The sequence below is a fragment of the Tenebrio molitor genome, chromosome 3, assembly GCF_963966145.1.
Source record: "Tenebrio molitor chromosome 3, icTenMoli1.1, whole genome shotgun sequence".
NCBI classification, from domain to species: Eukaryota; Metazoa; Arthropoda; class Insecta; order Coleoptera; family Tenebrionidae; genus Tenebrio; species Tenebrio molitor.
The window spans coordinates 20233539-20342547 of NC_091048.1; the positions used below are offsets into that span (position 1 = coordinate 20233539).

The 109009-nt window shown below is 36.2% G+C and overlaps 3 protein-coding genes and 4 long non-coding RNA genes across 17 annotated transcripts; 2 read left to right on the forward strand and 5 right to left on the reverse strand.

The window, feature by feature from the left end:
* The first annotated feature begins 5512 nt into the window (after nucleotides 1-5512).
* LOC138126313 (uncharacterized) lies at nucleotides 5513-90382 on the forward strand. Of its 4 annotated transcripts, none has more exons than XR_011157746.1 (6): nucleotides 5513-5957; nucleotides 6018-6356; nucleotides 6417-6564; nucleotides 6625-6835; nucleotides 89931-90121; nucleotides 90217-90382. It is a non-coding gene; the product is annotated as an uncharacterized lncRNA (long non-coding RNA). The 4 variants fall into 4 exon arrangements; XR_011157745.1 differs by having other exon boundaries at nucleotides 6018-6152; nucleotides 6216-6356; nucleotides 89931-90382; XR_011157743.1 differs by having other exon boundaries at nucleotides 89931-90382.
* On the reverse strand, nucleotides 34843-45151 carry LOC138126308 (receptor-type tyrosine-protein phosphatase epsilon-like). 7 transcript variants are annotated; one of them, XR_011157741.1, is made up of 18 exons: nucleotides 44665-45149; nucleotides 44333-44604; nucleotides 42791-42923; nucleotides 42513-42685; nucleotides 41997-42453; nucleotides 41766-41944; nucleotides 41597-41684; nucleotides 41465-41547; nucleotides 41148-41411; nucleotides 40973-41094; nucleotides 40786-40921; nucleotides 40492-40735; nucleotides 40226-40434; nucleotides 40048-40170; nucleotides 39847-39995; nucleotides 36056-38961; nucleotides 35883-36007; nucleotides 34843-35824 (listed from the first exon to the last, which is right to left on the reverse strand). XR_011157741.1 is itself a non-coding variant. In XM_069042061.1 (16 exons), the coding sequence occupies exons 1-16, from the start codon at nucleotides 44822-44824 to the stop codon at nucleotides 35800-35802; spliced, it is 2817 nt and encodes a 938-aa protein (XP_068898162.1). In that variant the 5' UTR covers nucleotides 44825-45150; the 3' UTR covers nucleotides 34843-35799. The 7 variants fall into 7 exon arrangements, 4 of the variants coding, with proteins under 4 accessions (XP_068898162.1, XP_068898160.1, XP_068898159.1 ...); XR_011157740.1 differs by having other exon boundaries at nucleotides 34843-36007; XR_011157739.1 differs by having other exon boundaries at nucleotides 35883-38961.
* LOC138126317 (uncharacterized) lies at nucleotides 42965-44326 on the reverse strand. The gene is made up of 2 exons (XR_011157750.1): nucleotides 43970-44326; nucleotides 42965-43918 (listed from the first exon to the last, which is right to left on the reverse strand). It is a non-coding gene; the product is annotated as an uncharacterized lncRNA (long non-coding RNA).
* Nucleotides 49157-54835, forward strand: LOC138126312 (uncharacterized). The gene is made up of 4 exons (XM_069042080.1): nucleotides 49157-53366; nucleotides 53419-53626; nucleotides 53681-54039; nucleotides 54100-54835. Exons 1-4 carry the CDS (start codon nucleotides 53148-53150, stop codon nucleotides 54586-54588), a joined length of 1275 nt encoding a protein of 424 aa, XP_068898181.1. The 5' UTR covers nucleotides 49157-53147; the 3' UTR covers nucleotides 54589-54835.
* LOC138126309 (receptor-type tyrosine-protein phosphatase C-like) lies at nucleotides 57877-66792 on the reverse strand. 2 transcript variants are annotated; one of them, XR_011157742.1, is made up of 12 exons: nucleotides 65559-66792; nucleotides 65227-65498; nucleotides 61782-61914; nucleotides 61504-61676; nucleotides 60988-61444; nucleotides 60762-60937; nucleotides 60620-60707; nucleotides 60496-60572; nucleotides 60180-60446; nucleotides 58251-58377; nucleotides 58051-58186; nucleotides 57877-57999 (listed from the first exon to the last, which is right to left on the reverse strand). XR_011157742.1 is itself a non-coding variant. In XM_069042062.1 (12 exons), the coding sequence occupies exons 1-12, from the start codon at nucleotides 65716-65718 to the stop codon at nucleotides 57952-57954; spliced, it is 2118 nt and encodes a 705-aa protein (XP_068898163.1). In that variant the 5' UTR covers nucleotides 65719-65751; the 3' UTR covers nucleotides 57877-57951. The 2 variants fall into 2 exon arrangements, 1 of the variants encoding a protein (XP_068898163.1); XM_069042062.1 differs by having other exon boundaries at nucleotides 58247-58377; nucleotides 65559-65751.
* LOC138126314 (uncharacterized) lies at nucleotides 70797-73393 on the reverse strand. The gene is made up of 3 exons (XR_011157747.1): nucleotides 72908-73393; nucleotides 71294-72854; nucleotides 70797-71241 (listed from the first exon to the last, which is right to left on the reverse strand). It is a non-coding gene; the product is annotated as an uncharacterized lncRNA (long non-coding RNA).
* Nucleotides 90383-100951: 10569 nt separating the features above from the next.
* LOC138126972 (uncharacterized) lies at nucleotides 100952-101864 on the reverse strand. The gene is made up of 2 exons (XR_011158030.1): nucleotides 101366-101864; nucleotides 100952-101303 (listed from the first exon to the last, which is right to left on the reverse strand). It is a non-coding gene; the product is annotated as an uncharacterized lncRNA (long non-coding RNA).
* Nucleotides 101865-109009: the final 7145 nt, after the last annotated feature.

Consider the following 109009-nt stretch of genomic DNA (forward strand, 5'->3'; position numbering starts at 1 on the left):
GTATTTGACATATTAGGTCAGAATCGCGCGTAACTTTTGAAATGCCGCAATTATCTGATTTGCAAAAATGTATTTGACTGAGGGACGGTGTGAGTATAACAGCCATTGCGAAAGAAATTAATGTGGATAATGTTTGAGTGACATTTCGGGAAACGTCACTTTCAGTACCATTTACAAAGCCAAAAGTTTGGCGTTGTCAAAGTGTCTGAGTTTTCAACGGCCGCAACTGTACTTTCCAGGGAATTTTCTAATTTCATTTCAACAGCTGATTTTTCGCCATTTTGTCGCAAATCACAGCCAGGTTATTGTTCTTCACCGTCTTCTCTTTTATGTCATACAACTTGATTTCTAATCCCGGTTGTGAAAATCTGATATTTCCTGTGTTGTGAAAGTAAAAACAAAAATAAAACTGGACTACGCCAATGCACTCGATTTTGGGTCGCTCTTCCTCCACATCTGGCGCATCTCGGTAGCCACGCCTGTGTACCGCTCGTTGAAATGCACTCTACACGTCTATAAACGTGCGCAGAAATCTGTTTCGGTCTACGGTGGCGTGGCTTACCTAGACAGTAGGGGCGTTAGTTTGTACTTTTTAGGGAATTTCATTCCAACAACTGATTTATCGCCATTTTGTCGCAAATCACAGCCAGGTTATTGTTCTTTACCGTCTCTTTTTTTTTGTCATACAACTCCCTGTTGTGAAAATCTGATATTTTCTGTGTTATGAACTGGACTACGCCAATGCACTCGATTTTGGGTCGCCCTTCCCCTACATCTGGCGCATCTCGGTAGCCACGCCTGTGTACCTCTCCTTGAAATGCAAGTATAAACAAGACCGCCCCTATTTTAATTTCACAGTTCTACTTCAGATAATTAGAATTTATTCGCGAACATGGTTTTTCTTTTTTGAGAACTTTTCCAGTGCAAATTGTTTTCCTTTTTTCTATATTTGTCGAGAGGGTTGAGATAAACCTTCGAAAATTAGTTAAAAAGGGTCCCTTGTATATACAGCTGCTATTTATACCCAAATTTATTTTTATTTTTATACTGTTGACGCAGTGTTTATTGTTATCGAACTTTTTATTTACTAAAAAAAAATATTTCCTTGAATACACTAATACACTTTCGTACTCGCCAACACTCGTGCCGAAATACGAGTATACCTACTCGTTCAGTAATGTATCACTTTCCATACTTGATTACTTGTTCTGCAGTTGGATAACTGTCTTGTACATTTACATTTATTCTGATGCTTTTCAAGTTGCTGCATTCCCTGCTGCATCCCCAATAGTTAATTATTGTAGGTATGTATAAGTGTCTTATTTTTTTTTTTTTAATTGCCATTCCCGTTTTTTTTTTTTAGCCATACGGCTTTTTACGGTACCTTTCGGTCGGCCGTTTTTTCCATTCCAATTTCCTTTGCCTCAGGTGATGCGACGGGGCTCCGGGGCACTTTCCCCGGCCACCCACGCCCATTCCACCTCACATTCACAGACATACACAACAACATTTATACACCCATGGGCGCCTTTTCCCGACGGGACTCGAACCCGTGCTGACCTCGCGGTGGTGGCCGAAAGAGTGTTGATTCTTCCTTCCACTACCCTACCGTCAGCCCCGAGGAGACATACACACACATCCATGGCCCGGCGGAGGTTCCTTCCTTTGAAAAAATCCTCCCCCTTCGGTGGTATTCGAACCCACTAGCATCGGGACCGCGACCTCGGAGTACTTTCTCCGACAGCCATGCGGCCACCGAGCCACCTTATAAGTGTCTTATTAAGCATATTATAAAAATTTGTTACACAGTCTAGGACTGGTTTTACAAATCTATGAGGGGCGTGATGACCAACTCAATAGACCGGGACCAATGGCTTAACGTGACTTCCGAATCACGAGACAGAATATGGCCTTTTTTTTAATTTTTATTTTTTTTTTTAATTTTTTAATTTCGAACCCACGACCCTCGCGTCCCTGAGCCTAAACGGACTCCCTTAGGCTATACTCTGCCTTAAAAATTTGTTACACAGCCTAGGACTGGTTTACAAATCTATGAGGGGCATGATGACCAACTCAATAGACCGGGACCAATGGCATAACGTGACTTCCGAATCACGAGACAGAATATAGCCTTTTTTTTTTTAATTTCGCCCTGGGTCGGAATCGAACCCGCGACCCTCGCGTCCCTGAGCCGAAACGAACTCCCTTAGGCTATATTCTGCCTAAGGGAGAATATAATATATATATAATTTTCGTATCCCACCTCCACCCGGCGGCACGGCAATTTTGCCGGAGTACATACACTATTACGGATAATACTATCAAGTAATAGTGCAGTGCTTATCAACATAATTACCGGCGTCTTGCCTCCACATTTTGACTTTTTTGTGTTTTCTGTTCTGTGTCAATGTTAAGGAATTTCCTCACGATATGACACGAGTATAATAATATACCTTTTTGAATTTCAACCACCAATGTGTTTTCTAAGTCCAAAATTTTTAAATTTTTAAAAAGAAATTATAAATGGTAAAATCGAAATTTTTTCTAAACACCAAAGATTTCTCATAGCAACGGAGAGTTCTAAATATTTATTAATTTTTGTATTATATGTCTGTGTTATATTGTGTGAATTTGGAACAGCTATATCTAAAAGATATGCTTGCTTTTGTTGTTAATTTAAAATAATAATGTCTGGTCTGTTATGCTCAATGTGAATGTCAGTTAAAACTGTCCGATCAAAATATAATTTGTAATTGTCATTTTCTAAACAACTTTCTGGTTTATAAATATAATGTGGTTGTGTATCCTTTAATAAGTTGAATTTAACAGAAATGTCAAAATACAATTTATGAAGATAAATTAGTTTTTCAATGTGAAGAGTGCAACAGGAACTTTAAAAATGAAAAGGGTCTTAAAATTCATAGAACAAGAATCCATGGACTAATGGGACAATCTTTTTTGTGTGAATCATTTTCCTCAAAAATTGATAAAACAAGAAGGAAAAATGAAACAATCCATCAATCTCTACCTACTTCCATGGACTATGAGAAACAATCCGGATCACAAGATAGTCAACCTGATGGATCTCAACGATTACGTTGTACTCTATGTCCTGGAAAATCATTTAAGGATAACAACAGATTGAAAATTCACGTAGATAAGTATCATGTCGATAATAATCTATCAACTTTTTCTACTTCTTCTTCAACCGATTCAATAACAAAATTGCTAATTAATTTGAAACTTCAGTTACCAACTATTAGAAGAATTCCAAAAGCTTGCAGACATTTAGCTGCAGATAAATTAAGTTCCATTATTAATAATTGTCTTTCGACCAAATCATTATCATCCTTTGAGAATCTTTTGCTTTTTTCGTATAGAGCTTTCAATGTAGCAGAGAAATCTGATAAGTTGTTGAATAAGCATATAAAAGAAAATCTTTCTAATTTTGAAGTACCTCAAATACGAACTGGTTCTAAGAAACGTACAAATTTATCATTAGCTAAGAAAGTAGAAGCAAAAGTAGCCGATTTTGATATCAGAGGAGCTGTTAAATTATTGTCCTCGGATGACTCATTAGCTTCATTCAACGAAGATGTTGCTGAAGAACTTAAAAAAAAACATCCTTCACCATCTCGCGAACTTTTTTTCCCAGACCCTTTCAAACCAGGAGACATTAGTTTAATAGTCAATGAGCAAAACGTTCGAGAAGCTATCAATTCATTTCCTGCCGGTTCTTCACCAGGTTTAGATGGCATGAGACCACAATACTTGAAAGATATCATATCTTTGTCAGCGGGTGAAGCAGGTCAGAAGGCACTAAGAGCTTTAACCAAACTGTGCAATTTTTTATTATCTGGGCAACTTCCTTCAGAAATCTGCCATTTATTGTATGGTGCGTCTATATGTGCCCTTAACAAAAAAGATGGAGGAATTAGACCGATCGCTATCGGAAACTGTTTGCGAAGATTGACCTCAAAGCTAGCCTGTTTTCAAAGTCGAAATATTGTAAATTCGTATTTATCTCCACACCAACTTGGAGTTGCAACTAAACTAGGATGCGAAGCAGCAATTCATACCACACGAACCTTTGTTAATAACGATCAAAACCGTGGCAAAGTTCTTCTTAAATTAGATTTCAAAAATGCCTTTAACTCAGTCGAACGGGATTGTATTCTGAAAGAAATCCAATGTCATACCCCACTTCTGTACCCTTATCTTTATCAATGCTATAGAAATCCTTCAACTTTATTTTTCGGTAATCATTTAATTTCTTCTTCTGTTGGAGCTCAGCAAGGAGATCCCTGCGGTCCCATGATTTTTAGTCTTGCTATTCAACCAATTATTTTATCTTTGGATTCTCAAATGAATATATGGTATTTAGATGATGGAACCTTAGCTGATTACCCAGAAGTAGTTTTATCCGACTTTAAGAAAGTTATAAATTTATCTCAGGAAATTGGCCTTGAATTAAACTTTAACAAATGCGAGATCTTTTGCTGTTCTGGAGACACAGATTTAAAAGTCATAAAGGAATTTCAAAATTTAGCACCAGGCATTAAAATCTGTGACCGAGAAAGTTTATCTCTTTTAGGCTCTCCAATCTTTGACCAAGGTTTCAAAAACACCGTCGAAAAAACTATAATTACAGTTGAAAATCTTTTAAACAAAGCTGAACTCCTTAACAGACACGTGGCTTATACTTTAATCAAAAACTGTCTTTTCATACCAAAATTTAATTTTTTATTAAGAACAACTCCATTTTGGAAATTTTCTAATTATGTTAATTCATTGGATTCTTCTTTAAAGTCTTATTTAGAGAGAATACTTGATTTACGTTTAACTGATTTACAATGGCGTCAGTCCACTTTACCGATTAGATTTGGTGGTCTGGGAATTCGTCGCATTTCCGATATTTGCCTCCCTGCTTTCCTATCTTCAATTAATGGGGTTAAAAAGCTTGTTTCTTTATTACTAAACTCAAAGGATAATGAGCTTAATATTCACCATTATGATGAAGCTTTAGCAGCCTGGAGTGTAGCAAATGAGAACGAAATACCAACAATTCCACAATTTCAGAAGAATTGTGTAATGATTTGAATACATTACTTTTTCCGCCAAATATTTGAACCTGCGCAAAACGGTAACAAATGTGGTCGTGATCGTCATCGAATCGGAGGAGCCCTTCGTTGTGATTTTCTTTTGGCGGAAAAGGTTCGGAATGCAAACGGTGAGGGTTCCAGTTGGAAGAGTGCCGCAAATAAAACACACATGTGAGGGACGCAAAATACCTTTTATTAAAAATGCCTGTAATAACTTTGATGAAAAAGAAATTGAAACGAATACAAAAGACAGAAATTAAGGTTAACGAAGTACTAGAAATTAACTAGTTGAGTACATCACAAAGATAAACGACAAGATGAATGCAACAATATTTAGAATAACAGAAAACGGGTACATGACAGACAAAATGACAGTTTAAAGCTTGCAAAACAAGTAATAGTATATTAAGTATAAAGAACGGTAATGACAATGTACGGATCGAAGACAATTGTTTGGAGGAGGAGCTTGCGACGACTCCAATATTGTCTGAGATCCGTACATTGTCATTAACGTTCGTCATGCTTATGAGATTTTTTGCGCGATTGAATATTTATTACAAAACATTCCTAACTAGAATGCAATGCGATACGACACCCTTCACATCGTGTTGCCACAATGTCGATTTTTGTATCGCGTTTCTAAGGCAATCTGCAAACAACTACCGCCATTGCAGTTTTTGTGCGCAAATATCGCCAGTTGTGTTGAAAAACAAGCAGTAAAATGAGTGATATTAGTGATTCCGAAAACGAAGTGGATATTGTAGAAGAAACTTTGAATGTGGGGTGCGTCACAAATAAAGAATTTTTGAAACTAACGACCTCAACGTGTAATTAAGAAGACAAGGAAAATTTGTGGTATGAAAATTTTGATAATACTAATGTCGCGGCAAGTTCGCTAATACTATTTCATTGCAGCGGCAAGGAATGCCGACCACAAGAGCCGTGTGAGTTTCCAGAAAGTGCTAAGTCTTCAACTTCTGTCTACATAAATCAAGAATTTTCGAAACCAGCGAACTCAATATGAAATCAAGAAGACAAGGAAAATCCGGCGTATGAACATTTTGACAATTCTAATGTCGCGGCAAGTCTGTTACTAAAATTGTTTCATTGCAGCGGCAAGGTAGGCCGACTACAAGAGCCGTGTGAGTTTCCAGAAAGTGCTAACATCTTGTCTTCAACTTCCGTCTACACAAATGAAGAATTTTCGAAACCAACGATCTCAATTTGTAATCAAGAAGACAAGGAAAATGCGGGGTATGAAAATTTTGACAATGCCAATGTCGCGGCAAGTTTGCTAATGCTATTTCATTGCAGCAGCAAGGAAAGCCGCCTACAAGAGCCGTGTGAGTTTCCAGAAAGTGCTAACATCTTGTCTTCAACTTCTGTCTACATAAATGAAGAATTATTTTCGAAACCAACAACCTCAATGTGTACCTAATCAAGAAGACAAGGAAAATGCGGGGTATGAAAATTTTGACAATGCCAAAGTCGCGGCAAGTTTGCTAATGCTATTTCATTGCAGCGCCAAGGAAAGCCGACTACAAGAGCTTTATGAGTTTCCAGAAAGTGCCCCCACATCTTGTCTTCAACTTCTGTCTACATAAAAATTATTATAATAATCGATTAATTTTGAATAAACTTTACTTACCGTTCTAGAACACCAAAAATTACTTACCATCGAGTTTATCGTTAGCAACGAGTAAACAGAGCTTACCATCTTGGAAACAGACGTGGTAAACAACCAAATAGAGTACAATCGCGCAAAAACAAATTATAAGGCAGGGACGGATGAAAAACCCTCTTCAAAAACCGTATCCCAGGTATTACTCATATTTTACAATTCGATTAATGACAAACAATGTTTAATTTGGAACTACGCGGTCAAGGTACGCCAACGGGAACTTAGAGCTGGAGGTAACAAACTTTCGGCCGCGAGGGGACTCAGAAGAATAATCTGAATCATCTTGAGAGCAAGCGACGTTTATAGATATTCGTGGTATTAATGAACGTCAGACTATTTCGCCGACCAAGTAAGAGTGACAGAGCGTCTCGGGGTTGTACGATTAGCATCACTAAACAGCATCAGCGAATATTTAGCTCCACCGTCCCCAACCAACCGTTTCCGGACAAAACCCCGAAATCTCTATAACCTCGACGGAAGCTTCACGAAAACATCCCGCCGCCGCAGATGCGAAGACCTAGGTCCGTCTCCGCTAACGGCTTTAAATAACCGTAGCTTCCACAGAAATTTACTAAACAAACCCCACGACTTCCTGATTGTCACCTAGCTCCCACAGGGGCGCACTTACAACATTTTACTTTAACTTTTCCGAAATCTAGCAACAGCACGAAGGAATAACCCGGGTTTAATTCTATCGAACAACGCGTAACATTAAACGATGCGAAAATTCAACACAACAAAGCGCAACATTAAACAATGATCAAATACACAAAACAAAACGCAACATTAAACAAGGATAACATAAGCAAAAACAAACCGCAACATTAAACAATGAGGAAATAAAAGAGAACAAAACGTGAAGTTAAATAACGATAAAATAGAACCACTTTAAATGGCACAAATGGCAGTAAACAACATAAATCGCGAATACAATAATCGCTGGTAATGTTAAACAAAAGAAAATGGCGGGTCCAGTGCCGTTAGAAAATGTTAGTGAAGAACAAAAACAAAATGGACGCACGCGGTTCGGACGACGGCTCCGTATTTTCGAAATTACCAGATCGCTAAAAAGAACCTCCCGGGAGAAAGATAACACTTAAAATTAACAAATGGGCGCTTCTTAAAGAAACAGCATGCAACAAAATGAAATCTACAACATACCCTTACCACGTGGTCCTGGCCTCAAAAACAAAACACAAAAAAAAGCAACGAAAGTGGGATAAATTACCCAGGTGAATTAACAACGTTAAATTCCTCACGGGGACACAAAATATTTACTCGGGACGGTAGAGTAATTGGTTCGGATTTAACTTACAAATTTGAGTAACTTGGATCGCTCTTCGCAAGGTGTGTTCGTTTCGAAAAACTAAACAAAAGTGACCTACCCCCTTCAACCATCCGCGCGGGCCCGTTTCACCCCCCGCTATATTTCCGCTCGTAGTGCCTAGTCTAGCCGCTAATACCTTCACATTTGGCGCGCTGTTGTGGCGGTACCGGAAATTTAAATTTAAATTTTAAACTGGGTCACTACAATTGGGATAATATTAATATCAAAGGAATAATTGCCAATGACTTAATCTTTAATTCACCTAGAGACTTGGCTCGTTTTAAAGCTTTGCAATGCAGAGAATCAGGATCTTGGTTACATGCAATACCTTCTCCTAATATTGGTACTCTTTTAGATAACACTTCCTTCCAAGTTTGTATTGGTTTAAGATTGGGTTGGAATCTTTGTACACCTCATATTTGCAAATGCAATGCGAAAGTTGACGAAATTGGCACCCACGGTCTAAGTTGTTTCAAAAGCAGTGGTAGATTTTCAAGACACACTGAAATTAATTCCATTATCAATCGGTCTTTAACTTCAATTCATGTGAATTCAACTTTAGAACCAAACGGACTGTCTCGGGATAACGGAAAACGCCCAGATGGGATGACTTTAGTACCGTGGATTAAAGGTCAACCTTTGGTTTGGGACGTTACTGTTGTAGATACACTTGCAGACAGTTACGTATTGAAATCATCTGAAGTCTCAGGTTTTGCCGCTGAAATGGCTTGCAAACGCAAACATAGCAAATATAGTTCAATCATTTCGTCAAACTACGTGTTTAAAGGTTTAGCATTTGAAACCTTAGGCCCTTGGTGCAAAGAAGCCATCGATTTCATTAATGTCGTAGGAAACCGACTTATCGCGGAATCAGGCGATTCAAAATCAAAGAAATTCCTTTTCGAGAGGATTTCCCTTGCCATTCAACGTGGAAACGCTGCAAGCATTCGGGGCACTTTTCCAGATTCCTTTGTTAATTGCGTTATTACGTAAGTTCATTACTTTGTTTCATTTCCATGGATTTTCATAATAGGATAAAATTCTTTGAATTATTTGGTCCGCTGTAATCGAATAATAAATACATTGTGACATTTCTTAACGTCATTTTGACAGTAATATTTTTTTTTAAATCAAAAAGTGAACAGTTTTGAAAATGTTTACCGCTGCAGAGTACTATGATATGCTCATAGTTTATGGAGCATGTGGTGAAAGTGCTTACGCAGCCGTAAAAGCTTATGCTGCACGTCTTCCTGTAAATGTATTTTTGCGTTTGGTGAATCGCGCTACGAATACGGGGAATTTAGTACCTCAAACTAAAGGAGTTGGTGGTGTTACACGAGAGGCTCGCACTCCATAAAATGAAGAGGCTGTTCTTCAGACTTTTGAGGAAGACGGAACGTTAAGTATTAGAAGCGTCGCTAGTATGTCTGACATTTCAAAAAGCACAACACAGCGGATTCTAAAGGATAATCGACAACACGCTTATCATTATACGCGTGTACAGAATCTCTTGCCTGAAGATCTTCCTTTCAGAGTGCAGTTCTGTGAATGGTTACTGCAACAACATGAAGCAAATTCCAACTTTGTAAAAAGTATTTTATTTACGGATGAATGTTTTTTCTCAAGAAACGGAACATATAACATTCATAATTATCATGTATGGGCAGAAGAAAATCCACATGCAATTCATGTTAATGCATTTCAACATCGGTTTAGCATCAATCTGTGGGCTGGGATTTTAGGAGATTCATTGTCAAGTGTTGATAAACAAACAATTATCAGATAAAGCATCGACTGTAGAGTTTCAGGTTGGTCCGTTTGAATTTCCTCCAAGATTAAATGGTGAAGTGTATGCCAGTTTTCTTAATGATAAACTGCCTGATCTTCTAAATGATGTGCCATTGCAATTCTTGGCACATCCCTGGTTTCAACACGATGGTACTTCAGTGCATTATACAACTCAAGCTCAACAAGTCCTTGATAGAAGATATCCTGATTCTTGGATAGGACGTGGCGGGCCAATAAATTGGCCGACTAGGTCGCCTGACCTCACACCTTTATACTATTTTTTGTGGGGTTACATGACAAAACTATGTTTATCGTGAACCGGTGAACTCTTTAGAACAACTGGATGATAGATTACATGAAGCTTTGGCAACAATTACACCTCAAATGATTCAAGGCGCCCAAGCAAGCACGCCTTTTTATTCAAACTAGAGGTCGCCCAGCGGTCGAAATTCGACCGTTTTCATTAAATTTTTAAGTTTGAATGTTACTGAGGTTTTTTTTTTATCAAAGAGTATACCTCTATAATTATTGCATATAATTTTTTTGAATTTTGTACTATTACGTCAGCTGCGAGCGTTTACAAATACGTCATTATGCACTAATTTTCGAGTTACATATTTGAAAAATACGAACGATAGGAAAAATGAGATATACTTGTAGTTTGTCTATGCCATATTTAAAAATCAATAACGCGTTTTTTGAGATTTTGTTAGGTTTTTTTATTGCTATAGTGGCCAGGTTTCGCCAAGGCTACACAGTTAATTTGCCTATCTTTTTCAAATTAAATAAAATTGAAATAAAAAATTAATACAAAAAATGAAAAATGAAATAAAGAACACGTGTTTCGTTCAAAAAAACCGGGCGGTGTACTTACCCAAAAACCAAAAAAAAGTTAAAAAATTCTACTACATATCGTCGATGCTTAAACTGCGCTCTGTACGTGCAATCCCAAATGTTATTACATATTTGTCATTTGTTTTTCCAACAAACTTAATTACATTACATCATTACACTGTAACGCAATGAATTTTGATAGCTACTCGCTTGGTGCTCGTCATTTGTTTCAAAATGTAGTGTTATTTAAAAAAAAAATTCTTATATGAGGTTACACATGTCATACATTGTTGTTTTCAGAATAAAAATCTCTATCAGAATTAGTAAAAAAAAAGTATGTGTCCGTATTTGAAAAAAAATATTTTGACAGTTTAACCTTGAAGCACTTTGCGTTTTACGTGAATTTAGTAGGCCATTTTATAGCTTATTCACAACCATTTAATTTGGTGTATAGATAATTAAAATCGGCCGATAAATAAGGGAGCTATGGATTTGTCTCTTTTTTTGGGGACGCCCTGTATATTATACATAAATTTTATCTTTCTGCACTCCCTCTCCACATAAACTTTAACTATGCCAAATTTCACAACCCTCCGTGCGCGCAATTTGCTTAAAAAGGGGTACAAAGGTTTGAAATTCGACCGTTTTCATTAAATTTTTAAGTTTGAACGTTACTGAGATTTTTTTTTCAGAGTATACCTCTATAATAATTATCGCATATAATTTTTGTGAATTTTGTTCTATTACGTCAGCTGCGAGCGTTTACAAATACGTCATTATGCACTAATTTTCGAGTTATGTGAAAAATACGAACGATAGGGAAAATGAGGTATAGTTTAGCTATGCCATATTTAAAAACAATAACGCGTTTTTTGACAATTCCTTAGGTTTTTTATTGCCAGGTTTCGCCAAGGCTACATAGTTAATTTGCCCATCTTTTTCAAATTATATAAAACTGAAATAAAAAATTAATACAAAAAATGAAAAATGAAATAAAGAACACGTGTTTCGTATTTTTTATACCTATTTTTTTTTTAAACAAAAAAACCGGGCAGAAAAAAAAATTAAATGTCCATTGAACTTAAAATAAAATTTCATCGTTTGCTAAATGCCCTTGGCCGTTATATTCGGAAATATAAAATCTCTAACCATTGAATGATCGAACTCTACTTGCTGCGACGTACCTACAATTGAAAACTGGCTGCCTCAATAAAATTGCAATTTTTTCTAATGTTTGTTTTTGAGACTTATTTATTGTCATCGCAAATGCAGCTATAATTGGAAACTGACTTCTTTGAAAATTAAATGGTAAAATAGTACCTAAATATGTTAAATTTATACGTGGAATTAAATTCTCTTTTTGTATTCGGTTCCAGTTAAAACTTCGCAATCAAAGACTAATGCTTCCTTTGTATTTAAGTTTCCGATCAGTAAAACGTACAGTTAACTTTCAATACTAACTTATGTGGTGGCAAACCACTAATAGAGTCAAAGAATTTTGTATTTCACTCGGAAGAGTTTTTTTATGAACAATCTAAATAAACTCTCTCTTACAATTACAAATCATCCACTCTGCATTCGCTCCAAATTCACTCCGCATTTATTCCGCAAATTTTTTACAGTGTATGAATGTAAACAATGAATGTTTTGATATTTGTAACACACAGGTGTCCCCGAAAAAGAAGATGAGCCTATAACTCCTTTATTTATCGGAGGATTTTAATTATTTATACACCAAATTAAATGGCTCTAAGTAGGTCACAAAAAGCCCTAATAAATTCACATTTAGGTCCAAGGGCTTCAGGGCTAAACTGTAAAAAAAAATTTTTTTTTTTTGAAATGCGAACACATAATTTTTTTAACACTTTTTTTTTAATACTACTATATCGTCGATGCTTAAACTGCGCTCTGTACGTGCAATCCCAAATGTTATTACATATTTGTCATTTGTTTTTCCAAATAACTTAATTTGGATAATTTATTACATTGTAACGCAATGAATTTTGATAGCTTCTCATGCTCGTCATTTGTTTCAAAATGTTAATGTAGTGTTTTTTTTTTTTTATTTTTTTCTTATATGAGGTTACACATGTCATACATTGTTGTTTTCAGAATAAAAATCTCTATCAGAATTACAAAAAAAAAAGTATGTGTTCGTATTTGAAAAAAATATTTTTACAGTTTAACGTTGAAGAACTTTGGGTTTTACATGAATTTAGTACGCCATTTTGTAGCTTATTCACAACCATTTAATTTGGTGTATAGATAATTAAAATCCTCCGATAAATAAAGGAGCTATGGATTTGTCTCTTTTTTTGGAGACGCCCTGTATATTATACATAAATTTTATCTTTCTGCACTCCTTCTCCACATAAACTTTAACTATGCCAAATCTCACACTCCTCCGTGCGCGCAATTTGCTTAAAAAGGGGTACAAAGGTTTTCCTTCACGTATTAATATATAGATTGGTGGAGGTCATTTTGAGCAATTATTATAAGAGTATCTACGAATTGTCAACTGTTATAGTTTTTGATTGCTTATTAAACTTTTTTTTTTATTCTAAAAAATCAAAACAATATTGTTTTTCTGTTTTACTCTGCTTAAAAACCAGCTTTTGTTAAGGTATTATTCCAATCAAACATGAACCTCAATATTTTTCCCTAGTTTCAAGGAGTGTATTAACGTTTGTCAGCTCAACATTTACGCTTTCATCTTAGGGTGACGTGCCTCAACGCAGCTATTATAAAAATAATGTCACATTGACACTTCATTTCTGTCAAGTACAGTGGACCAGCTAAATTTATACAGTGTGGAATAAAATGATTTACATCTAGTTACCTTTGCATTACCCTTGTAAAAATACGAACTGCCGCTCTACAAAAAAAAAAGAAAGCCTAACCTCAAAATATATATCCAAATTCCAAATGTGATTTATTGCGAAGGGATGATATGAATGCAAAGTTGAGATTGAAATTAAAAAGAAGCTAACAAAAGCAAGTCACAGCTAGTGCTGAAAGTGGCCACCAACGTTTGTTAATTCAATTTAGTAAATTGTAACAATTGTCAATTCGATTGGTGACATTTATTGACAGAACTAATAGTTCGGCATTTCGAAAAAAAAGTAGAGCGGTACAGGAAAATTTACATGTGCAAAAATTCCAAAGGTAGCTAGATGTAAATCATTTTATTCCACACTGTAATAATTTTGAAAAATGTAAATGTAAGTTGTTTCCTAGCATCTAGTCGAATTACTTAATATACCTTAAAACAGGTTGAAAAAAGCTTCACATGATTGGTTATTTTCAATAGTTTACCATTTAAATACCCTACGGCCCTTGTTTACTCTTAGGATTAAACAATTATGTTTTACCGTTACAATTAGGGAAAAAGTGAAAGCGTTCACTCACCCTACCCGGAGCAGGGGGAGGTACCTGTGCGTACTTTACCTGGGTCCACAGGGTAGGTTGAGAGATTAACTACGAGCCCAGCACTCAGTCAGATCAGACGGTAGTTCAGAAAATAAACAAATACCAGCGCAAAGCGAGTTTCAATTTCCCGACTCAAATAAAGTACATTCGCCGGTGAAAATCCTCATCGGTGACAAAACATTGGTCCTTCGAACCGGATTCGGTAGCGTATCGTCAATCCAACAAGTGAATCAATCAAGAAAAGTGGTCGTGTCCAGAACTCACGGGCAAAAGCACACAGCAGCGACCCCACGCATTCAACCACCAGGGAATTCAGCGTCTTCAGGAACCAGAAGTCGAGAACATCGCAACACATTAAGGCAAGTGAGCTCCAATTTTCCTCATTTTTCACTTTCCCATACGCATTCGAGGAAATCCTCAATTTGGGCTACGAGTCTGCATTTCATGTTAGGTCAATTCTACTGTTAGGTAGCTCGTCAGTTACACGTTTTTTGAATCAATTTCAAAAATCATCAATAATCATGGTACTCACGCGTTCGCAAACGCACGAGAACCCTCATCTTGACGATGTTGAGGGTCAGGACAATTCAATAAATTCGCAGTTAATCATGTTACTGTCGAAGCGAGAACGAATCGTAAGTTCATTAGGTCGGGTAAGAAATTGGTTTGAGAAGAATGGCGGTGCTAGTAGTTCCGCTATACAAGTTCGGCTTCGCGATTTCGCCAATATTAAAGTACAGTTTGACAACGTGCAAACAGAGATAGAGGCAGTCGACGATCAAGTCAATGAGTTAGAGCACGAGAACAACAGGCAAAACTTCGAAGATTCGTATTACGATCTTTATGCGGCTCTCGAAGACGCGGTTAACAAGTCAAACAGTTCTATCGCGGCAACAAGCAGATCACATACAACGGGTGATGTGACCAATCGAGGTCCAATTAGTAGCCTACTTCAATTGGCACCGATCGATATAAAACCGTTCTCAGGACATTATACGGAATGGTTACCATTTTTTAACACGTTACGCGCTTTAGTGCATGATGACCCGCGTTACCAGAACCGAAATTTGGAAAAACTCCATCAATTACGCAACTGTTTACGCGGGGAGGCTCTCGAAGTTATACAAGCACTACCGATTTCGGCAGAAAACTACGAGACCGCCTTATCTTCACTAAGGAATCAATTCGAGAACAAACGGCTGATCGTTCAGCACCACGTCAACAATCTCTTCAATCTTTCGCAAGTTTCAAAAGATTCAGCGCGTTCTCTGAGACTTTTGGTAAACACGGTAAACACGAATCTTGATGCTTTAAATTCGTTAGACATCAACACCACTTCATGGGATCCGCTGTTGATTCACATAATCACATCGCGGTTAGATTCCTTATAACGCCACAAATGGAAAGAATCCCTCAAAACAACACAGCCTCCATCGAAAGCGCAGTTAATAACTCACTTGACGCAACGGTGTAATTTATTAGAAGCCCTCGAAATTAACAAGAATCTTTCGAAAACGGTCCCAACGACAAGGGATAATGATCAAAAGGCAGGAAACAAAAATTCAACAAAAAGTTTTGCCGTGCAAGACAACAAGGTCAATTTTTCTTGTTATTTCTGCGAAAAGTCATATTCACTCTACAATTGTCCGGGCTTTCTAAGATTACATATCGCGGATCGCGAGTCACAGTGTCGTGCTTTTCTAGACGCCGGTTCGCAGTCAAATTTCATTTTACAATCTACCTGTAAACGGCTAGGTCTTGCGATGCAATCAATCAACTTATCCGTTACGGGTTTTGAAAAGTCAATTTCAACAATCAAAAACTCGGTAGACGTGGAAATACATTCATTGGCCACGTCTTACAAAGAAAAATTGCATTGTCTTGTCTCCAAAACAATCACACAAAACATTCCGTCAAATTCATTTTCAAAGAAAGATGTTGGCATTCCCAAGAATATTCGCTTAGCAGATGAGGAATTCAATGTTTCGAGACCCATCGACCTCTTGATAGGCGCCGAAATATTCTTGAAAACACTATGCGTCGGTCAAATCAAAGCAGAAAGTATAGTGCTTGTAACTTCCTAAGGAATTCTGACTTAAACCCTAAATAAACCGAACAAAGACCCTACTTAAAGAAATTTATTGTCATATTGTGCCTGTCAATCACTAGAGGGTCTCCGACAAATATTTTGAGTACTACCCCAGGTAATTTTTTTCTCCGAGGCCGGCTAGTGATTGACAGGTACAATATCACAATAAATTTCTTTAAGTAGGGTCTTTGTTCGGTTTATTTATGACTTAAGTCAAAATTCCTTAGGAAGATAAAAATACTATACCGGTCCGATCTTTCAGAAAACGGTATTCGGGTGGATTATTGGAGGTCCAAGTACAATTTCCAACAGCGACCGTCATAAAAACATCCTGTGTAAAGTCCTCGTCAAGAAATAGTCAATTCTGACTTAAATTGTAAATCATTTTACAATAGGACAGCAAAGCGTCTTATAACAACCATAAATAATTTCTAATTTTATTGCCCCTTTGTCGTGCAGTGCCGACTCAAGGAAGGGCAAGCATCAGGTATATTTAGCACCCCTACTTAGAGAAAGTCTACCTAAAGAATTTGTTCAAGAAATTTTGTCTTCAGTTGTCGATTGATTTTCTTACACTGCGAATAGAAATATTTTGAATTCGCCACAATAAAAAAAGTGTATTTTTCAACTTATAACCTGTGTTTAAATATGTGGCGTTCTTTTGAAGAGAACTGCGAGGAGGAGGAAATGGTCGACGTTGAAACAATTTTTGATAATAACGAGGAAAATGAAGGTAAAAAAATATAGATAAGGGTGTATATTTTAATGCCAAATTATAACAGCGATACCTGTAATTTTTACAGCAGGACTGAAAAAGAAACGTAGGAAGCATTACTCTAACGATGCTAAAGAAATTATAAGAAATGTCTACATAAATGTAAAACTGTCGGTAAAGAAACAGCCCGATTAACGGGAGTCAACGAAACCACCGTTTTAAAAATTTGGAACCGAAACCCCGGAAAATTTGGAAAGGAAAAAAAAGGGAATCAAAAGATAGCAATTATTCTGCAGCTGAATTGGATGCAATTAGGAATATCATATATCAAGTAATTTCGAAATTATTATTTAAAAATAATAATAAGAAAGTGAGTGCGAGAACACAGCAAAAAGCAATATTTACCTGATGTTTGTCCTTCCTTGAGTCGGCACTGCACAACAAAGGGGCAATAAAATTAGAGGGAATAATGGAATAATTTATGGTAGTTATAAGATGGTTGGCTGTCCTATTGTAAAATGATTTACAATTTAAGCCAAAATTGACTATTTCTTGAGGAGGACTTTAATATGAATGCAAACGCGTCGGCGGCACTTGAAAAGCAAGTAGAGAAATTTTGGTTGTTAGAAGGGTACAATGACAGCAATAAACCACGCACTAAAATTGAGAAATTACATGAAAAGAATTTTGAAGAAAACGTGACTCGAACAAAGGACGGCAGATTCCAAGTGTTGGGTCTCGTTTTCCTCTCTGGACTCGTGTCAGGTGGTTCTGGAGAAGCTCAAAGGGGGTCGTCCGCAAACAAATACTGAAATAATTGAATATGTGTATTTCACAATAAAGGTAGATAAAGATAACAGAAATCGAACTGGTCTCGTTGAGCGCTGCTTGAGGAAGAGGCCGCGGTCCGGTCTTGCACCGTCCAGCTGCCGTTCTCCCTTCTACAAGGGTAGGGGTGGTTCGCCCTGTGCCGCAAACACATACCACCCGCACTACTCCAACTAGTTAACACAGTTGCCTAACCTACGTTTCTTAAAGCTAACACTCGACCATCCTGATGACAAGATGCGTCCCGCATCGACAAATTCACATTTTCTCCTTAAACCTAGTTTCCTAACATTACATTTCTACATCTATGTCCCTAACATTAACTCACTAAACTAATTTCTTAATCTAGTCGGTCACACAGTCAGCTAACTTGGCCGGAGGTCTCCGGACACGCTGAGGACTTGCAGTGGCCTTGTGGTGCTTGTGTGGGTACCGCATCACTCGCACTCGGGTACTCTGCTTTATTTTGCACTCCCGCACTAGCGCTGTCACTCTTTTCTTCTTCTTCTTCTGAACCGGGACTCGGTTGACAATATGTGGTCGCTGAGTGGGTCTTGACGTTTGTGAAATGGGGTGCCGCTCTCCGGCTTGTTTTCCTCTAGGTGGCTTCGTGTGCACGCGAAGGAGGCACCCAGCGATGTGTCGCCGGTCATGGTGACGCATGCTCGGGAACTGGCGCTGACTTCTGATTCGGCATACGGCATGGTTGATACTGCCATGTTGCAGCGTGCTCGTCAGGAACTCCCGGTGCTTCTGGCGACGCTTGCACTCGGCTTTCAGTTTCTGGTGTTTCTCCAATTTCACGGTGGCTCTGGCTTCGAGGCGGCGCTTCGTGTCGGTCAGCAACCCCTCTTTGCTGATGCTGTTGTTCACCTTCTCCAGGAGCTCGTCGCGTTCAGCCTGGAGTCGTCTCCTGGTCCTCTCCAACTCCTCGACTTTGATGTTGGACTCGTTCAGCTCGCGGCTCAGCGACGGGACCTGTGTTTCTCTCGCTCTGACCTGTCTTTCGGCGACTTGCTCCTCTTCGATCAACTTCTTGTCGCCGTTCTCCTTCTTGAGTTCGGTCACCTTCTGCATCTGCGTCTCTGGGTCGATTTTGGTGCGTTCGATCTTCGCTGCGGCATTTTTCTCACTTCGCTCCGGCTTCTCGTTGGCCGCTGTTAACTCTTCAGTGGTCAGCTGGCTCTTGAGGGTTCTGTCCTGCAACAGTTTGTTGCTGCCCTGAGCTTCTTCGATTTCTTCTTCTCGGATGGCGGTTCTGGCATCGCGCGCACTAGGCTGGCTCGTCCTCTCGTACGCCTTGACTGCCGTTTTCAGAGTGGTGTCGCACCTGGTGCACGCGATTTCCTCGTTCTTCAACTGTCACTGCGAGTTGAGACATTGTGGAGCTCTGAGCTCGATCTGCGCTTGGATTCGCAATGGCCCTAAAACAACGTTCATATGACGCACAAATTCGAAGGGCGCTCCTGCCAACCCAAACACCATCCGGTTAAATTCCCCTGTCGTGTCTGGTGTGATGAACGCTGTCTTCGCCTTCGCCTTTGAGGTTAGGGGCACCTGCATGTAACCGTTCGCCAAATTGAGGGTCGCGAACATCTTGGCACCGCACAAATGTTTGAATTGTTTATCCACTTCCGGCATTGGATAATTTATGTGGACCGTTTGTTGGTTTGGGTTGCGGTAGTCCACCACTAACCTCGGATCACCGTTCTTTTTCCTCACAAGAAGCACTGGCGACGCGTAAGGACTGTTCGTTTCCGACACTATACCGCACCTTTTTAGGTCCGCCACGATCTCTGCGATTGTCTGTCTATCCTTCGCCGAACACTTGTATGGTAACGATCTCACTGGTACATCATTGTCTGTTATGTCCATCTGCACCATGTCGGTACATCCCAGCTCTTCGAGACGTAACGCGAAACAGTCTCTAAAGGTGTCCACTAGTTGGTATATCCTTGTTCGCTGCTCTGGGGGTATTTCCGACCCACACTGAATGGACATCTCTGGGATCTTGTCTACTGGTAGACAAAGCTCCTCCTTCGTCGTAGTTGCTTCCACGGGCTGGTCTGGTTCACAGGTGACCGGTTGGTTGCAAGCATTGTAGATTCGCATCACTTTATTCTGACCGTAGCTGGATGTTGTTATAGTTTCCACCACTGACAGCGGAGGCACTGTCACAGACTCCATCATGCGTGCTCCACTGCTGCCTACGATCGCTTCAACATCCCAGTCACTGAATGGGGCTTCTCTGGCGTACCCAAACATCAGGTCACCTCCTTTCTTAATGTACGCTACTCGATCATCATCGCAAAAGGGACGTGCGATGATCAGTTCGGTGTCTTGTGCTTCATCCGGGACTGTGATCAATTCTAGGGGTCCCACTTTTACACCGTCTATGGCTATCGATGCCAGAACTTTGCCCTTGGCGTGCATCACCGGCTTAGTCGTGTCTCCGAACGCGTTGAGTGCTTGTGCTTCAGGCACCTCTTTCATCCGGAACTTCTTGACCGCGCTATTCTGGATGCTGCAGATGGCGCTGCCCGTGTCGACGAATCCTTGCACCACGTACCTGCCGTCGAGTACGACGTCTTTGCAATATCTCTTGCCTGTCGTCTCTGCAGCTATCACGTTCACTGTCGCTCCCGCTTGGTCTTCTCGGGGTCTTTTTTGTGTTGCGGTATGCTCTCTCTGCTGCGGGGCTCCGCAGTGTCTCGCCACGTGTCCATATTCTTTGCACGCATAGCACAGGGGCCGACCTTGTTGGTCTCTCGATGGTAAACGCTTATTTTGGTCGCCTGAATCGGTACCCGGTTTGTCGTTGGCCTTGGTGGATCGGGTTTCTTGTGGGGACCTCGTTTGCTGGACAATCGCACGCTCGCCCTTGTGACGGTCTCTCCTCTCGGCCATCATCCTCTCGAACGCCACGACGTCCCTAAAGAGGTCGTCCTCGTCATAGTGCCCCTTCGACATTAGCATTGCCGCCAGCTCTCGGGAGTGTATCCCGACCACAATCTGTTCCTTCTGCTCGTGGAAAGGCAGATTTAACTGCCGGCATAGCTTGGCTTTTTCCAGGAAATATGCGTGGACCGACTCCTTTGCGCCCTGCATTCGTGCAGTCATCGCCTTCCACCGCTGAGTGTGCGTGGTTTCATGCACGAATGTCCTTCGAAAAGCATCCTCGAAGTCTGCCCACGTTCGGATTGTGTCTATCCTGCCCTCGTACCATTCTCTAGCCGGTCCCCTCAGGCTGGTTCGTGCCGCTTCCAGTTTGTACTCGTCCGGCCAGTGGTGCAACGCGGCGGTCGCACTCAGTCCCTTCAGCCACGTTTGGCTGTCGCTTAGGTTTTCGCCAGAGAAAACTCTGATGGACTTGGAGAAGTCCGGGACCACGTGGTAACTTCTGGTGGTCTCGGACTCTCGTGGGCTCTGACTCCGGGGGCTCCTCCCTAACGCCTCCACGAGTCTTCTGTTTTGCTCGTCCTGTAGTCGGAATACCCGCTCCCACATGGCTCGGTCGTTACCGTCGATCCCTCTTTCGCTGCTCAGTGTCCTCCGGGGGTTCTCACCTTCATCGCCTTCGCTCCGCTCGTCCCGGTTCATGGCGGCTGCGAACTCCTCGAACTTCTGGAGCGGTACTTGGGGCATCTCCACGTGCTCGGGTGTCCTTTCTGTTGTCTCGGGGATCTCGTGGTCTCGGGGGTCTCTGACGCTCAAACTCACGTGCTGGTGTCTCTTTTGCTGCTTCCTCGTTGTCCCAGCGCTCTTGTGGATCTCGTGGTCTCGGGGTGGTCTCTCGGCGTCCAAATCCCACTTCTGAGGTGTTGGGTCTCGTCTTTCTCTCTGGACTCGTGTCAGGTGGTTCTGGAGAAGCTCAAAGGGGGTCGTCAGCAAACAAATACTGAAGTAATTGAATATGTGTATTTCACAATAAGGGTAGATAAAGATAACAGAAATCGAACTGGTCTCGTTGAGCGCTGCTTGAGGAAGAGGCCGCGATCCGGTCTTGCACCGTCCAGCTGCGGTTCTCCCTCCTACAAGGGTAGGGGTGGGTCGCCCTGTGCCGCAAACACATACCACCCGCACTACTCCTACTAGCTAACACAGTTGCCTAACCTACGTTTCTTAAAGCTAACAATCTGAAATATATTTTTGCACTTTCATGCTATCTAACTGTCGCTGTTGTAACTGACTGTAAAGAATATCACTGTGGGGTAAAATTTTGTTAAAAAAATGAAGCCAAAAATTAAAATCAGCATCTTTAAGATAATTTATCAAACCAGTCGATTGGCGTACAGTTTTTTTGTCTTCCTCGTTTTCGATTATGTAATTCAAACACTCTGTTAACTCTTCTTTATATTTAAAGACGGTAGTAACCACTCTAGAACTAAAATTCCAACGAACATTTGACCCCCGCGGCAGTCTTTTTCCTACAATGGAATCAAGAATTTGGGTACGTTTAGATGAGCGAGAAAAAAAAACTTGAAAATTCATCAATGTCTGCAAAAAACACTTTGACCTGCTTATTTTGATGTGCAGCTCTTTCTAAAATTAAGTTCAATTGATGAGCATAACAGTGAGTAAATATGGCTCTTTTGTAAACGGATCTGATTTTGGCTTGTACCCCATTATTCTGACCACTCATTACCGCAGCTCCATCATAACTTTGCGCTATCAATTTGTCAGGTGTTTTGTCAATATTGATATTTTCTAATTCTTTCAAAATTACGCGAGATACATCTTCTGCACTGTGCCCTGGAGGTTTTATAAAACCCATAAAACGTTCGTAAATTCGTGCATTCTTGACATAGCGCACTATAAATACTAATTGAGAAATATTTGCACTATCTGTTGTTTCGTCAGCCTGTATTGCGATATAATCACTTTCATCAATTTCTTTCTTAATTAAAGTCTGCGTTACTGCCAATATTGGCTCTAAAAGTTCATTCTGAATCGTTTTTGATAAGCCTGAGAAAACAGTATTTTTAGATTTGTCAATATGAGATTTTAAAACTACATCTATTTCAGACATTAAATTTATCAAACCTTTAAAAATTCCTGGATTATTACTGTCTGTTTTTTCATCATGCCCCCGCAATGCTAATTCAAAAGCCCCACAGAATTTTATACAATCTATTAATTTTCCTAAAATATATCTATTTTGTTTAACTTGTTCATTCTGTTTTTGTATCTGAAGACGATAAGCTGCACTGAGTTGATTTCGAATATCAACGTGACCCAATGTAGCAAATTCAATCGAACAACAGAGATGTTTATGACTGACAGAGTGTTGTTTTATTTTTTCAGTTAAGTGTTTTAAATCTGTTACGCCGGTCTGTACCCATGCTGGGTCTAAATCACTGGACCCCATTAATAAACACACGAAACAAAATAGGGAATTACTCGTATCACAACCACACAACCAATCTGCATTTTTGTACATATTAGGATTAAAATTTCGAGAAACGGTTTTACCTTTAACCGAATACTGTTTTTGAATTTGCAATTTCGGACGAGGTGGCCCCAACGGTTTAATGTTTTGAAGATCGTGTAGATCTTCAAAACGCAGTCCAACCCCGGCGGATTTAAGATTTTTAATCGACGCAACCGAATTCATTGTTGTTACTTACCTAACCTACGCTTTACACTAATAACTAAATCACTTACTACAAGTGTCTATTTGATTGTCACTTTATGTCAGCACACCTGCACTCTAAATTAAAATGCAAACATCCACATTTACATGAAGCAGGAAATTATTGCAACTGTATTTGCATTTGCAATAAAAACTAACGGTTAACGAACAAAATCATATGAATCGACGGTTGAGGGTGATTCGACAAGTGTCGTGGAAGTTCGAAATTGTTCTCGTTCATTAAATTTTTTCTAATTGGCTCGGGCCGACCAGCTTCTGGCCCGAATGTGCATTGTTGACACATATTAAATATCACGTTAGTGGTTGTGTTTCAAGCGTATAGAAATGGCAAGGCAGACAGGGTTTCCACTGAGCTTGCCCGTCCATAAGAATTAAATGTAACGGGTGACTATTAAAATTTTCACTTAGGGTTGGCTATGGATCATTCTTTGTTTTCCGTTGCACCTTAGACACTGACAAGTTTGACATTGCAATAAATGTTTTTTCTCTTAATTTGGTTATGTTTCAATTGTACTGACTGACATTTGTCGTTCGTTTTTGCGTGTGTCTAAAGTAACAGAAAAAATAAAAACTCGTTCAAAGCCAACTCCAAGTGAAAATTTTAATAGTCACCCGTTATAAGGTGAGCGCATCGGCTCAAATTCGTTCAATTAAACTTTGAGGTGAATGCAAATATCTACATAGAAACATCGGTATACAATATCCAAACAAAACAATAATACATTTCTTTCAAAAAATGAATAATATTTGTTTCTCCCGTTTTTCCCATTTTGAATTGGGGGGGCAATGCCCGTGCGCCCTCCCTGCACCAGCCGCCACTGCTCTTCACGCGTTACAATTATTTTTCGTGGGTTTTCTCCTTTGGGACGAATTCTCTGACGATTACCGGGTAAAATGATTAAAAAGGCGGTGACGATGTATTAACTTGTTTACTCACTAAACTAAAATTGTTAACAAAATAGCTACGAGGGCGGTGTGAATAATATGCAATGTCAACCGTTCAACAACTTAAAGATTTCTCACTTAACTTAAACCAGAGGTAACGTACTTAAACTAAAATGGCTGGTCTGGCGCAGGGCTACCACCATAGACGTCAAGACGTCTACTATATCCTCTAGACGTTGCATTGGTAGTGGAAGGGGTAACATTTCTGTGGCCAAAATCCGCCATCTTTGTAAGGGCAAATGTAATGTTGGTGGTCTATATACGCACTACCAAATTACATTTAAAAATTGATGATCCTTCGAAATGACTTTCGCCAATTTCTTATAAATATATAATGGTTACTATGGCGGACAATAAATTTCGGCCGGCCTGTCATTGACTTGACATCAAAATGTGAAGCTGGCATTATGTTCAACTAACCCCATTTTCGATTTTTGTCATTCTTGTCATCGTGACAGCGATAATCAAAATTAAAATTGGGAAAAGAAGTGTGCACCAGAGAGAAGTGCTACTACAAATCAGTTATTCTAGTGCGTCATGATCTGTAAGTTACGAGAAAGGCGAAGGAAGCGCCAAACAGCTTGAAAACCTTCAGTCTGACAAACTGACACATCAGTCATAATGACAATAAATGGTCGCTTGCATTGACTTTTTTGAAATGTCAGAAATTTGCCGGCCTAAATTTATTGTCCGCCATAGTACGTATGTCACTATTAGGCCCGTTATAGGTATTAGAAATATATAAAAAATACACATTACATTATAAAATAAGTATATTCTGTATTCAATATCAATCTAAAATAAATATGCAGAAAAAACAATTCATTAAACATTAACATGCACAACGTATAATAAACTAATACATAACGGAATGGCATGTTCTATGTACGGTCGGTGGACAAATAAAACTGGGACACTTAAAATTTAATCAATGTAAATCAGACCATTGAATTGTCAATATATTTGTCAGTCTCTACATAATATGTCATACTAAAGTTAACCTATTTGTGATAAAGCCGTAATTAAACGATGCAAATTTGTAAATTTTGACTTATGTGACTGTCATTTTTGTCCCAGTTTTATTTGTCCATCGACGGTACATTACATGTACTGCAATTGGAACAAAAATAAAGTCCTATACCTTCTTCCATCTTTGAAGTTCAATAATTTCTTCATTTGCATTACCACCTAAAAAAAGCGTTGGGTAAGCCTCTTGGTATAGGCTCGTCGTCTGCCCTGTTTTATCAAAACAACTTTCATGAAAATGTTTTGAGCAAACTGTTGTAAACTTGCTAATTTTTATGTTTTGTTCACCAGTTGTTGCAATCCATTTTTCTAATAAGCTCTTGTTAGAAAAGGGCAATCTGAAATGTTTTATAGACAACTTTATTACTGTTGCCAAATGTAAGTGTCTGGTAAATTTTTATGATTAGGTACTTATCAGTGGAATATAATGCCTTCTTGTTACTTATGTTTTATTGTGCAACTTTTTACCTAACAAGTTCTTGTCATTTTGGTATGATTGTATAGTTTGTATGGGACTATTTTAAAGATTTCTGAACAGTAAACTGAGATTCCGAACCTATAAAATTTGGCGACCTGAAAGAAATGTCAGTTTGTTATTGTTATCCTTATGTAGATATATACAACACAATATGCACATTTTTGCCCTTACCAATATGGCGCCTTCGATACGTAGTGGCTTGGTAGTGGTCACACCTCAATGTCTAGAGGATATAGTAGACGTCTATGGCTACCACCCTCTAGTGGTGTAGACAACCAGACATACACATTAATACAAAAAATATTGTCTATCGTTACACTACCGGTTTTTTAAGCGAACTAATACTGCGTTCCAATATTCACTATTTGTGCTCTGACCGCTCCGAAACTGTCCATTTATTCGCTCGACATCACAGCAATCGAAATGAAATGCGTTCCCATAATACATTTGCGATGTTATAGACGTGATCTGTTCTCTCCAAATCTTGGAAGAGAGTTTGTAGATTTAGCGGGATCTTTGAAAAATTGACGTTTGCTAACGTCTATGCAACCTTCTTGTTCTGTATCGCACGTGCACATTTCGCAAACAACACGTTGTGGTCGGTAGTGTGCTCTTTTTTTAAAATGTCTGAAGAAATCAAACTGGTGGTTGATGACAGTGGAAATATTATTTCCGAAGATGATCTCGTTCTGATTATGAACGATGGTAGGTGAAATTTTAAATACAATTTCTACTTATTTCTACTTGATAAAAATAAAAATCACGTACATCAAGTTCCTAACTTTTGTGTTAGAAAATGACTGCTTTTATTTGTAGATGGGAATTACGAGTACATAAATAAAGAGAAGCTATTTCCCCACAACAGCGGATCCAATTCTACCATGCCCCAGTCCCAGATAGAAACATCGAGTGAAAATGGTAACTATTGGACTTACTGTGAATAATGCAATATTAGGGAAATGTTGATTCCAGATGCAGAAGGGAAATTATGGACACATGAAAATATTTTATTATTGATTTCTTTGTATGAAAAATTCGCAAAAACTTTTGAGAAATCTATTAAAAAACATATTTGGCAAAAAATTGCCACTGAAATGGTGAATGCTACTGGAAAGAAGTTCACATATGTGCAAGTGGACACCAAGTGGAAAGGTCTCGTCAAGACCTACAAGGACGTACAGAAGCACAACAACACCAGTGGGAAAAATAGGAAACAATGGCAATATTTTGAGTTGATGCATGACATCTTGTACCAGAAGCCAGAAATAAATCCTGTGGCCACATGCAGCAATCTCTCTGGGTTACAAGTTAGAACATCCACTGTATCACCAGCAACACCAACAACCTCCAGAAAAATTGATTTTGAATCCTCTTTCAGTAAGAAGAGGAAATCTAAAGAAGATGCTGTTGAAAGACGGCATGCAGAAAAAATGCAGCGTCTCGATAAACTCCAAAGTTCAATTGATAAAATGTTAGAAGCACTTACCAAATAAAATACTTGAATTTACTTTCATTTCATATATTATTATAAAAAGCTATACTTGTTGCTGATGTAGGTGATATAAATAATTTACAATACCATTTCTTTTGATTATTGCTTCTGCTCTTGCAACATCCTCATTTAATTCATCATTTTCTACTAAATCAGCATTGTCTATAGCACCTTCATAATAATCTCCATTACTAATGCACAAATTGTGTAATATACATGCTGATAGAATAAGCAGACACGCTAAGTCTAACCGACGTGTTTCCATCATTTTTAATCGTCGAAAACGACATTTAAGGAGTCCAAAAGCGTTTTCAATCAACGCGCGTTTGCGACAGTTTTTTGTTAAATACTTTTTGAGCATTAGTGAGGTCTCCGCGGTCTTTAAAACCCACTAATAATTTGGTAGAGAGAGGATATGCCAAATCTCCTATAAGGTGGCTGTCATTAATAAATTGTACTTGATTATTTTGCATTTGTTCATATATCTCTGATGCTTGAAATACCCTAGCATCGTGCACGCTCCCTGGCTGGCCTACATATACATCTGTGAATAGTTTTCTCTTGTCACAAATTCCTTGTAAAATAATTGAAGGAAATCCTTTTCTATTTATATAAGAGTTTGGAAATTCCCTTGGCTTTTCAATTCGTATATGGCAGCCATCAACAGCACCAAGAACTCCTACAGAACGTCTTCATTATGTATACTAGCCTTATTAAACATTTTGCAACATTTACGAGGGAATCCACTTATTTCTTCAAATTCCGTCATGACTCGTTCAGCATCTGCACCTGCTGGAAAACTTATTATCTTGAATCTCCTATTGCAGTTAACCAGCCTATGTCCAGTTCTGTACAGAATCCTCCAACAAGCACTTTTGCTAACCCCAAACCTATCAGCAACTGACCTAAAAATACATTATATATATTATGTACATACTGTAATTTTATATCTTAGTTATACCTAAATGATTCAACATTTGCTAAACACCACAAAGTTATTAATGTTTGTTTTTCTAATGGCAGTTCAGGTTGACCCTTATGAATGTCATGTAGGGAATCTGTTGCTTCATGCAGTTTTTGGAGGAGCACTTCAAATGTGGTTGGATATAACCTAAAATGCCCCTTGAATTGTTTGTCGTTGAAATTGGGCACTGTACTTTCAGCAAAATTTTCAATTTTTTCAATCACGTTATCTCCATCTTCATCCTCGTCGGAAAGCAATTCGGTTACAATATTAACTGCTGTTTGTAATATTGTTGCAAAACCAATTTGCGCTCCCATTCTTACGCAAATTATGAACAAAAAAACCACTCGGATTGGGACACTGGGAGACACACAAAATTACCTATGAATGTTTTGACATATGACATATGTCAAATTGTTTGCGTTCTTTTATTATCTTTGAATCGAGGTGCTCTATTGTCACGTGCCACAAAAATCTACTCTGTCCTCTCAGGTTTCAGATGTAATTTGGGAACACAGTATTAATTACGTCAGTGAACGAACATCTAAAAATAACTTTTTGTTTATATTACTCTGTATCTGCGCCCTACGATAGCCTTACCTACCAAGTGTCTGGCTCTGCCGGACAAGGTTACTACCACGCGGTGCTTTGTGGGCTGCATACTATGCTGACAACACCTTAGATGCGTTGCGCTCAGTCTAGTTATATCAAGTCTCTGGCTGTACTACATTAATAACCAGTGTCCGGACGAAATAGTACCGGACAAGTCGACCAGTACAACTTTGCGTAATACCCCACTCACATATAAACACAATTCAGCTGGTTCGCTTTCAATAACAGGGAACCAGCTGAATCGTGTTTATGTGCGAGCGAGGGATTACGCAAAGTTGTACTGGTCGACTTGTCCGGTACTATTTCGTCCGGACACTGTTAATAGTGTTAATAACTGACGTGGCCCAGGATCGTGTCTTTCTGGAAACCGCTCTGCGTACTCTCTGGACGCCGCAGCTGCATTCTGATAACGTGATAGTGGTGATAACATTGCCCATAGATTAGCAACATATCACAAATATGTTCACAAAACTCATTATTTTCGTAATGATAAAGCCATGCCGACAATTAGATGACAACTCTGACAGTATTTTTGATTAACGTCCATGGTCATTTGATTTTTTTTTTTTTTGTCAATTCTAATTTCTAACAAATCAACGCAAATTTGAGCAAGACCGGTTTCAAAAATTTAAAAAAATTTAACTTATAGTATCTTCATTGGCGTACACATTTTACTAAGGTGATTTTGGTTAAAACTCTTTAGAACAACGCATAAGTACTATCATATGCTATATAACTATATAACTATATAACTCAATTCAACTTCGAAAACACCCTGTATAAGTGTGATCTGTTTTTATTTTGAACTATTTACTGCGATATAATGAAAATTCCTACAAAAATTGTCCCCAGAAAAAAAGTTAAAGGGACACCACTGGAAAGATGAGTTTTCTACTCACTCTCGTGTCAAAAATAAATTACTCCCTAGGATTTAGGAATATTCGTTAGTAGGTTGCCATAAATTTGGTCAGGTTGGAGGTTATGTGGTTTCTGGTGACAAACAAAAGATATCCCAAAAATGTAAGGCAGCAAGTTAATTGTAACAGTTGCAAATGACTAATTTATCTCTAAGTGATAGATGATTTTTCGTTTCACAATCAATGTTGGTTGCTGGCGGTATATTTATTTGGATTTAATCTCTCAATTCTAGTTACACACAACATGAAAAACGTTATTTCCCTAAAAGTTCGAATTCTAGGGAGTAATTTATTTTTGACACGAGAGTACGTTTACTTCGGTTTCGCTCGGCTGATCTGAGCATACACTACTTTTCCAACGCGTGCGGACCAATGACCGGAGTTTAATAATGGCGCCAACTTCGGAATTCGAATTTCGAAAGGAACGTTGGAAAGAAACCGTTGCCACTATTCACTTGTCGTTTGACATTTTACTTGGCGCCTTGATTTACGGTGTTTTTCTGTGTTTTTACAGTGTTTTGCTGTTTTTTGGCTTCATCTGAACGTTTCACGACTTATTTGGAGACCTTTTATTAGGTCTACAGGAAAGCGCGGTCGTAACCACTTTTTTGAACAGTGCTCCCTCCATACCCCTCTACGATTCAAACGATGAGAAAACAGACATGATCCTGATTTATGGTGAATGTAATAAAAATGCTTCTGCCGTTGCGCGTTTAGGCAGACAATAAACATTTTCCCAAAAACTCTTCGTCTTTTCACAATTTCATTTAACCAACCAAATGACGTTTATGTCAGAATTTACGTAACTGCTATTTATACGGGGTGATCAAATAGGACTGTTTAAGTTGGTAACACTGAATTGTATTTTAAATCGTATAACAGGAGTAACTTGCGGTTGTTGATGGCTTGTCGTTGTTAATGCTATACCTACATCAGATATTTGTCAAATAAACCAACAAAACATATCCGGTTGCAGTGTTATAAATAACCGAATTAAAAAAATTTCTTAATTGTACTGCCAACTTAAACAGTCCTTCTTGATCACCCGGTAGATAGACTACGTCCACTGATAGAATGCATTTTTTTAAATATCCTCAGATAACAAAATCCCCAAACCATAACATTAAAATATTAAGAAAGTATCATAGATTGTGTTGGTAATATCTTGAAGCATTCGCGCCACTGATTCTCATTGGTTGTTATAAAACCCACGCGAAATAGTTATTTATTTAACGAGTTCGTGTGTAAATTAGGCTTTTTTTGGTATGAGTGGGTCAGATTAAAACGCGAGTGAAACGAGCGTTTTAAAGGCCCACGAGTGCCAAAAAAAGTCCAATTTACACAGGAACGAGTTGAATACAACGTTTTTTTGTTCGACGACCCCCCTCAAAGGCTCCAAATCGCTTAAAATCTTTAAAATTAACTTGACGTTTCGTTTTGACAAGTTGCCACATTTATCAAAATCCGTTCACATAGGAGAAAATTCTCAAATTCTGACAGTGTCGAACAAAAAAATAAATTATATGACGTTTCAAACTTGAAATTGTCAGTGCTGTCAAGTGATTTAAGCATTTAGATTTGCGATTTTTCATCTTTAGAGCTTTGTTTTGCGTTCCTCTGGTTTTAAAAGTTATTAGTTTTGATCGTGTTGCTGTTTTGATCTCCTCCGTTGCGATTTTTGTTGATTTCTTTGAATTTGTGAAGTGAGTGCGTGCCTCAAGAATCTAATCACAAACATCGAAAATGATACAGAGGTAATTTTTGTTCATGCATTAAATATTAAATAATCTCTTGTTTGTTTTAGCCATTTCCGAAAAAAGCTGGATATTTTCATTTCTGTAGCCAGCTTTTTTCGGAAATTCGAAAATGTATTGTGCGTTGCATTTTTAAATCCATTGGGCACATTATCACTCTTGAAATACCCTGTATTAATAAAACCTAATATATTACCCCTGCTATACTGAAGTTTTCTTTCGTCTTTCCTAAGTGCAAACATACAGAATAGTAATAAAACATCACGTGTAAACCTGTTCTTTCATTTTTTTAAATTTCGCGCCGGATCTATTTCTTATAGCGTAGAGTGAACACTTTTAGTAACATTTATGTCAAGCAATCTATCAGTGGACAGAGTTTATATGCCGTTCACGATTGTTTTAAACACGCAGGAGGCCACGATATTTTTTTGTTAGATTGGCGTCAGGTCCTGTCATATGACGTTTCGTTATTAAATATTCGTTTTGTTGTCAATTCCCTAATTGATTCAGTGTAATTCAATTATAACCTAAAATAGAAATTTTTATGCCAAATCACAATATTGCCAACTAAAATGTCAGATTTTCATAGCCAGTCCGAATTTGAAACAATCGTGAACGGATAATAGTAAGGACAACGTAACATTTTATCTGCCCCGCCCATTACATTTTCTTAGTTACCAATCAAATAGGTCTGATTTACAGAGAAAAAAAATTCTGACATTCGAATTGTCTTAATGACATTTTATTTTTTAGAACGTAGACGTATTTTCATATTTGGTGGCGGAAACAAAAGACTGAGAAATGTCACAAAAATGTATTGTCAGTGTCAAATTTCTCATAAACGCCGTAAAAAGGAATGTCTATGCTAAATAGATTGAAAAAATAAATTCTAAGGAAACCAATTTTTGTCAGTGATTCAAAAGGAAAAGTTATTCTCATATAATCAAACGTATTACAAATTTTGTCTCTAGTTCGACGATGAATAACTTTCTAATTGCCAATTTGCTGCATTTCTGCGGAAATCACGAACGTCTTTGAGGAATTTGACACTGACAATACAAATTTGTGACATTTGTCGGTCTTTTGTTTCCGCCATCAAATATGAAAATATCTCTAAAACAATAATTGTGGACTTGACAGCAAAATTTTAACCTTATCTTTTTTACGTGGCAAATGCAAGGAGTATAGAATAATAGGGAGGGGACATACGGCCGGCCGAGTGAAGCCGCCTTAATGCGCATATGTCTGCTATTAGTACGCCCTAAGAGAGTAAATCAAATCACTTGCATTGTGATATTTAGTGTGGTTTTCTAGTTTCTCATACTCTGAATACATTTGTGATGCAAAAAAAAAATATAGTGTTTTATTTTCCTGCAGTTTTATTGTTAATTCTCAAGTAGTGTTAACTGGAGCGTACTATGGCGGACAATAAATTTAGGCCGGCCTGTCATTGACTTGACATCAAAATGTGAAGCTGGCATTATGTTCAACTAACCCCATTTTCGATTTTTGTCATTCTTGTCATCTTGACAGCGATAATCAAAATTAAAATTGGGAAAAGAAGCATGCACCAGAGAGAAGTGCTACTACAAATAAGTTATGCTCGTGCCTCATGATCTGTAAGTTACGAAAAGGGCGAAGGAAACGCCAAACAGCTTGAAAACCTTAAGTTTGACAAGCTGACACATCAGTCATAATGACAATAAATGGTCGCTTGCACTGACTTTTTTGAAATGTCAGAAATTTGCCGGCCTAAATTTATTGTCCGCCATAGTACCTCACGGGTTGCATAAAATTACACCCGTTTCCTTGTCCCTCACCGCTTCAATTTACCGCGCCCATAAGCTTGCGTATGCCCCTCCCATACTCCTTGGGCAAATGTGATGAAAAATTATACAGATTGAATTTGGCGTTGATTCTTATCGGTCAATTGATGGGGGCGGAGCAGATAAAAAGTTATAACGGCAATACTACAGGGTTATTATAAATAATTGTAGTCGAAGCAGGCCATGCCCATGTTAAGAAATTTTTACCGCTTTCAGTGAACAGTGAACTGTCAATTTTTGTCGCTGTCTCTGTCATTTTTTAGGTGAAAAGAGCGGTGATGAGAGTTTTAATTATTTTTTTATTATACCTGAATCATAATCCCTGTTTTTGACACTAAAATGCGTGCGAAAATAGTATATTAAAGAACGAGTTTTATAAGGGTTGATTTGGTGTAGAAAACGACCCCTAGGGGAGTTTTGTATGGAACGAGTGAGCCAATGCCCTTATAAAACAAGTTTTTTATGTTATTTTTTAGAATTTGCACCCTTGTTTTAATTTTTAAATAAAAAAATAAAATTTTCAAATTCTAGGAAATTTTGTATTAATTGGTAATTCAAGGTAACGGATGCAACTACATCTGCAACATATGTTAAATAGTAGAGTTTGAACACTAATATTGGAAGTTTTTTTGTGTAAATGACAATAATACACTGAAATATTGATAAAAATTTTCTTAGAGATCTATTAAACTACGAGTGCTTTAAGAGAGCCATAAACGACTCCAAATTGAATACAACAATAGACCTATTAGAGACGCAGATTCTAAAAAGGGCCTTTAAAACACTAAAGCTTTAAGTGTTGCTTAGGTAACAACAAATTCACCTACATTTTGAACAATGATAAATAGACATTTATATACAATTTATGATAGCAACGAAACAACAACAATTGACCATTTCTATATCAACGATTGATGACACAGATTAGGTACTTCGGAAAGGGTATTTCAATTTACTTTTTTTGTTATAATTTTCAGATTGTAGTGCAGGTATAATAAAAAATAGCGTATGATACACGTTTATAAGGGCCTTTAAAGCACTTGCGACGTCAAAAGCAAACTCGTCGCGCGTGCTTTAAAGGCTTCCTTATAAACTTGTATCATAATATACTATTTTAAATTAACGATTGAATCCAACACTATTGAGTTTTGCACCCAATTCAACTCCTGTGTGTGAAAGGTGTATACTCACTTATTCACATCATTTATATGGAGCGACAACCATAAATTTTACACAGTTTTTATGCCTACTTGGACTAGAATCATTTGGAATAACCCTCTATAACTATATTTAATGTTTTTTAAATCAAAAGACAAATATCCACGTTAACTTTGGGAATCTATTGTGGGTTGCATAGGTATGTAGGAATCTAAACATTCGAATAAGATTACAATATAAGGTATTTATTATTATACATATTATTACATAATATGACAAAACAAATCTTTTTTTAAAGTAAATTATTTAACTTAAAATGTGTAGGTATAATATTTTTTTGTTCGACACTGTCAGAATTTGAGAATTTTCTCCTATGTGAACGGATTTTGATAAATGTCACAGCTTGTCAAAACGAAACGTCAAGCTAATTTTAAAGGTTTTAAGCGATTTGGAGCCTTTAAGGGGCTCGTCGAACAAAAAAACGTTGTATTCAACTCGTTCGTGTGTAAATTGGGCCTTTTTTGGCACGTGTGGGCCATTTTAAAACGCGAGTGAAACACACAAACTCGTCAAATAAACTACTATTCTTCCTGCTAATATTGCATAACAGTCAAAATTTTATAAAACAAGCGATGTTGTACTATTGCGATCAAAAAATTTTGGACACTAATGTCATCGTGCTGTCATACATTCTAAAACGACCCTTATGTATTAATAACCTCAATTTTGATTTTGTCAATTTTGAAAATGTGAATGTCAGATTTACCGAGAAAATATTCAAAAAGTTGTAAAAATCAGACAAATGGAATAAATAGTTATTTACACTACGAGAGAGGAAGGTAAAGCTTTTGTTCACGCGAATTGCATGTTCGGCCACGACGCGCAGCGGAGTGGACGATGCAATTCAATTGAACAAAAGCGGCCTTACTCTCGAGTGCTGTATTTGATTTTGTTCGATACCTGACATAACTCCTTAGAAAATGAGTGCAACTTTATATTCAAAATTTTAAATAAAATTAAAGTAAAATAAATAAATCACATTTTCGGAGAGATCTGTTGCTATGGAAAAAATAAAATACAAAATAAACAAAGTTTTGCAAAGTCCATAAAGTGATTGTGCGTTGTGGAAATCGATGACGAAGAATTCTGTGTTCCTGATGACGTCCTGGAAGAGGCAAGTGTCACGAAGTAGGTACCAAATGGTGCCTACGAAATCAAAATTACGATACCAGAAAGAATTGGAAATATTTACACAATGGCAGACCGAGATCAAGGGAAAAGACGAAAGCAGCATCAGCGCGGTTGTGATATTCAATGTTGAAGAGTACACTGTTTGTATTTCAAAACGTTGATATCTCCAGGTATCCAGGTAAGAGGTTTTTTAATAAGCTATTAGTTGTTTTAATATAATAAATTGTACAGGTTCAACAGTCTCACCTCCTTTTTGAAAACAAAATGTAGAAACTATCAGCCGAAAAAAGCTACAACTTCTTCAAGAAACGATGTTTGCAAGTTTTTACTGGAAGCGGCGGACCAAGAGTGGATCCTTCAGAAAGTTGTACTGATGATGGGCATATTCGGTGGCCGTCGAGATTAATTATGTAAAGTGATGAATTGTTATACAGCGAGTTTTTTTTAAGACTGGCCATAGGGTTTTACAAGCTACATTTTTCAACCCCCTGTTAACTTTTGTCCTCATGAAAATATTCAACTCAGTTTTGTAGTAAAGTTGTGGGATATGATAATGTATTGAAACAATTTCAATTTAATAACCAGAATCAAGGAATAAGTTATAGCAAAAAGACATTTTTTGAATTCCGTTTGCTCTAATTTTAAATTTTCAGTAGGCTAAAATTTCACCTGACATTTATAATTTTGATATGTAATTGATTATGTGATTGCTTAATTGCCTCTGGAGGCTATTTTGAACATTTCATTTAATTTTTATTAAAGTAAAGAAACTTGTTATAACATAAATAATGAATCTATCGTTATAATTTTTTTTTTTTTAATGTTCACACTATTTTTTGCAAATAACATTTTATTTGTAAATTGTCTATTACAACCATTTAGGTATTACAAATACAAAGTTAACAGGAGGTTGAAAAATTAGCATGTAAAACCCTCTGGCCAGTCTTAAAAAAACGCACTGTATACGTTATTCACGTTGAATTGAAAATTTCAAGGTCAAATAATTTAGCAAACAGTGACATGCAGGTAAATACCGTTCACGATGGATTGAGCATGCTAAATTCGCATTATGTTGGTTAGCTGCATGTCACTATTTACAAAACATAATTACAGAGCCAAAAAATAAAATTATTTGACCTTGAAATGTTCAACTCCACGTGAATAACGTTTAGTTATTATTGGTATGTAATTATTTTCAATATACAGTGTGGAATCAAATGATTTACATCTAGTTACCTTTGGAATTTTTGCACATGTAAATTTTCCTGTACCGCTCCACTTTTTTTTTCGAAGTGCCGAACTATTAGTTCTGTCAATAAATGTCATCAATCGAATTGACAATTGTTACAATTTACTAAATTGAATTAACAAACGTTGGTGGCCACTTTCAACACTAGCTGTGACTTGCTTATGTTAGCTCCTTTTTAATTTCAATCTCAACTTTGTATTCATATCATCCCTTCGCAATAAATCACATTTGGAATTTGGATATATATTTTGAGGTTAGGCTTTCTTTTTTTTGTAGAGCGGCATTTCGTATTTTTACAAGGGTAATGCAAAGGTAACTAGATGTAAATCATTTTATTCCACACTGTACAAATTCTTTTTCATAAAATCGAATTTCAATTATGCGTGAGCGAAAGTGCGTGAGCGAAAGTACGTGAGCGAAAGTGCGTGAGTTATACAGGTGATTCTGAAATAAGTTTGGAAAAAAAATGTGGAATATCCTTTACGAAATCATTCTGCGTAAATGACTTTTGGAAGTGAAATCAAAAGAATGCACATTACCCAATATCCTCGGATTTTCGACAGCTATGAATAGGCAAAATTTGTCCGAATTTGTTCACTTCATTAGCAACCATAAAGTCGTAGGTGCAAGCACTTTGTAAATGTTTCAATGAAAATGATCGAAAGGGGAGTACCTAATTAATAATTTTTTTATTATACCTGAATCATAATCCCTGTTTTTCACACTAAAATGCGTGCGAAAAAGGGCCTTGTATAACTCACTGGTAACCATGGATACAGACCCACTTTCTAGGGAGGTATCGAACAAATAAAATTATTTGACCTTGAAATGTTCAACTCCACGTGAATAACGTTTAGTTATTATTGGTATGTAATTATTTTCAATATACAAATTCTTTTTCATAAAATCGAATTTCAATTATGCGTGAGCGAAAGTGCGTGAGCGAAAGTACGTGAGCGAAAGTGCGTGAGCGAAAGAGAATGAGCGAAAGTGGAACCTTCACCCACTGGTAACCATGGATACAGACCCACTTTCTAGGGAGGTATCGAACAAACGAGGTTTTAATTAATAAAAAATATAAAACAAATACCCAAATGTACTCGCATATTAAAAAAATTATATTTTAAACCGGTGTCAAATTGACAACAATTTCATCTTTCATGTGACAGTTTCAATAAAGCATGATTTCGAGTAATTTTTTTATCTACGATCGCGTAAAAAGTAGGCACTTTTTGCACTAAAAATCGTTGTCAAAGTTGACGTTTAGAGAAACTGACGGAATCGTTCTTTAAAAGTTTTAGAGCACGATTTTTCGCTTTTATGGCACAGAACTGTCAGAATACAACAATCGAATTTGTTAGAAACATTGTTTAGGTTGCTAAACGACGTGGTTCTCAAACGACTTTGGTTATTCGTCAAATATTGAACCAATGATAATTATTTTATACAAATTTATGTTGAAACCGGTGTGATGATCTCACGATCGTAGATAAAATGTTGTAAGACATACGTGTAAAAAGTTCCTTTGTTGCACTCACATCTTTTAAAATACTCGTACCTCGGTCGTATTTTAAACCCGTTCGTGCAATAAAGGATAACTTTTTACACTTATATCTTAAATAACTATTAATGTGAGAACTTTGATGTCCAAAATTTTATGATTGAAATAGTACCTATAACCATCACTTATTACAATAACTGTTCGTTATCTCGTTCAAGAACGTTTTTATAAAATGTCAGTGCAGCGCGATGTAGAAAGACAAACTGTTCGAAATCGATAAAATTAATGTGTGTGCGTCTCACAGATTTTACAGCACCAACAACATCGCATTTTCTTTCGTGAATCATCTTATCAACCATGTACAAGAAGCAAACCATTAAACCGCTGGATCTGATTCCATCACTAGAAATCATAATAAATGTGTGTATCAAGAAATGACATTCACACAGTGGGTCATATGTGTTAAAAAACAGAAAAGTGAAAACTTTATGATAAAATAATAATTCTCAACAAAATAGCAAAGTAGATCTGCATTTTGTATGATAGAATAATTAGAACAGAGCTAGGTAAGAACCTTTTCAGTGACGTTTTTTTATCCTTTTTGAACCACCGTGTATACCTACATAGTATACAGAGTGATTCTGAAATAAGTTTGGAAAAAAAACGGTAATTGGCGATGATGAGAAGAAGTGATAGACAAAAATATTTCTTATAAAAGTTTTTTCGTTTTCGAGATACAAATGATTCAAAAATTGGTAAAATTGCTAGTACGCTGCTGAGTTAATAGTATATTATATACCAAGGTGGAGAAGTTCATGATTATAGCCAGAGCGCCAAGATTAGAGCCCGAGGCGCGCCGAGGGTTGTAAGGCGCGAAGGCTAAAGGGACTTCTCCACCGTGGTTTTTACTTTATTACTAGTAGTGAAAAAAAATTATTAATTGATTATCCTGGTAGTTTAGCGTTTAGGTTTACCAACAATAATAATCAAAGATAAAAGGTGCCCGTAGTCACAAACGTGACATTAAGTACTCCCCTTTCGATAATTTTCATTGAAACATTTACAAAGTGCTTACACCTACGATTTTATGGTTGCTAATGAAGTGAACAAATTCGGACAAATTTTGCCTATTCATAGCTGTCGAAAATACGAGGATATTGGGTAATGTCCATTCTTTTAATTTCACTCCCAAAAGTCGTTTACGCAGAATGATTTCGTAAAGGATACTCCACATTTTTTTCCAAATTTATTTCAGAATCACCCTGTATAAGCTCCTGTCAAACTTACTCGCAGCAAAATAAAATTCGACCCCCTTGTGAGTTTTCTTTCCTTATTGCATCCCAAATGTCCAACATCAGGTCGGTGCTGTCTGGTACTCCTTTAATTTTGGGCCATTTTTTGACGTTGAAAACTGACGGGGGTTTTTTCAGCTTCAGCTAAAACGAGTACAATGAACGGTCAGGGTAAAATAAAAAAACACCACATTACTCCATTAATTTTCAATGTAAACTTGTTGTAGTAGCGATACTCTTTAATAGTATCCAATTCAATTGTGACTTCTTTAGTTTTGATAGCCTTGTTGTGGTTTGTCGGAAAGTAACAACAATCGTTCTAGGAAAATTTAATTTGAGTAAAAATTGTGGGGTGTTAATTGCTGTAATTTTACCGAGGTTGTACAATTCAGCTCGTTTAAATTGATGATCACTTCAACTTCGTTTTGTATAACCATTGACCAAAAATCTGATAGGGTGTTGCGCAGTGGTTGTTGAGCCACAATATATTTTTCCTTTTGCTTGTAGTCAACCACGTACATGGCATGGATGTAATCTGATTCAGCGTCTGGTGATACTTGTAATGTTACTCGACTATGTTCAACTAAATACAAAATGTTGAATTGTCAATTTAATATCAAATGTGGTGTGTTGTACAAACCAGGAAGCAGATTATTATCATTTTGATAACGGTTCTTCTTCGGTTCATCCGAGCAAGGGATGTAGGGTGTAAGAGCCCTGAACATCCATTCTCTGTGTTCCAAAAGTTTCGACCACATTTTTTTAATGGTATTATCCTCGAACAACTTGTTACAGTAAGCTTCATAGTCTTGGTTTAACTCAATCGCATCATTCCTGTAGTTAAGGTTCTCATAAATTATGAGATGAGCTAGTTGGTATTGTTTCTAAAACAGTGAATAATAATCGAATTGATATTTTTAGCAGAACTTTTTACCAAATTCTGGACCATATCGGCTCTACTGTTTCTCAGTCTTTTGGTGATCTCAAACAAATTGAACAAACCACTGCTTGCAACTTCTCGTAAAGCTATGTCGCACAAGACCAGAGTTGCTGATCTGCCTAAGCCACCCCTACAAAATATTTTTAAGTTTTCTCGTTTTCATATTTTTACTAAATCGTACAAACAGTGGAATACCACTGGTACAGAGTGATGGGGTATGGATAATAGGTCATTCATGAACTCGGCGAAAACGTGGGACGACAAGAAATTATTGGACCACGTGTTAAAATGAAGATGATTTAGCTAGAAAATTAGAATTTAAATGGGATATACAGTGGGTTTATTTATACTTGTACCTTCCTAGACTCTCCAAATCGCTGTAAAACTAACATTCTGTGCTCGTAAAATTCATATGACGAGACTTTAGGTGAGTAAATTTCCATGCCATCGCACCTCATTTGACAGTCTGTTTGCGGCCAATAGCAGTAATATTTTTCATCATTGTGACTTATCATTACGATATATTCAACTTTCTCTTGCCAGATCATTCGCCAGAAATCTGTGAAGGTCTTTTCCGTAGGATTTTGTGTAACAATATATTCTTTAGGATTATCGAAACACTAAAAACGCTAGTTGACTAAATACATTTTAGATTTTTCGAAATAAATTTTACCTGCACGTAACTGGCATTTATGTAATCTGTAGATCGGTGTTCGTCACCCAAAGTTTTGTGGAGTTTGACTCGATTTTCATCATCTGAAATGTTTACTAAGAGACTGAACATTTTGAAACAGAAAACACTTACAAGGAAGAATGTTGGGATATCTATTTTTTTCCAAATTTTCCGGCTTTTTGCCTTCATTGCTTTCTTTCAAATATCCAGAAGGAAGAGACTAAAATACGTGTCTAAATTATATATACTTTAAGAAGAGTAAAATTGTGTATACCTATGTATAAAAATAAAAAATACATACCTCAAACTGCGCTTTGAGATCGTCAGATGTTTTCTCCCTGTTAAACACTTGATGAATGTAATTTGAAAAAAGTGGCCCTTTAATTGAAGGCCATTGATCACGTGTTGCCGAATTGTCAGTTTTTGAATTTAATAATATTTCTGTATCTTCGTTTTCATTCTTTTTGAATACTACTGCTTCTAAAATTTTACTGTTAATTTACAATTACAGTGTGCAAATACGAAATTATACCACCAGGTCTCAATTTGGATTTTCTCTTTTTAAAGTAAACAAATATCAACACCGATGCAATGAACACAATCGGAAGAATTATCAGCAGGTATAGAGGGTTGAAGGAAGATGTAGCGAGATCACTAGATCTCGTGTCCTCTATTACATTCGTAGCATTCTTATCTATAACATTCCTACTATATTTTTTGTAATCCGGTAAACTGGATGTTATATTTATTTTTTCATTTAAAGCATTTTCACAAGACACATTAGACACATTAGACGCATTATAAATATTATTGTCAATGTGTATGTATCTTTTATTCTCTTCACAACTTAGATTTGAAGACAAATATGCAGTGTCGCCAATAGCCGAAAACCCTGTTTCATCAGAGATATGGTTCGTTGTTATTGATATGTTGAAACAAGTAGTAAACTTTTTCAATGGAAATTGTTGTTTTTTCCATTTTCCGTTGCCCTAAAAAGAGATCTCTTTAATCGTGGTTAAGGTATATTAATTTGTTACAATAAAGTTACAATAAACGATTCAGTTATATTATTATGGATTGAGTTTAATAATTGAATTGTAATATTGCAGCCAGGACACATTGCCAAATACATAGAAAAACATCCTGTTTCTACAGTTGTGCAGTTTTCTAGTTTTGTGTAGATCGTTTCTGTTCTACTTTGAGTCGTATGTAGATAAGTATCTGTAATAGATAGATCCGAATATAAGTAAATGAAAACAATTACATAATTGTACACCGAAGCAAAACAAAATTATTAGACAACATAATATTTTCTTTATTACTTACAGTTGTGCAGTTTCCATATGTCCGTTGCTTTGCTGATGTAATATTGTGAAGCATTAACATTTGAGGGGATATAACACCTCCTGCTGATATTGGCACACTCGAATTTATTGTTTTTTAGTTTTAGGTGATACCACTGAAAATGTCAGCGAAAATAATAAACTAAGAAACCACACATTGGTAGTTTAAAAATTGATTTATCTAATTTTTAATTTAAATAAATCTGAAATATAGTACCTAATACAATTCTTTCGAAAACAAATTTCATACTATTGACGTTTTGACAGATTCCACTGTATGTGTTAGTACCATATTTCAATTACTAAAAAATTTGCTGCCTAATTTACGTTTAATATTACTTATTTTTTTTTTTAGGATAGTAACAAATTATCACTGAACTAAATGTAACGTTTAACCAAGAAACTGGTCATCGGCAATCTAAAAAATTGATTTACTTAATTCTTAATTTATATGAAACTTATATAGAAATATATTATAGAAATTTCATTTTCCGGAAAAAATGTTCATTTGGCATTTTTTTACAAATGGTTCAAGGAAATCTAAAATGTATATCGGGTGTGTCAAAAAGGTCGGATACCAAAGAAGGTACACAATTTAGGGTAATCATGGAACATGAAGAAAAATTTTTTTTTTTGCTTTTCGCCTTTCGTTAACACGCAAGAGCTTTTGGAAGTTACAACTAAACTGCCTATAAAACTAAATGATCCTGTTATTAATGTGGTAACATAATTGTATGTGTCAACTTTCAAAGGTGCCTTCAACAGATATCCAAAAATTCCTTTCACGAATACGTTTGAAATCAGTTTCTTCGTCAGTGTTAAACATAATGAAATTTTGTGTGGGGGAGTAGTTTTCAAACGTGGCAACATTGCTAACATAGCATAGCAACAAAAAAAAAACACCTTTATAAAATACATTAATGTCAATTAAATTGTGACAGTTTTCGAAATGTATTCAAAATGAGTTCTACCGCAGATGAGTATTGTAATATGTATTTAGCTCTTGGTGCCGCAGAAAATAACGCGGCACTTAGCTGCACAAACATACACCATGCGTTGTCCTAACGGAAGGCATCCCAGTGCGAATGTTTTTAGGCATTTTGACCAATGACTGAGAAAAAAAAATATAACCATGACAACTACATACGGTATTTTTAGTTACCTATTGCGTTGCTGCCATTTTCGTTTTCACTTTCTGGGAGTTTTTTCTTTAACTGAAAGCTGCAGAACAGTTTTTGGTACAAAATCGGGGTCTATGTTATGCTATGCTATGCTATGCTATTAAAACGCCTGTCCGTCCTTTTTAACATACCCGATATACGAGTAAATCATGTAGGGTGTTCATAGTTTTATTTAGTTTTTTAAGGTAGCAGTAGCAGCAGTGCAAAATAAATTAAGAAAATTTTGCATTAATGACAAATTAGTCATTGAAGAAATTTGCTCGCATAATTATAAAATAGAATATACGATCTTGCAACTTAATTTTTCTGTAATTTTCTAGTTAAAGGAATAAATATTTTTGTACCTGATCTTGTGTCCCATTTTGTGTTCCATCTTCTGTCCCATTGTGTCTCTGACTAAAATTTATAGGTAAGCTTCTATTCTTAAGAATCTCGTGAAACTCTGTGTGAAAATCATGATTGTCCTTAAATGTTTCCCATCGTTCGTCTATTACAATATCGTTTATGTGATGATTGGATTCTGTGGAATTAATAACTTTCCAAACATTAGTCCCTTCGACTTTCTCTGTTAAGAGAAGGGTAACTGTAGAATTATCTAAATAGGATGATGAAGTACCTGGAACATTTAATTAGCAGTAGCAAGAGTGGGTAGAAAACTGTAGTAACACAAATTTACCAACGTAAGTACCATCTTTTCCCAAACCGTCATTTAAAAATATTCCAGGACTGTCACCATCCACTACACAGTACTTAGTAGAATTACTATTTTCACACACAGCAAAAGTACAAAATAGAAGAATAAATGAAACATTATTAAACGTCTTACAATTTGTCATAGTGATTATAAATTTCTAAACGGTTTATTTAATTTTATGTTTTATCTTATGTGTTATCTCAGATATAAGATAATATAAATTTACCATTTATCAAGAACCTCAAATACTACGGATTAAACATTATTCTGCAAATAAGGATATGATAACACCCAAATACATCTGGTACAAGAGGAGGCTTTTATTGTATCTTGTTTTATAATATTTATGTAGTTACACATTTGGAACTTTTTTTTGGACACACATATTTACGGTTTACAGATTCACTTGTGAGACACGCTGTAAACACCAATCTTCTACATTAAAACTGGAAGTTACTATAAAAATTTACTCACTTTAATCGTTATCTTTCCAATGATGAGTCATTTGAAACATGCGTTATCAACATAAATAGAAAGATTATTCAGAAATTTTTACACTGTGTTAAAAATCAATACAGAATGTTCGTGTTAAAATTTATTCAACCTATACTCGAATTTTCACTGCAATATGAGAATTGCCCGATAGATTTCTTAAAACATTATTCCACTAAAAATTTCGCTACAAAATTCACAATTACTTTCTGTACAAACTGTATATCATCTATTAATTCCTCTATTGCGATTCATTTGATAAAATTATTATTATCAAACCGCAAATTTGTAAGGTACCTACATTTTATTTAAGAATAACACTACACCTTTTTCAATTGTATTTCAGAAACCATCACATGTAATTCAGATTAGTTAATTTGATTTCAGAAAACATAAATTGTAATTCAGATTTGTCAATTGTATTTCAGAAAGTGTTAATTGTAATTCAGAATAGTAAATTCAATTTCAGAAAGCGTTGTTTGTAATTCAGAATAGTTAATTCAGTTTCAGAAAGCGTTAATTGTAATTCAGAAAGTATCAATTGTAATTCAGATCAACAACTTACTTGTACATATTCTTGTCTCAAACAACCATGTATGTACCTATACAGGGTGTCTTTGAAGTTATTGCGTTCCTTTTAACATGTCATAGTATGCGTTGTTCTAAAGAGTTTTAGCCAAAATCACCTTAGTAAAATGAAGATGCAATAAGTTAATTTTTTTGAAAATTTTGAAACCGGTCCTGCTCAAATTTGCGCTGATTTGTTAGAAATTAGAATTGACACAAAAAAATCAAATGAGCATGGACGTTAATCAAAAATACTGTCACAGTTGTCATTTAATTGTCGGAATGGCTTTATCATTACGAAAATAATGAGCTGACAAATATGTTGCTAATCTATGGGCAATGTTATCACGTTATCAGAATGCAGCTGCGGCGTCCAGAGAGTACGCAGAGCGATCTCCAGAAGGACACGATCCTGGGCCACGTCAGTTATTAATCTACATAGTACAGCGGAGAAATAGACAGGAACGGACTCAAAATTTTAGAAAACAATAAAAATATACAATTAATTATCTCCGTTAATACAAACATTTTACTAAGAAAATTTAGGCTAAAATTCTTAAGAATAATATATAGTACTGTAGTTTCAATTTGGTTGTAGGTCGTAAAATTTTATGGTACTTTAAGTTAAAGATCTTGCGGGGCTTATAAATCCTAGTTTACCACTAGCAGGTAATATTTTAAGCAGGGTTGTATTGTACATTTGGTATATTTGCATTGTACGGCAAACGGCACGCGCCGCTCCCCAACCTTTTCAAACCCAACCATTGTGCCCGTTAATCGCTCATAATATCCAATAAAATTTTACGACCTACAACCAAATTGAAACTAGTATATCTCTTGTTACAAGGAACGCCTCAACTTCGAAAACACCCTGTATGTATAGGTTGTATTTTAATTCAATATAACAATTCTTTACAAAATTAACAGAATACAATCATATTTAACGGCCTACTAATATGTCATCTCTTGCTAAAGCGGCAGCATGATGTATGGTGGTGTGCTGCGCTGCACGAGCACAATCTCCCCGGTAATAGTATCTTTTGCTGCATCAATAATTTCCTCCAAGTAAACCAATCTTTGTTCTATAACCCTAGGTGCCACTACTTGGGGAACACGAAGATGAGTTTTCGTGTAACACTTAACTTTAGACCAAATATACTCAATAGGATTTAACATTGGTGAGGTCCCAAACTTAACAGTGTTGCGGTAGTTCCATTGGTAACTGCTTCAAGTCTCGAATGGCACGGAGCGTTATCACAAACTATCACCAAATCCGCTAACTGATTTCCCATTTCTTGCCAGTGTTGTAAGAATGATGTTGCCCAAGCATTGGCCAAATTTGCGGTGAATGACCCTCTACGCCGCTCCATTGTTACAATTCCTGCTGTCGAAATTGCTCCAATTAAATGTACATTTGTACCTCTTGCCGCTGGAAGCTGCTGTATTGCTCTCGACCCAATACGAGCACGCCCTCTTGTTCGGCGGCAAAACAAATTAAAATTTGTTTCATCGATCCAAACAATTTGTTTGCCTTGCTCTATGTAATGGTTCAAAGCTTGAACATATTCTGCATTTCCGTTTGTTTTCTTCTATGTTCATGGCGGCTGGTTCACAATGTGTTTGTTTTATAGTGAAAACCCTCCCTTCCAAATAATTTCCCACTGTGGTTACCGATACCATATTTCGGAAAATTTGCAAAATTTTCTGTTGTAGCTGCTTTGATGTGACGCTGCACTCGAGTTCCCGTCAAGGGTAGAAGAGCGCTTCAATCCCTTACTTACCTACCCCTCTAGCCGTTGCCAGGTACCATTGTTGTTTACCATTACATGGACCAAAAAAAAAGTTTAAAATTTTAAAAAGTTACAAATACCGTGTAATCAACAATTATATACTTAGATAAGGGGTGGCTGTGACTTTGAAAGTGTCAGATCTCAGATTTTTCGTATCTTTGTTAAGTCAGCTAATAAACGTCAAACAACTGTCACTATTAACCAAATTTTAACGCAAAAATGATTTTTACTTCAGAACATAGAAGATTCATCATTGAATCTTACTTTCGTTACAGTGCTTTTAATAACTAAGATTTTTTTCTGACGGGAATTCGAGTCTAGAATTTGGGGTGCATTTTTACCTTGACGGGAATTCGTGTGCAGGATTAAAGGGCCTATGTCCAAGCCCAGGTATAAAATATTATGCTGACGGGAACTCGTGTGCACCGGGTACGAGTATCTCGGGTCAATTCAGATTGGTTTTTAAAATTGATGTCGGGTAAGTTACTAGGCCGGGTCTTCGACTCGGCTCCATCCCAATTTTTTTAAAATAGCAACTACCATTTCTGATCCTAGATATAAATGTTAAATTTAATTTTAAGCCCAGTTTTATTAACATTGTGTATGTCTATTTCTAGCCGTTTTGGTGTAATTTGTATTTTTTTTTTTAATCTAGAAATTGTTTTATTTGAATTTTTATTCAAAAATCGCAGGCCTTTAAAACGCTCGTTTCACTCACGTTTTAAAATGGCCCGCTAATGCCATAAAGAGCAAAATTTACACACGAACTCGTTAAATAAACTAAACGATGTTCACGTTGAGTTGACAATTTCAAGGTCAAATAATTTAATTTTTTGGCTCTGTAATTATGTTTTGTATATAGTGACATGCAGCTAACCAACATAATGCAATTTAGCAATGTTCAATTCAATGTGAACGGTGTTTACCTGCATGTCACTATTTACAAAACATAATTACATAGCCAAAAATAGTATATTATACCGGGTGTAGAATTGGTTTACGAGACATAGGATTTTACATGTAAAAATAAAGAGTTTCAATTATTGGCTCCCCTAATAATTTTACGGCAAAATAGTTAAAACAAAAGTTGGAGAGAATTAAAATTACTGTCTAATTTCGGTCTTACTTTTTTTCTAACATCTTCTGGTACTGAAAGAAAGGCAAGAAAGAAGTTGACACAAAAACAGTAAAAAGTACTACTAAGCATGAAATTGTATTTCTTTCTTTAAATGTTATAATGGAGGAACTTTTTTAAGCAACATCCAAGCAACATTTGCTTCAGGTTTCCCAGACCGATCAATTCCTGCCACAGAAACAATTGGAAGAATTGTAGAGAAGTTTGAGCATTTAATGGAAGATACCTTTTCATTCATCCTGTAGTCCTGTACGACTTCATTTGAAGGGCAAATTAAAAGACAATTAAATAATAGAGAAACCATTCGACAAATACATAGTATTTTAAAAGTCAAATTTCATGGCTAGTGCTACTTTTTAGTATTTTTGTGTTAACTCCTTTCTTGCTTTTCTTTCAGTACCACAAGATGTTAGAAAAAAACAAAGAGTGGAATTAGACACTATTTTTAATTCTCTCTAACTTTCATTTTAACTATTTTGGCATAAAATTATTAGGGGAGCCAATAATTGGAAGTCTTTATTTTTACATGTAAAATCCTATGTCTCGTAAAGTCGTAAACCAATTCTACACCCGGTATGTATATTGAGAGAGAGAAAGGCATGATTTTTCCTAAGGTGCAGTTTGTAGCCAGAGTATATACTGGGTGCCCCAAAATTCTCGGAACAACGTAGTAGTACGTTGTTAAGTAGTCATTAAGAGATCAGGTAAAAATGTTTAAAAAAATCAATCTTCTTTTTTATAGAAGATATGGACCTATTCGTTACACTAAATGTGGCAACATTTAAAAACATTCTATGCATCCCAATAGTCTGCAAATATTTCATTTTTGTTGTATCCATGGAAATGAGAGGGAAAAATCAAAGCCGTGTTGCCGTACGCTATTTGAGGTAAAAAGAACATAAAATTACTACTTGGAAATGCTGGAAATAATGAAGAAAATAATTGCAAACCTGATCACAATCGTTCAAAATTATTAGGCCACTGGCTAGTAAAAGACAAATAGTCAAAAAAATGTTTATTATTTAAAATAAATTATATCAAAGCTGCACCTTTTGGGCCCCCATATCTTCAAACCTAAGAGGTATAGAATTTTTTAATTATTTTTCTCGTTATTTTCTAACATGAATTGACATTGCCTCATTGAGTTGTTCCGAGAATTTTGGGGCACCCAGTATACTATTTTTTTTACGGTAGGGAGTAGAAAGAGCACAAAAATCTCAAATTTTAAGAATAAAAAAATGATGACAAATGAGTTGTCATCTTTCGATGAATTAAATGGAATTAGTAGTCTTTGAGATTTATGCCTTGACAACACAATTAGATTTTTGTCACAATTGTCAAAAAAATGAAAACTCCCATTAGATTTTTGTCACAACTGTCAAAAAAATGAAAGCTCCCTAGGGAGCGAATATTTGCTCCCTAGGGAGAAAATAGTCTACTTCTGTCACGACGTTGACATCCGAGAAGTTGATTTCTACTCCCGATCGTGAAAAAATAAATAAAAACATTTGACTACCGCCAAAACAGAATTTTATTAACTCTAGATTGAACAACTTAATACCAAAACTTTAGTATGATTATGTTAAATGCGTGTCTCACAAGTTTTGTAATACTGTTTTGTAAATAAATGTTTGTTTCCAAAGTTTTGAATTAAATATAATAAATGGTGGGGGAAGCGAACAGGTACATCCTTTTTAGTTATCACCGAAATACTGCCAACAAAAACACTAGATAATCTTAGCCAACTCGATCCCAAAAAGTTGGTGATTGCCTAATAAGTTAAATTTTCTTGACCGCAGTTCGAGTTAAGATTAGAGACGACCAGGTAAGTTAAAATTCTTTGACCGCAGTTCACGTCTTTTCCCATTTCGTGCGTTCCCGTTTCGTGCGTTTTTGGGTTCCTACCTGTTTTAGTGCCGTTTCGGGCGCCAAGAAATTGGGTAGTGCCAGTTCGTGCGTCGTCCTTTATAGAGCTTTCTCCGCAATGGTACAATGTACTAAAGGGGTCCAATTTATATCTGTACCTGAACAGCTACTGGCTGAGGGAAAAGTTATTATAAAATCTCTTCACGTCTAATGTGTAAAGTGAAAAACACATTTATTTTGGACTTAAATGCACTCAGATAGGTAGGTATAAAATAAGTAGAAGTTTGTCATAAAGCCTTTACAAGGCTAAGTGTAACTTATTCTATGCTAAATCTATAGTCAAGTGAACGAAATCAATCCCAACTTGAAGAATTTTGGATAACATTATTTGACAGCGAAACATAGTAAATACGAGTATGTGGGTAGGTATTTTTTTCACCCCATAGTAGGCGTTGAAGTGCCAATTGTGAACGCACTGTACCTACTGGTTACGAATCACGGATCAGCTGTTTGAATCTTACGTTTGACACGAGTGGTGCCATATATAATGGTTAATGGTGCGTTCACAATAGACTGTTCAAGGCCTACTACAAGTTGAAATTTAAAAAAACACCCAATATAATGTTTTTGATTAAAAATATTGGGTGGGTATTCCGTACATGACCGTATCCCGCATTGTCAGCGGACCAACGCAGGAAACGGCACTCGCCGCAGGTAAAGACTTGGGACGACGCCCGAATCGGGAATATTTTCAGTAACGCACGAAATGGGAACGCACGAAACGGCACTAATTCGCAGTTCAGGTGTCGGATTATTGGGCTTCTGACAGCTGACCGCAGTTTGGGTGCACCGTCGAAAGCAACGTAATTTACTTGACGCTAAAATAGAAAATGCTCTAGCAAAATGTTTCAAAGAGATAAAAAGGTTATCATATTCTTTTCCTTTATTCTAAAATCTTGAGTTGTAAAAACGGAACGCATTTTTCACCAAACAGTGTTGCCGGTTGTATTTCTGACGTAGAATTTCATTTATCCAACATTCAATAGTAATATCGTGTTTTACTAGTTAGTTTTAATTGAGTAAACTGGGCTATAACTAGTCTGTTGTTTTAACCCACGTTGCCATTTGCACCGTGGGTTATAACATACATAACCCACGTTGCCATTAGCACCGTGGGTTATTAACGTTCATAACCCATCGGGAGCTGAATTTCATCAATAATGTCATTATCTAAAAATTTTGGAATATTGGATAAAACGTTGTATGGCATACGTGGGTTATTAAGTACTACCCACTCGAGGTAATAACCTACTCGGGCAAGCCCTCGTAGGTTACAAATACCTCTCGTGGGTAATATCTTAAATAACCCACTTATACCATAAATAACTATTACGTCTTGGTATAATTTTAATTACGATTTGCATTTGCAATCCAAATTATCTTATGTTGCTCTGATAGTGCTTTGACAAGCTTTGACATTAGTGCTGGTCTTTATTATCACATTGTACACTGCATTGTACCGTTCATTGTTCATACCCCTATTAAAAATGGTGTCGTATACCAACAACGAAAAAACCGATATGGTTTTAATTAGGGCCCGGATTTTAGGCAAAATGGACTATTTTTATTTTTTAAGGCACATGTATGAAACTTGTCTATAAATGATTTCTGGCTTAATTAGAGTAATTAGAGCCATATTTGATTCTGCCTATTCGGCCTAAAATGCCCTTTAAATACCTATTTTACCTTTTAACTGCCTGAACATGCCTAAAATGACCAAAAATCAATTTCATTTTTGCGGTTTTTTCCCAATTTTCGAATTCTGGGAAGTTTACGGTATTGAAAATGTAAAAGTGGTACCTCAATAAAATTTACAATGCTTTATGATTTTAAAATTTAAGGAGATGTAATTACTGAAATGTACAAAGTGCAGTACAATACAGGAATTACTTTTTCGCTTTTACGGTTGGGACCATGATGTCAGCGGTAAATACTCCGACAATACCTAAGTACCACAAACCATTAGACTGGACTGGCATAAATTACAGAGTTTATCTGTTTGCCTCTGTTCGAAGGGGTGCAGGTATACGCGGTCTAATGTTTTCTGATACTTAGGTATTGTTAGAAGCTTTAACGTTTATAAAATGGTCCTTGCCATAAAAACGAAAATTAAAATCCCGAAGTGAAACAATAAGAGAAACCTTAAGGGTGTCATTTTCTAAAAATTTAAGAAATATAAAATTAACCATCTCCTCTGAAATTTGGTGGGAGACGTAAATATAAGCATTACAAATTTGTCATTTCTCGTTTACTTTATCTCCGTGCAGTGGTCGTGTTTCTTGTGAACCTGTTTAAAGTGAACATAATGCCGAAACAAAAAATTAGTTTACGCGAAAAAATATTACAGTGGACAAGCAAGAAAGATTTATATGAAATAAAATCAACCCGAGAAATGTTTTGTAAAGCTTGTGGTAAACTGGTAAGTTAAGCATAATTAAAAATATGTCATTTTATATTTTTTACTTATTTGAAAATTTTATTTTTTGTAGTTTATATGCGAAAAAAAATGTCACTTGCAACAGCATGAGCAAACGGCCATCCATAAAGAGAACATTATGACACCGCTTCGGCAAACGTTGCTGACACAGAACTTGGAGGAATCGGCAAATAGTACATTCAATATGGAACTTTGTAACGTCTTTTTAGCTGCCAATATACCATGGCACAAACTACAAAATCCTGCGTTTCAGAATTTTCTGACAAAATATTGTGGTAGAAAAATTCCGGATGAGTCTACTTTACGGAAAAATTATTTACCAAAATGCTACAAAGATGTATGAACATACTATCTTTTAATATTTAATTTAAAATTATTTTCACTTTTAGACTATTGACCGCATTCGGAATGAGCTGGATCCTTTTAACATATGGGTTTCAGTTGACGAAACAACAGATGCACTTGGGCGATATGTGGCGAATTGTCTGGTTGGGAAACTTTCAGAAGATGAACCTGGAAAATCTTATCTTTTGGCGTCTAAACAATTAGAAAGAACAAATCATGAGACAATAGCTAGATTCGTAAATCAATCTTTAGGTAAGGGTTTTTCACTTTTTTAAATTTATTTTGATTTAAAATTTCTATGCGTAGAAATCTTGTGGAGTACCAGAGTTGTTGCTGAAAAGTTTCTTTTGTTTGTAACGGATGGAGCACCATATATGATAAAATCTGGTAGACACCTTAAGGTGTTTTATCCAAAAATTGTGCATGTCACATGCTTAGCGCATGCTTTAAATCTAGTGGCTGAAAAAATTCGCTATCAATATGAAGATGTGGATAATTTAATTTCGAACGTGAAAAAAATTTTCGTTAAGGCACCTTTGAGAGTTGAAATGTACAAAGAAAAACTAAAAGAAATGCCACTGCCTCCACAGCCAATTTTAACACGATGGGGAACATGGCTTCAGGCTGCTATGTTTTACAGCGAACACTTTGATTCCATTAAAGAAGTAAGTATATAAAAGATAAGCAAATTAATTGATTGTTAAACTGTTTTTAACTACTCACAGGTTGTCATGTCCTTTGATGGAAGTTCTGCTGTTGCTATTCAAAAAGCACAGTCTATAATGAAGAAACCCGGAATAAAAAACCAATTAATTTATGTTCGCAGTAATTTTAAAATAATCTGCGAAAGTATTACTCAATTGGAAAAAAATGGGTTACCTTTAACCGATTCAATCAAAATTGTTGAAAACGTATTTACCTCCCTAAAAAAATCTCCAGGCCCTGTAGCAGCAGTAGCATTAAAAAAACTTGAAGATGTTACTGAAAAAAATCCTGGATACAAATTTCTTCTAGAATTGGCAAGAATTTTTAGAGGTGAAGATGTGCCGGAACATGACACCAAAATGGAAGAAATTTATTACAAATTTGCGCCCATTACCTCTTGCGAGGTAGAAAGAAGTTTTTCAAAATATAAGTCCATTTTGGTGGATAACCGACAATGTTTTAAAGTAGAAAATTTAGAGCAATATCTTGTATGCAATGTAAATACGTAACAATGTAAATAACTAACAAACTTGTAGTATTGTATATTAATTAATAAAAAATAATTAGTAAATATCTTGTTGTGTGTACCTACTTAAAACTTTAAAAACACATTTTTTAATTTAATTAACCACAACTTTAAGGACCTAGTATGGCTTATTTTCAGTTTTTAAGGGACTATTTGCAGTAGTTTAAGGGACTATTTTAGGCACCTATTTCCGACTTTTTAATTGCCTAAAATCCGGGCCCTATTCATAATCATAAATTAAAAATCAAAATTTTTGCACTGCAGAGAGCCACTGCACGCATATGTGTGGATCACCGACCAGATAGTCGGTGAATGTGCGCACTCGCATTGTACACCATGCTCTATCAATAGTTGGCCAACTTTCTTGTTGAAAGGGAATTCCAACTATTTTTAGATCAATCTGTCGGCCGACTACAATCGCTTTAGTGTGCGCACTCACATAAGTCCTCATACTTGTTAAGCAACCAACTAAACTGTCGGCCGATGAAAAGTCTGTAGTGTGGCCCTAGCCTTATAGAATCTTAATGTCCGAAATAATCCCCTAGGGCGTTATCTTTAAATAACAGGCTTTAGGGCGTTATTAGTTATTAAGGTATCAAGGGTGTTATAAGGTTGATAACGCGCGAGGTCGACAGAGTGAAACCCGAGGGCCACCGGCCCGAGGGGAGTACGCCGACCGAGGGCGTATCATTATATCACCCGTGGTGCTTTCAAAACTTAATGTCCGACTGCTTTCGTGTGTTTTTGGATGGACAATGATTTGATTAATTTATACCTATCAGTCAAAATTTGGTCGTAACTAAGGCGGCCCTAGACGGTCAATAATATTGCACAATACTTTTATTGTGCAATATTATTGTATGACCTCTCGAACCCAAACGATCAATATTTATTGCACAATAATATTGACAGCACACAAGCGTCAATACTTTCGCCATATGAGCAGGACCGTCAACATTTCTTTGTAATACCATAAGCTTGATTCATATACATCGTCTGCACCAGTTCCTGATTTTAAGGACTGGTGGTGTTTTTTAAACTCCTTCCGATAATTCGTTCTTAAAGAGTTAAATTTTTTTTTCACATCATCTTTGGTTGCGTCGGGATACATTTCCTTATATTTCACTAATAATGTTTCATATGCACTGTTCTTTTTATCCCGGTTATGACATTGTTTGCTTTTAACGTTCCATAGAGGCGGCAACTCTCTATATAGGTGAATACATTCCATAATAAAATCTCTTTCTTTACTAATTTTCTGCTTCCCCGCCATGTTGAATGCGAACATCTTTTTTCTTCGAATGCTAAACATGGACTAAACAATATTGCGCAATATTAATCCTATACGGTTCAATGAAAACCTATGGTGCAATAAAATTTAAACTCGTAATATTGTGCAATATTATTGACCGTCTAGGGGCCGTCTAAGCAACGACGACCTTATAACGCCCTAGAGCCTGTTATTTGAAGATAATGCCCTAGGGGATTATTTCTCTAATAACGTATCAGAAAACTGTGTCATTATCGTTCAATAACAACACAGTAGGACATTAAAGTTCTTTGTTGCTTAGTTACGACCAGGTTTAATGTATTTGCAAACAATTTTTGATTGAGTGATATAAATTAATCAAACTATTGTCAATCCAAAAATAGACGAAACTAGTTAAACGTTGAAGGCACCACGGCTGTTATAATGATATGCCTTCGGTCGGCGTGCACCCCTCGGGCACCCGGAGGCCCTCGGGTTTCACTCTGCCGACCTCGCGCCTTGTCAACCTTATAACACCCTTGACATAGTGCGTATATTTAAATTTATCCTCAAAGTAGGCGTTGAAGACTCGATTGTGAACGTACTATACGGATAAAGGATCACAGATTAGCTGTTTAAATCTCCGCTTTTACACGAGTGGTCGACTCTCCAAAGCCAAATTTGAGGATAAATTTAAATGAAAGCACGATACCTTAATAACTATAAGTGGCCCATACACACTCCGGAAATCCTTAGAGAAAAAACTGTGCAGTCCTGGCCTTCGGTATTTCAGAAGTCGGCCTGAATACCCCCTCCGCCATACACGATCTGCAAATCTTCTGAGAAAAAGCTGTGCAGTCCTGTGGAACGAGTGTTTTATTGCAACGTTCATCTCAACGATGCGATACAAATTCAATAAAGGTTCTTAATTTAGCGAACCTATTGAGACCATTACAGTGCCAAGTAATAATTAACATGTCAACCGAAAATTATTATGCATTGTACGGTTGGTTTTCCATTCCAAATTTTATCATAGTTCGTTTCAACGATGATGATGTGAGTTGATCAACAAATTGCAATAATCTAAACCAGCACTAAAACAAAAATGCTCTTCTGATATCTTAATGCTTTCCCGTCATATAATCATGTTCCTTACTAATTTTGGTTGAACTGTTAAAAAAAGCATCCTCTGACAAACATTTCAGGTATGATCTACTATAACCACTTAAATTTTTGCCTGAATGGCAAGAAAATGTCGAACAGTCACTGACAGAAAAAAAGTTACATCCGTTGCATCGCTGAATCAGTTAGTTCTACATGAAAAGAAAAAACCATCCAACTCAGTCCCAAAAACATCGTGAATGGCTTATACGTATGTTTCTCTTGGATACTTCTAACTAAAAAACGACTAAACGTGTTTTGATGGGTTTTCTTAATTCTAGTTTTAAATTTGTGGTCAAGCAAGCCGTTTCTCTCTTTTTTCCAAACGTAAGTCATCCGTCATTTGTTATGATAAACGACAAATTGAAGTTTTCAGTTTGTTTTATATTATTTCCCCAACTCTTTCAACGGTTTTTGAAATTCGCATTGATGGTCGTCTACTTCCATTCTTTCATTCTACTCTTCCTGTTTCACAAAATACTTATTTGACACTTGATGAAGCCACGCTATACCTTATCGCAAACAAAAGCAAGCACCAGACCATATTACCACAATTTTTTTAACACGTTATTTTATTAGTAAGTATGTATGTTCATCAAATCACTGCCAATACTTATTGCTAATCAGTTACAAATTGTTTTACTTTGAATGTAAAATGTACAGTCGCGAGCAATAAATTTTGGTCGTCAATGTCACTCTTTGACGCAATGGAAAATGCTCCATTATAAACATCATAACCTATCATCATGTTGAATGGTATTAATTGTCATTTTTTTCTCATTTTCTTGACACTTTGTTGAGATGGTCATAATCAGGCAGGGATTTTTTTTAAATTTGTAACATTCTAACCAAATTTTGAAATGACATTGACGACCAAAATTTATTGCTGGCGACAGTAGTTAAAATACATGTTTTTGTTCCACAAATCTACAGTATTTACGACACAATATCTCTTACTATTAAGTGAGCCAGTTTATATTGCTTCTGTAAAACAACGTAGTTATAACAGTATTACGTGTTGTGCTGAATTCTCACCAAGTCTGACACCATGTTTGCTCTAAAATTTCTCAATTCCATCGTAAAACCGTAGAAGTCAATTTTTTCCGTGATGGGAAGTGCTCTCAGTACAGCATCACATAAAACAATGGTTCCACATCGACCTGCTCCGTTTCTGTAAAACATTTTTGCACAATTATACATTAATGAATTTGTTTTTGTTCTGAAAAACTACTTGCTATGAACTATCACTGGGGCTACATGATGAGGGATCTTCAGTAAATGGTTCATAAATTCCTTACATGTATGCGATGTTAGATTTAGATCATTATCTATTTTCCATGAGTTATAATGCAACTGATCTATCTAAAAAATGTTATAAATATTAGTCAATTTTATGTCGATTAATACTGAATTTTCATTTCAACTAGAAATGCATCTCCATAAATACGTTTTTTGTTCGACACTGTCAGAATTTGAGAATAATCTCCTGTGTGAACGGATTCTGACAAACGTCACAGCTTGTCTAAACGAAATGTCAAGCTAATTTTAAGCAATTTGGAGCCTTTAAGGGGCTCATCGAACAAAAAAAACGTTGTATTCAACTCGTTCTTGTGTAAATTGGGCTTTTTTGGCAGGAGTGGGCCAGTTTAAAACGCGAGTGAAACGTTGAATAAACAAGTTACGTGTTATACATATTTACATTGTTCATTTGGTCGTAGAAAATGCTTATTTACGAAGCGTGTGCGAGAAGACATTTTTCGCACATGAGGGCATTATTTGAGGCACAATCGACGAAGAAGCGAGTGTTTCATTTGCGAGAGATTGTGCCGAATACGTCTTCTCGCGTCGAGTTTTGTACAATATTTTTTGAAACGAGCATTAGCATTTTTAAATTATTACCCAATAGTTCCTAATTTAGTCAATAGATGGCGCTTGCCCAAGTGTCAATCGAATTAATATCATTTATTTTCATTCTTTCGAAATTTTCAACATCCAAATTGGAGAAATGACTTTTCGTAAACCAAATTTTATTATTATCAAATCAAATTATTTTCAGAATCCTCAAACAGGTCAATGCTTTTTTAATAATTTTGAAGCACTAGTGCGCGAAATCTACGTTCGCGGTTAACTGTTGCGTTTGCGAAATGTCATTGTGAAGTTAGTGAGTTCAAAAAGTATAGTATGTAACTCTTTTATAAACTTCTCTAGACACTCGTTTATTAAACACTCGCTCCGCTCGTGCCTAATAAAACTCGTGTCTAAAGTGCCGTTTATAGTAAATCTTGTTGCATAACATACTATCCCTCCGCCACCCGGCGGCACGGCAATTTTGCCGGAGTACATACACTATTACGGATATTACTATCAAGTAATAGTGCAGTGCTTATCAACATAATTCTGTGTCAATGTTAAGGAATTTCCTCACGATATGACATGAGTACAATAATATACCTTTTTGAATTTCAACTACCAATGTGTTCTCTATATCCAGAATTTTTAAATTTTTAAAAAGAGATTGCGGTACTATTCCCGTTGCTGAAATTATAAGTGGTAAAATAGAAATTTATTCTAAACTCCAAAGATTTCTCATAGCAACGGAGAGCTCTAAATATTTATTAATTTTTGTGTTATATGTCTGTGTCATGTTATGGGAATTTGGAACAGCTATATCTAAAAGATATGCTTGCTTTTGTTGTTTATTTAAAATAATAATGTCTGGTCTGTTATGCTGAATGTGAATGTCAGTTAAAACTGTGCGATCAAAATATAATTTGTAATGGTCATTTTCCAAACAACTTTCTGGTTTATAAATGTAATGTGGTTGTGTATCCTTTAATAAATTGAATTTAACAGCTAAATTCATGTGTATAATTTTAGCGAATATATCATGACGTTTCTTATATTCGCTTTGAGCCAAAACGGTGCAAGAAGAAATGATGTGTTCAATGGTTTCCCCTTCAGTTCCGCAAATCCTACATTTATCGATGATCGATTGTAAACCGCATATGTGTTTTTTATAATTTCTTGTGTTTATAACACGATCTTGTATTGCAAATATAAAACCCTCAATTTATTAAGGCGTTTGGCAAATAATTGAAATAATATAAATAATTTGATATTTTAAGCGCCACTTTCCAATATATCTTAATATCTACAAAATTCACCTGTCTACTTTTCCCCTTGCGTTGCACTTGCAGTTTGCGATGAATATAAAACTTATTATTGCAGATTTCGTTTAGGCTAACTCGTATGTCATCAAAACAGACGAGATCGCCTTTTGATTTGGGCCAGTAACAAACAAATTCTTCTTTGGGACTTGAAATCATAACGATATGATTCACGTTTTCTTGCCAAATCATGTGCCAAAAATCGTCAATAGTGTTCTCTAAAGGATTTTGAGTCACAATATATTCTTTCTCGTTATCGGAAATCTGGAATTGTGGAGGTGAGAAAACATTCTTTACGTTTAATACAACTTACTTGAACATAACTTGCATTAATGTAATCTGTAGACCTACGTTCCTTCTTATTATTTAATTTCACACGATTCACGTCATCTAAAAATCGCAAAATATTACATGACGACAAAATACATTAGATTTACATGGAAGAATGCTCTGGTCTTGATTTTTGGGGATATTCTCTTTCTTCAGACTTTCCGTGTTGTCCTTGAGATAACCAGTAGGGAGATCCTGAAATTTAATGGACGTAGAAATAGTGCACACAAGCTAAGTTTAAATACATACCGAAAACTGATCATCGAAATGTGTGCAAGAGGATTCGAACGCCAGTTTAACATATTTCAAGTAATCCTTTCTGCAAATTTTTTCCCATCCATCGTTATCAATACGTTCGTAAATATTTTGATCTTCCCTAACATTTAACATTTCTTGCATGTCATCAATTTGGTTATATGAAATTTCTACAATTTTATTTAACTACCTAATCAGTGTTAAGTAGAAAAAATTATACCTTTCCATCTGAATTTGAATTTTCTTTTCCTTATTAAGAAATTATAACAGCACGCCATCAGAGATGCAACCAACACAATTGGAAGAATTATCAGCAGGTATAGAGGTTTGAAGGAAGAAGTAGAGAGATCACTAGATCTCTTGTCTTCTATTACACTCGTAGCATTCTTATCTATAACATTCCTACTATATTTTTTGTAATCCGGTAAGCTGGATGTTGTATTTATTTTTTCATTTAAAGCATTTTCACAAAACACATTAGACAAATTAGGAATGCGATTGTCAATGTGTATGTATCTTTTATTCTCTTCACAACTTAGATTTGAAGACAAATATGCAGTGTCGCCAATAGCCCAAAACCCTGTTTCAGCAGAGATATGGTTCGTTGTTATTGATATGTTGAAACAAGTAGTAAAGTTTTTCAATGGAAATTGTTGTTTTTTCCATTTTCCGTTGCCCTAAAAAGAGATCTCTTTAATCGTGGTTAAGGTATATTAATTTGTTACAATAAAGTTACAATAAACGATTCAGTTATATTATTATGGATTGAGTTTAATAATTGAATTGTAATATTGCAGCCAGGACACATTGCCAAATACATAGAAAAACATCCTGTTTCTACAGTTGTGCAGTTTTCTAGTTTTGTGTAGATCGTTTCTGTTCTACTTTGAGTCGTATGTAGATAAGTATCTGTAATAGATAGATCCGAATATAAGTAAATGAAAACAATTACATAATTGTACACCGAAGCAAAACAAAATTATTAGACAACATAATATTTTCTTTATTACTTACAGTTGTGCAGTTTCCATATGTCCGTTGCTTTGCTGATGTAATATTGTGAAGCATTAACATTTGAGGGGATATAACACCTCCTGCTGATATTGGCACACTCGAATTTATTGTTTTTTAGTTTTAGGTGATACCACTGAAAATGTCAGCGAAAATAATAAACTAAGAAACCACACATTGGTAGTTTAAAAATTGATTTATCTAATTTTTAATTTAAATAAATCTGAAATATAGTACTGTAACGGTCCGAGTAGGTTCGATAAATTAAGAATTTTAATTTTAAAATAATTTCAACGAAATATTTTAAATACCATTCATTTGCGACGGAAATGCTGGTTAGTTGTAAATTTTATTGAAGGCGCCACAACCCTCAAGTGAAATCTGCCAACCTTTCTTTGAAAATGCAGGTACACGTCCTGTCCGAACACAACACAAAGATAACAGTTTTTATGGGAAAAGAAACATTGCAAAATTTACTCGTTCGACAATTTGGGGAGTCCAGTTAAAATCAGGGGATAATTGAATTAATGAATTTGATGTTAGCAGGTTTCAAATTGAGAGAACAACAAAATTAATGTTCATTACTTCATTAGGTTAATTTACCTTTTTTAGCATTCTCAAATTTGTGGCATATTTGTAATTAAAGGGCGAGAATTGCAAATTAAAAACAGAGCGCTTTATCGTAGAAAATAACTAGAATCATTTGCACTTTTAGTTAGAAAAGTAACAAAGCAAAGTAGAAAGGGAGTCGGTAGAAAACAGAGAGGACCCGGTAACGACCCGGTAACGGTAAAGCCAGGTAGTCGTAGAAATCAGACGTGTGAGTGAGAAAGAGAGAATGAAATTTACGAAGTAATTATTAATTAGAACGGTTTTGGGGAATCAAACCAATGTAGAACAATTTTTAGAAGTAGCAGATCAACGGAATTTAGTTGCATGACATGACAATTACGTAACAGCGTTGCAAGCCCAATTTAGGTTTCAAAATAAGGTTAATTTGTTCTATTTTAATTCTGTTTGTTTCATGTTTATTATGTTTGTTTCATTTTAATTCTGTTTGTTTCATTTTAATTCTGTTTAATTCTTGGTGCTGATTTTTATTACTGTATACAGTCGGTAATTCAGTGTTCCTGTTTAATTCTATTTGTTCCATTTTTAATTGTGTTTGTTTCTTGATGTTGAGGTTTATTATTGTATAGAGTCAGTAATTTAGTGTTCTTTTTCAGAGTTCTAATTCAACAACAATTTATGTACATTCGGTCTGGTCCTAACAAAAGTCTAAATTTAAACATTTAAATTAATGGTGGAAAACGGAAACTGTAATTTCAAAAGTTCTAGAGATATCGAAAGGGTGTCGCGGTCGGCGTAAAGTAGAACCGCGCTGATTGGTCACTTTGGTCAAGTAGGGGTTGCGAAAGTGGGGTGCGCCAGAAATGATAAAACCGATTGCGGGACGGGAAAAAGGGCTTTTTTGATTCACTCGGGGTTTGATCTCCAATGTAGCCGGAGGTACGTTCAGTACTTCCAGTAGCCATTTTGTGACCACGTTCTTTACATTCACAAGGTAAATTATTTCTCTAATTCTTGTACATTATTTGTAGTCGCGATTTAATTAGTCAAACAGCATTTAGTTCTTTATCGTTCTAAAGTAAAGATTATATTATTTTCTTTGAGCTTTTGATGACCACGTGACTCTTTAGAATCTTATATTAATTTCTTTATCGCGAACTATGTGATCTTCTTGCATTTACCGATCGGGGAAACGTGCTCTTGTCAAGGGGAACCAGTATGCAATTATTATAAAACATTTCCATTCATTATTTATGTCTTGGATTCTCGAGTTCGGGAAGCTACCGCCAGTGTCCGTCGCACTCAATAAGCTGTGGTCCGGCGTAAAAGCACAAAATTAGCTGCGTCACCCCCAAGGGGGCCAGCGACCAAACTAGGCCAGCTGACACGTGAAGAGAGGTACCCTTTGGCCCTGTTAGAATCTTTTTTCCCTTTTATTTTCGACCACCGGAGTAGACCGGGGTGATCTATGAGATTCCAGGGCATCGCGTCGGGTTCAATTTAATTGGGGAAACAACATCTCAAACTCGTATAATGCTGTTCGCGTCATAAACTCCTTTATTTGCCCAGCTTAGTCATTTATTGATGAGTCAGATCTCAATTCGAGGGGCGCGAGTCAAATCTCATTGGGTCAAATTTCCACCAAATTCTGTTATTAAATTCATTTATTTATTTCTATCATTTGTTGGGACCAAACTCCACCACACTCGATTATTTGTTAATAGTATATTGTATATCAAGAGTTGAAAATGAAAGATTTCACACGAGTTTGCAGAATTGAGCTGTCGGCCAATCAGATTTCTCAAATTTTTCATTGTACACGGTTAGGCTGTTCGTTCGTGTTCGTTTGCAATTTTAAATTTTCACTAAGGAAAAACCGTGTGAAATGTGCCATATTTCACAGTGGTCGTCTGAAAATGTATGTTTTGTCCGCAGCTCTGTCGAATGATATTTGAAGTTTGAAGGGATGCCGAATATTAGCGTTTTTTTTGTGGTCGTCGGAAAAATATCGTGTATACCACGTGTTGAAAATTCGATTTCACACTCGTTTGCTTAAGCCACGCGCCTACGGCTTGTGGCTCAATTCTGCAAACTCGTGTGAAATTTTCATTTTCAACTCTTGATATACAATATACTATGGTGGCCATGGTTACTACAATCAGTTTCTTCGTCAGTGTTAAACATGATGAAATTTGGTGTGGGGGAGTAGTTTTCAAACGTGGCAACATTGCTAACATAGCATAGCAACGAAAAAAAAACACCTTTATAAAATACATTAATGTCAATTAAATTGTGACAGTTTTCGAAATGTATTCAAAATGAGTTTTACCGCAGATGAATATTGTAATATGTATTTAGCTCTTGGTGCCGCAGAAAATAACGCGGCACTTAGCTGCACAAACATACACCATGCGTTGTCCTGACGGAAGGCATCCCAGTGCGAATGTTTTTAGGCATTTTGACCAATGAATGAGAGAAAAAAATATAACCATGACAACTACATACGGTATTTTTAGTTACCTATTGCGTTGCTGCCATTTTCGTTTTCACTTTCTGGGAGTTTTTTCTTTAACTGAAAGCTGCAGAACAGTTTTTGGTACAAAATCGGGGTCTATGTTATGCTATGCTATGCTATTAAAACGCCTGTCCGTCCTTTTTAACATACCCGATATACGAGTAAATCATGTAGGGTGTTCATAGTTTTATTTAGTTTTTTAAGGTAGCAGTAGCAGCAGTGCAAAATAAATTAAGAAAATTTTGCATTAATGACAAATTAGTCATTGAAGAAATTTGCTCGCATAATTATAAAATAGAATATACGATCTTGCAACTTAATTTTTCTGTAATTTTCTAGTTAAAGGAATAAATATTTTTGTACCTGATCTTGTGTCCCATTTTGTGTTCCATCTTCTGTCCCATTGTGTCTCTGACTAAAATTTATAGGTAAGCTTCTATTCTTGAGAATCTCGTGAAACTCTGTGTGAAAATCATGATTGTCCTTAAATGTTTCCCATCGTTCGTCTATTACAATATCGTTTATGTGATGATTGGATTCTGTGGAATTAATAACTTTCCAAACATTAGTCCCTTCGACTTTCTCTGTTAAGAGAAGGGTAATCGTAGAATTATCTAAATAGGATGGTGAAGCACCTGGAACATATAATTAGCAGTAGCAAGAGTGGGTAGAAAACTGTAGTAACACAAATTTACCAACGTAAGTACCATCTTTTCCCAAACCGTCATTTAAAAATATTCCAGGACTGTCACCATCCACTACACAGTACTTAGTAGAATTACTATTTTCACACACAGCAAAAGTAGAAAATAGAAGAATAAATGAAATATTATTAAACGTCTTACAATTTGTCATAGTGATTATAAATATCTGAATGGTTTATTTAGTTTCATAATTTATATTATGTGTTATCTCAGATATAATTTCTTTTATGTTCTATTGTATTATAATTTATGATTTATAATATCGTTTGTCGTCCATAATCTACCTCTTTATGGACTCGTCCGTACAGGGCCGTGCCGTGCTATGATGCACAGAGGCGGCCGCATCAGGCGGCACCGTAAGGGGGCGGCATAAGCAATGAAATCAAAATACAATTTGAACCATTCAATAATTAGAAATCTTTAGGCAACACTTTTCTATGTTGGTCTATGTTATTCGATATTGATGTATGCGAATTATGATTTATCGCACACCTCTGCATAAGCGATTTCGATTTCTGGTGCAGGTGCATCGTTCGGGATTTTTGATCCGACAACGCGAAGTTATTATTTTTGTTTGTTATACCGGGTGTTCCATCACTTGTGTCCCGTAGGAAAATGACTTTTATCCACAATTACCTTATAATTGAAGTTTTATCCACACTTATAAACCGTATAAAGTAACACTTTATCCACTAGTGGAATAATGAAATCACTTTATTCCACTAGTGGAATAATAATACGATATCAGAACTTCCTCATTTATTGTCATTACCCCCCGTTCTTCTTTCCAATCATTAAATTCTGAAAATACTTTTTCATAATGTTCCCTGGACTTCGCAGGCAATAACTGGCGAGTCGCTTCTTCAGCTTCCTCAAGAATTGTCTCAGGAACAGGATCACTTTCTTCCATTTTCACCAACTTGCACAGCGTTTTGTACAAATGGAGTCGATAAACAATCAAAAATAAATAGCGACTATTCAACACCTCCCATGTTTTTTAGTTAATTTCAATGATTTTTGAGGTGACATCCGCTGTCAGAGTGTAATGTCAAATCATTTTTTGATGACATGAGATGAAATTTTGGCGATTCTGATTTTAAATCGCTGTAATTGTGGATAAAACGTTATATTGCATTCGTGTTTTAGTCGCATTTTATCCACTTAAGAATATTAAACGCTCGTGCGTTCGCACTCGCGATTAAAAATTCTTGCGTGGATAAAATGCTATCTAAAACACTTATACAATAAATAACTATAAAACTAAATTATATTTATATGAAGGTATTATACGAGTAGATGCATAAATACTGTTCACCGCCACAAAAATTGGGTATTACTTTTTTGTTAAAATAAATTGTGACCAAAAGTTGGCCAGTGACAGCTCCGGGCTCTCAGGGGGTTTTTCGGGGCAGAGGGCGTGGGTTCGGATTTTAAAAAAATGGGCGCCAAGCAATTAATTTATTCAGTGGTCACTCCAAGATTTTTCACAGAGCAAATTCCAATGATTCTGTACTGGTTCGCACGAATGCGACAATGGTTCGTTTGTAACTATTAAGTAAAAAAGTGGAAAATGTGGAACCAGTACTTTCAGGTGGCCTTAATAATTATTTTGGTCGTAACCAGAAAAGCTTTTCCTTCACAGATGACCGGATCTTAAAATTAAACAATGGATTCTTCGACGAAATAAAAAGGTATTTGTTCCTTGATGAAAAAACTTTCGAACTTAAGCTTCCTTCTGATCAAGTTAACAAATGAATTAGAATGAATGAAACCCAAGGTCAAGATCGGGGTAATACCTTGACGAAAATTAAAAATGATCCTAGTAAGAAAGTTTAAATTCGGTGAAGTTCCGAAACGTTAAATTTGATAATATTTCTAAATTGACATTGAAAATTGAATCTGAATGAAAAGGTTTTACAAAAAAATTCTTACTATATGCGAAATATTAATAAATGATGAACATACAAGAAAATAGCAAACTTGAGAAGCGGAAAATTCGAGGCGTTCTTAAATTTCACAATGCCGCAGTAAAAAAATGGCGACTTATCTTTATGCCGGGTCTGTTGTCTCCCCGAATAGCGTCCTTTTTTCTTGCGGTGTGACCTTGACGATATTCCCTTGTCCTTGGCGAAACGGTACTCAAAGAAACGACGCGTGGTCCTACGACCTTAATGAACGGCTTGCGGTCTGGCGATGACCACTCTACGGAACGATATCCCCAAAAAACTGTCGCCTCTGCGAACGATGTGGCTCTCGACCACCCTAACGAACGATGTGGCGACGAATCACCCTAGGGAACGATAACTGGTCCGGCTGACCCTAAAGAACAATGATTCTTGCGAAGAATCACCCTCAGGAACGACCCCTAACGAACTGTCGTTAGTGTTGCGAAACTCAATTGATTCGGTAATTACCTTTCAGCGAAAAAGGGTTGCTTCACGATAATTCGAAGGAGGACTTTCCGGTTCTCCTTCGCGGTACGGTAACGGTAATCTGGCTCGAACTACCCCTAACGGACGAAAATTAGTGAAGTGAATTCGCTAATGAAGGATAATTACCTCTATCTCGCTAGATGACGAGGGGTTTCTCGACCACGGCAAAACGGTAAACGGTACGGTAAATCTTCGGGCTCTTCGACGGCCCCGAAGGCTGGCAGCGCCGGACGATAAGCGCCATGGCGTTCGGCAATCCACCCACAGGGATGATTGCGGATCCCGAACGCCACGCACGTGATTCGCAGCTCGCGACTTGCGGCACCTGCCGCCCGCTCGGCGGTCGCCGACCGAGTCCCCTCATTTCCGCTCGCGATCGGTTTTTTTGGCTACCCCCGAATCTAAGCTAGCAACACGAAAGATCTGGACCTTATTCAGTTGAGCGATAAGGCGTCCCGGTAATTGCACGGACCGCGCATCTTGATGACAACTTCCGGCGATCCTACACTTGCGCGCTAAATGACAGATGGTCGAACATGGCGCCGGTTTGTTTACGTTGGACATCACCGATCCGAGAATCCAGATGTTGAAGCGGTAATGTGTCGGTGAGTCCACGCGTAACACACGATAGATGTTGACGGCAATTTCCCGCAGGATCTCAAAAGGTTGGACACCACAAGGATGAAGGAAGAGGGTTGGGGAAAAGAAGAGAAGAAGATAACTTTCCGGCAAGTCACGGGAACAAAAGGGAATCGGAACTAACTTTGCCGTACGGTTACCCGAGCTGAGAAGAAGAAGAAGAGGGATTGAAGGAAAAGGAAAGGAGAAAGAAGAAAAAAGCGAACGATGAATAGATAGGCCGCAGCTAGACAGCCTAGAGGCGTGAGGCCACCTCAGCCTAAAATTTAGGGGCTAACATGCGTGATTCCAGCCGCCCCAAAACTGGCTGGCACAAGGACTCTACATTGAAAAAACAGTAGAAAAACAAACCGCAAAATGAACAAACGAAAACCGAAAGTGAAACTGAAAGCGAAACCGAAAGAAAACTGAAAGAGATCCGATAAACAAAAAATGAACCCTGAACCGATAAACTCAAAATGAATTGACTGACGGCACAAACAAACTGAATTATTTCGAAATGAGCGTCCCGAAAAAGATTACGGCAGGGTGGGCGCGTCGCGACGTCAAATGCCATGCGTTGTTTTGCTTGTTCCTGATCTTCGAACAGCGATCTTATTGTCCCGCGAGCAAAAGTAGGACCTCTTGGCCTCCTACCCCGGCCAAGACGAATGTGGCAAATTGACCTGCTACAAAATTACCTACCTACAGCAGACAAAAAACTATCACTTTAAAAATTACATTTTGTTAGATGCAGTTCAAATTTAGTATACGTTATGAAAAAATGATAGAGAAATAAAATCCGTGATTATAACTTATATAAAATATTTGGATGTAAAGATATTTGGTTATTTTAATTTGGGCCTTTCTACTTTATGACCATTTATGGCAGACGAAGATTTATGAGAGGTTCAGTTTCTTCGTACCAATAATTGGGGATAAGAGTAATAACCAAAAACTTTTCTGTCATAAATTTTCATTTAAAGTAGAAGGGCCCAAATTAAAATAACCAAATATCTTTACATCCAAACATTTTAATTAAGTTCTAATCGCGGATTTTATTTCTCTATCATTTTTTCACAACGTATACTAAATTTGAACTGCATCTAACAAAATTTAATTTTTAAAGTGATAGTTTTTTTGTCTGCTGTAGGTAGGTAATTTATTTTAACAAAAAAGTAATACCCAATTTTTGTGGCGGTGAACAGTATTTATGCATCTACATATAATACCTTCATATAAATATAATTTAGTTTCAAAGTCATTTTCCTACGGGACACAAGTGATGGGACACCCGGTATACCGAGCGGCCGCTTCTAAAAGTTGAGGCGGCAATTATCACAAAAAAGCAATTGCATGCGTTATATTACATTTGGAAAAGTTAGGTTTTGAGCTAAAGTAGCTTAGAGGACAAAGCTCTGACAACGGGGCTGATATGAAGGAAGGAAGAAAGGGTGTATAAAATAAAATACTTGAAAAATATCCAAGGGTGTTTTATGTGCCCTGGACATGTCATCCTTTACCTAAACATAGTTGTGAATGATGCAGTGTCTTTTTCTACAAAAACATCTTTTTTTCTATTATACAAACACTTTACACTTTTTTTCTGGCTCTACAAAGCATTTGGAAGTATCGGGCCTTCAGATAAATATAACGTGCCTTCAAATAAATTTATATTTAGAGCAACCTATGGAAGTTCAATTGTTTGCAACATTTTTACAGCGTAGAAAATGACACAAGAATCGTCTGGTCTGACATTTAACGAAATAAAATTAGGTTAGAAAATATTTTTAATTTTTGTAGTGCATTCATCTCAGATTATTGAAATTCATATTAATAAATAATCCAAACATTATTCCAATCACAAATTATTTGCTAACTAATGGCTTTTCGCCAATATACGGAAGATGATGTTTCAGCTTTCGAAATCTTTGTGAGGCATTGCTGCAAATTTTAGTTAATCTTCAGGAGAAAAATACCCCAAATTCGAATGGAAAGTCGAATAAGATCGCAAAATTTCAAAAGCACCAAAGTCAAGTAACTGTTAACATAAAGGGAGTAAATGGGATGTTACACGGTTAGTTCATATTCTCCATTCAGTTTCAGTATTTATATTGAATGAAAACTGAAACTGAACATGGAACTAAACAGACAGTCTGAAAGTACCCACCTTAAGCAAAGTGACAAATAATTAGTCGTATCAATTAATTTATTTCTTTAAACCATAAAAGAAAACATAACATTAACATTGCTGTGAACACTAATAAGAATTGTAAATTAAGTATTGCACATAACCTCACAGAATAGTAGATAACAATTTTATACATAATTTAGAGTAAGTGTTGAAAATGTGCACCCTGTTCTTGTAAACACAATCTAGTCCTTCATCTAATTGCATTAGTTACATTTTCTAAATTAATTTCATTAATTTTCTGTGTTATCCTATTTCCTAGTTCTGCCAAATCATTTATGGGTGTTGTGTAAATTGAATTTTTGATGTGTGGCCACAAGAAGAAATCACATGATCTAGGGGGCCAGTTGTTTGGTGTATTACGGCTTATAATTCTGTTGTTATAAAAATGGAGTCAAAATTTCATTTCTGTATCTTGCAGCATTGATTTTTCCTAAAAAACATTGATTATTATTTAATTACTTAAACATTATTACAATTGTTACCTTCAAGAAATATTGGACCAATAATTCTGTGTTGGCTAATAGCAGCCCAAACGCCTACTTTCTGGGGGTACTGGGGTGTTTCAATGAAAAAATATGGATTTTCTGAACTCCACATTCTTGTATTTTGAGAGATGACATATCCACTAAGATGGAAGTAGGCTTCATCAGTGCAAAAGGTTTTATCAAGGTGAACATCTAAAGTATTCAGAAACCATTGACAATATTCTAATCTTTGGGGGAGATCAACTGGATGCCTAATTCTTGAACAGATGTAAGACGGTAGAGAAATAGGTGAAGATCTTTTTTCACAATTGAATGACAGGTATAGTTTGTCCAGTGAGAGATTGGTTGACATAAAAATCACTAAATTCTACGCAGAGAAAGTAGTACCTAGCGCGCGTAAAATTTGAAATAGATCCTTCAAGCAGTAACCTTTTGTGCCCTGAAATTATGCTCTAATTAATGAAGGACCTTAACGAATAAGAGATACAATGAATGAAAATATTACAGTTGCAGTATTTTACACGAAGACGTGTACCTACTCTTGATAACTACATACTTGCGTCAAGAATATTTAAAAGTAAAACCTCAACCAACAAGATCGTTTATATATCAATTTTATATCAATGCGAAATCAAACGACTTTATTTTGCTGGTCGTGAAATGTCTACGAAATTGTTGTGTTCAAAATAGCGGAAGCAAAATATGGGGAACTTCTCAGGGGGCTAGGAGTTAAAATAAAACAATTCCTTGGGTTGAAGAACGCCTGTATTTAATTCTTCAAATAAATAAAATCAAATACGTTCTTGTTTTCACCTGCAGTAACTGGTTAATTTCACATTAAATTTCTGACTTGCACAAAATTATGGACAGTGCTGCTCGAGTATCCTTAAGACATAATACGTAGGTAATATAAACATAAAACAAAAATGGACAACGAGACCGTCAAGGTTAATTTAAATTAAATCCTGAGACTTCCTGCAGACGTTTGTCTGAATGACCGACTATCGTGCGCCAGTCCGAATTCAATTTGTCTTATTAAAATATATTTTAGAATATTAACTTTACTTATTGAATAAACATCAGAAGAGCCTGTGGCGGTATAAGACTGAAAATTGAAAAAAGAAATATTTCATTGAAAAAAAACTAGCTTTACAGTACACAACCCTTGTCTTACTGCTCTGCACCATATCATTGAGTACAAGATGAACTTCTTGCTTAATATTGCAATGCAAGTCTGCTGTAACTCTTCTGGGACGCTGCCTCGTCAACTTTCAGTTGGACCACCTTTACACTTTGACACTGTGTTTTTGCTAACTCCTAAGTATCTCGCAGTGACCTTTAAGAAAAATACTTTTAACCCTTGACTAATCTGACATAATCAATGATGATGTCAATAAAATTATGATAGGTATAATACTATTTTGTGTTATAAAGGTATGAAAAGCAACCTCCTGTGGATTTTCAGTTGTAAGTTTTTCATTTATGAAAAATGAATAAGCACTTGCATCATCTTCTGGGCTGCTGGGTTGCCAGCTACAGTCAAATAGCTTCAGGTTGCCTACAAAACAGTTTTAAAGCAATATAATTAAATTTAAAGTATTATCTTCATACCTTTGCATCAGTCTTGATATTGTTCGTGATATCACTAAAGGGATTCATGTTTATAAATAGAAATGTCACTTAAAAAAGGCACTCAAAGGTAAACAATAGGGAACTTATAGAACAGAAACAAACTAAAACAACAAACTAACTAATCTTAAAAACTTAGAAAGTTTAAACACCACAAAAAAAATTGTTAAGCAAGAAATAACGAACAAAACACACATTACTCGGAGGTTAACAATACAGAACTTAGTCAATACAAATCAACAAACTAACTTATCCCAGATAATTAAGAAGTTTTAAACACAACAAAATACCTCACTTGAAGACGAAAGAGCAAATAAACCACACACGGTGTTGACGATTCAAAATGACAGCGGCAACGACAACAGCTGAAATTTGACAATTTGCTGTGACAGCATAAATTGGCGTAGGATTACAATGCCCGCGAAATTATTTCAAAGGTACCACCACAATAATTTATTTTATTAAATTTGTTTGTAGTGTATTCTAGTGCATTTTGTGGTGTTGGGTTACAACCCTACAATTTAAACTCTCCCAATCTCTCGCTGGACGGAGTTTACCAATAATACTTAACATTTAACGATGATTTATTTGTAAGACTGACATTTCTCTTTACTTCAAAAATTAAATTTAGTTGTCATCTATGCCGTAACCGTAGCAACGGTAGCAAAAATAACGGCCTCGGTCTGATAATTTTGAATAACGGCCTAGTCTGTTATAGGTATCATATCAATCAAGCATTGAGTACTGATAAATCCTAATAACAGTATGGTATAAAGAAAAACATTTAAGGGGCGGCATTTCGAAGACTTGCATCATACTGGGAAAATTCACTGCACGGCCCTGCGTCCGTAGTGATAAAGTAAAGCGGACGCTTGTCAATTTTGGATTTTACTTCAACATAAACGTCAAAACAACTAAATTTCATAATTTTATTTAAATCAGGAAAGAATAGAATTAATAGAAAACTTTGCAGTAAAGATTCTTTGGCTTTTGCCGCAATTTCACTTACTTTGCTCATTATTACAACTAGAAAGAAAGACGATTTCAGCTCGCATTTCAAACACAAACACCGTTTATTTTCAAATAAATAGTAATAAACAACTTCGTAACCGCAGCAACAAAAACAGAACACTTCGAAATTATTGTAATTTTTAGAATCAATTAAGCCTTGTATGTAATTCGTACATAATTAGGCTTTGTGAACTTGCTCGTCCACAAAGACCTATATTATGTACTTATTACATAAATAGCTATTATCTTCTTTGGCTGTAATATGAGAATTGGCCGATAGATTACTTAAAACATTACTTATCCGATTAAAAATTTGGCTACAAAATTCACAATTACTTTCTGTAGGTACAAACTGAATATCACTTATTAATTCTTCTATTGTGGTTCATTGATAAAATTATCAAACTGCAAATTTGTAAGGTACATTTTATTTAAAAATAACACTACATTGTGATTCCAATACTTAAGCATTGCTTAGTACAACTGTCTAAACGGGCATAAGAATATGCGATTTTATGTTACAGTGTTTTTCTTTTGGTTTTCCTCTTTCGTCAATTTTTTTGACTATTTCTCAAAACTACTTCCTATCTCTATTAAATGTTAAAGTGACGTAAATATGTAATAGTTTTGACAATTTAATTCATGTTTAAAAAATCTCATAAGGCGCTGTGATGTTGTCATTTTGACAGCGGATAAAAGTTTGAACTAACTTTTATCCGGCAAAAACACTTAGGTAACTTATACCTTTGGTTGCTATGCATCTAGTACCTTTAATACCAAATAAAAAAAATAAATTATTGTATTGCTCATTCATTAAATTGTCTCGCCGAATTACACTCGAGGTTTCATTTAGTCAGGAAACATATTTATTTGCAACTCAAACTAATTGCTTGACAATTAGACTCGAAAAATTGGCACGATAAAATCAACTCCGGCCTACGGCCGTCGTGGTTTTATCCTGCCAATTTTTCTCATCTAATTGCTAAGCAATACGTTTTCGTTGCAAAAAATATTTTTATTTTTCACTTTAGTATAGTTGCATGATAACTCCTAGAATACGAAATACGTAAACGTGTCCATAACAACCGGGGAATAATAACAGGGCGTAATAAGAATAAGCGGGCGTAATGAATTCATAATGCCCTCATCAATTCATAATTGCAAAGATGCCAGTTTTTTTTTTAAAGAACACGTATAGCGAAAAATAAAATCTTGGATGCACCACGGCGTCACCGAATGATTACGCCCATCGAACGATATCCATCTCTCGGGCTAAAGCCCTCGAGCTGGATTCATCGTTTCCAGGCGTAATCATCGTTGTAACGCCCTTGGTGCATAAATAGCTAATCCGACTAAATGAAACCTCTTGTGTAATTACAGTCGAGAAATACTGAAATACAATTGACAAAAGAGGAAAATAAAAAAAAAACAGTGTATTAGGAAAAGAGAAGTACACTGCATAAATATAAAATCCGCGGAACGGTCGAATTTCGCATATCACCATAAAAAGTGGTATCTTTTAGATATAGCTGTTCCAAATTCACATAATACATATAACACAGACATATAACACAAAAATGAATAAATATTTAGAGCTCTCCGTTGCTATGAGAAATCTTTGGAGTTTAGAAAAAATAGTAGTTTATTTGACGAGTTTGTGTGTAAATTAAACGCTCGTTTCACTCGCGTTTTAAAATGACCCACGCGTGCCAAAAAAGGCCCAATTTACACACGAACGAGTTGAATACAACGTTTTTTTGTTCGACGAGCCCCTTAAAGGCTCCAAATCGCTTAAAACCTTTAAAATTAGCTTGACGTTTCGTTTTGACAAGTTGTGACATTTATCAAAATCCGTTCACATAGGAGAAAATTCTCAAATTCTGACAGTGTCGAACAAAAAATTCTATTTTACCACTTATAATTTCAGCAACGGGAATAGTACCGCAATCTCTTTTTAAAAATTTAAAAATTCTGGATTTAGGGAACACATTGGTAGTTGAAATTCAAAAAGGTATATTATTATACTCATGTCATATCGTGAGGAAATTCCTTAACATTGACACAGAACATAATACACAACAAAGTCAAAATGCGGAGGCAAGACGCCGGTAATTATGTTGATAAGCACTGCACTATTACTTGATAGTAATATCCGTAATAGTGTATGTACTCCGGCAAAATTGCCGTGCCGCCGGGTGGAGGTGGGATAGTATTATCCGTAATAGTGTATGTACTCCGGCAAAATTTCCGTGCCGCCGGGTGGTGGAGGGTTCAGACACTTAGGACAATTTCAAATAAAATTGCCAAATATTTGAACCTTTATTGCCCTATGGACACAAAGTTGAAGTTCCTAAAATGATTCGTAATGAGATGACTGATGGCCTTCCTTCAACATAAAAAAAGTACTGTGTTGCAGCCACAGCTCAAACATTGGTGAGTTGTGTCACAAACTTCGATACAGTGGTTTAATCTACTTGAATTTTTAGCACTTGTTTCCAATATAACCACCAATATTGAGAATTCCATCATCAGTAAGAGAAGCACCAGTAGAACATATTGACATTCAACCCAGAAGTAATAAAGCTGACAGTAATCAAATAATTTCTGCATTGTTCTCTAAAGCGGAGAATTGTAACATTAATGTTTACAATAACTGTAATTTTACAAAATAAATTATGTTAATAATGATGCGAATTATTAAAATGTCTTGTACGTAACCACTACTTCCTTGTAAAAACGAATCATCTTTCTGCAGATGTTGAGGTTAGAATGTTGAGTATATTTTCCAGTTGCACTTTAGCACTAACAGCTAGTCCTGGATAAAGTAGGTACACAAAACCATATATCAACTTTTGTGGTTTTGTTTTATTGTGCAATTTTGCAGATATTTATGAAATAACAATTGTCAAATTTCTTGACATATACAGCTGCCAACCCGATAGGTTATATTTTCCCTGTTACGATTATGATTATTTATTATTGGTCAATATAAATTAAACAAACACATTTATCGGAAAAATTATACAGGGAAATGTGTTTTTTTACACTAAATTAAAGTAACGTGTGGGCAGTTTAATTTTAAAGTAACTGTTAAAAGAATAAATTAACGATGTCCGCACATTTTTCCCGTACTTCTACAGATTTTTCCCACACTCCACTAGAAAATTTTGACATTGTTCGGGAAATCGCAGCTCCCTTGACCTAAAGTGTAAGGTAACGCTATATTTCCCAGACTGGGAGGCCGAAATAGTATATTATGATACGCGTCTTATAAGAAGCATTTTATCGCACGCACGGGTTTAGAGCACGACGAGCGTAGCGAGGAGTGCCCTAAAGGAGTAAGTGCGATAAAATGCCTTATAAACGAGATGTCATACAGTATTTTTTCTACTTTGCCACTTTTTCAATGAAAAAAAATATAAAAAAATTTAAAACCGTCAAAGTTGAAGGATTCCACCCAAGGTCACGTCTGCGGTCTGCCGCGACACCACAGTATCCGTCAACATTAAAAAATTTAATTTCACTGTTTTTAGTATTATTATTATATCACGCCTTTTCCTATTACGATACGCAAAACAGTATCGTAATAGCATCAGTATGAACGCAAAGTAGAAAAATGGTATTATTGCAGTTACTACTATGTAAAAAATTTAAGCAATATCCTTGGAAACAAAACTATTTTTTTCTTCAAACGTCCGTAAATTATGACATTATACATTATACTTAATCCAAATAAAAAACGACAGAGGAAAAATCTACCCAATTTTGCCTGATAATGAACTGTCTACATTTGGGCAGATTATTTACCTAACACCATGTATACAAGTCTTATAAACACGCCATAATAAATATTATACACCAAGTGAATTAAACATCCGTTTATTCACGAAAAGATGTTGATCTTTAAGTGAATAACAATGTTTAATTCACGAGTCGTATATATGTTTTTATTCAATTTTGACGAATTTTGAACAAAAAATAGAATGATATTCAAATCACACGAATTAGTCTAGAACAATCATGTAGACTGCGTAAAACATTTCCGTGACAACAAGTTGTTTACAAACTCACTGCGTTCGGCAGCCAATCTACCAGCCGCAGCACATAAAACTTCATTTTTACTCCTCATAACATAATATAAAGTCCATTCACGTTGGATTTTCTCTGCCAAATTGTTGTCACGTTGCAAGCCTACGCCTCCTTTCCTAGTAAATTTTACATTATCGTGTTTTATTCGTGATAGAGCGATTGAGAGCGGTTTGACGTCTTTAATTTTGAATGTTAGTTTGACGTGTGAAATAAAGTCACAGATTTTTTAATAAAATTCTATTCCTGGGTGATTTCACCAAGGCGAAAAGAAAAAAGGTTAATTTTAAAATTGCGTTAAACTTCCACAACTGACGTAATGTGACGAAACCCGCAAGCTAATACGGACTCAAGAAAAAATAGCTTCAGTTCGAAAATTAATTAGTCAGAATCCTTTAATATTTAATATATTGTATGTATTAACATGATTATAATCTATTTACGACCTTTATTGAGCAGTTTTAACAATACAACGTTATTTTAAAGGTAATGTGTACATCGAAAAAACTTGAATTAGAAAAAAATCATTAAAAGTCAAAATACACTTTTCTTTTGTGGTATGCAATTGTAACAATATATTCTTGAAACGTCACAACCACAATCAAAACGTATAAGTGTCTCTGAATAACTGAAATTTTATTGCCAAATTTGTTCCATCATTTAGATGCATTCCTTACTTCCATCGCTTCCAATGAAAGAAACTTCACACAATTTTCTATTGGGTTCATTTTCTATAACTTATTCTGGTTCCTCATCAGTCATCACTGTAGTCATTAAGGGTTTTTTCACTTAATCAACAGCGCAAGCAGAAAAATACAACACCAGTAGGTAGGAGTTAGGTACTATTCCGGACACGGAATCTTGGCCAACATTTTTTTGACATTTCTAAAAAAAAATATCAATATCATTAGTGTCATTAATAAATGACAATTATTAAAAATCACTTTAAAGTTTTTATTGTGACATCAAAAAAGCAGGGAAATAGCATTATCGAGTCAAAAGTTGGGTTATATTCAATAAAGGCCAGTTCACACATATTTGTCAGTTAAATGTCAGTTGTGGCCAAGATTCCATGTCCGGAATAGTACCTATTGTATGTTCCTAATCCTATCATACCGATTAAGAACTGACACTATTTTTAGTGCAAATGATAACAAAATGGATGTATTATTACCTACTGTTATCCTCTAAAAACAATATTTGAAAAATGACTGTTTCTTTGCTGACAGCGAATAACATAACCTCTACAGTCTACGAATGACTTGGTTACTTTATCAGCCCGTATTGGTGACATACACAGCTAAAGCATTTTTGAAGTAAAAATCACACCGCTATAATATTGAATTATTTGATCTTGACTAGGAAAATCCAACGTGAATGGACTTTACTATTATAAATGAAAACGGAAAGTAAAAAAACAATTATGTAAAATGTCGTAAGCATGGTACCTTCTATCTAGATACTGCAAGAACCAATCTGCTACAATATTCTACCCTATATCAGATGGTTAAGAATTACTCTGATGTGGAGGGAAAGTTAGACGTTTTTTGTACTAACAGGCAAGAGATCAGAGCACTAAGTTCGTATACAACCTAATCGAGTTTCCATAGTCTTCTCGCCATGAGAATTAGTAGTATTAATAGCTGATCTTTTTCAGTTGACTCGTAATTGGGTTTATACACCTGTGAGTCAGCTTTACAATAATAATAATAATAATACATTTTTCATAAAGAGACCAAGAAAATTATGTAACTTTTGACCAGTAGCAAAGAACTTCTTCGTCAGGGGCGTATCCGAGTTCCTTCCGGTGGTCACTTCTTTACCTGCATAACCCTTTTTAACGGACGAGTTCCTCCCGAGGTTATCGGGGATTACTGCGAGGGGTGGCAGCCGCACTAGATTATTATGGCGAGTATATTGCTTGAAATTGGCAATAAATACACTGATGAGAGGGAGAATAGTATATTTCAAACCAAGGTAAGAAAGTGGTTTCTTGCAGACCGCAGGCAAAGATTATAAACCGAGTCGTAGACGAGGTTTGTAAGTGCCTAAGGTCTGCAAGGACACTTTCTTAACAAGGTTTGAATACAATTTTTTTCCCTACCGGCACAACTTTGTTGAAAACAGTCAAAAAAGATGGTTATATTCGTGATTAAAACGAAAATTTTGAGAATTGAATAGTAGGCTGTGTTATTTGTTTAATTAACTTGTCATCGCATTTGAAGATTTGATATAAACAGGGTAAAGTAATCTACCTACCTAGCTTATCTGTTTATTTTCCAGATTATATGATTGACCTACCAACTTACTTCATTGAATTGGCTTTCATTTATCAATAACTTATTTCACTTTTGACACTTTTGACATTTGTATTTTGGTACAGTTTTACCATAAACATTTCATGATTAACTTTCTTACCTTAGCGAGAAAGTTGAATTTTCTCACCTCAAATGAGGTATCCACAGCCTACATTTCTAACCGGTAGGGAGAAAAATTGTTTTCTCCCTACCGGTTAGAAATGTAGGCTGTGGAGAAAAATTGTTTTCTCCCTACCGGTTAGAAATGTAGGCTGTGGATACCTCATTTGAGGTGAGAAAATTCAACTTTCTCGCTAAGGTAAGAAAGTTAATCATGAAATGTTTATGGTAAAACTGTACCAAAATACAAATGTCAAAAGTGTCAAAAGTGAAATAAGTTATTGATAAATGAAAGCCAATTCAATGAAGTAAGTTGGTAGGTCAATCATATAATCTGGAAAATAAACAGATAAGCTAGGTAGGTAGATTACTTTACCCTGTTTATATCAAATTTTCGAACAAACGTCAAATCTTCAAATGCGATGACAAGTTAATTAAACAAATAACACAGCCTACTATTCAATTCTCAAAATTTTCGTTTTAATCACGAATATAACCATCTTTTTTGACTTTTTTCAACAAAGTTGTGCCGGTAGGGAAAAAAATTGTATTCAAACCTTGTTAAGAAAGTGTCCTTGCAGACCTTAGGCACTTACAAACCTCGTCTACGACTCGGTTTATAATCTTTGCCTGCGGTCTGCAAGAAACCACTTTCTTACCTTGGTTTGAAATATACTATTACTTACAAAGGTAAATTAAAATGACATACGGCATTTACAAATTATACTCTATTTATATACATGATATGAGTATACAGTGACATCTCCAACGTATACGGTTATCACTTATTACATAACTTTCTGGCTTGACAAAATTTCGCACCTTTTCACTCAGTTTCCATGCTGACGCTTTTAAAGAAATAATTAAACTAAAAATTTTACTTGAAATGGGCCTATTTATAAGTGAGATTTATCCCTGCACCCCACCAAAAAGTAGATGGTTTTAATCATTGGTCGCAAGAAGTATGTCTTCTTATAAAGAAATCTTTAATTTAATATTTTAGGAAAGGCAATGTAATTCCTTATTACCCAATCATTCTTATCGCCAGCCCTAATCCCTTACCGTTCACTACCTGCTACAAGACCTGAGATTTTCTGACCGCCGGGAGGAACTCCGTTGCCGCCTTCGTCAGGACTTGTATAATCTTCTTATCCTTGTTATAGCCTGAACCAAAAATTCTCAACTCTAATGCTCAATGATTTTGAAAAACAATGTGTTTTCTGTCACTGTTGAAAATCTGAAATTCTTAATACAGAAAAACTTTTTTTGTGACTTACTTTAATGTAACTGGGTTTTGCTAGTTTTTCTATTGAGCTTTACCCAATTTTCATATTCTAAATTACAAAATGTCAAATTCCGTCGGGGTCATTATCACTCGTGAAATACGAATATACAGGGTATATGTAGCCCGTTCGTTGGAAACTTTTTGATTTTCCAAAATCGTATTAATATGAAAATCGGTAGCCGACTATAATCGACTGCTCCAAGTTCAAATAAAATACTCGTACTTTCAAATTGGTGACATTTCTGAAATATACCATCTTTGTTTTTTTAAATAGAAAGGTCCCATTTTGATTTCAAATTTCGATTCTACGTTAAATTTTGAGTTTAGAACGTCCTTTTGTCAACACTTATCTGTCATTGTTTTTGACCTATGTCATCTTTTTCGCAAAAAGGCGGGGTTGCAGACGGTTTTTTATTGAATTCCTAAAGGTTTGGCCGATATTTTGCGCCACTAATGACATATTTTTTATGTTTCATATGCCTACTGCAATTTTTCAACATTGATAATCAAAAAAAGTCGAAAACTTCATTTTTTTAAATGGCAACTACCATTTCTGACACTAGATATGTATAAATGTAAAATTTAATTTTAAGGCCACTTTTATTAACATTATGTATGTCTGTTTCCAGCCGTTTTGGCGTAATTTCTATTTTTTGAATAAAATTTTCTTTTTTTATCAAGGAATTGTTTTATTTAAATTTTGATTCAAAAATCGCAGGCCTTTAAAACGCTCGTTTCACTCGCGTTTTAAACTTGTCCACTCATGCCATAAAGAACCCAATTTACACATGAACGAGTTGAATACAACGTTTTTTTGTTCGATGAGCCCTTAAAGGCTCCAAATCGCTTTAAATCTTTAAAATTAGCTTAACGTTTCGTTTTGACAAGTTGTGACGTTTATCAAAATCCGTTCACACAGGAAAAAATTCTCAAATTCTGACAGTGTCGAATAAAAAACTACTATTGTGCAACTGTTTTCAATGTCACAAAATGCTTATTGTGACAGTAAAAACAGTTACAGAAAGATCATTTTTATAGCATTTTTTCTAGTGATTATTGAATATGGGGTTTGTATTAACAGTAAATATCAGTGCGATATCATTTGAAACTTAATCTATGTTGTGAGTGTTGTGGGATCAAAATAAACTATTAAGGGGGTAGCAGTAAAAATTTAACCTTATAAGTAGTTATCAAAAATTTATATCTTTGTGGACGAAGTTAAACACCAGGGTGTATTTTTCTGAATAAAATTATCTCGTTCGACAATAGACTGTTTTGTGCAATTCGTATAACAATATACTATTATACATTGTTTGCCATTTATCAGCATTGTCCTCGCTAATAATGGGGAAAAAATAAGATACCTACTTATGAATTGTCTTTGTTATTCACTAATCATATTTCATTAGCTTTCTGGAATTTCCTTGAGATAAGCGCAAACGTTCATTCTTCAAACATTTTTACAGTAATTTTTCTGTAATTTCCAGAAGTTCAAACATGATAAATATGTACTGTAGTTTCAATTTGGTTGTAGGTCGTAAAATTTTATGGTACTTTAAGTTAAAGATCTTGCGGGGCTTATAAATCCTAGTTTACCACTAGCAGGTAATATTTTAAGCAGGGTTGTATTGTACATTTGGTATATTTGCATTGTATGGCAAACGGCATGCGCCGCTTTCCAACCTTTTCAAACCCAACCATTGTGCCCGTTAATCGCTCATAATATCCAATTAAATTTTACGACCTACAACCAAATTGAAACTACAATATTATAGTCTGTCTCAATTCTAAATTTCCACCAACACTGCATTCTACGTTAGAAATACAACCGGCAAAACTGGTTGGTGAAAGTGCGTCATCTTGTATTTGTGAGATTATCATTCTCTGTGTCGGTCAATTTCCGTTTTTACAACTATAGATTTTAGAATAAAGGAAAAGAACGTGCTAACCTTTTTATCTCTTGGAAACATTTTTCATTTTAGCATCAAAGTAAATTACGTTGTTTCTGTTGCTGTTGTATGTATATTTAATTCCTATACAGGTTTATAAATTATCCGATTTTCGACATTTCCCACTAACTCAATAAAATACAATAAAATATAATATAATAACTAAAACTAACTAACTAAATAAGACAATAATTCAAAACAATAACAAATTAGCAGCTTTCCAAATACAATTATCCCTCCCCACATATTGTCCCTCTTCTCCACTCAACCTTCTTCATCCATTCGATCCCTCTTCCGTCCTCATTCAACATTTCTTCTCTACTTTCCTCTCTCTCTCTCAATTCTACGCATTCATTCAACATATGTTCTATCGTCTCCTTTTTTTCTCCACACATCCTGCACACTCTAATCCTATCCTCATTCCAATATTTATTCTCTCTCTCCTCATTTCCACACCTAAATCTTGCTATTATCACTCTCTCCTTTCTACTCTCTCTTCCTAGGTACTTTGGTAGTTCTTCCGTTATTATTTTTTCATACTTCCCATTGTACCTAGATTCCCTAATTCTCGTTCTTCTTTCCTGCACTTGCACATCTCTGTCTCTCTGCACCAATTCATCTGTCATTGCTCTGCCTCCCTCTCGCATTCTTTCTATCTCCGCTCCTGCATACCCATTTCTTTCGAAATATGCCTCCCTCTCTTTCCATACCCCTTTTCCTATTTCTTTCCTTTTTTCTTTCAGACACTCTTGCAAAATTCTACACTCTCCTCTCTCTATCAACCTCTCCTCAAATCTTATTGCTCTCTTTCCTGCTTCTATTCTTATTCCATCCCTTTTTGTTTCCTCCATCACTATATAGCCCGGTGTCTCTCTATCTACTCCTAGCACCCATTTCAAATATTTTCCTTGCACCCCTGCCAACCCTTCTTGCTCTCTCCATCCCCATATTTCCGCTCCATACATCATCACGCTTTTCACCAGACTATCAAACATCATTATTCTCCTTCTAAAGTCATGTCCAAATTTTCTCTCTCCTATCCCCCATACCGCTCCTATTATCTTATTCGCTTTTTTCACTAACTCTCTCACATGTGCTGCTGCTGTGTTTCTTTCATTCATCACATAACCTAAATACTTAAATTCTTTCACTTCTTCAATTTTATCCTTTTCCCATCTCCACTCATTTATTTTTCTCCTACCACCCCCCTTTCTAAACACCATCATCTTGGATTTCTCTACATTCACCGTCAACTTTTTCCTCCTCATATATTTCTCCATGTTTCCCAACATTTCTTTCATACCTTTCTCCTCTCTCGCTAGCACCACCAAATCATCCGCGTATGCCAAAGACCACACTTTTTCTTTGCCCACCACGACCCCCCCTGCCTGCCCCTTCCTGAACATCTCCTCTATATCTCCTATAAACGCTGCAAACAGGCTGGGGCTTAGTGGACAACCTTGTCTTACTCCCTTATACGTCTTGAAACATTCACTCACTCTTCCATCCACTCTCACTCTACTTATCGTCTCTTCATATATCTCTTCTATTTTTGTTACCAGATGCTCATTTATCCCTTTCTTTCTCAAGTATTCCCACAGTAAGTCTCTTTCCACATTATCAAAAGCCGCCTTCAGGTCTACAAAAAATGCATATATCTTGCTACCCCTCTTTTTTATCTCATTTCCTATTATATGATTCAAGATATATACGTTGTCCATAGTCCCTCTACCTTTCCTAAATCCCGCCTGCCCGTCTGGTAACGCACCCCGCTCATTCATTTCCTTCATCAGTCTTTCTTCCACAATCATCGCGTATACCTTATATGCCGTATTAAGGAGCGTGATCCCCCTGTAATTGCTGGCTGTATCCTTTTCTCCTTTCTTATATATGGGGCATATTATCCCCTCCTTCCACTCCTGGGGGAAGCCCTCTCCCTTCCACACTCCATTCATTATCTCTAACAACCTATCAACTTCCCTTTCAGTTCCATGTATCCACGATTCGTTCTGTATACCGTCCCTCCCCGGTGCCTTTTTCCTTTTCAGTTTTCTTAGTTGTTGCTCTAATTCTTCTCTTGTTATCTCTTCTATTTCTCCCACTCTGTGTTGTCTCTTTTCCTTTTCTTGTCTGTTTTCCTCACCCCCCAACAACTCACTGAAGTACTTTCTCCATTCCTCCATAGTAATTCTATCACTCACTATTTCTCCTTTTTTCTTTCTTTCCCTATTTATGTATCTCCACACCTCTTCTTCCGTCTTTATACCTTTCATCTTCATTTCTTCTTCCATCCGTTTCTTTTCCTTCTTCTCTTTGCATACTAATTTGTACCTCTTGCGTGCTCTCTTGTACTCTTCCTTCGTTGCTTTTTCTTTTTTCCAATTTCTTAGTTTCTTTCTTGCTGCTTGCTTCCTTTCCCTGCACTCGTTTTTCCACAGCCCCATCTTCTCTCTTATCTCTATCTCTTTTTTTTCTGTTGCATTTTTTACGTTCTCGCTCAGCTCCCTCACTTTTTCGTTTATTTCTCCTTCTTCGTATTTTGCCTCCCTAAGTCTTGCTCTATACTTTTCTTTTCTTTCTTCCGTCCAAATATTCTTCACAATTTTTCTTTTAACATCCTTCATACTTCTCTCTTTCTCTCTTCCTTTTGTCCTCACTTCCAATGGCATATGATCCGACTCCACTCTTTCTCCCACCTTAAATTCTTCTATTTTATCCCATGCTTCTTCATTCACCATAACATAATCAATAACTGTCTCCCCTCTCGATCCAATATACGTGTACTCCCCTTTCTCGTCTCCTATGCAGTTTCCATTAAGTACGTCCCATCCTCTTTCTTCTACTAAGCTAACCAGTTCTCTCCCTTCTGCGTTTTCTATTCCATCTTTTGTTGGTCTTCTTTCTATTGTTGCTTGTTGTTCTTCCATCCGCCTTCCTTTTCCCCCAATTCTTGCATTAAAATCCCCCCCAATCACCAGAGTTCCTTCTTCCTGCTCTTTTACTCGCTCTTCTATTATTCTCTTCGTTTCTTTCATACTTCTGCTGTATATTGTTACAATTCTCCATTTTCTCTGTTTTCTTTTTACCGTTCTTTCCATAAACCCTCTTTCTTCTTTTACTCCAGATCCGTTTTCTTCTTCCAGTCCCTTTTTCACACCCATTATTATCCCACCTTTCGCTCTCCCTTTCTTGCTTTCCCTCTCTGCATATTGACACTTCCACTCAAACTCTCTCGGCATTCTCTTTTCCAATCTTTCCCAGCCTTTTTCTTCCACCCACGTTTCTACCAATCCCACTACGTCAAATTCTCCCAAATACTTCCAAAACTCATTCTCTTTATTTTTTATTCCCGCTACATTCCAGAATACTATTCTTATTTGCTCGTTTTCTCCTTTATTCCTCTCCATGTTCGTTTTCCCTTTTCTGCCCTGTCGTCTTTTTCTTACGCTCTTATTCAAAAATTTGCTGTATGTAACTTCCCGTTTCCTTCATCCCACCTAAAACCTTTTCCCTCTATCCATATCTTTTTATAACCCACTTTCACCCGCAGTCCTTTTTCTCGCTCTTCTTTGGCTAGCGTTCTTAATTTCTTCTGTGTGTCTCTCCTTTTTTGTCATATCATCTTCTATGTACACTCTCTTTCCTTTTTTTTCTCTTAGTTTCCTTTTATTTTCCATAACTTTCCGTTTTTCCCCCCAGCTCTCAAGTTCTGCCACAATCATTTTTCCTCCATTTATTTTATACATCTCTTTCACCTTTACTTCAACCTCTAATTCTGCCTTCATCCATTTTTCCAGTTTCTTCTCGTTCTCACATTCCTCTTCATCCAGTCCCGTTACGACAATATTCTTTTTTCTCACTCTTTTTTCCTGCTCTTCCATTTTCTCCTCCAATTTTGTCATTTTTTCTTTTAATTCCATCTTTACTCTTTCCCATTTTTCTTCCTTTTCACGCATCATACTTTTCAGTTGTTCCAATTCCCGGCTCATCTTCCGATTCTCTTCCTTTATCTCCCCTACATCCTCCATAATTTTTTCCAACATCTTTTTCATTTCCTCATCCATTGCCTTTTTAACAGGTGATCTTTCCACTTTTTTACTTTTCCGAAATGGGTTAATCCTCTCTTCTGATTCTCGTCCTTCTTCTCTTTTCCTTTTGTGATCTTCGTCTCTCTCGCTTTCACTATCACTTTTTTTCATTCTACCTTGTTTTTACTTGCCGCTTATCTTATCGCGCGCCGTAAAACAGGTCCGCTCGCTTCGACTGCTCGAATCGGACTCCAATTACGTTGTTTCTGAATCATGTTTATAAGATAATTAGGCATATTTCTAACTTTGGTTGTAACAATCACCAGTTCAGAATAGTTATTTGTGTACCAAGGCCAAAAAAGTGTCTGAGCCTGGGTTTTCTAGTCGAGGCCCAGCCGAGGTAGATGTTAGATGTGATAGGTGTCTCACAACTCTCTTATGCAAGCCATTAATTGTTCTTCGTTCGCATTTTTATCGAGATTGTCGTCGGCATTTGTCTCTTTTCTCTGGGGCGCGAGTTCTGGGACATTCTGTATATATATTATTTCCCTCCACCACCCGGCGGCACGGCAATTTTGCCGGAGTCCATACACTATTACCGACTATCAAGTAATAGTGCAGTGCTAATCAACACAAAGTTTGCAAAGTTTGCAAGGTGTGTGCTGTGTTTTCGGTGGCTCCGTGTTAAACCTAACGTTTGGTGAGTTCTTTCCAATTCATTAAATTTGGAAACGGCACAGATCTGTTTTGTTACGTTATCCTCATATTTTGTGGGACGTAATGAGACGTCTGGTTACTCTATAGCCTACTGGGAATAATTTGATTTATTGGTTGAATATTTGCTTATCTCGTAGCGAATATTATCACAACTTTTTCAGTTATCATTGACCATTTCTTTATACGGAGGCGAGTGACTGCGGTAGTTCGCGGTACTCGCCTCATTTGGGCGCGTTCCTGAAAGGAGAGGTGTAACAATTTATAGCACCTTTTGTTATCATATATGGCGTCCTCCACTTCAGCTCAATTCCCCACTAAGGAGCAGGCGATAGTTTTTAACGCTATCGAAGGGTTGAAACTTGATGATTATGTTGTAGCTATAGGTAATATAGTGACTCCAAAAAATGTACTGTTTGCCTCACGAATCTCTAATAGCCGCATATGTATGTCTTTGAGTAGCAAAGACTTAGTAGAAAAAAACTGTATCAGAGCATGGTGTTATTGTAATTAGCGGAAAAGAAATTACTGTCCGACGGTTACTAAACCCGGCTAAGCGAATTATTCTCTCAAATGTTTGTCCGTGTATTCCCCACTCTGTAATTGAGAATTTGGTCAAAACTTTGGGATTTGTTACGGTGACGCCAATGTCATTTTTGAGGGCTGGAATCCATAAGGAAGAATACAACCACGTCCTAAGTTTTAGAAGACAGATATTTGTTCAACCAAACAACTCTATTGACCTTCCTTCATCCATGGTTTTGAAATTTGAGGAAACTAACTATAGAATATATATGAGTTATGAGGATGTTTGCTACAAATGTAGACAGGCGGGACATTTTGCTAATGATTGCACTAGTAACGTTTCGCCGACACCAGAAAGCAACAAAAAAAACAGTTGGCACTGGGGAAGGTTATGGCAAAATAAAGTCAACTGATGATGACAATGCGCTTGAAACTACTCCTGTAGATATCTCCGCAAATTCAAGGGAAACAATTTTAGACACAAGGGATCCGGATCTCAAGAGGAATAAATCTTCCGACTCAACGGAGAGTTTGACTTCTACGTTCGAATTGTTGTCACCGGCTAAGTCGTTATTCGACGGCTCCGAGCAACAATACCCCCTTAGTTTTGATCAGTTGGTAGAATTTGCAGATAAGGTTCCCGGGGAAAGTAACATACTCGAGCTCATACATAAATATACCTCTGATATTGAAGGTGTTTCTACAATGTTGTATGAGATATTTCCTAGTTTGGAGCACAAGAGCATAAAAAACAGGTGTAGGAAAATACAAAGAAAGATAAAAAAAAGCACAGTCCAACATTCTAGATGATAATTCTCACAATATGGAAGTAGTTGTGATAACCCAGGACACTGAACAATAATTTCTTGATGCATTCAACAAGGACCTTGGTTACGTTATACTCCTATTATTATTATTATTATTTTTTTTTTTTATTAAATTCAAAATGGAGCCGTTAAATAGTAATAATTTCTCAAATTTTTTTGTTAGTTCCATACTGTACACTAACATAGCTTCTCTGTTGGCAAAGTATTCGGACCTGGTTGCATATGTTAACGATTTGAAACCGACTTTCCTATCATTAACTGAAACGTGGCTCTCGGACGTCGTACCGGACTCGCTAGTCTCTTTGGATGGTTATACCATTTACAGGAATGATCGAAATCATAAGAAAGGAGGAGGTGTGTGTATTTACGTTTCCAATGAGTTACTGTCCGATAACGAAGTCATCCCCATAGTTACCAACACACCGGGTATAGAGTCGCTCTTTCTGCAGGTACATAATCAGTCGTGGAATTTTATCCTGGGGTGTGTATACAGACCTCCATCGTCTAACATTAATGATGACTGTACTTTATTGGACGTGTTAGGGGAATTAACGACTAGGCACGACAAGGTGTTCGTATTTGGGGATTTTAATATGCCTGACATTTCTTGGTCCCGGAACTCGGGACAATGTCGAAGCCCATCCTCTCAACTGATGGTTGATTTTTTAACCAATAACCATATGCGCCAGTTAATAACGCAACCAACTTTAGAGCCAACCAGCAACCGTCAGTTCTTGATCTGATTTTAACAACAGAGGACTCCTCACTAACAAATGTGCAATATCTTGACCCAGTGGGTAAGTCAGACCATATTTCCCTCAAGGTAGATCTGCAGATCTGTTTTGTGCCTGCTCAACGAACTATAACTTTCAATAAAATAGTTACGAACTATGAGAAGGTATACATACGTCTCGAGAAAATAAATTGGCCAACGACACTTTGCGACGCGAACGTCGAGAACAACTGGAGTACATTAAAAAATCTATTACTCAATACTGTCAACGAGTGTTCGTCCGTTATTAAAGTCAAAAGGTCTTCTTCGAAACCCTGGATAAATGCCAATATATTTAAAATGGTTAAACGTAAGCGAGCATTGTGGAAGACTTTTAAAAGAACAGGGGAGCAAACAGACTACGTAGCCCACAGAGCTTTTTCGAACAAGCTGTCTACAATTATTAAGGAGGAGCGGATTAGGTACGAACTGAAGATTGCGAATTCTAACAATCCTAAGAGTTTTTATAAGCACGTTCGCACTGCGTTGGGAGGACCGGTCAAGATACCTCAAGTTAGGAATGTAGACGGAAATATCGTAAGGGACCATACTGACTGTGCCAATATTTTTGCTGAGTCTTTTTCCAAGGTCTTTACAAGGGAATCGGTGGCTGGTACGCCGAAACTAGATTTTCCCCGAAATACTACAGCCATTACTGACATAGAATTTTCTGAGGAGCTGATTTTGGAAAAATTACGTGGGTTAGACAAAACAAAGTCTCCCGGCACCGACAGAATCACAGCCAGTGTATTAAAGACTTGTGCTGATATTCTGTGCAGACCTCTTAGCATGCTATTTGGGCAATCGTTTGACTCGGGGGTTTTACCTTCGGATTGGAGGACGGCAATTATCTGTCCCATCTTTAAAAAAGGAGATAAATTTGATCCAGGTAACTATAGGCCTGTAAGTTTGACGTCGTTAGTGGTTAAAATTATGGAGTCGATTATTTATGATACTACCATAAAATTCTTAGTGAAGCATCATGTCATACCTGATAATCAGCATGGTTTTATGCCAGGGAAGTCCATCACCTCCAATCTACTATGTTGTCTTTCTGACTGGACCAAACTGTTACATTTAGGCAGACCTCTTGATGTTGTATATTTCGATTTTGCCAAGGCTTTCGATCGGGTGCCAAGAAAGCTTCTTTTATTTAAATTGCAACATATCGGTATCCGGGGCAGTCTTTTTTATTGGCTTGACGCCTTTCTTAGTGATCGTACTTTTAAGGTTAAAGTTGGTGGCGTGCTTAGCGCATCGGAAAAGGTAATAAGTGGGGTTCCACAGGGGTCCGTGCTCGGTCCGTTATTGTTTATAGTTTACACGGCCGACGTCAAATACAGTGTAAGATCGTCATGGGTCATGTATGCTGATGATATGAAGATATATAATGATAGTTTAAATTACCAAATGCTTTCCAATGACATCTCTAACATCAGTAAATGGGCAAGCGATTGGCAGCTTCCACTTAACATTGGGAAATGCACGGTTCTTCATATCGGCGACAAAAACCCGTGTCATGGGTATTATTTGGGTGGTGTGGAACTGCTCAAGTCGAGTTCATGTTTGGATTTGGGAGTTCTGGTAACATCAAATTTGTCATGGTCGGAACATACCTCATATGTGGTCAAGGGGGCGAATAAAATTGTCTATCTTTTGAGCAAAACATTTACTAAGACTACCTTGGCTGTAACTGCTAAGCTTATTAAGTCATATGTTAGGCCAGTTCTGGAGTTCGGTCATGGAGTATGGGCTCCTAATTTAAAACGTGACATTGACTTGTTGGAATCTGTGCAACGACGAGAGACTCGTATCCCTTTCGGTAGAAATCGCCCCGAGTACTCTGAAAGAATTTCCTTAATGAACCTTCCCCTGCTTTCCGACAGACGTAAAAGAGGAGATGTTATATTGGTACATCAAGCGCTGACTGGTGACAAAAATTCCTCCATTAAGCACCTTTTTCCATTAAACGACGGGGGGAGAACTAGAGGGCATGATTTGAAGCTGGCAAAGGACAATTTTCGCACAAGTGCTAGGCAAAACTTCATCACGAATCGAGTGTTCGACGTGTGGAACTCCCTACCTGTAGAAGTAGTTACCAGCAAAACATCTCTTGGCTTTAAATCTCGGTATGACAGTTATGTCACTTCAGTAATTAAGTAAAACGTATTGTGGTTTACTATTGTTTTGGACGCGCGGGCATAACAGGCTCGGCCTCTGCCCGAACGCTTATTTTAATAATAATAATAATAATATGTAATTACCGGCGTCTCGCCTCCACATTTTGCCTTTGTTGTGTTTTTATATTTTGTTCTGTGTCAATGTTAAGGAACTTCCTCACGATATGACATGAGTATAATAATATACCTTTTTGAATTTCAATTACCAATGTGTTCCTTAAATCCAGAACTTTTAAAAAGAAATTGCGGTACTATTCCTGTAGCTGAAATTACAAATGGTAAAATCGAATTTTTTTCTAAACACCAAAGATTTTCATAGCAACGGAGAGCTCTAAATATTTATTAATTTTTGTGTTATATGTCTGTGTTATATTATGCGAATTTGGAACAGCTATATCTAAAAGATATGCTTGCTCTTGTTGTTTATTTAAAATAATAATGTTTGGTCTGTTATGCTTAATATGAATGACAGTTAAAACTGTTCGATCAAAATATAATTTGTAATTGTCATTTTCCAAACAACTTTCTGGTGTATAACTATAATGTGGTTGTGTATTCTTTAATAAATTGAATTTAACAGCTAAATTCATGTGTATAATTTTAGCGAATTTATCATGACGCTTTTTATATTCGCTTTGAGCCAAAACGGTGCAAATCCTACATTTATCAATGATCGATTGCAAACTGCATATGTGTTTTTTATAATTTCTTGTATTTATAACACGATCTTATATCGCAAATATAAAACCCTCCGTCTCAGGGTGAATATTTGATTTCTTAAGCCATGCATGAGAAGCCTGAATATTAATTTCTGGTTGTTCCAGTTCTTTAAAGTATCTCCCATGTAAAGACTTCTGTTTTACGAGTATATTTGCTATAGTGTCATGTATATTTGGCTCAACAATATCTGAAATTATATTATCGGGTATAATATAACTAGTGGTATGATTATTATCGATGATATTATGAGTGAAATTGAGCTGCTTCAATTTCACGAATTTAATATCATCGATGATTAATCATACCACGTGTTATATTCGATGAGACAATATAATGAATGAAATACAAAATTATTCATTTATTTGTCAAACTGACAAATTTCAATATTTCAATCAAAAATCGTAACGACGAAAGTAAATAAGATAATAATTTTTTTGTTTTTTATTATCGCTCTGATAGCCATGCAACTAAGGACTTTTTTCGTTTTCATTGATTCATGATCACGTGATACACTGGCGGCCATTAATTTGGAAACACCGGCCTAATCTAGTTTACTGGATATTTCTAATATTTGATGGTGTAAGCGTTATGTCATGAACTCATGTCACTCATGTCATCGTTGAGCGCATTCAACAGACTGTCGCAGCCGAAATTGATATGTCAATAACATTGTCAAAATGACAAACAATTTACAATAGAAAAATCTTGGTGTTTCCAAATTAATGGCCGCCACTGTACATGAATTATATTGTCACTTAAATTTAAAGGTGTGTAACCTTTATCGGCTGAAACCAAGGCATTAAAAAATGTGTTATCACGAGCTCTAGTGAGGAAATAATTTTTTAGTGTAGCAATTTGATTGTGTTGCAATATTTCTAGATTTGAAAAACCCCTACCACCGTTTTCGCGTGGTAAATTAAATCTTTCAATGGCAGATTTAGGGTGATGTTTACTAAATTTGGTAAAAAGAACACTGGTTTTAATGTTTATATTCTGTAAATTAGTTTTGGACCATTTTACACCAAAAGAATAGGTCAGCAATGGAACAGCATAATGTATAAACTGCTTTAATTAAATTATTACCGTTTAATTTTGATTTTAAAATATATTTAATTCTTAAATAAAATTGTTTTTCTAAATTTTCTTTTATAATTGAATGTTGAATATGATTTGATTGATTAATACCTAAATATTTATAAAATTCTCCTTTATTTGAATTTTTAATGATTTCTCCTTCTTTAGTTATATAATATATTCTAAATTTTCGTAATGACCTCGACATATTGATTGCGTTTTACACTTATCAATACCAAAACTCATCCCAATATCATTTGAGAAATTTTCAGTTATTGTTAGTAAAGATAAAATGTGATTCTTTTTAGATGCATAAAGTTTTATGTCATCCATATAAAGAAGGTGATTTAATTTGGATAGTGTGGTATTATTAAGTCTAATATTGAAACCATATCCACTGCTATTTAATAGATTTGTTAAAGGATTAATAGCTAGACAAAACCATAAAGGACTTAAAGAATCTCCTTGTATTGTCTTTGTTATTCACTAATCATATTTCATTAGCTTTCTGGAATTTCCTTGAGATAAGCACAACGTTCATTCTTCAAACATTTTTACGGTAATTTTTCTGTAATTTCCATAAGTTGAAACATGATAAATATGTATTATAGTCTGTCTCAATTCTAAATTTCCACCAACACTCCATTCTACGTTAGAAATACAACCGGCAACACTGGTTGGTGAAAAATGCGTATTCTTGTATTTGTGAGGTTATTATTCTCTGTGTCGGTCAATTTCCGTTTTTACACCTCGAGATTTTAGAATAAAGGAAAAGAACGCGCTAATCTTTTTACCTCTTCGAAACATTTTACTAGAGCATTTTTCATTTTAGCGTCAAAGTAAACTACGTTGTTTTTGAATCATGTTTATAAAATAATTTTTAACAGTGTTTGTGGTGTAAATTGTTTATTTACATAAAGGTAAACAAAAGTTAACAAAGGCAACAAAGGTTTGTTGTGAGACTCTTGAGGGAGTTCGAATTGATCGGATGATCATATGAATAATGATGATTTCTCATTGTGTGCATTTCTTTTATAGCCTGGCTTAGGATGATGCGACTCGCTCCGACGGCGCGCAGCTGATGATGGCTCTGTAACTGTAATTATGTTTTGTAAATAGTGACATGCAGTTAACCAACATAATGCGATTTAATAAGGCTCAATCCAACCTGTACGGTGTTTACCTGCATGTCACTATTTACAAAACATAATTACAGAGCCAAAAAATTTAATTATTTGACCTTGAGAGGAAAATCCAACGTGAATGGAGTTTAGATGTTTTCATGTAAATTGCAAATAATTATTAAACACAAAATAAATGATTTAAAGTCAGTTTGTTATTTGGAGATTTAAGCATCTTCGGTCAATGTACAAAACTTAGCAATAGAAAATAACTACTGAATGAAGGGTGAGTTAATACTAACTATGGTACTAGTGTGTTAGAAAGCATATAAGTCACGCGAAAAAACAGATAGACCACGAGTTGAAAACGAGTGGTTTACTTTTTTTTAGTAACTAATAGCCGCTAACACACGTGTATCATACATAACTTTATCCAACACCTCCAGAATATGGTTGAAAAATGTGACATTTTTATTTGACAAATTAATTTGATCGACGATGCGAGAATCACTTCAAGTTTGATTTCGATTACCATAGCAAAAAACTGTGTTTAAACAAAAGCAAAACTCCGTAACAAAAATAATTAATTTCAATGAACGCAATGGAAGAAAATATTGGTGTTCCTGCTGAGATTCAAGAAGCAGCTATAAACTAGCATGTTCGAATTTAATACCGAAGAACTCTTAAAATGCTTATAAAAGCAATTTCGTCTGTGTAATCGCTGTATGGAAGACAGGAATTACATACTAATGGTATAAACGACAAACGTTTTAGATCACTAGTGACTTATGCGCCACTTTATTTGTTTAAAATCACCATAATTATTGTCCTATTATACCGGGTGTTTTTGAAGTTGAAGCGTTCCTTGTAACACGAGGTACTATACATTATTCTTAAGAATTTTAGCCTAAATCTTCTTAGTAAAATGTTTGTATTAACGGAGATATTGTATATTGTATATTTTTATTGTTTTCTAAAATTTTGAGTCCGGTCCTGTCTATTTCTCCGGGGGATTAGAAACTCCGCACGGATTCAGGTAAAGGGATTAAAGGTGCATGAATGTCGGCACGTTCCAAAAATTGGCCTTTTTTGGGTGCACTAAACTCCGCACGAAGGACAGTTAATGTGAAAATTTTCCCAAAGAGAATATTCTTTCATTTCCTTCACCAACAGTAGGTAAGTCTAAACGCCTTTTGCAGGTTTTATTTATACACCTCCAGCGCGATTCACTTGAACCAAGCACATGATGGAAATTAAACATGTAATTTTCACACACAATTTGGGCCGGTTGTACCAAATTACACTGAACTTCGGTTCAATTGAACTACAGTTTATTACTGAACCGGGTTTATTTAATAGACGCGTTGTACATCTCTTGTTCACAGTAAGATCACTTGAGCGACCGTTTTCGTCAAAATTAGTTATGTTGGTAGAATCAGACCCAGGTTACTCGCGTAAAACAGTTTAAATTTGTCATTGCCGACAACTGTGACATTTGTCTGTGAATGTGTTTTATGTCGATTTTTCACAATGAGTACTAATAAAAGGTCCACCAATTTTTCTACGACTTTGGGCACAGGAGGAGGACCGGCCAAAAAAACAAATAGTACTATTACAGATACTGAAGAAATAATCAAAGAAATAATTGGAGACCAATTAACAGGACGCACTTCCAAATATAACAGCGATACGGTAGGTAGGTACTCAGTGTCTATCTAAACTTTGAGGTCTTCTTTTACAATATTTATTTTGGCTTCCAGAAGAAGATTTGGTTATTGAAAATTCTATTGCTAATCTATCGTCCGAGATTGATGCAACACTTCCATTATTATTTCAACAAGCTCTAGAAAATCTTCATCTTCATCATATTGTGGTATCCACTCCATGTTATTATTTTAACGTATAAATTGTGAACTATCAAATAAATGTCAAAATGATACTGATCCATCCTTGATCGATAGATATCAGTCGATCACTGAAAACCAAGTTCAATGCTTACACAACCCTCAGTCACCGTTCGTACAACAAAATGATCTAACTTTAATCTAGACTGGGAGATAAACTGAAGTTAAACCTATTTGGTATAATTGTCCGTTTACTCTAAGGTTATATTGGGGCCGTAGAATTATCCCATTGTGTAAAAGTTGATTTGTCTACAATAGAAAACATTTTGTGATTGTAAACAGCAGGTAAACCCGGCTGGTTGTTTCGTTCAGAGTGGGACTGAGGCAAATTTGTCGAAATATGAATTCCAATTTATAAATTTTGGTTTTTAGAGATTATGTTGAAAAATAAGCTATGAAGGTCTAGTCACAAGGGGGTGTTCTAATTATGTTAAGGAGACCAGTGAATTAACCAGGGTACCATATACTTCGGTTCAGAAAATAATAAAACTAAACATTCTTCCTTAAACCGGACCTTGTACATCCACCCAACAGCTTTTAAAATTTGATTTATTGCAGGGGCGCGTGGCTTCTGAAACTCACACAAAGGGGCAGCTTATTGGGAGGTAACTACTTTTACGGCCCTAATATAACCTTAGAGTAAACGGACAATTATACAACCGGCCCTTTGAGTTTTACCTCGTTGACTAGTGGTTAAGGCTAGGGCCACACTACAGACTTTTCATCGGCCGACAGTTTAGTTGGTTGCTTAATAAGTATGAGGACTTATGTGAGTGCGCACACTAAAGCGATTGTAGTCGGCCGACAGATTGATCGAAAAATAGTTGGAATTTCCTTTCAACAAGAAAGTTGTCCAACTATTGATAGAGCATGGTGTACAATGCGAGTGCGCACATTCACCGACTATCTGGTCGGTGATCCACACATATTATGCGTGCAGTGGCTCTCTGCAGTGCAAAAATTTTGATTTTTAATTTATGATTATGAAAGTAATAAAATATATTGAACCAAAGGATATTTTAAACCTATGTCAAATCTCATATGTATTTAATTAATATCGCGTAAGATTTATTAAGATACCAACAAAAGTAAGAAATATTCCAGCAAAAAATGAGACGTGCTTTATTATTTAAATATCTATAATTCAGAATTAAACTAGATTCCTTTACACATATTTTTATGCGTTAATACTAAAGTAAAGACGCAGTCGGAACGCGCCACTATGAACTATGACAATAACAGTTAATAATTATTCGTTATTTTTGTTCATTACCAAAAAGTGAAAAAAGACCATGAATTCGAATGAACTTTCAAATTCTATTAGGACCCCTCATAAAGTTTAGATTTTTGTTTGTTTTTTACTTTCTCCTTTATTGCTCCGACACGTTTTTTTTTAAACCACCTTTGCAATCCCTTTTTTATTGCTGTCTTCTCCGCCTTCACATTACCCTTATTGCTTAATTAATGACCCGTTATTAGAATTGAAGAAATTGAAAAAAGACCAGCTTCATGTAGTAAATCAGCAGTGAGTCCTCGCACAGTGCAAAAATTTTGATTTTTAATTTATGATTATGAAAGGTATTCGATATGTTGAACTAAAGGATATCTTTATCCTATGTCAGATGTCATATTTAATTAAAATCGCATAAGCAGTCGGCCGATTAATAGTCGACTGTCTGCGCACCAACGCCACCAACAGCCAACCAAACAGTTTAGTTTGCCTGATGTGCGCGGAAGCTACCCAATCGGACTAAATTATCGGCCAATTATTTAGTCTGTAGTGTGGCCCTAGCCTTAACGTATGGGATACATCTTTTAAAACAAACGGCTCACATAAAACTAACGAAAAAGTTTAAAATAGTTCAAAAACGTTTAATAAACTTAAAATCTTATCATTTTTCCAAAAACCCTTCTAAGGATTACCTACCGGGCGCTGCGCCGCCCGTCCAGATTACCTGTGCCCGACCGGTGCCGAGTTTCGTTTTGAGATTATCAACCATAATTTTATGACACCCCGCTGGTTAGGGACCTGTGCGGAGTTTCATGCCGCCCATTTCTCCGCTGTCCTTGATTAATAATAATAACTGACGTGGCCCAGGATGGTATCTTCCCGGAAATCGCTCTGCGTATACTCTCCGGACGCCGCAGCTGCATTCTGAGAACGTGATAACATTGCCCATACATTAGCAACATATCTGTGAGCTCATTATTTTCCTAATAATAAAGCCATTCCGACTAATTAGATGACAACTCTAACAGTATTTTTGATTAACGTCCATGCTCATTTGATTTTTTTTTTTTTTCAATTCTAATTTCTAACCATGGCCAACTGTATCAAAACGCTAAGCGCTTATTATGGCCGTCCCACTCGATGATTTCTCCGTAAGAAAAATTGTTCTTGACATTTAAAAAAATCGTACGTACAGTAGAGACTTCAAGTGACGATTATTTTAATTAAAAGACAACGGATGACAGAAACGTCTTTTTTTTCTGTAATTGGTTATGTCCTATTCTTGGTTATGTCCATGTTAAATATTTATAAGTAAATAAATTAACTGCAAGTGTTAATTGCATGCAGTAACAAAATAATAAAAATAGTAAAAGTGTAAAATAAGAAACATATAATAGGTAAGGTGTTGTGTCAATAGCTTAAAAACCATAAAAAAACGAACTCCAATTGCTTCAAAATATCAGACATAACCTCAAATTGTTTTAATTCGAATTTAGTATTTTTCTGTGTGTTGTTGGATAATATGACTCGTGTCAGCATTAGAATAAGTGAGCACATCAAAAAGATTGTCACCTATGAAAAAAATTCAACAAGACAATGGTACCTAAATTTCCTAGAATGGAACAAAATTTTCATGGTTGCAGAGGATAACCCAAATGGACTTAATAAATACAAAGATTGGCCGACCCAGCTAGCAAATAAGTTACCAAGAGCCAACAAGTCGTTTACCAAAAAGAAACATTCTGTTTAAAGGAAAATCCATACGGGAGGAACACACAGGATGAGATCCTAAATTTGTAATAATAGTTATTTACACAATTAGTGGGATAAAAGCAATATTACAGGATTCGAGTGTGAAGATTGCAGATGACGAGGGCGTTAGCCCGAGTTCATCTGTAATCACACGAGTTTCCTGTAATATGCTTTAGCCCACGTGTTATGTACAAAATTTTATCTAAGACCGCCCCGAATTAAAAAAAAAGGTAAATCTAATTTATTTCCGCCACTTTCATTACACCACTCAGTGGAATAATGACTTACTTATCCCACTGAGTGGAGTAATGAAGCTCACTTATCCCACTGAGTGGAGTAATGCAATGCGTCCGGTAATGAAGTTCCTTATTCCGCTCAAATGAGTGGGATAAGTGTCATTTATCCCACGGGATTAGATAAAAGCTTTAAAAATGTATCGACACGTTTATTTACCTTTAAATGTACACTTTTCTATGAAAATAAAAAGATTTTTCAGTATTAAAATGGTGTTTGGAAATAGCGACCTACGGTTATAACGACCGAATTTCGCCGGTCCCTTCCACGTCGTCATAAACGATATATACTGTATATGGTTTGGATAATACCAAATCTGAAACCATTGGTGAAAGACCTTGCACAGCCAACAAAATGCTCTGCTATGTTATCCACCGGTTATCAACTAGATACACAATTGCTGCAGGGTACTTTTTCCATTCAACATTAACAACGGCACAATTTTCACAGATTATGGTTTCATTGTTCTTTAGCTTGTTACTGACAATCTGCATCAAATGTAGCTTAATTCAAAAATCTTTGCAGCGGAACGTTAAAAAATCATATTGACCTTTTTTTTTCACTATTTCTAAGTTTTGATTAGATACTAGGTGCGTTCGGATACTACCTCGGAGATGCAAGCACAAATTTAATAGACTTGAACAGCTGATTGGAGATCAATCTGAAATAAACGAACGAAAATAAGGTAGGTAATTGTTCACTTTAACTACTTCTGGAATTTTCGCGTTTTTTCTGGCCAGACATCCTTAGGGCGTCCTCCTACATCGTTTCCCACCACTCAAACCTTGTGCAAATGCCCGTTTTTCTCTCTTGTTCCAAATACCACATAAACATAACCAGATATAACCCTACTATTGTGACAGGCGCCAAAATCTCAACATCCTCGGTCGAAATACTCCTAGCAAATCGAGCTTCCTCTAATGACTCTGACGTCTAATATCCGAACGATTTAGATTTACGTCAATTTGCTCATTTTACAATAACCGAATGATTTTGACGTAAATTAGCATAAAAATTATATAAACGAACGCAGCTACTGTCAATACTGTCATTGTGACGAATTTCGGTTTCAAATCAGTTCCTAATGTTAATTTCGGGGGCGCCACTGTACGTACGCTCCAGGGCCTTATTGTATCTTCATTGCCGTACACATTTTACTAAGGTGATTTTGGCTAAAACTCTTTAGAACAACGCATACTATTTATTACATGTTAAAAGGAACGCCTCAACTTCGAAAACACCCTGTATATGAGGTGTTGGATGCGTTTTGCTAACGGAAGACATTCCAGTGTGAATGTTATTAGGCGTTTTGAGAGAAAAATAAATGTCACTATGATAACCACATACGGTAGTTTTTAGTTACCTATTGCGTTGCTGCCATTTTCATTTTCACTTTCTCGGAGTTTTTTCTTTAACTGAAAGCTGCAGAAAAATTTTGTTACAAAATCTGGGTCTATGTTATGCTATGCTATGCTACTAAAACACCTGTCCGTCCTTTTTGACACACCCGATATATGAGGTGTTGGATAAATTAATAAATTAGTAACAGAAAACAAACGAACCAAAAAAAAAAAAACAAATGGAAATTCATATAAAGATAAAAAACTAATTTGATGTTTATGTTTTAATTACAGTAGAGTCTCGATAATATGAACATACCATAACGTGAACGTCCAAAAACGTGAACAGAAGGTTTGAAATTTAGGTATTCCAAAACGTGAACGTCAAGGCTTTTCATACTCTAAAACATGAACAATAAAAAAATGATACCGACTTTGAAGAAGTTTAGGCTCTTAAAAATTTGCTTGAAAAGGGCACCATACTCTCAACTAAACAAACTTTTCGGCAAAGTAATTTATTGGACTTTTTTTTTAATTTGGCGTCGAAGTTGGCGTTGAAGAGTCAATTGTGAATGAACCATTCGTGTTAAAAACACTTCTTTTTCAAACTGCAGATTAAAAACACATAGAACGGAAAAAAAGAGGTTAGATTTGTCTGCGTATTCCATAACGTGAACTTTTCGAAAACGTGAACACCGCCTGCATTAATTGGTTCACGTTATCGAGACTCTACTGTATTACATATATTGAGGAAAAAACAAATGTCGATGTAAAAATTAAAGTGAACTGAACAGAATTTTTTAATTTTTTATTTATTTGTCTTATCTGTTTTATCAGTTATGTGATTATCTAACGTTAGCATTAATATTACTTATCAAAATTTTTGTTTTCACGTACTATTGCGAGCAAAAAAAGTGAAACATCAAAGTCATTATCATGACGTTTGGCGTGAACTAACCAATACATGGTCCTAACCTCACTTTGAATTTGTATGTATGTATGTATGCAATTCAAAAACGCGAGTGAAACGTGCGTTTTAAAGGCCCACGAGTGCCAAAAAAGGCCCAGTTTACACACGAACGAGTTGAATACAACGTTTTTTTTGTTCTACGAACCTCTTAAAGGCTCCGAATCGCTTAAAATCTTTAAAATTAGTTTGACGTTTCGTTTTGACAAGTTGTGACATTTATCAAAATCCGCTCACACAGGAGAAAATTCTCAAATTCTGACAGTGTCGAACAAAAATAGTATATTATGATACAAGTTTATAAGGTAGCCTTTAAATTATTACCCAATAGTTTCCAATTTAGTGCCCAAGTGTCAATCGAATTAATAGCGATTTATTTTCATTCTTTCGAAATTTTCAACATCCAAATTGGAGAAATGACTTTTTGTAAACCAGATATTATTACATATTATAAAGTCAAATTATTTTCAGAATGCTCAAAAAGGCCAATGCTTTTTGGATGATTGTGAAGCACAAGTGCGCGAAATCTACGTTCGCGGTTAACTGTTACGTTTACGAAATGTCATTTTAAAGTTAGTGAGTTCAATTAAATTTGACTCCCCGTGCCATTTAAAAAAAAGCCTTGTATCTTCAAAATAAATGATGTTAGAAAATTGAAATAAATATCAGAGGATAAAATTTAAACACTTCTAACTATGTGCCAACTTTCAACAAGCTCTGCTAAACCGTTCTGAAAATATTTAGCTGTATCCATAGTTTTTAGCGATCCTGTATAACTGCATGCAGGGTCATTATAAATGATTGTACCATCGTAGTAGGCGTTGGCGAGCGTTGGTGGCTAAATTGAATATGCCGCAAGCTTGATAACATGAGTGAGACTAACATCGCCGATAGCTGGCGCTACTGGCGGTAGTGGAAATCTGTCTATTGTTTGTCTAACGTTGCGAAGCTGGCGGCACATCCAAAATTTGTGTGGGTTTTCAACGCCAACTGCAATGGGACAATCATTGACCCTGTACTAATTGCCATTAGTTAGACTCTGTTTTGAATAAAAAAGACAACATTGCTAAAATAACTCTTGAGAATTAGGGATTGTTTTGAGCATATATGTTTACATTACTAAGAAAAAAAAACCTCTTTCAACTGAATATCAAAAGTTAAAAATTTGCACAAAAAATATTTTTGGTCGTTTTGTTTTAATTAATACCTCTTAACAGGGTCATCACAGAATCCTAAAAAAACCTACATATGTACAATGACAGTGTACCACACATTAAATTTAGTACAAACAAATTTCAAATTATTCTTTAGTTTCTGTTTTATACGACTGTCCTATTTTAGTTGACTCATGCTGTATAGGCGATGATTTTTTCTCTCTAATCCATTCATAAGATTTTTGACAACTTTTTCGCCTAAGCATTTTTCTACTCCTTGAGAAGTTTTTCCCGTATAAATTTGAAATCTCCAGTATCCAGATTTATCAGCAGAATATTTGCAGTATACAACAGGAACAACTTGGGATCCAATACAGAACCTTGAGGAACCCCACTCAGAACGTCAAAGAAGTCACTAAGTACTCCATTAACTTTAAGGGCAAATTTACGGTTGGAAAGAAAACGTGCGATCCACGCAAGTATAAGCTAGTGCGTTATCTCTTGACATGCGAGGTGCGCGGTGGGAGGAGTTTGGCAGGGAGAAGGAGAACTATCGGCAAAGATCGGTTCAGCAGCAATTCAAAAACGGCGATTTTTTAGAACGGGTGGGAGTCGTTCGTGACTAGTCGTCTGAATTTGGTCTTCTGCGCAACTTTTACTCGCGTGTCAAGAGATAACGCACCAGCTCTAGTCGTCCACTAATACCCTGCGTCTTCAATTTGGCAGTCAATAAGTTTATTGGGACTTTATCGAAAGCCTTGGCAAAATCCAAGTAAACCACATCAATACTTATCCAAATCAATAAGGGAAGACCAATCGTTCAGACAAAACAACAAATTTGTTTCAACAGATTTTCCTTTCCTGAAACCACATTGCTCCTTCGGTATAATTGCAAACTCTGAGGTAAAACTGTCAAGCTTATCAACTATTATGGACTCCATAATTTTGACCACCGAGGAAGTCAAGCTTATGGGCCTGTAATTATTCGCCTCCAATCTATTACCGCTTTTGTGAATGGGAGTAATGTACGCAGTTCTCCAGTCGCAAGGTAACGTAGATAATGCCGGCGCTACACGATGACTCCAACGTTGGACCGAACATTTGAGAGAAATACGTTCGACAGTTGGTGCGGCAAATGTACCGGCTATACGGTGTAGCGAATGTTTGATCCAAAAAGTGTGGTACAAACGTTTGTCCGGTTTGTCTAGAGTAGGAGATATCATAGAAGATGCAGACGTTGCAACTACAACCGTAGCTGCAAATTTCGCTTTTAAGGGTTACGGTGCCGACAAAGGCATCCAGACATAAAATTTACAACCGATTTTGGCCTTAGCGAACGGTGCTTCCGACGTTCCGTTGAAATTATTTAAAAACAAAAATTCTTCATTTATCGAACCTGTTCGGACCATTTCCACTACAATACAATACACACCTGTGAAATACAAATGAAGCACTTTGCGCTACACCTAGTAGCCTAGTACGCCCAGAACAGCCACCTAGAAATTGAAAACTGCTTTGAAGTTCGAACAAGTCGTGTAGCCGTGCATCAAACCGAATGTTTTCGTCAAACGTTTGGAAGAAGTCCTTTGACGCGGTCAAGTATACCGACAACAGCTGGAACGTGATCCAACGCGAACGTTGGATGCTCAACATCTGTCGTTCGTGGATTGAAGATCGGCCACACCATGCGACGCACTATCAACCCTCCAGAATTGGAGGGTGTTCGTAGCATTGTGTAGCACCGGCATAAGTGGAACGACTGTTCCATTAGAAGACTCAGCGGGAAAGACAATGGATGGCTACAGTTTCTCAGAATGAAGGTGAGATATTTGGTGCGATTCTGTTTTAAAATTTACCAATATTGCAGTATAACAATGTTGTAGTTGCTATGATATGAAGCTGTTGATTGGTTGGATCTATGCAAAATCAATATTGTTCAATAACAATCTTGCTAAATTTTGAAACAGAATCGCTCTAATTGTCAGGACTAGGGCAAGACGTGGGCTTTATCGTTTGAAGCTCACTAAGTATGGAGTCACGATCGAAACTAACATCAGTAATTAACCGTCCAGGTATTACTGCGTGACCAGGTAACTTAGACTGACTCAAGGTATGATTATAAATATGAGAAAAGGTGTGAGCAAATAGATTCGCAGTTTCATAATCCGAGGTAGTTAACGTATCATCCGCACGTTTTAGTGTAAATTCTTTGGCGTCAGTGGTCAGAACGCGTCTGACAAACTTAAAGAGTGTCTTAGGATTACCAGAATTTACTATGCGTTCCTCGTAACCCTTTTTAGCTAGTTTTATTTGTTTTGATAGGTTGTTAGACAGCTTTCTGTGAGATTCATAATCTTCAATAGATAAGGATCTTCTAAACTTTCGCCATAAAGACTTTTTTTGCCTTATTAATGCGAAAATTTTGGAATTCAATCAACGCTTCGAAGGATTAGTTATGTATGTTTTGGAAACTGAACACTCGAGCTGCCATATGAGCAAAATATTGCGAAACTTAAGCCAGTTATCATCCAAAGAGTCAGAATAAAGCTCGTTTTCCCAATCAACTGATGAAAGCAAATGATTGAGCTTTTCAAAATCAAGGAAAGTATTCGTAACAGATGTTTTCTTAGGGGAAATGTTGATGGCAACTTGAATATTAAACTCTAGTAGAACATAGTCGGATTTCCCCACCGGCGGAAGATAATTCAAGTTAGTCGCAAGATCAAGATTAGCAATGAAAATTAAATCAAGCAGACTAGGGTTTTGTCCGTAGCATGAGTGTTCAGTAGAAGATCAACCAGAGGAGCATCTGCAGAAAAAAACCGGGAATCAAAACAAAGAGGCCACGTCAGGTATGGGAAAATGAAATCGCCAGCTACAATAACATGTTTATACAGGGTTATTATAAATGTTTGTAGTCGAAGTAGGCGTAAAAACTGAATGTAAAATTTATGGTTGCCGCTCCACATAGAAAACATCAAAATGATGTGAATAAGTGAGTACGGTGTATACACATTTAACGGTGTGTTCACACACAGGAATTAAATTGGGTGCAAAACAACTCAATATTTTTAGGATTCGTTGCAAAACAACTTAAAATTTTTGGATTCAATCGTTAATTAAAAAACCACACCGCACTTTTCATCTAAAAAATGACAGACAGCGACAAAAATTGACAGTTCACATGAAAGCGGCAAAAATGTAATAACATGGGCATGGCCTGCTTCGACTACAATCATTTATAATAACCCTGTATTTAAGAAACAGATTGGTAAGGAAGAGAAATATCTCGTGGTCACATTCTATAAAGGAGTTCGACGGACGATAGACGCAACCGACAACAAATGAAAAGTTATGTAAGGTTATCAACAAAAATATTCCCTCGGAACTGTGAAAAGTGCAGGGCAGTATATTGACCTTAAACTGATAGAAAACATAGTCCATAAGGTAAACGCAAACGCCTCCACCCCTGGAACCGACTCTATCACGACGATAGACGGTGTAGCCCGGTGGGTTGACAAAAGAGTCGTCGTGATACTCACTAAGCCACGTCTCAGTAACCAAGAAAATATGGGGCGAACCAGAAAGTACACTAGTTAAGAGCTCGTTAAATTTAGCCAGCAAACTATTTAAGTTTGAGTAATAACAATTCCAGTTGCTGAGACATGACAGAGGGTTTCCACAAAAATTCAGAAGCACTCGGGACAATGGTTGCTATCAGACAACGAGGATGTCTTGCTTTAGCTTGTTAATGGAAGTCCTGTAAGCGGGACACCCAGTATCCCAAGCAGCATGTGCTACATCAAGGTTCAGATTTTTAGATTTGTTTAAACGGACACAGTTGGTGCATTTCAAGGTCTCGGACTTGCAGGACTTCACATCATGATCCAAAGAGCACCTGGGACAAGAGCGAACGTTAGAGCAGCTTCGCGAAGAGTGGTTGAAATCGTTGCAATTGAAACATCGACTCACCTCTAAAGCATCGTAAACCACACAGTGGTCGTAGCACACAAGTCCACTTCGCTTCATAACGGTTTCGTAAGCAAGACGATCAATTTGCAGAATAGCTTGAAAAACATCCGGCTTTTTCTTGGTGGGAAAAACTCTAATAACGCGACAGTGAGAATCTAGATTAAATACACAACCATTTTGACAACGTACTCAACAAGGCTAGCATAGTTTTCATCAGAATAATTTTGAGTGAGACCCACAATTTTAATTTGCGGATTTAATCCCTTTACTTCACTAACAACATAATTTTCTACACGTTTCTCAGTAGCAATGTTCTTTAAGCGTACATGATCTTCAGAAGAAAACAGCCGACCAGTACACCCCCACCGCGTAAATCTTTTACTTTCTTAATGTGTAACTGCCAGTCTAGCGGATTTACCTGTTTTGTGAGATCGGACTTAGTAATGGTCGAAGTCTGAGTGGAATCTGGAACATGTTTGTTTTCAGCAAAGGGTCACCTTAGATATTTGCTTCGAGATTAGGAATCGTTAAGTTATTCCATTTTTAATGTAAAATATTGCTCCAATTAATCTACGCTTTAAAAAAGCACAACAATTGACGGTTTACGACGTCTTCCCAGCCCAGGATTTCATTTGAATGCGGGATATTATGCAATAAGTACAAAAGTGCTATTTTGTGCGAGTTGCATACTATATGTACTTTTTCTACGACAACCTACTCCAATTAGCTAAAATAAATTTCTAAATTTATTCAGATTTCTT

What these genes read in the sequence shown, in the direction of transcription:
- LOC138126308 (XM_069042058.1), bottom strand. Translation starts at nt 44,824, where the DNA reads ATGACAAATTGTAAGACGTTTAATAATGTTTCATTTATTCTTCTATTT. An exon ending in ATATAACTGAATCGTTTATT is followed by an intron (nt 42,454 to 42,512) that starts GTAACTTTATTG and finishes ATCTCTTTTTAG; the next exon opens with GGCAACGGAAAATGGAAAAA. An exon ending in GATTTGGAGAGTCTAGGAAG is followed by an intron (nt 41,095 to 41,147) that starts GTACAAGTATAA and finishes CTAATTTTCTAG; the next exon opens with CTAAATCATCTTCATTTTAA.
- LOC138126312 (XM_069042080.1), top strand. Translation starts at nt 53,148, where the DNA reads ATGACACCGCTTCGGCAAACGTTGCTGACACAGAACTTGGAGGAATCG. An exon ending in TACCAAAATGCTACAAAGAT is followed by an intron (nt 53,367 to 53,418) that starts GTATGAACATAC and finishes TTTCACTTTTAG; the next exon opens with ACTATTGACCGCATTCGGAA. An exon ending in ATTCGTAAATCAATCTTTAG is followed by an intron (nt 53,627 to 53,680) that starts GTAAGGGTTTTT and finishes TTCTATGCGTAG; the next exon opens with AAATCTTGTGGAGTACCAGA.
- LOC138126309 (XM_069042062.1), bottom strand. Translation starts at nt 65,718, where the DNA reads ATGACAAATTGTAAGACGTTTAATAATATTTCATTTATTCTTCTATTT. An exon ending in CATATGGAAACTGCACAACT is followed by an intron (nt 61,677 to 61,781) that starts GTAAGTAATAAA and finishes TATCTATTACAG; the next exon opens with ATACTTATCTACATACGACT. An exon ending in CCAGTGATAGTTCATAGCAA is followed by an intron (nt 58,187 to 58,246) that starts GTAGTTTTTCAG and finishes AATGTTTTACAG; the next exon opens with AAACGGAGCAGGTCGATGTG.